Below are 144,179 nucleotides of genomic sequence, written 5' to 3' on the forward strand. Positions count from 1 at the left end.
AGTAGGCAAAATTCAATCATAAGGTTTCCTCTTTTCACCTCTAGGCTTCCTTAAATTCAACACACAGTCAAATGGTGATTGGCTTCCCCTCTCCCTAGGTAATACCCCACTCCCCAGCCTCCCAAAAAAGACAGAAAAAGAGGAAAATGAAAAACAAGCACGTTAGAAAGGTGGCCAGACAAAACGGTTTGCATCAACAACATAACTTCTGATTTGTTCTCCCCCTGGGACAGTCTAATGCAGCCTCATTCAGATGTGCATTTTCAATATTATTCAACAGAGCCCACTCAGGTCAAAGTAGAGTCTTTTCCTTCACCAGTACAGAGATACAACACTAGGTTTACGGGAGGGCTATTTTCAATCTTCTTGAGCGGTAATGTGTTTCCATTATGGTTCCATCTATTTGTGATCTATAATGCTTTCCAAATAGCCCCAAATTTCAAAGAAGCTCTAGTTGGTTCCAAATGGAAATGAGATTACATATTCAGTATTATTTTATTCTCAAATGTTAGATTTAATTAGGTTGGGAGCATTCATTCATCTGCCCATTGGGTTTGTTTACTTCGTTAAGGGACAATCACAGAATTGCAGGGAAGTCCACGTAGGGCCCCCCAAACTGCGATTGCTTTTAGCTTTTATAAACCATTAAAATGTAAGTCAAGCACATAAATATACCTGCTATGAAAAGAAATGGTATTGCTAAGTTCCCTGATAGATGACAGGACTTCTCAGAATTCGAAGTCCAGTGTTTTAATCTTCAGGTTCTCTCAGGTCACGTGCTTGCCAATGACATTGGACCAGGAATCTCCAGAGGTGAGAAAGCCCCGGCCAACCCCAAATGCAGCTCTTGCTTGGTGAAAGCAGAGATGGGGTGAGGACAGGGACACAGGCAGAACCCTGCCGCGCTCCAGCTGAGCTGCTCACTTGCCACTCCCAGAGAAAACAGGAGGATCGACCTTTCTCTATGCAACGTCGAAAATTAATTTGGTGCTTAAAATCAGAGGTGGGTCAAGCGGTTGATTACCTGAGGTTGCCTTTGGACTAACAAAGGCGTCTCTTCAGCATGGTGAATTGCTCTGATGGCCCTGGGCCCGGAGCAGTGATTTGAGAAAATCACCCATGGCAACCATTAGGCAATGAGTCTCCATTGACTGCCAAAATCTCACTGAATATTGGAGGAAAAGAGAATTTATATGTAATCCAATTCAGAGCAACAACAACAACAACATCAACAATTCAATGTTCCCCAGTTCTTCATGGGAAAACTTCAATCCAGGTCCAAAGAGAGCTGCAAGAACAGCGCAGTTTACACAGAAAGTCTGCATTCACAGGCTGGGCTGGGGTCACAACGCTGCTGGCCTCCCCGCCCTGCCATGCTTTGTACTGCTGTGTGATTTTAGCGGAGGCATTTATCTCGCACAGCCTTAGTTTCCTCATCTGTAAAATTGAATAGCTACCTTCTAGGCTTTGGGAGAATTCAATGGAAAAAGAATCTTGCCTAGGGCATCATCAGCTCAGTAAATAATAGTTATTATCATGATGATTATCCTCCAGGTAGCTGTGATGTGTAGAAGCCCAGAACCAAGTAGCCCAGGAGACAGAGGTAGTTAATTCAACCCTCCTCCAATACAACTGAGTGCCCTAATTATCCGAATAGAAGCTCCACTGCAGGAAAACTCTGTTTTGGAGCTCAAGGAAAGACCTACAAGGGAGAACCATAGAGCTGTAATTATCAGCTGAAAGAGGAAGGAAGTTCTAATCTCACAGAGCCCTTGGAGACTTGTGAACACCTGAAGCTTGGAGAAGGCTTCAACAGGGAACAAACGGTGAAAGCCACACAAAAATGAACTTAGCAGCAGGAAGGAGTACTCCACGTGCCCCTGCACCTCTCACCAAAGGGATGCAGATATGTGATGGGTGTTTCTGTAATACATGCCTCATTTTCCAATGGAAAATCTCCATATTCACATGAGTGCATGGAGAGGTCATAGTCACTGGTCAAGGAGTTAGAGATGAGTGGGGAAAAGTGATAGGGTGAGCATCCTCAATCTGGCCCCACCCTATCTGGTGCCAGACACCTAATGAACCACCTTTACTGGGGGAGACAGGGTCAAGGATGATGCAATTTCCTCTTCATATCTAGCTATCATTTATTCTACATAGTCGATGCGGCAGGCAATATGCTGGCTGTTTGAAGCAGGTGATATTTCTAATCCGCACAATGGCCTGAAAGGTAAGTATTATGGAATCACTTATCTGGATAAATAAAACATGAGGTTCAGAGAGATTAAGTAACTGGCCTACATCAATAGGTGGGTAGGCAGACAAGTAGGTAGGCAGGTAGATATAGAGATTGAAATATACTTAAAAAACACTCTGTTTGTCCTACATTCCTTGCTTTAGATAGGATTCTGAATGTGGGGTGGGCAGGAGAGCTGTCAGTCACAAAGGGAGCCTGCCCACCACCAGGCGAGTCATGTGACCCAGGCCAGAGAATCAGGTTACCCCACAGGGAACATCAGTGATTGGCCCAGGGGTAAGCAGGTAGCTCATGTAGCGCCAGTCATATTATTGAAGTTTTTATGGAAGTTGGAAAGATCTCTTTTGGAAATTACCAACTCTAGAGAGGATGTTAGCCCTGGGAGTGCCAGGAACTTTCTGTGTCACTGGGGAAAGGGAGACTTGATTCTCCGGATATCATTGACCATCTGGGTCCTGTGGTGCCTGACGCTATGAGTTCTCAAAGTGGGGCCCCCAAAGCAGCAGCAGCAGCCTCATGGCCTTGCTGGAAATGCGAATTCTCACCCCCAGCTCCCAGACTCACTGCATTACAAACTCTGGAAGATGGAGCTGACTCAGTGAGATCTGTTCCCAAGCTCTCTAGATGGGCCTGATGCTTAATTTGAAAAGCACTGTTCTAGGTCAATCCAGGGAACTGTTAACTTCATGAGCCAATAGATACCCCTCTTCTTGCCTAAACTTTGATTATAATAAAAGAAAAATACAGCAAGATAGTTTTGAGGGTTTAATAAAAATTTACAATTATTTTTTAATCACAAGTAAACAATTATTTTACCATTAAAATCTCTTCAACACAGAAATTCCTTTGAGGTTTTTAGTTTTGCTCTGTGTTTGTTTGTATGTGAGGCAAGACACCCCTGGATGCTTGCAAGAAAGAGGCAATTTGGAGTGAAACAGGCAGATGTACAATCTGATCCCATAAGTGACCCACTGCAGAACAGACAGCTGGACATATGGACATATGCAGCTGCCTGTCATTTATACACAGGGTTAAACAGTTGGCAAAGAGAGTCTGGGCCACAGAGGAGTGAGCTGGCTAGAGGTGTGGATCTAGCCATTGGATAACACTGTACTTAAAACACAAAACTCTATCCAAGAAGAGGAAATGATTGAATATGAAGTATTTGAAGAAAGATTTGAAAGACTGAAAATGAAACACTTCCTTACATTCGCTAAGTGAGCTGAGAAAGAATGGCCCAGAAGGGTGATGCGGAGGGCTAGAGAATGAAGACGACAGGGAGTGGAAGGAGAGAGCCCACCTACATGGCACCCAGCTTTGCAGAGGCTCCTGAAGACACAAGGTTGAAGGCCCTGGACTCAAAAATTTCCTTGACTCTGCCAGGCAAGAGGGTTAGCTGTTTCAGCAGAGGGTAGAGCCAAGCGAAAGCTGGAGAGTGAATAAGAGATGCTAGGAGCAATTGCCTCAGGTGGGGCAACCAGGACTGTGTTTGCCTTTGGACCAGGGCTGCCGAGTACAGATAGCAGGTGGTTTATGTGAGGCCTGGAGCAGGGGTCATTGCAGGAGACGGGGTTGCTGTGTGCCTATAAATGGAGTGAAAAAGCGAGTGCAAAGAGATAGAAAAGTTAGCAGATGCAGCATAACCTGTGAATCATGATCCCTGACAAAGTGGGGAGGCTCATGGGTGCAGGTGTAGGGGTGGGTGGGTGGGTGTGTGTGTGTGAGAGAGAGAGATCACATGGCTGTGGACAGAGGTGGGCTGGAACCCCTAACTTCCAGGAAACTCCAGGTTCTTTCCTTCTTCTACCCATAGGTCTGCATTGTGTTTTTCTAGGGTCACTCATCTATTCATCCAACAAATATTCAACAAGCACCTGTTACATACCAGATTATTACATACATGTGGCTGTGCACATAACTGTGAAGCTGTGTACTACAGCTGCAGGGTGAGGACTGGGGCTTCAGCTCCCACCTTGTGCAATGTGGGATCTTCTCCATGGTCATATCAAGCCACCCCACGTGTATTTAATGTAAGTTGGAACACTGTGCTTGCTACAAAAGTCAGCTTCAGAAGAAGCCCCTCCGTGGATCACCACCTCCCTACAAGCTGCAGTCCTAATCTCCTATGTCAAAATCAGGGACTGCTGCTGCCCTGGGGGGTTTAGAGATGAAGACCCAGACTCTGACTGAGGAGTCTCCCAGTGAAAGGAAGGAGGCAGAAGCCCAGTCACCAGTGACGCCACCCAGCTGAGTGGACCGCGCAGAGGGAGGCGGACGCAGGGCACTCCAACATGGACCTGAGAGGCACACACTGCAATGCAAATCCTCCACGATAGTCCACAGGATGTACTGGGAGAAACTGGAAGGCCACAGGAGAAACGTTTGCTCACGAAAACACAGGCATTTCATGTGCCTGGAGCACGGGATGAAGAATTCCTTAGACTTTGAGTGCCAAGCTAGTGCTTGGACTTTCTTCTAAAGGCCATGGGTGAGCCCTTGGGGAATGTGGAGACCACTCCGGCCTGCGATGGAGAAGGAAATTGTGCCAGAAGCTGGGAAGTCAAAGTTAACCCTCCAGGCTAGATGTAAGTAACGCGTGGGGCTGCACATACGGCTGTGGCAGAGGAAATGGGACAGAGGGATTGATTTTAGTACAGAAATCTTAATTGGGCTTAAAGTAGGTATGGGAAAACCCCTGAAAGTGTGTGCTGATCTTGGTATATGCTGATATTATTTTCCTCCTGGGGTAAACTTTAATTCTCAAAGGAGTCTGTGACCCCCAAAAAAGTCATCTCCCTACTTGAAAGATGCTTGAGTGTCTAATGGCCAGGAGTGGGTGTTGGTGGGATACCAAGCGGTGGGAGGAACACAGTATCGTCCTCAAGCCTCTGACTTCTCCTAGACAGGGTAGCTAAGAGGACTTTTCAGATATGTTGCTTTTGAGGTGTCTGTGAGGAGAGGGAGGCAGGAAACGCAGGCACACGCACTCACAGTGGACGCGTCTTTAGAAAGCTGCACATTCTCTAATTGAGTTAATTGTTCACGCACTGAATGGAGCTGTTTCTGCTCAAGCTAGGGAAAGACTTGTCAGCTGTTTCTTCCCTTCCATGACCTTGGAAAATCCGCTGTCTCCACCAGACACTGATCCTTGGCACAGCCACTATTTGATACACTTAACTCTGCTCAGGATTTTAGATCTCAACCCAGGAAATGAGCTACAGTCTCACCCCAGGCAAGTACAGAACATTTTCCTAACCAGGAGAGACGGCCTGTGTCACACATTCCAAAGGTAGCCAGCAGCTAAGAAAGCCGCAACAAAGGAAATCAAACAGCTCTCTCTCCCCTAAACGCTGCTTTCAGGCAAGTTCCAAACAAAAATGGAGGGTGCACTGCAAATTAAAAACAAAAGCCTGCCAGTCAAAGGCAGTGTTTTTAAGCACCGAAAGAGCAATACCACTGCAGGGGGCAGATAAAAGAGCTTTTGAGCATCTCGGAAGCTGCTCACAAACAAAAGCACCTCTGTGCCTTCAAACAGGATCTCCTAGAAGTTTCCCAAGGTTTCATAACCCAAATACCACTGGTAGTGATGTGGTTTGGAAATTAACCTTGCTTTTCTCCCCACTGCTGTTTTACATATTAATTAAAGTGTTTTCCTCAGATCAGGAACGCCTGCAGGCTGGCTAGGTTCTGCAGAAGGTGCCTCATTTTCCTGCCGCTTCCCGCCCCGGCCCCACTTGTGCATAGTTCAATGATTAAAACTTCCCTAGGTCAGCTGTAGACGCCTCCCCTCCCTTAACTGCCATCGTGATATAGAACACACACTTTAATGTGGCTTTTAAAAAGTAATCGCTTCCCCACCCCCCAAGAAAGATAGGTCGTGCAGAGCTAATTTCGGGAAGCCATTTAGAAGAAATTGTTGAGAAGGCATCGAAGTATTTGGGTCCAACTCTGCTTACCTCATTCATGGACCTGTTTTTTTTTTTTCTTTTCCAGTGCTTGAAAAAGGTGTGCAAACAATTCACATATTATAAATACGTTGACTGGGGCCGGGTGTGGTGGCTCACGCCTGTAATCCCAGCACTTTAGGAGGCTGAGGCAGGAGGATTACTTGAGGTCAGGAGTTCCAGGCAAGCCTGGCCAACATTGCAAAACCCTCTCTCTACTAAAGTACAAAAATTAGCCGGGCAAGGTGGTCCGTGCCTGTAATCTCAGCTACTCAGGAGGCTGAGGCAGGAGAATCGCTTAAACCCAGGAGATGGAAGTTGCAATGAGGCGAGATCACAACACCCACTCCAGCCTGGGCGACAGAGCAAGACCCTGTCTCAAATAAATAACTAAAATGAAAATAAATAAATAGATTTGTTTTCATTCATATATTTTGGGGATACAATAGAGCTTAAAGTTTGAAAACCAAAACGGAGCTGGCCACCAAAGGTGTGGATTTGGTCAACAGGGTGTGGACTCCAGCAGCCCGTGTCACTCTCAGACTCCATGTCTCAATTTGAATGTTTCCATGTCACTTAAAAAGTGGAATATTCATAGTGATGTTGAAGATACAGAAGATATACCCGGATTAATTTTCTAGTCAATTTTATGTGTCTGTGACCCAAGACAATAAAAGTTAAGTCATTGTTAGTTGCTTAGTTGCTGGACACTTTAGCCCAATATACCACCTTCAATTTTGAATTATTATTTGGACTGTATCCATGAGATTCTTGGAGTATGTTAAATCAACACATTTCTTTGTAATTATTGAGAACCTTTTGTTCCCTATAAAATCAAGTGTACGATGATGTAAACTATAAAACGCAAATTGTAGGGACAATTGGTAATCTGCAGTGAAAATAAAGTCAAAATAGCAAAGAGCAGATTATTCTCAAATTTATGTAACAGAGTTCTTACATGTGGAAGTGGATACAAGTATTAGCACATTCAGTTGATGTACTGAAAATAAAATGAAACTATTTTTCTACTTACTACTTGCTTGTGAAATCCAAAGGGGTGAATAAGAGCCAGGATTCATTGTCATGAGTGTAGGGGCGCCCTGGGAAGGAGGCCTCCATCCCACGTGTCAGTGGCGTCATCAGAAATTCCATGATCGTCGGCTTATTCTTTGCACACGTGTCTACAGGGTCCCTCCGCACACCGACTTGGTGTCCTCTAGGATGCAGAAAATCCAAATTAAACTAGTTTAATGAATAAGGAAACTAAGTGGCTCTTAGGACCATAAGCCCTGTGGTGACGCCTGCTTCAGGGCTGGAGGAGCTAAGTGTTCTCTGGTTCACCAAAGCCCCCAGTTCTTTCCGTCTGTCACTCATAGCTTCGGCTTCGTCCCCGGCTCACTGCCAGTGGTAATCAGGCTGCCCAAGAACTTCTGAAATCCACAGCCCGGTGTTTCCAAACGAATTATCAGTAGGGTTGGAATCCCTTCTCCCCAGCCCCAGCCCCAGCCCCAGCCCCAGCCCTCCAACGCCACTGCAGTTCCCTGGATAGCAGGAAGAGGCCTGAGCCGGCTCTCCCGGAGCTCCAGGTGCAGAGTCTCCCCACATGGGAGTCAGTGTTCTCAGAGCAGCATTTGTTGACCTGAGCTAACCAAGTTCTCTAACTGAAAGCCTAGCTGTGTAAAGCCACAAATATCTGGCATTAGAATAGCTCAAGGACAGGAGAAAAAACTGACAATCAGTCCAGAACGGCATCCCAGGACTTCTGCTCTGAGGAGAAAACAGGACTAAACCCCATCTGAGGTCTATTTCCAACTCCAAGATTCTGCAATGTTATCTCTGTTTAAAAAGATATCCCACTTTTTGATGACAGTGTGTCTGGAATTGGTGGGTTCTTGGTCTCACTGACTTCAAGAATGCAGCTGCGGACCCTGGCGGTGAGTGCTACAGCTCTTAAAGGCGGCGTGTCCGGAGTTTGTTCCTTCTAGGTGGGTTCCTGGTCTCTCTGGCTCAGGAGTGAAGCTGCAGACCTTAGCAGTAAGCTGTTACAGCTCTTAAGTCTGCGCGTCTGGAGTCATTCGTTCCTCCCGGTGGGTTTGTGGTCTCGCTAGCTTCAGGAGTGCAGCTGCAAACCTTTGTGGTGACTGCTACAGCTCATAAAAGCAGTGTGGACCCAAAGACTGAGCAATAGCAAGATTTATTGCAAAAGACGAACGAATAAAGCTTCCACACGACAGACACAAACCCTAACAGACTGCCACTGCTAGCTCGGAGAGCCTGCTTTTCTTCCCTTATCTGGCTCCACCCACATCCTGCTGATTGGCCCATTTTACAGAGAGCTGATTGGTCTGTTTTACAGAGAGCTGATTGGTCTGTTTTGACAGGGTGCTGATTGGTGCGTTTACAATCCTGAGCTAGACACAAAGGTTCTCCAAATCCCCACCAGATTAGCTAGACACAGAGCACTGATTGGTGCATTTACAAAACTTGAGCTAGACACAGGGTGCTGATTAGTGCATTTACAAACCTTGAGCTAGATACAGAGTGCTGACTGGTGTATTCACAATCCCTTAGCTAGACATAAAGGTTCTCCAAGTCCCCACCAGATCAGCTAGACACAGAGTGCTGATTGGTGCATTTACAAACCTTGAGCTAGATACAGAGTGCTGATTGGTGTATTTACAATCCCTTAGCTAGACATAAAGATTCTCCAAGTCCCCACCAAACTCAAGAGCCCAGCTGGCTTCACTCAGTGGATCCCGCCCAGGGGCTGCAGGTGGAGCTGTCTGCCAGTCCCACGCTGTGAGCCCGCACTCCTCAGCCCTTGGGCGGTTGTTGGGACTGGGCGCCGTGGAGCAGGGGGCGGCGCTCATAGGGGAGGCTCGGGCCGCCAGGAGCCCACGGCGGGGGTGCGGGGGGAGGCTCAGGCATGGCGGGCTGCAGGTCCCGAGCCCTGCCCCGCGGGGAGGCAGCTAAGGTCCGGCGAGAAATCGAGCGCAGCGGCGGTGGGCCGGCACTGCTGGGGGACCTGGCGCACCCTCCGCAGCTGCTGGCCCGGGTGCTAAGCCCCTCACTGCCCGGCCGCTCCGAGTGCGGGGCCCGCCAAGCCCACGCCCACCCGGAACTCTAGCTGGCCCGCAAGCGCCGCTCCCAGCCCTGGTTCCCGCCCGTGCCTCTCCCTCCACACCTCCCCGCAGGCTGAGGGAGCGGGCTCCTGCCTCAGCCATCCCAGGAAGGGGCTCCCACAGTGCAGCGGCGGGCTGAAGCGCTCCTCAAGCGCGGCCAGAATGGGCGCCGAGGCCGAGGAGGCACCGAGAGCGAGCAAGGCCTGTGAGGGCTGCCAGCAAGCTGTCACCTCTCGACAGATCCACAAAGCATTTACTGAATGCCTACTGTATGCTAGGCCCTTTTCTCAAGTCTGCTTAACCAGGAGTGAAGAAGGCTGACATTACCGTCCATGTCACATTCTGGTAGGAGAGGGATTACAGGGAACACTACAAGTAAGTGAAATAGGTAGTACTTTAAAGAATGAGAACAACATGGAAAAGGAGGCTATGAAATACTGAGAATATGGCTGGAGTTTTCATTTTAGATAAGTAAATAGCCAAAGAAGCCTTGACTGAGGAAGCAGCCAGCCCTGTAAGAAAGGTCTCGAGACCCCTGCCATGGCCCTGAGACAAGGGTTTGAGTGGTTTCCGCAGGAGGCATTTCCAGGAGGGGAAGGAGGGAAACAACGAGGGAAAAGTACAAGGTGTGCTCACCCCTGAATGAGTCCCGGGGGCAACCCGGATCCACCTGCCCAGGCTCCTCTGAGCACGTGGGGAGCACGTGGAGAGGGAGTGGGGGAGTCGTGGGGGAGCCTGGGCAGCGCTTGGGGGAGCCGTTGGGGACTTGGGGAGAGCGTGGAGAGCCGTGGGGAGGGCATGGCGGAGCTGTCGGGGAGCCGTGGGGGCACGCGTGGTCAGCACTTGGGGAGCGCATTGAGAGCCGTGGGGAGCACTGAGGGAGGATGCGGTGGCCACGGCTGCCTGGCACCCCCAGGCCATGGCCAGGAGACCCTCGGGCGGCGCAGGTGCCGGAAGCAGCACCATCCGTGCTATGGACGGGTCCCCCCAATTGGCAGTGGTCTCGGGGGTGAGCCAGAGGATGGGGTGACTGAGAGGTGGCCGATGTGGGGATGGTGGTTTTCAAATAGAGGCGAGATCGGAGCAGGAGCTGGGAACCAAACCAGAAGGTTTTCGGGATGTGGTTAGACTTTGAAGCGGCCTAAGGCTGTGGCACATCTGACCCACTTTCTCACCAACATTGCGGTGGCTTCTTAGTAAGGAACGCGCTGAAAGGGGTAAGGGAAAGGGTGGGGGCAGGGCACTGGGAAACCACCATTGCCAACATCCAGGCCAGGCAGGGGCGGCAGGGGCTGGGCCAGGGCGCAGGGGACCCGACTCTTGCTGCGGCCGCTGGGAAGAGGGAATTGCCATAGAGCCAGAACAGGAGGCGCTGGGGCGGGGCTCTGCTGTGGGGCGGGGTGCTCAGTTTGGGACAGTGTTGACACTTTTGGAGATCATCAGCCATCCCAGTAGGTGACTCCAGGAGGCCACTGGATATACAGCTCTGGGAACAAAAAACGGAATCATCAGCCTATTTACAACTCTGGAATGGATGAGATGGCTGTGACGACTGGCAGCAGCTGCGCCTGAGCCCGCAGCACCTGCAGGGTCCCATGGGAGGTGAGGGCAGTAAGGGAGCAAGCAACTCCTCTCCCTGGAGCAGGCGGGCAGGGAGAACAGACCGCCACTGTGCTGCTCTCAAAACCAAGTGCATGGCCGGTCGGGGTGGCTCAGGCCTGTAATCCCAGCACTTTGGGAGGCTGAGGCAGGCAGGTCACCTGAGGTCAGGAGTTCGAGACCAGCCTGGCCAACATGGTGAACCCCCTAATAAAAATACAAAAATTAGGTGTGGTGGCACACACCTGTAATCCCAGCTACTCAGGAGGCTGAGGCAGGAGAATCGCTTGAACCCAAGACGCAGAGGTTTCAGTGAGCCGAAATTGTGCCACTGCACTCCAACCTGAGCCACAGAGTGAGACTTTGTCTTAAAAAAAAAAAAAAAAAAGTGCAGAGTTGCTTTACATCTTTACATAGAGGAGAATGGTGTAAAACGCAGCTATTTGGTCAAACCTATGTGATTGAAACATTTGCATGGAGAGAGAGAGAGAAAGGATGGGAGAAGAAAATGTAAACTAAATAACTCTCCTTTTTCTTTGATGGCTTGTGTGTTTGCATTTATGAACACCAACATGAAATTTTGAACCTTAAATCTAGTATAAAAATATGGAACAGCCAGCTTCCTAGAGTGAGGGCACCATTCTGTGTTTGCTGCCGGTGGACCTAGTGTGGGTTTTGGCGCCAATGTCCTTTTCTGCTAAAACAACTTGGCCTCTTGGAAGGAAACTTGGACTCTGTTGCCCTGACTCAAACTGTTGTTTGATTTCTTATGATGTCTCCTCATGTTAAAAAAAAAAAAAAGAATGTGGACATTATGGGTTTAAACATAATTTTGAATGAATGAGGGAATTCTGGTAGAGGGTTTGTCATAATGCAGCATCAATTGGTTAGGTCTTCTAAAGAAACATGTAGGGTTCTCTGAGGAACTGGTTCATTAAATCTAAAAGGCAAAAAAATTAAAACACACTTTTGATATATTTGTTGGAGTTACATATAATCATATCTTTCAAGAGCAGATGTGCCAAAATATACACAACAGAGTGTAGCTGGGTGACCCGAACTGACCACGAAAGTCATTTATCAAAATTCAAAGTTAGTTCCCCACAGGCCTGACTTTTCAGACCTACACACAATTCCACAAACAAATGATGGTAAAGTCCCAAACATCACATTCTTGGAGGGATCCAATGCTATTGGCACTGATGCTTTAATCAGAAAGAGGCTCAAACCCACTGGAGTTAAGCTCTCTGAAAGTCTTTGCTCCTTGGCAACCACGAGCAAACCTCTACAGCTGACTTTTTTAGAGTATTTTTTACATTTTTAAAAGGATTATTTCTGAATTATAAAACCACCGTTACCACCTTATTCTTGTAACTCTAACTTATTATTTTGAGTCAATTTATAAAACTTGATTCATGAGAGTCAAGATTCAAGGTAGGCCAGACAGTCACTCATTCCTACCCTCAAAGAGCATACACTCAAAGAAAGAATGAAACACGTGCCCCAAGTCAGAGGTAAATATTATAAGCAAAAGCCAAAGTGTTTTGGGTCAAACACTTGTTGGGGGGTCAGTGAGGTCTTCATGGAGGGGTAACAGTGGAGAAAGGCCTTCAAGGATGGGGAAGATTTTCCCAGGCGGAGTTAAGAACAAAGAGAAAGCAGTTTGCCAGGAGATAGGGAAGCAAGTGTGCAGGGAGTGAATTTGAGGCCTTCCTAACTCTGGGTGTGACAGCAGAGGGGACCTGCCCATGAGCTCTCCGAGATGCAGCCAAAGGTTTCACAGCCCACGTGATAAGGGGCTAGAACACTGAAGTGTAGAATCTGGACTTTATTCAGTAAGAACGGGGAAGTACTGGGGGTCCCTGAGTAGAGAAGCGGGATCCTGCAAGCTGAGCATCACAATGATTCGTCAGGTGATGTCTCAGAGTTTCTCTGAATGGCACATAAACCAGAGACAGGAAGGTGAGTCCAGCCGTTTCTGTGGCCCAGCAAGAAGTAACAAGTAATAAGTAAAGTGATATCAGTGGGAATGGCAAGGGAGGGGCAGTTACAAGTCACATTTCAGACAGGAGTCGATTGGATGTGGGGAGGGCCCAAGGATGTGGGGAGGGAGCTGTCAGAAATAAGTGGCCCTCTCTAAATTTTAGCCCCAGTGACTTAGAGAAAATGGTCAAGAGATGGAATTGGTTTTCAGGGAAGACACTGATCCATTCTGGACATGTTGAATTTAAGATGCCATTAGGAAAATCAAATTAAGGCACCTTGCAGGGAAATTGCACATGTAACATCCTGGCTTCTGGGATTTGAGAGGTGGCTGCAGAGAGAAAGGCAGTAAGGGATCTCCAGAGAAGGGGATCACACAGGAAGGAAGTGAGGGATGGGAAGTCATTGTTGGGAAGTTGAGGGTCGAGGACATTTAGAGAGCAGAGGGAGAAAGAAGGGGTGGCCATTGCACTAGCCAAAGAAAATGTTCAGCCACTCGCCCTGCAGGGAAGGCGAGGGGCAGGGTGGCTGCGCATAGATGTGGAATTGGCCGGACTCAGGATGAAGCCATGATTCTGCTAGTGTGGTCTTGTAACCTGGGACATCTATCTGAGCGCCCTGTCAGCGCTTCCCTGCATTGTAAATGGGAGTTGTTGCAAGGGTGAAATAAGACGTAAGGTGTTTGGTGCAAGGTCTTGTGACAACTAGCACTAAGGAATGGTGCTTATGACCTTTATTAGGCAGGAAGGAGTCAACAGAGTGAGCTGCTGCTGCAGGGGGTTGGGAGCTCTTGCAATGGTGGCATCGAGAAGGTTGTCAACACAGCCCTGTCAACGGCTGAGGGTGGCAGAGTCCATATTGCAAAGGAGCACGGCGTAAGTGACGAGGCAAGAAGTAGATGGATGTTCTATTTTTTCCTTTCTCTATCTGGACAAAGGTCTTTTTCCTTCCAAGATGTAGCTGGATTTTCTCTCTATAGAGCTTCCCTGGGGCGGTTCCATTTTCTAGTGTCTCCATGAGTCTTTGTTCTTTATACGAGGTCCCAATGATGCCATCCACTCATTTGCTTTCTCACAGGCATGTTTTCCACCAGCCACCCACGCTGATTAGCTTGAGAGTGACTCAAGGCAGGAACGATGCCCTTGTCGTAGAACAGCCTCTGATCGAGTGCTTGCTGAACAGCTGGCTAGCTCTGAGCATGAAGCAAAATGCAGGAAGCTGGGGTGTGTGAGGAGGAGCAGGGACAGCTTAAAGAAGAGAGGAGGGAGAGGAGGGGGACTCCTGCTTGGGGCACCCCACCTCCTGGATATGAGATCACTTGTGTGGAGCAGGCCTAGTAGCAGGTAAGTGGGCCGAAGGGGAGGGAGTGAAAAAGTCCATGTATTGAGTCACCTGAGGTGTCATTTAAAGAGACAGGAATAACAAAACGTCAATGGGACCTAAGCTGAGATTAGAATTACCGACTTGACTTGTAGTGTCACCTGCCACCCAGGGTCAGGAATGTCCCTTACCACAAGGTCACCTGGGGTCTGGGATTTGAAATCTGTCAGCCTTTCTGGGCTGGTCTCTTGCCTCAGTTTATGCTCACACAGCTGCCTCAGGATCAGTGTGGACAGAAAGGTACGTGAGACTGTGCAAGGGAGATGGGCTGGGAGAATGAGGAAGAGGGGAGGGTCAGGAGGTGCCCATCACCTGGACACGGGACTGAACAACCACACAACCTCATGGCGGACACCAGCACACCTTGACCTTTGCTCACAAGTCTGTGAGTCAGGATGGGGGGCTGGCGACGGCTCATCCTGCTGGGCTTCCTACGTGTCTGAGACAACCGGATGGACTGGTGCCGGCTCCGTGTGGTCTCTCTTCATCTCACAGATTTGCCTGGGCTTGTTTCCCAGCAGACAGCTTCTGAGGATAGGTTTGGGACGGGCACCTGCCACTTCCTCCACATTCCATTGGCCACAGTGAGTTGCAAGGCTGGCCAGACTCAGGAGTGCAGAGAAATACCCTCCACTTCCAGATGAGAAGAGCCACAAAGTGACATCACCGCGGGCTGGATGCAGGGCAGGGCCAGACAGCGGAACGCGTGGGCTGTTTTGACAGTCAGTCTACCCCAGGATGCTCCAGGAAGGGGAAAAGGACAAGGAAGAGGGGCGCTGTGGCCAAGCAGGGGAACTTCTGTGTTCAAAATCTTGGAGATGGATCACTTTCAGTTCCCAATAAGGCTTAATATATGGCCCTGAGACTTGCCGTTTGATACTATAATCTGTTATATACAACGTAACTTAGTGAATTGGGTAAAAGGATCTTCAGGGTTTATTTTGAATGGTTGTCATTTATTATAAAATTAATTTATTTTATAATAATTTTATCTAATTGGCTGGGCATGGTGGCTCAAACCTGTAATCTCAGCACTTTGTGAGAGCAGATTGCTTGAACCCAGGACCTTGAGACCAGCATGAGCAACATAGCAAGACCTCATCTCTACTAAAAAAAAATCCAAAAAATTAGCCAGGCGTGGTGCCATGTGCCTGTAGTCCCAGCTACCTGGGAGGCTGAGGTGGAAGGATCGCTTGAGCCCAGGAGGTCAAGGCTGCAATAAGGTATGATCATGCCACTGCACTCCAGCATGGGCAACAGAGCAAGACCCTGTCTCCAAATAATAATTTGATATCAATTTGTAATAATTTATTTTAAAAGAATTGTATGAAGGACCCATGCCTTGGGGCACAAGGGCACTGATAGAAGGTAGGTGATCAGTATAGATATTTGCTGCATTAATCTAATTCAGTCACCTGTGAGATGATTCAGGCAGAAGGAAAGTGAGGCCCCGAGAGGTCAAATGTTTGCTGAGTCCCACACAGGTGAACACACTTTTCTCCTGGATCCTAGTCTACCCCAGCTTCTTTTCTCCTTTTGAAAATTAATGTTTTGTAAGTGATTAAAAAGAAAAATGATCGGGCTGGGCATGGTGGTTCATGCCTGCAATCCCAGCACTTTGGGAGGCTGAAGCGGGCAGATCAAAAGGTCAGGAGTTTGAGATCAGCCTGGCCAACATAGTGAAACCCCTGTCTCTACTAAAAATACAAAAATTAGTAGGGTGTGGTGGCACACGCCTGTAATCCCAGCTACTGGGGAGGCTGAGGCAGGAGAATCGCTTGAACCGAGGAGGCAGAGGTTGCAGTGAGCCGAGATTGTGCCACTGCACTCCAGCCTGGGCCACAGAGTGAGGCTCTGTCTCAAAATAATAATAAAGAAAAGAAAAGAAAATGATTGAAGACACAGTGACATTAAGTTTCATAATTTTTATTTAATCCAAGTCTATCCCCAAAAGGATTATGCCTACTGTACTATATTATACGGCATGAAATAGATGATCCTGTAACATAAGGGATCAGATTCTATGCCAACTTCTAACACTGTGGCTTAAGAAGTCAGACCCAAGAATGTTGTTCAATTATTTTATCATTAGCCTAATTTATTTCCACCCTGGATTTTTCCATGATAACTAATTCCACACTTCCTCTGGATCCCCTCTTTCAGTTTCAGGATTCAGGAATGGCTTTGGGGAAAGAGCCCTTATGTTTTTGCTTTCAATCCACTTGTGTTTCCCTTTGTCAAGAGACAAATGGGAACTGCACCCCCAAACTGCATGATGTTCTTGGCAGAGAAAATCCCCAGACCACAGAGGAGTGGTATCTGCAGAAGATAGAACGAGAGGAAGCAGCTCAAAGACAAGGTTCCAGAATGAGCTTGCACCATGGGATGCAGCCAGTGGACAGTGACTGACCAGGAAACACCTGTGGTGGCAAGCGGCAGTGACCAGCGAGTCAGAGGTGACCGTGCCGGAATTGAATGTGCGAGCACTGCTGTTATAAAGGAAAAGAGGAAAGTGCAGGCAAAGACTTTTATTCTCATGTGCTGATTATACCAATTCATATAGATGACGTCTGTGTGGGCATTCAGATGGGCATTTTCAGTTCAAATGATTGTGTGAACATGAATCACCTAATCACAATTAGATCTTCATTTTCTCCTTTCCCAGTCATACCCTCAGCCCAACAACATTTAAAGGTGAATGGATGTGCAATATTGGCACGAATGGACGTGACACACAGTAGGCCTTTGTGCACCCTGGAAGGGAGGGCAGATTCTGCTCCAAGTGTGCTGGAAGACATGGGAGGGATCTGAACTGGCTGACGCTGCACTGTAGTAGGGAGAATGGAGTGGAATGAGGGGAAGGATGCCAGGGGGAGGCCACTTAGGAGGCTGCTGTGTAGCCCAAGCAAGAAAGGATGGCGACTTTTCTATCAGGGGAAGGGATGAGAGGAGGTTGGACTGAGACCGGGATATGCTCTGAGGTCAAGGCGACAGGGTTGCTGAAGGATGGAATGCGGGCTATGAGATGGAGGAGTCCTGGCGAGTGCTCGGCTGGTTGGCCTGAGTGTGTGGACGGCTGGTGGTGCTGTTTATCGGTGCAGAGAAGGCTGGTGGGAGGGCAGCTTAGGGGTGGGCTGGCTGGGTCTGTTCAGGAAAGACCACGCTTTGATCATGTTGGTTTTGAGGCATGTGCAGGCTAGGCATGTGGAGATGCAGAGTGGATTTGAGTGCCATCGGCATGCAGATGGACTCAGGCCATGTGATCTTGTGAGATGCCAGCCCAGGTCTTGTTCGGAAGAGGCAGAGTATGTTTGGCTGCAATGGCTGAGTGGGGCTTAGATTCAGCAGGAGGAGCAGGCCGTGGCAGGGTGAGACCTTCTGTTTGAGAAGCTAGGCATGGGGCATCCACGGCACAGCCCTGGGAGTTGCCGCGCAGGCAGCAGTGGATGTGAGGGTGGAAGTCAAAGTTGAGGATGTAGATGAGGGAGTTGAAGTCATGGGGGGATGAGGGCACCTGGGGAAGGGGTGTCAAGCAAGAGAGCGGTGCACAGATGAGAACTCTGACCTTTATGAGATGGGAGACAAACGTGCGGATGAAAGGTGCAGTGTCACACAAACTCCAGTCGAGAGGCAATAAATATCTCACATCTCAGCTGCATCATCCTTTCTAACCAAGCGTGGAAATTCTGTCTGGCAAGCCGTCAGGTACATTTGCAGAAAAGGAGAAGGAAAGTCATTGAGGGCCACACTGGAGTGAGACAGGATCAGCAGGAAGGGAAAGAATCAAGACCATGATGTTTACATGACTTCTGGTTACTTCTCCCCAAGCTCCAGAAGGCAAATCTTGCATGGACCTGTGGCATGCATGGGTGGCTGCAGAGAGGCCTAGAGAAGAGGCATTCATTTGGGGTGAGGCTCCTCCTCTCTTTCAGGGATTTTACAGGGATCCTTCCAGCCAGTGGGTCTGTGCTGGATCCTCCACCAGACACCCCTAGTCAGGGCGGAGGCCCTCAGCACTCCAGCCTCAGAGCCCAGACAGTTCTGGTTCCCAGCTCCCTTCCTGCCATGTCTGTGAGTCCATCCTCCTGTTCCACCTCAGGACTTGTAAGGCGTATTACTGTGCCCCCTGGGTAAGGCAGAGTTTGAGGAAGAACGAATAAGGTGAGGGCCACTGACTTTCAGGATTTAGCTCCTCTTCTCAACATGCATTTCCTGTCTACTGTCTGCTTCACATCACCCACCCCTCACTGTCCGAAATGTGTGCCCCAGCCCAACATCAGCATCACCCAGGAGCTGGTTAGAAATGAGGCTCTCAATCTCCACCCAACCTCCTGAATCAGACTCTGCATTTTAACAAGATCACCAGAGAGACTTGTGTGCATGTTGACATTTGAAAAGCATTATTAGGCACAGTGGCTCACGTCTGTAATCCGAGCACTTTAAGAGGCCATGGTGGGCAGGATCGCTTGAGGCCAGGAGTTCAAGACCAGCCTGGGCAACAAAAGAAACGCCATCTCTACAAAACATTTTTTTTTTTTGAGATGGAGTCTCACTCTGTTGCCCAGGCTGGAGTGCAGTGGCATGATCTCAGCTCACTGCAACCTCCATCTCTCAGGTTCAAGCGATTCTTCTGCCTCAGCTTCCCAAGTAGCTGGGATTATAAGCGTGTGACACCACGCCCAGCTAATTTTTGTATTTTTAGTAGAGACGGGGTTTCACCATGTTGGCCAGTCTGGTCTCAAACTCCTGACCTCATGATCCACCCGCCTCGGCCTCCCAAAGTGCTGGGATTACAGGCATGAAGCACCACGCCCGGCCAAAACATTTTTAAACATTAGCCAGGTGCGGTGCATGCCTGTAGTCCCAGCAACTCAGGAGGCTGAGGTGAGAGAATCCCTTGAGTCTGGCATTTCGAAACTGTGGTGAGCTCTGATAGCACCCACTGCATGCCAGCCTGGGTGAAAGAGTGAGACCCTGTCAAGAAAGAAAGAGGAAAGGAAAAGAGAGAGGAAGGGGAAGGGGAAGAGGAAGGAAAGAAGGAAAAGCCGTATCATATATTATTTAATGACACTTCACCCAAGGTTTTCCAAATAAAAACATCCAAAGAAACTAGACGACAAGCGTCCTTACCTTTCAATAAAGGACTCACTTGACAATTTTAGGTATGCGCCAAAGCACCAAAGCAAATTGTTGATGTTCAGCTTAGTGACTGACATGGCTTCAATACCTACCCGGCATGGTGCTTCGCTCACTCTTTAAAGACTACCTTTATGCGCTTTTACTATTTCACTGCCACGCTAAACATCTAAGCGATCATATCCTTATGCCTACTGATTATGAAGTCCATGACGTTCAACAACATCAACCCTTTGCCCACTGCCCCACCCGACTTGAACCAAGTTTTCCCAAGTTCAATTCCTGGGGCCTTTGATAGTTCCATGCCTTCTCCACGTGCCAGAGACAGAGAAGAGTGAGCTCTGTCGTTTTTTGGGGTCTACTAGTTTTGCCTTTATTATTTAGACAGCTTCAGGTCAGCTCCTTCCTTGTATACCAGTCACAAGTGGGTTTTTATTTTACAAAGAAAACATAGAAGTTATTTTCTAGAAAAAGGTACAATAACTATTTCAAGACATATTTTAGATATACTTACAGGCACACCTTGGAGCAGTTCAATAATTAAAAATTTCATCTGTCTGCCTGACTGCCAATGCAAAGGAAACATAATTAAAAGTTTTTTTGTTTCTTCTCTAAGATAATAGTTTATAAAGTAGCTTAATGAAACACTGAAACTCCAGAATGGAAGAGGACGTGTGAAATCCCCTTTCCGGTGTGAACTTATTCTTAAACAATCAAATGAAAGCGCCCGTCAGCCTTTGCAAGATGCTAACCATCTGGCCCCTGCATCCTGTCTGAGTCACCCGATAAATAGCTGCAGGTTGTTTTAAGCACACTGCGCCCTGCACAAGCTGTTTTGCTCTGCTACTCACTGCCCTTAGGTGCAGATATTTACACCCGGGGTTGAGCATATTTTCAGCCACACCTGGATGCCTCGAGGTAATTAGGAGGAAACTTTTAGCGGAAAGGAAACAGCATACCTTTGAGTAGCCCGATTGTGTATGCAGGAGAAAGGTTAAGTAGGAAGAGAGGGGAGTTCTCTCCTGAATTGAGTAGCTTTGCTTCCTATTGGAAAAGTGTGCAATTGAAAGGAAGTAGAAATGCTAAAAAGCTCTGTGACTGCCTCCTGCTGTATTCAATTAGCCTTCCAGAGGATGCCAGAAGGAAGGCTCAATTACCAGAGCTGCTCCAGGACTTAAGAGAAGGCTGGAGGGCAAACCAAAGGGGCTGCCATCTTGCAGACCTGGTGTGAGACCAAGGCGGGGCAGCTGTGTGATTGGATTATACACGGGAACCTTACTTTAGTTTCTATTGCATGGCCAGAGCTATGCATGCCACCTTTTGCATGGAGTCTTGAAAAGTCACGTAATTTTAATAAAGCAGAAGGGGAAAGCGATAAGAAGAGGGAGAGTGCATCTCTCTGAAATGCCTAAGCATCGGCCTTGCGGGAACCGGCCTCATCGAGGAGCAGGGCCACCACCCTTGGAGCATCGGAGGAGCATCGGAGGAGCCCTAGCTCTGGCCTCTTGGCTGGACGTCACTGTTTCAGGCCGAGCAGATAAAAGCAGAAGGCATTGACCGTGAGCCAAGAGCTCAGTGTTTTCAGAAAATGGACTGGACGGGAGGAAAGAGTGTGAGTGTGCTTTGAGAGCAATAAACAAAATATTGGCTGCCGGCCAGGGAGGAGTGTGCTGACATCTTCAAGCGGATCCTCGAAAGCTCCACAGAGCGGCTGAGGAAGCCTCCTTAGGGCTGTGGATGGGGTGGCGGGGCAAGGGCTGCCGTGGCGCCATGCAGCAGTGGGCATCGGGCCTCAGCCACACCCAGCAGGGAGGCCAACGGCAGAATCCCAGGCAGACGCCCCTAGGGTTCGCCCCTCATGCCTCCACTCCCTGGCCTGGCTCTCTGAAGGGCAGGGCGGTGGAGGAGAAGCAAAGCCAGGCGGTGCCCTCCGCCAGCTCTAGCTCAAAGGCTGCTGGGGCTGAGGGGTGGAGCTTGTGTAGACGAAGCCCTTTACCCCGGAAGTGAAGGTTATGGGGTTTCCTGGAGGGAGGGCACCGGGCCTCGCTCTTAACTGAGGCTTCCCGTCCCCCGAGGGAGGGTGATGAAGGGTGTCCAGACACATCCACAGGGACAAAGGAGGTTGGCAAGGCTGACCGCAGGAGTTTCTCTTCTAATGCCTTTCAAATGAGCAGGTCTGTGTCGCTGCTCAGGGAGCGCCTGCGCTCACACACCCAGCAGTGTACGGTTACAAATCAGATCCTACCACGCCACTGCGGACATCATGGTTTCTGGGAAGTCTCTGGTCTTCGTGTGAAAAGACAGCCCGACAGGTTGAATTCTTTAAAACCTTATCTTTGGTTATTTTAATAGGATATGACAATCTCCTCTCCTCAGCATGTCGATAAATGTTTATTGCCCTTTACTGTGTGAGAGCAGGGGTCCTGCCACCGCTTGTTTTTATTTTCTTTTAGACAGCGTGAACATTTTTAGCAGATGTAACCAATGATGGTAATTAAGATTATAATAATGCTGATAGCAACATTTATATCAGTGGATACAGAAAATACACAGCCTGATTATTTTTTATTACTTGTACCCATAAAATTAAAGATCTTAAACATGGGGTGGAGGGTGCATCCGCATCAAGATTTTGTTAGCATGAGACCGAACCCATTCAGCCACGGGCTTCATCAGAAGCCTTTTGAGTGATCAGACAGTGATGAGATAGCTCGCGTTATCCTGCAGCACAGAGCTGCGCCTGGTCACGGCAGGGTGCACCGGCTCTCGGGCTTCAGAGAACAGCTTATCAGTACCGTGCCCGTGTGCAAGGACAGTACTCCTTGATGCCCTGAAACCTCCGCTCCTACTAACTGTCCTTGGACACGTCGGCATACAGAGAATCAATCGTACTCTCAGCAGTGGTTTCTGCAGCAGCTCTGGGTCATGGAAGAAGCCAAGTGCATTGTTGAAACAGCAGAGCCCAGGCAGTGCCCCGATAGAAACCAGGTATTGAGTGCTTGCACCCGTTCCTGTGCAGGTGGGCGTCACGCACACCTTCTGCTGGAAGACACACTGTCTACGTGAACGCCCAGCCTCCCTGTGCCCTGCCTTGTGTTGTGGAATATGTCGGCACCCCCAAAGAATACACCTTCAAAGCCAAAGGGGAGTTTCTGTCTGTCTGCTTCACACTGTCCTTCCTCCTCTCCCACCCCTTCTCTGTGTGAAGAAGTAAAGCAAAGCTCTTAATGATCACCCTTAAATGGCAAGACTTTGATAGACTGTTTCTATAATAGGTTCTCATTGAAACATGGGAGCTCTCAATAGAGAACTGTTAAGAAGTGGAATGAGAGGAGAGGGACCGAGTCGTGGCCCTCCTTCTTGGTCTCCACCATGTCAAGTATGCCTCCGCCCCGGGGCCTTTGCACCTGCTGCGCTGCTCTTCCTTCAGGTCCCCACAGTAGGCCCTTTGGGAACTCTGATCAAGTGTTGCCTTCTCCGAGAGGCCTCCTCTGACCATCCCCTGGAAACCAGCCTTCTCTCCCCCACGCCTGGGCTATTCCTCCCAGTTCTTATCTTCATCTTGTGTTTCATATTTGTTTACTTGCTGATCACCAGAAGAAGGCCTTATAAGTCCAGGCACTCAGGCTTCCTCTCCACTCCATCTCCAGTATCCAGAAGCATATCGGATGAGGAGGAGAATGCAATAGAAATTAGTTGCAGAAATCAATCATGGAGAAAGGAAATGTTCTCAGTGAAGTGTTTCAAATATGCAGCATACAAGACTTAAGTGGAAGACTCACTTATAAAGTAGCTGACTCGCCCAGCAGAGGCACCCATTTTTATACTTTCCCCTTCCACCTTTCTTGTGGATAAAGCCAGTGTGATGGCTGGAGCTTCAGGAGCCACGTTGGACTATGAGGCACCTTGAAGACAGAAAGGTGTGCACTGAAAATGCTAAAGCTGAATGACGGTGGGAAGGTGGGTCCTGGGAAGTGATGGAAACCCCGTGCCAGCCTGGGAATGCCCACATCTGTCTAGTTTCATCTGAGAGAATAAAACATTATATATGTTCCAGCCATTGTTGTTTTGGCTTTTCTGCTATATATAGTTAAAGGTTTCCTATACATATATCAGAGAACCATTGGGATTCAATTTTAGTCACTTATTATAATTCAACGAATGCACTTTACTTCTCTGAGCAATGTTATGCCTTCATAAAGCCAATAAAACAGGGTAACTGTTGAAGAAATTGTGCAAATATAGAATACAATCATTCAAGGCAACCTAGTCTCTTAGCCTGCGAGTGTTCTAGACGTATACAAGACAAATGCATTCATTCAAATATTCAACAAATATTTGTTGAGTACCTACTACTATGTGTCGTGTATTGTGTTAGGTTCACTAAAACACAGTAGGAAAGAGCTGGAATTGGAATAAATGCTTTGAATTCTGACTCACTGCTTATTAGTTGTGACCCTGAGCAAGGTGTTTAACCTTTCTGAGCTTCAGTTTTCTTAATAGCACTTAGTTCTCAGAGGTGTGTGAATATGGAATGAGAGGTAGATAAATGTCTGAACAGAGTTGCTCAGCGGTTACAGTAACACAGTTTTGCTAGCTACCATGTCTGCAATGTGATCCTTTCCATCAAGGAGCCCCCTCGTGGGAGAAACACAGATAAACAGATAATACAGTGAAACTTGGAAGGTGCCGTAACAGAAGGGTAAGCAGAGTGGTTTGAGAATCTGGAGAAGTGGGTCACTAGCTCTGTTTAGGTGAGTTGAAATCAGGTTGCATTATAGTCATTGGAAGCATTCACTGGATATTTCCAGTTTTCCTTCTCCTGACACATAGTAGAGTTGTCTTGAAGAGTCAGTACAAGTCTCTAGATGACGAAAGAGGTTTCAACACTCTAGGGCAAATGAAATTTTTATGCAAAGCAGAGTCATAAAAGGATTAAAATTTGGTGATAGGATCAGTGCAACTGTGACCAACGCTGGGTTCATGGGGTGGTAGAAGGCAGAAGGTGAGTCTGGTTAGGTAGATAGGGTTGTATATTTAGGGCACCTTTGTGCAAGGTGAATTTCCCCAAAGTAATTTGAACTTGAAAACCACTCATCAAAATCTCCTGATTCAATAAATAAGAAGGCTGGAGAAATGTCACAAACTTCTTTGGAAAGGCGTATGGGACCTAAGAGTGATCTACATAGCCAATTTGTTGCTCATCTATAAAGACAACAGGCAAATTACCTCTCAAATATGAGAGAGCTCAGGGAACAGAGCATATTAAAAAGTGTCTGGAAAAAAGTTTTGAGTTGTTTGTTTTCAGTAACAAAATCCAAGCAATTAATAGATGGTTAAAAAATAAGCATGTTCAAAGAACGGGTGGCATGAAATGGATCAATGTAAATGAAGGATAAGTATTTTAAACTCATACGAATTACATTACAGAAAAAAATGTATTTTTTTACCTTGAAAATGCAGAAAATAATGTAACTGACAAATGTTAAGGTGGGGAAAAAGGAGAAAGGAGAGGTGAATGGAAATGAGATGATGAATGTCCTCAGATTTCAAAGGAAGAAATGAAGCAATGCTGTACAGCATTTAAATGGTATTTTTAAAAATGCTTCTAACTTGTTGCATACCTTTCCTTGAGGGATCTTTTAGGAAATAATAACTCTTGGTAGATAAACATTTGTTTTTAGGATCAGCAATTCTTTGTCTTTTCATTTTATGTTCTCTTCCTTACTTGAGCTAGGTGCACTTTCTATGCTCTAGGAAGCCCTAGGTGCAGACACAGGGAGGGGTGGAGCGGGAGGGACAGGGCCTTGAAGATGCATCTGGGGAATTAGGCAGAAGCCAGTTCATATGGTGCCTTATGTCTCAGGCCTACCACGCTCAGGAATTTTGACTTTTCCTAAAAGATAATGGGTGAGTGGGGAGGAAGGAGAATTTGAATTATACATGCGTTTATTTTTTTTTTTCTTTTTTGAGACAGGATCTAGCTATATTGTGCAGTTTGGCCCCCAACTCTTGGGCTCAAGTGACCCTCCCAACTTAGCCTCCTAAGTAGCTGGGACTACAGGTGCCAGCAAGAGGGCCCGGCTATTTGATAAAGATCACTTTGTCACTTTGGCTGTCCTGTATTTAAAAATCTCTTTAAGCAACATGATTTAGAGCTGCTCTATCAGCATGATCTTATGATCTTATAATCTTATGAACCTGGACTATTCAGGATGGACCTCATACTCTGATCCTTCCTTCAAATTTCAGATCTTTCCTTCAGATTCCTAAATACTACTTTGGTAAACACTTTACAGACTAAACTAGGCAGAAAAAACTATGGTGATTCTTTTTCCTGATTAAATCCATGCTCAGTAGTTCTCTCATCCTCCAGAGAAGCCAGGATCTCAGGCTTCAGGCCATGCCTGTGCAAGTCCAGGGGAGCTGTTGACATGAGCAACAAAGGGGTGGCTGCCTCCTCAGCTGTGCGATGCTGAGCCTCTGGGGGAAGGGGCTGGTCGAGATTATGTGCTCTATGTCCCCTCTCCCATCACTACGAAGAAAGACAGCTGCAAAGTCCTATTTTTTAAGGCCTCCAGGCAATGAAATCAACAATTATTTCAAAGTTGATATTTAATAACCCTCGTTATTATCAAATTATTTTTTATGGAAATCGGACACATTTTTCTAATTGTATTCTACCCCTTTCTCTGGTTTTATCATCTTTTGAGGAGGTCAGCTGACTAATCTTTATTTTATCTATAGCCCCTAATGTTATCAATGCTAATCAATCACCACGTAGTTTCCTCTTTTCCAGTCTAAATAGTCCTAGCTCTTTGATGTACCTTCAAATGTCCAATTTTCCAATCCTTTATATCTTGATCTTTTATAAAACAGCTTCCCATGTTGCACAAAATTTAATAACAAAAGCAAAGATACATGAAGCCTATAGTGAAGCAATGACGCCATCCTCTTTTTGACCATGCTAGATTCATAATTTTGTTCTACTTTTACCCTATTATAAATCCCCCCTTTCAAAATCGCTGTAGATGGAGATCATACATTAGAGATATAATTGCATTTGAAAAGGATGGCCCTTTCATTTTCTGCTGTTGTAGCAGACACTGTTAGTTGCTACTGAAGTGACAGTACTCCTTTTTCCTGGTTTCCGATGCCCAGCTTTTGTTCAACTGTCTCTTCATGGGATGTGGACACCTCCCAGCCCCGGAGGGTGCATCTCTTTTAGTGTAAATCAGCCATCTCCTTCCTCATAATCAATGGAACCAGGAGCTTGGGACCCAATCCCAGACAATGGAAGTGAGGCAGAGGCAGCTGGTGGTGGGGTGGCTCTGGGGTCATTTGCATCATTCCAAAAAGACACCCCAGGAAGAGACACTGCTTTGCTGGACATTGTTATGAGATGATATGCTGCCTGGAGCTGCCGCAACCATCTTACAAACACAGGGGGCCAAGCGTCTGAAATGAAAGCAAAGATCGGGAGGATGGCTGAGTAGAAAGATGAAGAGATCCAGGGCTTCTGTGCACGCCACTTAGCTGCCTAATTAACCAGCCCTGGGCTTCCTGTTGTGTGAGTTAACACATCCCTTTGCAATTTAGTGATTTTCACTGTGTGGTCCCAGACCAGTATCAGCATCATCTGGAAATTTTTAGAAATGCAGATTTTGGGGCCCTACCCCAGACTTGCTGAGAAGAGTCTAGGAGTGGAGTCCAGCAATCTGTTTTTAACAAGCCCCTCCAGATAATTCTAAGAAGTCCTGAAGTTTGAGAACTACTGCTCTGAGCTTGCTACAGTCTGAATGTCTGTGTCCTCCCACCACTCCTATATTAAAATTTGAATCCCCAAAGTGCTGGTATTAGGAGGTGGGGGTCTTTAGGAAGTGATTCAGTTATGAGGGCAGAGCTCTCATGAATAGGATTAGTGCCCCTATGAAAGGGACCCCAGAGAGCTAGGTCAACCCTTCTCTCATGGGAGGGCACTGAGACAGTACCATCTATGAAGCAGGCAGCAGGCCTTCACCAGACACCACATTATAGCAGCTTGTTCTTAGACTTCTCAGCCTCCAGAATTGTGAGGGGAAAAAAATACTATTGTCTATAAGCTACCCAGTCTATGGCATTTTGTTATAGCAGCTCAGATCAGCTAAGAGCCATTGAATTGAGGTTTCAATTACTTGCAGCTAAATGCATGCTAATTAATACAGCTCCTTTATTGTTTTATGCATCTTTTCTAGAAAAACCTATCAATCAGTATGTTTTCTGTCAATGTCATCTGAGAATTAAGTGTCATAACCAGAAAGATCTGGAGAGACAGGAGCATGTTGTACAGTTCCTGATATGTATTTGACACACCCAGACAGGCTGGAAAAGAGTTGGGGTAGGTTTCCTGGGGTGTAAGTAATTTTCGTAAAAATTTAGAACTTTTTGAGTTCCAAGGTGAAAGGAGAGGATTTTGAAATGCAGAAAAAGAAAAGTTCAGAGGCACAAACTCAGACAGAGCTCCTGTCAGAGGAACCAAGTGCCTAAAATAGGACAGAGTCTCCAGATGCAGCGGGAAGGCTGTGAGTCATCTGAGCGCTCAGGTAGGAAAGCGGGACCAGTGTGAAATGAAGGAGGCACTAATGATAAGAGGACAAGAAACCACCAAATTGCTATTTAGGGTCATTGGGATCTGCAGAGGGAAACAAGGCTGAAGAGACAAGAGGAAAGACACAGCTGTGAGGGTCGAAATCTAAAACGAGCTCCTAAAGGGATGCTTAATGTTTTCAGGCTATCAACTGCAGCATGCTAGGTCTATCATCTGTGTATCATTGCCAAAGCAAGACCCATAAACATCAGATTTCACTTGGTTATAGAATTCAGAGAAATACTACTGGGGCAATGACAGGGAAGAGACACTGCACATTCTCAGTGGAGGAATCGTCCCCTCTGTCCTTCAACTGGTGCCATCCAAAAGTTGCTATGTCAAGTAATGCTAGCTTCACTCAAATGCTATTACCCCTGGTCAACTCACAGTGAAATGCACTAATGAACAACCCATCTAATCTGTGAAGCAATGCTTAAGGAAGGTTTGAGGAAGGACGAGCTGCAGATCAGCTCAAGGATGGGACTCAAATATCATGACAGTACCATGAGCTAAGGTGCCTCTTGCAAGCTGCCTGTCGAGGCCATCAGTGGGTTAGAACCAAATTCTTCCAAAATTATTGCAGCCTGCAGTCTTCTCATCTTGTCATATAACACTTAACATTCTGGAAAAGGCCCTGCATTGGTTTTGAGTGGTATTTCCAGAATCTGTGGACCTTTGAAACAACTCCATTTTGCTGTACTTTCTCCACAATGGCTCTTTCAGATAAATCACTTGTACATTCCTGCCTTAGATGAGGCCTGTGGAATGACTGCATCATTTGCCCTTTCATTGTTGAAATGGTTATCAGATTTCAGGTATATCAAGCCTTGCAGATCAAGCCTCTTACTCTGTGTGACTAACAGGCTCCCCCAGAACAAACCATCCAGGCACAAACAGGGGATGCAGCCTGTGGCTATCCCATCACAGATTTCCACACCACAGTGTGAGTCCATCTTGCTGACTTAAAAACCGTAATTTAAAAATCACCTTCCAAATTGCACTGATTTTATTTGTTCAAAAGATAACACACACATTATTACATGACTATCATTTTAGGGCAAAGTGGATGCATGGACAAATGTTTCAAGCAAGGAGGTAAAACTGTCCTGGATAAAAATTCACAGCATCAATTTTCTATTTTCTGCTTCCTGAATTGCATTTTCCCGGATCTGATGATTTTCTTCTTTGTATTCTTGATGTATGCATCGGTATTTCTTCTTCTGTGTTTGTGTCATGGAGGCAACATTCTTCTTTTTTTTTTTTTTTTGAGACGGAGTTTCGCTCTTGTTGCCCAGGCTGGAGTGCAATGGCATGATCTTGGCTCACGGCAACCTCTGCCTCCCGGGTTCAAGCGATTCTCCTGCCTCAGCCTCCCGAGTAGCTGGGATTACAGGCATGCGCCACCATGCCTGGCTAATTTTGTATTTTTAGTAGAGACGGGGTTTCTCCATGTTGGTCAGGCTTGTCTCGAACTCCTGACCTCAGGTGATCCGCCTGCCTCAGCCTCCCAAAGTGCTGGGATTACAGGTGTGAGCCACCACGCCCGGCCGGAGGAAGCATTCTTAATGTATGCATTGGTACATCTTCTTCTGTGTGCATGTCACGGAGTGAGCATTCTTGATGTACACGTTGGTGTATCTTCTGTGTGCACATCAGGAAGGGAGCACTAAGCAGAGGTGCATAAGCAGATTCTGGACTGCAGAGCTGGGGAGCGGTCCTGGTTTTACCACTCATGGACTGTGTGCTCTCACACAAGTCTCTTAGCATTTTTGTACCTCGGGCTCCTCCTCTGTAGAATGAGGATGACAATTCTTACCTCCTAAGATTGTCATGAGCTATAAAGAAGTTAATATTTGTAATGTATTTAGAATGGCATCCAGCACGTCATAAGGACTCTGTTTTGTAGAGTAAATCGAATGTTCTGTTTTGTTATAGAATACATTTACTTTTCATAAATGTTGTTATCTGGCAGGTATTTTTTGGCTTCCAGAATAAAAGTTTTAAAATTAAAAGGGGTATCCAAGTATTTTTAGGAGCCTAGTATTTCCTCACCTACTCCCAAACTCTAAAAGTAGATTGGCTTTATGTTAAACAGAGAATTCGTACAGAAAAAATCTTCAGGACTGTATTCATTTCATAAATAATGTACTTTATTTTATTGCATATGGCTATTAAGGAGGGCATCCATGATCAATACAGACTAAATACAATGCACTATTCTAGTCCAGTTTATTCTCGTCTCCAGCAGCATCACATTGACCCCTATATACAGCGTGTACAGTGGAAGACAGAGCAAGATAAGTTAAGTCTCTTGTCATATCACAATAGCAAGAAATATATTTAACATCTTGATATCCAGAAACAATACGTACCCAAAAAGAAAACACTGTTTAATAACTGTTAAAGTTTATATAGCAAAAAATATTTTAAATTTAAGGTAAGTCAGGCAAAATGTACAAAGACCCAATATACATTGTGAAGTTTTAGCAAACATAACATTTATACATTTTGGTTCCATTCTGTAAACTAAATTAAAAATGTAAATATTGCATATGCCTTTTTTTGAAATGTACAGGATAGAGGAAAATTTAGCATATTATCATCTGTGTATTTTGCTTGTTTTAAGCTGCAGTATGAACACGAACCATCTGTATAGTGTCATGACTACTCTACGGATAGAGGGCGAGTTAAATATGCGTCACTACACTGCTTTCAGCAGGGTCCATATTCAGTCCCTACCGTACCTGGGGGGAGTTACAAAGCAAATACCACCCATTGATGCCTATTCCCAAAACTAAATAAAAACTTCAGGATGTTTTATACATCTTAATAAAGTATATCATACACTGAAATTGACCTTCCAGCTAACATTATATGGCCTATGCACTGCTGTGATGTATAATTTCAGAAAAGTAAAACCTTAAAAATGTTCAGGGAGATCACTTTACATTCAACTTTGTCTTGCAATACAATCCTCTGTTCTAAAGTTCAGCACGGAAGCAGGAAGACTTTTGCATTGCCATTAAATATATTTTTAAGACATTGAATTTTTTGGTCTTCCTCTAAAAAAGCCTCATTTTATTAATGCATTATTCTATAGTGATAGATATCTATTATATATTTATATATATTTTTCTAAAAACAAAACAAAACAAAACCAACAACTTACATCTCCAATGAATTAGTGTAACCTCTCCATGACTATCAGAGAAGATAGGCACTGGGGAAGCCCCCACGGGAGGAGAGGTCGACAGCCCTCCAATCAAGTGTCGAGGGAGCAGAAAACGGCAGAACATTCTGCCGGTCAAGTTCAGCAGTTTTAGGTAACATCTGCGAGAACTGCCACACACTGGTATTTTCAGAATACTGAAAACATAAAACAAGGGTAGTCTTGTCCGGAATCTTTTCGACAAGTAACATGTACTGCGAGATTGCTTTTCTTCTTTTTCTTTTTCCATCAATAACATAGGGGCTGGAATGCCTCTTTTTATCAGTTTCTTTCTTTCCTTTTTTTTTTTTTCTTTTTGTTTTTTTGTTCAGGGCAGCCTCACTGGTTGACATAATAACATTTTATTAAAGATAATACATTTTTTAAAAATCAAATCTGCCAAACCCGGACCACCCTGGAATTGCTAGCACGCCTACAGGGATTTTTGGTTACAGAAAGGCATGCCCAAGATTCAGGAGAGCAGAGACATCTGAGCTTGTAAATAGAATAAAAGGCGTTTGCAATGTGAAGTACCTACATAAACATCTACATCGAGAAGATTAAACAAGTCTGTTAAAGGTAAAAAGAGATATTCATCCCCTTCCCAAAGCCCTTCCCTCCCACCTCCCACTACCCAATACAGTTGATTTTCAAAAGTAGGTTGCTTCAGTTACATATAATAATTATTATTTAGTAATCCGTCTTCAAAGTCCAATCCCAAATTTCACTTCCATTGAGAAATGTCAGTCCCACACTGGGCTCGGCGTGGACGTAAACATCGCAGGTACCTGCACTGGAATCCAACAAGCAGCTGTCTACTTGGACCATTTCAATAAGGCCGAGGACCGCGCTCCAGACACACAGCGCAGGGGCTACTACAGGAGGTCCTGTCGGACCCCGCCACGGAAATCCGGCTTTACCTTGAACTGAGGTAGGACTGTGGTCGTTTTGAGTGTAAGCCAGTAAATACCAGATTTTACCACTTCCATAGGTACGGGTGCACTCTCCTAGCATGCTGAGGGTTATATCTGCTTTGCCAAAAGGAAAAGAAGAAGAAATTAAAAGACACTGGCCACAATTTAAGAAGGCCAATGAAAACATCCAATTTTCTTGAGAATAACTTCTTCGGCTAATTTTGTTAAAACAAAACAAAACGCAAACAGCACAATGATGAATGCCCCATCCGGGAACAAGGGAAAGAGGCAGGTGACCTTGCCTTGTCGATGCCTCATCTAACAGAGTCCACAGATGTTTCCAGTCATTGCTCAGATCCAAAAGAAAACTGCAAGCAGCTTCGGGCTGAAACAGTGCTGAGCGTCTTCTTTTAATGATATTCTCTGACATGTGACATCCTGGTGATAAAGCCAGACAGATCTTCACTCTGAAAAAGAAAGGAGGGAAGTTAGCAGAGACCCTCAGGAGAACAGAGCAATCTCTGGAGTTCCAGAAAGGGCCCCTCTAACCCACAGCTAGGACCTGGGTCATTTTCATAAACTGATGACCTTTGAGAAAGAAACATGTATTCATTCTGTTTTCCAGAGGTGAGTTCAGTGGGAAAACTCTTGAGTTTTCCTGGAAGCAGAGCTGTTAGGTTCATGGTGAGTTGTCTAGACAGTTAGGTTCGTATTTTCAATTTAAGAAAAATATTCGCACGTGTTTTTGTGAATCATTCTGTCGAACAAGAAAGAAAAAGAAGGGCCAGTTCCCAGGTTGCACTGCGTGTCTCTGTGATGGAATGACCCCTGTAACTCCTTAGGCCTTGATGCTTCCTGTGTTGTGTGGGATACACAGAATCCACTTGCCTTCCTCCCAGGGCTGCAGAGATGAAAAACTATGACACACATTACAATGCTCTGTAAACTATGTTTATTCTACAAATGTGCACTATGTTATGAAAGTGGAGTAACTAATAACTCCACACTTCTGCCCTCAGAAAACTTCCAACCGGATCATCTACCTCTTTTTGAACGTGCCCAGCAATGGAAGGTTCCTGCACGGCCTCACGTGTTGTTGCATAACCCTCAACATTAGGAAAGGGTTATTTTTATCCACTCAACTTTCATATGTTCCAGTTTAAGTAATTTACCCTTTCGCTGTGCTCAGAGGGGACAGGGACTGAGGACACGTGGCCAGATCTAATTGCTTCCTCCCTTCCAGGATGAAGGATCAAAATTCTTTAACCTTTCTCAATTTCCAGTGTTTTAGGCCTATTTTTACTTGATATATTCCTTCTTCAAGGGACAGAACAAATTGGAAGATTTTGACCTTTCACAGCGTGCTGTTTTCTTCTTTCTAAGCTTCTTGGCTTTTTAACCAAAATGACATACTGTTCATTTTCATCACTCAGCTCCATGAGGGTGAGCACTGCTTTGCTCTCAAACAGGTACATTTCCTTCCTTTGCAGATGCATTTATACCAACTGCATTTCTGGACACTCTTCTAAAATCCTTTAGAATTCTGATCCTAGCCTCTTATCATACTCCCTGACTTACTTTTTTGTGAACCAAATTCTTTTCTCTCCATCTTAAGTTTAGAGGACTGAACTCAACAACACAGAAACTTCCAGTGTGCCCTGAAGCTGAGAGTGAGTCCCTCAAAACCACATCTGCTTATGAACTCGAGGCACTACACGCTATAGCCCCCCAAAAACCCCAAAAGCTTTACAGAAAAAATACTTGTCAATATACAAAGTGAACATTTTAAAATTCCCTACAACGCGACATTCTGAGGCTGTTTTATCTATTTTATTTATTATTATTATTAGTCTTTTTTAAGATGGAGTCTTATTCTGTCACCCAGGCTGGAGTGCAGTGGCATGATCTTGGTTCACTGCAACCTTCACCTCCCAGGTTTGAGCAATTCTCGTGTCTCAGCCTCCCAAGTAGCTGGGATTACAGGTACGTGCCACCATGCCTGGCTAATTTTTGTATTTTTAGTAGAGACGGGGTTTCACCATGCTGGCCAGGCTAGTCTTGAACTCCTGACCTCAGGTGATCCACCCACTTAGGCCTCCCAAAGTGCTGGGATTACAGGCGTGGGCCACTGCGGCCGGCCTATCTTGTTATTTTTAAAAAGCTTTATGTCCATTATAAATTTAATAAGTAAACAATGTTCTGCCAATGAACCTTAACAGAATTAATTTCTTCCTAAGGAAAGATCTGTCTTTGAGTTATCTGATTCATTATTGTTGTGATTTTCAATCCCAGGAGACTTCAGTGAGAATCTAGTTGTTTGTATCCCCTAAAAAATAACAGGCATTTGCTAAAACACACCTTGACTTGTAATTCACCCTAAAATGAGCTTGCATTTTGTCCCTGAGACCCTGATTTGGGAAGAATCCCATGGCCACCACAAAGCAGGTAACTGAGACTCTGCAAACCCATTGACAGAAGAATTTCTAATCAATTGCTTATTTTATTTTGACACTAACAATTAGCTAAATGTGGCTGAATTATCTCATGTTAACTCTAAGTCTGTTATTTTGAAAACAGCTAAACAAGTTCTTCAGTTTCTCAAACTTAAGCACTTTGTCATATAAATGGCGGGTAAATTATTGCTGAAAAAAATTATTTTGCATTTTCATTTGTGATTTCATGAGGCCACTGACATTTTCATTGTTTTTTTAGGATGCTGTATCACTGTAAAATTCAACTCTTATCATTACATCTTTGCGAGCTCTAATTAAGTTGAACATGTAATTTTATTTTTTGGAAGTAGAATACAGTTATCAAAACGTTAATTTCTAAGCATTAGCATTATGCAAGAAAAGAGCTGATAAATGGCAAGGAAGTAATTCATCCATGCATTTATTCATGCAATGACCTTTCAACAATTTTCTTTTTTAAATTCTACTCTGGTGCAAGGCCTCACTGATAACTTGGGGGAAGATGGCTGACAAAAAAAAAAAAGGAAAGGGGAAAGGGAAGGGCAAGCGGAAGAGGAACAGGAAGGGGAAGAGGAAGGAAAGAAAAAAAAAGGAGGAGGGAGGGAGGAAGGGGAAGGAGAAGGGAGGAAGGAAGGGTTATTACAGGAAGATGAACCTGTTACTGGCACACTCAAAGGACACAAGAGAGCTGAGGTGAGGGAGACCAGAAACAGGATGACCACCCGCTCAGAGCCAGGCATGGGGGTGTCAGCTGTGCGGCGTTTCACACACATCTACATGCACACACGTGCACCAGCGCAAGCCCAACGTGCATGTGTCTCACCTAGCCTGTCTCCTGTTAGGTTAATACAACTGCTTTCAACGGCCGCCTCCTTTCACGGTAAAGCCAGAACTGTGGTCTGGGTGTGCTCAGCGGGCACAGGCCTGTGGTTTTGCTCCTCAGTGCCCTGCCTCTCACAGACCTGCTTGCTTAGACATCCCCCCACCCCAGGAGGCTGCGGCTGATTCCAGGTGACCCTTTGGGATGCTTGGAAGCGCTCGCGGTGATTTAAACAGAATTAACCAGCGGAAACAATCCTTTGCGGAGGTGCAAAAGGGCAGCGAGGAAAAGGCTGGAGCACACCTCAGATTGGACCCAGATGACTAGGACCTGCCAGCCACAGCAGAGGGATTGGGATACAACAGAGACCTAAGAAGCATCAGTACTAAGAATTTATGGTGGAAAAAAGGGATCTGTTTTGAAACCCTAAGTATAATTTTTATTCATTTGTTAGAGAAAGAAGGTCTAAGACAGAAGCCATCTGCCTGAACTGATGTCTCAAATACCTTTTTCCAATTGAGCTGGTGGTAGAATCTTTGCCACACATACTATTAAAGGCCCCAGGCATAGGGCTAAATGATTAACACGTGCAAGGGCTCAGGAGGGCTCTCTGTAGTTCACACACAGCTTTCAGACACCAAACACCAAGAGCTGGTGCCCCTGGTTGAAACCACCACGGCAACACGATACCTGCCACCCACCTGACAGCCACCCACTCATCAGTGACACTCCCCTACCCCAGGAAGAAGAAAGCTGGAAAACACTCCAGAGATTCAAACCTAGGAATGAGGGTAAACTTTTGCCTTTATATTCATTTACTTTCAAAGTAACTGAAGTTATCCCTCACCCTGAAAATCAGCCTGGTTCATCCTGACCAGGGGAAAAAAACACACCAACAATTTTCTAACACTAATCATCTGACATCCTCAACTTTTAAATATCATCAAACTTCAGGCTTCCTGAAGATGAGATTCCAGCAAAAATTTATTTGTTGTATTATCTGTGTTCATTTTAGTAGAAGCAAAGAATTATTAATTTTATGGCTGTTCTACCGTGAATATTCACTAAGAAGGAAGAGATTTTCTGAATTCATCAGCTGTAATGGCAAAACCAAAAAGAAAAGAATAAGACTCACGTGTTGCTCATGAACACAATGACAGAACACCACACACCACACCTGCTGCTACAGGTAATCTATATAAAAAATGTAAACTTACTGATACTCATTGAATTTGTCACATCACTCATTACACACTGTACTACTCTGTCCCTTAGACGTTGCTTTGTAAGGAAATCCATCCACAGACGTATCCACGTAGAGTTATTTGAGCAAATAAAACCAACAAACAAAAACACTTTTAGCAGAGATGAGAGTTGTTCCATGTGACATGTCGTGCAGTGTATCCACTCCGCATCTCCTTTCTGCTGTCGCTTGTGACAGATGACATTCATACGTGGGATACAGTCCCCTGTGCCACTCACCATAATGCCCTGCAGATGGGCAATAATTCCTCCCCTTTTCTCCTCCACTTAAAAGAGCAATCAGAATGCAAATGAAGGAGAGAGCTGTCAGTAAAAGCTCCACCTTCAAACTGCTCAACTTGACTCCCCCGAAAGAAAGGAGGAAAGAAAACAAATCACTAGAAAACATTGTGATTAAGACAAGGAGGAAAGCTTCCTTGTAATATATGGAACAATGTCCCAACAATGACATGTCACACGGAGCTGGGCACCATGACTGCAATCACATTACAGAAAACTGAAGTGGGCATCAAGCCTAGAACATGTTGGAAATAAGGTCAATTTGCTCCAGCCAATAAAATCAGGCAGCATTTTAGGCACACAGTCTGACTCACCAATCCTTTTTCTTCATAATTTCTCATGACAATTTGGGTTTGGACATGTTTGCCTCCAATGTTACATTTCGATGTTCAAAATCCAGGATATACACCTGGGTCGTGGTAGCTCTGCCCAGGGAGGCCCCGGTCCTCTCTGCAGAGGGGCTTACGGCCACCACGTAGGGCCCCATGGCACGGCTGTGGGACATGGGGCCTCACAGGCCTTTGGTGAGCAACACTGGACTACCCAGAGGCCAAATTCATGGACTAGGTAAAGATGCTTTCACATTTTCAGCCATAGCTGAATTAGGAGTGTTACAAATACTGATGTACTTGACAAAATGAAACGATACACTTCTTAAAATTAAAATTTGTATTTCTAGTAGCAAATGTGATTCCGAAAGCAATGAAACCTTCCATGAGCTCAAACATATCGTACAGGTACATCTCAGTGCCCAGTTTCAGCCTTTTATGTTAAGCACAGAATTACAAGGGAAAATTGACTTTTCAGTTGCAGGAGCAATTCTGAGAAAAATAAACCCGATAATTTAGTATCTCCAGACTTTACTAAAGCAAGACACTCTAAGAACATGAAAAAAAAAAAAAAGGTAAGGTTGGGTATGATAACAAAAGCCAGAGATTCTAGGAAAAACGGTTACTTGAACTTTTCTTTTAAATTGGAAAAAAAACTAACTTAAAAGGAAAATATGGAAGAATAAGTTCCCCATGACAAACAGGGGCAATAACTTGCTTTCCTGCTGCCCTCCTTGAGAAAGACTGAAAACATTCTTTTCTATGAGCTCATCACTTCCACTGACAATTAAAATCATTTCATTTTGAATGCTTGTTAGTAAAAAAAATTCCGAATATCAAGTTGCAACTTGATGTTAATGACACAATACAAAATAGGATGAGACAATCTAGTTGTCTCACAGGCTGGGTTTGGTAAAAGGTATCTTCCCCCTTTAACTCCTGTTTAATCCTGCACATAAGACCTGGTCTTAATCATCCAAAACTAGGAAAATCAGGCCTCCTAAACTTTTACCTACTGCACTTCAAATTCCCTCTACACATTCAACTTTCCTACACAGGAGCCTGTATAAATTTTACGGTGCACGGCTACAGCAGATTGTGTAACACAGAATGTACACGGTTCTTTTCTGAGTGTTATTGTTAAAAACCCTGCCATGTGCATGATGTGAGCTATTCGTCTATGGCAAGAACTGCCCACTGCCCCTGCAGCAGCCGCCAATGCCATACGAGAAACAGTATCGATGATTCTTCTGCACAAACACCTGAGATACAAAAAGTTCCAAGAATTGCGGGTGGACCCTTTCTTTTAAATTATGAAATGTTAGACCCTTTTTAGTTAAAACCCAGACCAGGAAGCACGAACAAGTTGCTGAAGCCTCCCTGCCAGTCTGTGGAAGAACAGGGTCCCCAACCTCTCCCAGAACACTTTCCTCTCTGCTCCCCTTTGGTGACAATGAGATGGGTGGGACAGGGCAGGAGCAGAGACACCTGCAACTGTCACCTGGGGCCCCAGAGTGTCAACTTCCACAATGAACCACTAGCTCTTTATAAAACTCTCCTCGAAGGACATTAAACAGCATGTTAGCATGTCACAAGATTCAGTGAAGCCTGTGAGTCGATGAGGGTGTGCTCCACGGTCGGTCTTCCTTGCCAGCTGATGCCCAGGCCCTGCCTTCTCACCTCCCTGTCCCCAGCAGCCAGCAGCCTGCTGGTCAGGTCCTTAGTAAAGCTTATAGGTATTAAATTGAAGCGAAAACCCCATGTGGTTCATGCCATTTCTCACAGGCAGAAATGCTCAATAAAGTTTTCTAAAACAGAACAAAGTTTTCTAAAACAGAACGAAGCTTTAGGACTGCGTGAGACCCAGAAGAAAAGAAAACCCTTTCCAGCCCACTCGGAGAGTGACGTTCCAAGCAGAGGTCAGTAAAGTAAGGCCAGATCTGGCTTGCCTGTCTCTGCAAATAAAGTTTTATTTGGGCACAGCCGTGCTCACGCATTTACATATGGCTGCTTTCACACCATAAGCAGAGTGGAGCAGCTGTGACAGAGACTGCATGGCAATGAACCTAAACTCTTTACTACCTGACCTTTCACAGAATGTTTGTTAATCCTTCAAGGAGCACATGAACATGGCAACCTTTACTAAGGAAGACAATGCGCAGAAAAACAGGCAAATTTGTCAGGAAAACACCATATATTTCCATCTGTGTGTTATGCTGGGAAACTAATTGATATCCCTTTGAAAATCATCTGCAAGCTTACGAACTTTAGAAATGAAATACTGTCTACTAAAAACCACACTATCCTGTTACAGAACCTACTGAAAAAGAGGACACACATCACAAAATCATTTATGAAGCCAGCACACTTTTGGAATGAATTTCTCTTAGCTACCGCTATTCTATTTGATTTTTCATGCATAACACAAAAGTGCTCAATAAATCTAATCATTGCTAAATACATCCTACACTAGCATTCTTCCTTTAACAGAAGTAAAGGTTTACGTATGAGATCTACAATTCATTAAGGGTCCAAATCTTTTCTCTTTCTTGGGTCATTTGAGAATGTGAATGTAAGCATTATGCTTCTGCCCTAAGAGTATTTGGGCCAAGTGATATAAGGTGCATTAAAATCGCAAATAGCCAATGAACGACGTAATTCTTTTCTCAGATTTAACACGTTTATACGTATGGTTTTCTTACTAATCTAAAAAAATTTTATGTACACCATAACAATGTTTATATTGTTTATATCAGAAATTATAAAACCTAATTATATTTTTGCTACCAAATTAAGAGAATGTAGAATAATTATTTATTCACAATATATCCATCTCCAAATAGCCTATTGTTATATATCATTTCAACTGGACCTTTTTTCTACTTTAAAAGCTTAAATAACTGTAGGTAAATCCCCCCTCCCTGGTCTATAACATCTATGTGATATAGGATTTCAGCTTTGTCTCTCCAGGGACAAATCCATCTATCTAATTTAAAAGCCTCCTAAGAATCACCACGTAGCCTTTAACTGAGCCATCTACTAGAGTCAAGGTTGAAGGGTCAAATCCTACTTAGTCACTGAAGCGCAGGCTCTCTTTGCAGAGATCAAAGTGCCCATTCTTCCTAATCGGCCATATCAAAAACATCCTGCTCTTCCCTGGGAGCCTAGGAATGACTCCATGCCCCCATCTCTGTACTTTAAACTACATGCCATTCCCACGACTCTCAGGATACAGGTGTGAAAGGCACTGTGGCCACACCAGAGCCGGGTCCCCAGGGCTAGCATCTAGGAACCACTTCTTACCAGCTGTGTAATCTCTACAGCTATGTCTCTAAGTCTGCTCCCTCTTATGAAGATGGGGGCACTACCTCTCCCACCCTGAATTCCCCAGTGGAGTCACAGGGAATCTGTCAAATAAGATTTCATGTATAAAATATATAAATAATTAATACAAAAAATACGTATGTTCTTTCATTCATAAAGAAGCACATGCTACTAGCACAACTGGCATTTTGTGGTTGGCTTCCCTTTGCTTTCTTTGTGCACCTTCAAATAATGTATACATGTAACCACATGCTGTGTTCTCAACTACAGACTTCTTAAGACCAGGCAGCCCTGTGCTGCCAGGGAAAGACAGGCTCCTCCCACCCTTATGTTCTGGCTAATTTGTGGAGAGCCACAGTGGTGTCTCTTAGTGCATTTGTCATCACAGCTCTTCCTCGTTCAAAATTGTATTCGTGAATGACACCACGAACAACCACAACTGCAAGCAGCAAATAAACACCTGCCGAATGCACAAAAATAATGGCAAATTGCTCCTAGAATAAAATGAACAAACTTGTTTTAATTGGACAGAAGTGGAACACAAGTAGAATTGTTTTTCTGGGGGTAACTCTAGGCCATTTAAAGCTGCAAAGAGTGCCTTTGCCTAGCTGCTTTCTTCATGTCCTGAAGACAGGACAAAATGCCCGGGAAGGGGCCTCACATGTCTACTACTCAGGCAGCTGCCCAAAGATAACACGAATCCCTTGCCACGTCACACATGCCAAGCACACAAAATGCATCATCAACAGGCTGGACTCCGCCTGGTCCAGGCCACTGGGAGACAGCACTTCCCTTCTCTCTGCTCTATACAAAAAGGTGCAACAAAATGCAGGCCGACATTTAAATTCCTCTGCCACAAATGACAGAGATTTACATCTAACTAAAGCACTATTTATTGAAATTTCAGTAATGCAAAATGGAAAACGCCAAGTTACCAACTATATAAAGTTCATTTACTGGAGAAGCAAATAAAATAAGACAGCAGCAGCTGATCACCAGTCCTTGCCCAAGGATGTGGAGACAGAGGAAATCCACATCTTTGGCTCCTCCTCCCCACCAAGCATGTCGATATCCCAGCCTCATCCACCTTGGCTCCTCCTCCCCACCAACCATGTAGATATCCCAGCCTCATCCACCCTGATTCCGACTCCCCACCAACCATGTAGATATCCCAGCCTCATCCACCCTGACTCCAACTCCCCACCAAGCATGTAGATATCCCAGCCTCATCCACCTTGGCTCCTCCTCCCCACCAAGCATGTCGATATCCCAGCCTCATCCACCCTGACTCCAACTCCCCACCAAGCATGTCGATATCCCAGCCTCATCCACCCTGATTCCGACTCCCCACCAACCATGTAGATATCCCAGCCTCATCCACCCTGATTCCGACTCCCCACCAACCATGTAGATATCCCAGCCTCATCCACCCTGATTCCGACTCCCCACCAACCATGTAGATATCCCAGCCTCATCCACCCTGACTCCAACTCCCCACCAAGCATGTAGATATCCCAGCCTCATCCACCTTGGCTCCTCCTCCCCACCAAGCATGTCGATATCCCAGCCTCATCCACCCTGATTCCGACTCCCCACCAACCATGTAGATATCCCAGCCTCATCCACCCTGATTCCGACTCCCCACCAACCATGTAGATATCCCAGCCTCATCCACCCTGACTCCAACTCCCCACCAAGCATGTAGATATCCCAGCCTCATCCACCCTGATTCCGACTCCCCACCAAGCATGTAGATATCCCAGCCTCATCCACCCTGATTCCGACTCCCCACCAAGCATGTAGATATCCCAGCCTCATCCACCCTGATTCCGACTCCCCACCAACCATGTAGATATCCCAGCCTCATCCACCCTGACTCCGACTCCCCACCAAGCATGTAGATATCCCAGCCTCATCCACCCTGATTCCGACTCCCCACCAACCATGTAGATATCCCAGCCTCATCTACCCTGATTCCGACTCCCCACCAAGCATGTAGATATCCCAGCCTCATCCACCCTGATTCCGACTCCCCACCAAGCATGTAGATATCCCAGCCTCATCCACCCTGATTCCGACTCCCCACCAACCATGTAGATATCCCAGCCTCATCCACCCTGATTCCGACTCCCCACCAACCATGTAGATATCCCAGCCTCATCCACCTTGGCTCCTCCTCCCCACCAAGCATGTCGATATCCCAGCCTCATCCACCCTGATTCCGACTCCCCACCAAGCATGTCGATATCCCAGCCTCATCCACCCTGATTCCGACTCCCCACCAACCATGTAGATATCCCAGCCTCATCCACCCTGATTCCGACTCCCCACCAAGCATGTAGATATCCCAGCCTCATCCACCCTGACTCCAACTCCCCACCAAGCATGTAGATATCCCAGCCTCATCCACCCTGATTCCGACTCCCCACCAACCCTGTAGATATCCCAGCCTCATCCACCCTGATTCCGACTCCCCACCAAGCATGTAGATATCCCAGCCTCATCCACCCTGACTCCAACTCCCCACCAAGCATGTAGATATCCCAGCCTCATCCACCCTGGCTCCGACTCCCCTGCATGTGACCCACTGGCACTGAAACAGTGCACAAGTCATATTCAGTTACTGCACATGCCCTTTCAGCCAAAATGCCAAAGTGTCTATAAAGTTACTCAAAAACTTAAGTCTAAGCAGAGGAAACATACATTCTTTAGGTTCGGTAGAACCTAAAATGGCAAAGATCTTGTAGACATTTTCAAATGCTCATGGGCTGGGAGGAGCCTCACACACCAGAGGACCCAGATCTGCGAAATGCTTTGGTCAGGGACATGGAGGGAGGTTTGGATGAGCGGGCAGCCTAGAAACGTGGGCCCCAACTTCTCCTGGAGGGTCCAGCAGGGTGCCCAGAGTCAGAAGCAGTTGGATTCAGAGTGAGGACAGGCCCCTTGCTCCTGCCTGTCAGGCCCAGGGACAGGGGCCAGAGGCTGTGCAGGTCAGTGTGCACCCTGGCTCCTGTCCAGGCGGGCCACACCGGGAATGTGGCCACAAACATGTCTTCTGCCCTCCCCTCCTTTCCAGCAAGGAGAAGGAGGTGTGGAAGAAGAAAATACCCAGCAACATAAAGATTCCATTTCCCAAATTGCCAGAAGTTTGGAAAGGGGAGAACTGATCAATTAATGATAAAGAAAACATTTCCTACACGAAAAGGAAGTTGGACTGTGTGATGATTGACACAGTCACATTTCCTGGTTTCCCAAGGCTGTGCCTGAGTCCTCGAAGGCCTTTAAGAATGGATTCAAGAGAGACGTAACTTTCTAACCATCTTCTTAGTAACCAAGGTGACAAAACTCAGGATCAAGCAGATGCATACAGACTAGACAATAGTTCTGTCCTGTGTGTTACAGACTTAATGCCTTCTCTTCCCAGAGAGCATCACGCAGTGATATTCCATTCTGGAAAATCAGCTCGACCATTTTCCCTTTTTTTTTTTTTTTGAGATGGAGTCTCGCTCTGTTGCCCAGGCTGGAGCGCAGTGGTGCAATCTCGGCTCGCTGCAACCTCCGCCTCCCGGGTTCCAGCGATTCTCCTGCCTCAGCCTCCTAAGCAGCTGGGACTACAGGCATGTGCCACCACACCTAGTTAATTTTTCTATTTTTAGTAGAGATAGGGTTTCATCATATTGGCCAGGATGGTCTCAAACTCCTGATCTTGTGATCCACCAGCCTTGGTCTCCCAAAGTGCTGGGATTACAGGCGTGAGCCACCGTGCCTGGCCCAGCGTGACCATTTAAACATTTCCAGTTACATGATTTTGTAATATTCAATACATATGAAATTTCTATAAAATAATTGTTATTTCCCTCATTTTGCTTAGAGAATGATGGACCATTTTACAAATTCTACTTGGAATAACTAGCAGCACAGTTCAAGCAGATAATTTAAGAATTAGGTCCTCTTTCACCATTAGTTTTCTACATATTTCAGGAAAACTAAGTCAAATGGAGCCTAAATTCTGAAGATAGACCTAAATGCTCAACCACATTTTTAAAATTATGCAGGCTACAAATAACTGCACACAGTTGGCTGGAGCCCATTTATTAAACGTGCACTTTCCTCACCAGCAGGCTAAGAGGACATCAGGGCACCCGTACACACCTAGCCCTCACCTTCCCCAAGCTCTTATGCCCTCAGCAAAACCCATGCCCTTGGCTCTTTCCTGTGAAGCCAGGATCTCTATGAAACAAATGGAATACATTGGAAAAATACATTTTCTGCACATTTTTTCTAACTTCTATAATTTTCATTTCCAAATTAGCTGAAGAGTGAAATTGATTTGTTTGATAAGCCGATGGTTAGCAGGTCCTACAGTTAACCATAATGCACGGGGCATCCTGCCTCAAGGCAGAGTTCGAAATAAGCGGATTCAGCTTTTAGTTTGTCAGAGGGAAAGACCTTGTGTTTTTTTTTTTTAAATGACGGCTGTGTGTTACCAGAAGATACAGAATCAGGCAGGAGCCAGGCTTGCCAGGACCACATCCTCTCTCTACAGACTGGGAAAGTTTCTCCAACAGCAGGAGCCAGGCTCAATGGCGGGGCAGGCATATACATGGCCTACCATCTTCAGGCCTCAGATTTTCCATTAAAAAACAGGGATAGCAACAAGATCCAACCCTACGCATAGGTTATCGGGATTCAATACCATTTTTAAATGTCTTATGAATTATAAGGTACGCTACAAACGTTAAGTTTTCAGAATAAGACATGTCATTCCATGATTACAAACTTCTGCTTTTGTTCTGCAGTTTATCCTGTAAGCACGTCCCAGTAGTTTCCCCAACCTCAATGGTATCTCAGTGTCTTCATTCCACTAGATCACTTCTAGGTCTTTTCAAATTTTATATACTTTTGAGGAAGAAATTCGAGTTGACGTATACTCTACCAAGTCACCACCACCACCCAGGGATACCACCACCATGATGATGGAATTGATGGCTACAGTATGAAAATTTTTAAAAGCTCTGCATATTATTGTTCCCAAGGGCTCTATCTCCCTCACACACTGTGACATGTGAGCTAACATCAGTAGCACGGCTGGCCGGGCTCAATTCCTCCTGATCCTTTACCACCTCTTTCTCTTCACTTTCTCCTTTGAGCCTTAGCTCTCCATGCCAGCCACACTGGCCTCCTTCTTGTTCTGGAACATACCGGGCAACCTGCTGCCCCAGAGCCTTTGCACTGCTGTTCATCCCCTTTGCCTACTTGGATTCCTCCCTTAACATCCATAAGACCGGCTTCCCCTGACCTTCAGGTTGCTTGGCTCAAATTTCCTTTCCCCCCGCTCCCTTCCCTGCTTCATTGCCAGAGCATTTCACCACCTATAGTGCTTCATCTCCTAAATGCACATCCAAATTAAGTTTACTTCCTAGGTTTCAAAGGCAGACAGCTCACTGAAGACTCGCCCACTTTCTGTTATTCTTTTTAGCTTGAAAAACCAAATCTGTTTCTCTCTAGCCTATTCTTTCATATTGCTCAAATGGATGAAGTATTTTTGAGATAGTCTATATGCAACAATTGTCATCTTTGAAATGAAAACATGCAGAAATTTAACAGTTTGAATACATTTAAAAATCAAAGGGAGATCTCACCATTTTTGCCATCGTCCTTTCTGCCCCCAACTTTCTACCTTTCTCAAGCAACCCATAAGTAAAGTTCCTATTTTTCTTTTTTTCTGAAAACTGTAAAAGGTGGCAAAAGGTGAGAATGGGAGGAGACTCATCTGTGACTAACTCCCCCATCAGCCTCACGGGTGGGTGACTTGGAGCTCCCCAACCCAATGGGACGTCCTTCTTTCGCCTACACTGGCCACCACCATGGAGGGCAGGGAGGCCAAGAGCGGGAAGCAGCCCTTTGAACCGGTGGGGGCTGTGGTTGGCAGGAAAGGAGGGGGCTTTCCTGAACAGGCTAGCGATGCCTATAAAAGAATGTGATCAATACTCTTAACGCAGCCTTTGGGGCTGCCTACAAAAAGCAGCCAAGAAACCTGACAATGGGGAAGTTTCTGGAATACTACCATTTACAACAAAGACTGAGCACAGAATGAAATACCAGGAGAGCTTGGAGGCAAGGCCACCAAGAGCTCAGGGCAAGCTGACATCTAGGAATTGGGATAGCAGCAGAATCAAAGCTACTATTTTTCAGAGAAGAAAACTTACAAACACTACCTCATCTGATGCACCCCAGGTTCACGCAGGGGTGACGGGGTGAAACATCTGAGTGGTCCCAGCTGTGAATGGGACCAGTACTGTGAATGTTCCAGCAAGGATATCCACTGTCGCAGCAGAGACATCCCGTGAAACATCCCATTCTCTGTGCTCAGCCAAGATTGCCTGCGGGGTGGACACTTATGAAAAGGATCAGAGGGGCTGCCCAGAAAATGGTGCACGGTGGGATGCTGCCAAGTTGACTCTGAAGGCACCTAGGGAACAGAGGCCAGGCTTCACATTTCTTCTGCATCTCCCAGGACATCTACTCTTGTGCTGACACACGCTGAACTCTCAATACATTGATTGGCTTAAAATATCAACTGTGTTCTGCGTTTTGGAAATGGCTGAAGACCCAGTGATTCTAAACAGCCCAGCGAACCTGGACAGATCAAGACTCACACAGATGAATGTGTATCACCCAGACTTGTTCTAAGAACTTCATTAAATGCTCCCTGCTGGGAAAACTTGGACATTTCATTGCAGTGATTATTTCATCTGGAACTAGGAACACTGATAAGCTAAGCTGCAAATAACAGTAAGACGGCAAACTGAACCAAGGTGTGTCCTTTCTACTGGACCACTGAAACTTTCATCTGTCCCCAAACACCAAAATGCCCTTACATGTAGAAGCTACAAAACCTTTAGGAGAAAATTCTCATTTAAAAAACTTGTCAGAACAAATAATCTCAACAATGTCTTTGCATCAATGAATGCAAATTCATGGATGTTTATATCTAAAAGGGTTTTGTGTAGCCTTTGTATCTAGTATTTTCATGCAGTTCAACATTAATATTTTAATTTTTTCTCTTTTGCTTTCTCAGCCAGCTAAATTAAAGTTAGTTTTCTGAAACTGACTGCAATTAAAATAAATTTACAATCCTGGATTTATAATACTTTAAAAGAGAAAAAGAGATTTGGTACTTTCGCAACTAATACATTTTGCTAAAGCATACCCAAATATACTTTCAGTTGAACTATACATTTAGTAGATGTCTACTTGACAACATAAGTTATTTGTACAAGTCTCAGCACACTCACCTGATATATAGAACTGGAAGAGGGTATGGGTAGCTTATGGATTTGTTTTCTGTTTCATTTGCGTGTGTAAAATGTTATTTTAGGTTGCTTTTATGCAGGAAGACAATAAAAAGTGAATACCTACTATCATACCAGAATAAAACTGAAGCAAAGCACTTTAGTAATTTATTTTTTTTAAATGCACCAAAGGTGTGGGGTAAGAAACTGACCACAAGACTCTTCTTTTCCAGGAATTTCTGCTGTCTGGGAAGTTCAGAAGCCCTGCAATGTCCACAGTATACTAGGGTCCCAGTACCTCCATTTCTGACCTCTTCAAACAAAAACAGTCTCTGCTCAATACACTCTAATCCACGACTTGCTTAATCCTGCTTATTGCGTGGAGTTTCTAAAGGATTATGGGCATGGTTTTTAAATTTAGTAAAGAAATTCTGGCCTATTTCCAAAACTTTTCTCCCTGCTTCACAATTCCCCTTATTTATCCATCCATCTGGGTATGGGAAGTCCCAAACAAAGAAAGGAGGGCAGGGAGGCTCACCCAGCATGCGCTGGGCCCAGGCAGCGCAGGGCAGTCATGGGTGAGGGTGGCCACTGAGATGATGGGATCGGGGGCGGCTTCTGCCGCAGACCCAGGAATTCACGGGGTCAGATGGTCCCTGACTTCAGTCCCTATTTTCGGTGGTTCATAGCACGGAGCGGTGCAGGTAGGTGCACGCTCTTCCCAGGTCCTCTGCAGAAGGCAAAAGTTCCCAGAGGCACCCAAACCTTGCTGGGGAAAAGGCTTCTGGCCGATTCATGAAGACCCCCAGACCACACGTCTGCAACAGTCTTCCTGACTAAATTGGTGGGTGCTCAACAAACCCATCACTGCAACACAGGGCACTCCGAACATGGCTTTCTTCTTAACCTGGAAGAAGGTCCGTAACTCCATTCGCCCGGGTAGCAAAACTGCTTTCCTGCTTTGCTCATCCAGCCAGGTCTCCAATCTCACCTGCTGTTTGGTGGGTCACGGGGCTCACCGCTGGGGGTGCTGGCCAGGAAGGAGGTACTGTCTCTTGATGCTGAGGGGCCTGACAGCTCACACAAAGCAAACACTGCACTGCCCACAAGAGTTCCAGGCCACAGATTTGCCTATTACATTTTTTAAAGTGTGAATATCTTAAGAATTTTTATGTGTTTGCTAAAGTGTTTCTTTCTCCTTTTGAAAGTGAGGTTATACCCACGTCATTAGAATAATGGCAGCTTCTGTGAAATTAAATTTGTATGAAAACTATTTATCTTCATATAAAAATCCAGCTAAATGATTTTTTTCCTGAGAATTAAAAAAAAGGAAAAAAACAAGGGCTGTTAAAAATAAAAAGGCACTGACAAAATACTCAATTCCCCAGAAGATAACCACCTAGCAACAACTGATTAGTTAGTTATTGGTCCTTAGGCAAATTCTAAATTGATTAGTTTTCAAATAAACTCATTAAATAGGTTAATGACTCATTTCTTAGAAAAATGTTAATGGACTTATGCATAATGGGGAATATATGATATTTCACTTATAGAACAAGCACCTGTCTTAGAGACACAGAGAGCAGTGACCGAACACACCCGCTGACTCATCACTGTGTCACCGCCCAGGCTGAACCTGTTACACAGAAGCCGCCTTCAATTCTGCTAGATAATCTAGGCCTTTAGATTTCACTGGGGGTCTTCATGAAACAATAACTTTGTTTCCTTTTCTTTAACAAAGTAAATACATGACCCTAAATATTTGCCAAATCTTCTCCCCACTCAGTAAACACCGTCCACATAGTCATGAACAGCCATATTTCTCTGATTTATAACGCGTTTCTTCATTAAGGAATTCTGCATGCTCTATTTCTGGCTTTCAGGGTTTCTTTTAGTCTATGGATGAAGAAAGTTACTAAAATATTCCAAAGTAAAAAGACTAATATCATTTCTACAAATACAAAGTTGTTCTAAAGAGCATAGGCTGTATCCTGGGAGAAAGTTATTCATCAAGATACAAAGAACCAACTGAGATGTGTCATTGTTTGTATCACATTCTCCTACTCTTTCTTGATGATATCTACAAACAACTCTACCACTAATTGAATCAGTGACCTTGACTAAGACTCCGGACCTCACACAGCCTCTGTTTTCACAACCTTAAATAACTAAGTTACATTCTATCAACGGTTCTCAACTCTTCCTTCTCAGAACACCCTTGTATATTTTTTTCGTATTGTCACCACCTGAGTTGCAAGAGTTTTAATGTATTTGATGGTGGCGGTGGCGGGGAGGTATCTTACCAAGTATCATATACAGTTTGCTTTACCAAGAGGTAATGAAAGACAGCCAGAGGAATCTAAGTTTTCCACTTTGTTGACACATCTAGAGGTCCAGGAAGCATGACTGGAGTCCCCAGAACAGATCCATCACCAACTTGATTGTCAACTTTAAAATTCACTAGTAACATCACAGCCTTGAAAATAGTATCAAATACTAAACTCTCCAAACCGGTGGATGTAAAAACTGATTACAATAAATAGAGTGCTTTCCTACCAGTCTTCCTCCTCAATGGTCCCCATTTTTCTTTGAATTGATACCCAGTGGAAGAAAAAGGGGGGGAGATTAACTATCACTCCAGCAAAATATTAACTTAAATGTTGCTTGAGGCAAGGGTCTAGAATAAAATCCTAATGTAATTATTGCATATGAGCTTCCCAAGCAGACAATATGACATTAGAGAACTGGGCTAGGGATACCAAGATATTATGAGGTTGAACCCGACACTCCTTCTCCTTTTGGCTCAGAGATCTGGAGCAAGTCATCTGGCCTCTCTACACTGTAGGTTCTTGATTCCAAAGAATGGGGTTCATGGTGGTTCTGCCTATGCCATAGGATTTTTTGGAATATTATACAATATTGTATATAGGAAAATGTCTTACCACTATAAAGGGAAGAAAAACACCTTTTGAATTTTACACAACTCTTTTAACCCCAAGAGAAGAGTGGCAGGCAGTTATCCGTCAATATTGATCAGAATAATGGTACCTCGTCATTGCATTCAACTTCAATAAGATTCTTTCAAAATCTTCAGTTGCCAGTTGTCTACCAAGTTGCAGGATTATCTGTTACACTTATACTTTGGAGGCCAAAGATTGACTTATTTAAGTCCATAGAATGCATAGAGAAAGCACTATTTCATATTCTTAAATATTAAAGATTAAGCATTAATACTATGCAAAATCTTTCTTTCTTTCTTTCTTTTTTTTGAGACTGAATTTCACTCTTTGCTGCTCAGGCTGGAGTACAGTGTCACGATCTCAGCTCACTGCAACCTCTGCCTCCTTGGTTCAAGTGATTCTCCTGTCTCAGCCTCCTGAGTAGCTGGAACTACAGGTGCATGCTACCATGGCTGGCTAATTTTTGTATTTTTAGTAGAGATGAGGTTTCTCCATGTTGGCCAGGCTGGTCTTGAACTCCTGACCTCAGATGATCCACCCACCTCAGCCTCCCAAAGTGCTGGGATTACAGGCATGAGCCACCATGCTCATCGAAGAATGAGTCATTCTTAACATAAACATAAGGATTTTAAGGTAACAAAATCACATAGTATAATAGGATTGTAAAGTAACAAAATCACATAGTATAATGAACTATATCATAATATCTGTTTTTATGCATTGAAAACAATTGAAATTTCATACCACACCGTAATAACTGACTCAAGTATTTGTACTAACTGTATAGGGATAAAGCAGCAGTAGACTATGCTTAAGTTATAAAGTTTCAACATGAACAAAGAACACATCATTAATACTTGAATTTCAGTTATGGAGAAAAATATCATATCCAGCCTCCTGGAGCATGACTGGATGAGATATTATGGAAACACACACACACACACACACACACACACACACACACACACACCAGCCCCAAATACATGTTGCTGGAAAACCTGATACTCTTTAAAATGAATATTAAAAGATCCAGCATTAGGCCGGGCGCAGTGGCTTATGCCTGTAATCCCAGCACTTTGAGAGGCTGAGGCGGGAAGATCACGGGGTCAGGAGATCGAGACCAGCCTGGCTAACATGGTGAAACCCCATCTCTACTAAAAATACAAAAAATTAGCAGGGCATGGTGGCATGCACCTCTAGTCCCAGCTACTCAGGAGGCGGAGGCAGGAGAATCGCTTGAACCCGGGAGGTGGACGTTGCAGTGAGCCGAGATCACACCACTACACTCCAGACTGAGTGATAGAGCGAGACTCTGTCTCAAAAAAAAAACAAAAACAAAAACAAAAAAAAAAACCCCCAGCATTTACAGGGTGCAATGCATGTGATCACTTATTTTTAAAAAATATATCGTGGGTCAAAATATTTGATCGAATATTCCAAATTTCAGTAAAAACACAGTAAGCAAGGAATATTTTATAAACCTTATTTGTGTATATAGATATCATATATGACATAAGAAAACTGGACAGAGTTTCCAAGGCTTCGCCTTTACCCATTCAAGTTTTACAGTGTCTTTGGACACATAAAAGTGACTCTATACAAACTTAGTATTTTTCTAGTCTAATAGAAAATTAATCAGAACCACCAAATTGACTATTTTATCATTTGTAAACATGTAACCTATAAGTTTTAATCCAATCTATTTCAGAATTCTTATGTAATGAATTCACTTAAGTAATAAAGCTATAACACACAGAAGTATCTTGCATTATTTGCACCTACAGAGCAAAATGTTGGTACACAACATATACTCCAACTCTTTCTATACTAACCTTCACCTATGCATTGTATTTTAGCACCCAGTTAATGTAAGTCTCTGTAGCTATCTTGAAAGAAATTGAAATCAGTAGCAATCATCAACCCCATCATCTCCTCCATGCCAAATGATGACTTTACTAGTTTTCTTCAGAAAAGTCTAGCACTGAACTCTGCGTATAATAATCTACCTTAAATGAGTCAGAATAACCACTGCAATCTTGAAGAACCCACTCAAACTAAATATAGAAAGAGTGTCCCTATCTAAACTTGGACAGCATTCTTTTCACAAAAATCATGATCTGACAGTTAATATGTTTATAACCAATACTTTTGGACATTCAGAAAATTTTGTTTTCATTTGTTCATTAAAACGCCAACATTAAAATGTTTTGTTCATTTTGTATAGAAATATACATTCTGCTGTCATCCGTACTAGAGAAATGAAACAGAATCCACCTGCATTACAGCTGTCCAAATGCAGGTTGGGGGGCGGGGGGCACAGCACTTTGCTTCACCCAGTGTTTTCCTCATTCTACTTGGCAATGCAGATGAAAGAATAAAGTTACATTTTCCCTTAAGTTTATAAGGTGAAATGGGAACACTTGATTCTGTGCTACTCCCCCTAGAAAAAAACCAAAACAAACAAACAAAAACCCTTTCTACTTGCCAAATCTGATACCAAAATTAGCTCTTAGAACTATGCTTCTAAAGAAAATGCATTAGTGGGAATTTTCACAGAAAACCCATTATACTCATGCTGTTACTAAAACTTTTCCAAGTTCTTCTCTTCAGAAAAAAGAGCCTCATTTTAAATACTCATACTTCTAAAGAAAATAAAATATCAATTCTCTACTAAGATTCCTTTTTGGGTGGTAGAAAAACAAAACAATCACACATTTTCCTACTATGTTTGATAAGCACAGTGCTACCATCAAAACTGCAGGAATGACCACCCTCATTAAATCGACCCCAAAGAATGAACCCCCAGACTAAACAATGAGTAGTCAAACAACCTCAGGGTTCTGTTTTTCTTTCAATGCATTCGGCATTAAGAGGCGATTTTTAAAATGTATATTGTAATTATACATTTTCATCTTGTCAACATCTCTTAATATAAAAACAAGTCATAAAAGGTAATCAGAAGTTCAGTCTTAACATAGTTTCAGGATTACCATACTGTTTTCCCTAATTGTTACTTTTCTATGTAATTTAGAACACTACTTTGTTACAATCTGTTCATAAATATCTATGAACAGATCTTAAGTTACATAAAGGGGGAAAACAATGGCTCTTGGGAGCCTGGAGCGGAACTAGCAATAAGCAGTAAAGGTAAGCAATTTTTAAGGTGCTGGCTCCATTTTCAGACTATGCTGTTACTGTTTGTTTCAATTTAAGAGTACCCATTTACAAAAGTGTCTTTCCTGTATACATTCATGGTTTCAAAGCAATAAGTATCAACAACTGGATTTATTAGCATCTTCCTTTAGAAGAGCTTAAAACACTCTTGATGTTTATGACCTCATTTACCTTCCAGCGGCCTTGTGACACAGAAAGGGGAGGATTATAATTACCCCCATTTTACAGACAGGGAAAGTGAGAAGGCAGGATTAAGTGGCTCTCCCATAGACACACAATGACTCATTAAGATCAGCAACTAGAAACCTGGTTTCCTGATTCCTGGTTTAGTGTTCCACATACTATGCTTCCTTCTATGAAGTACTATTTTTGTAAAGGTTTCTCTTTCAATAAAGGAAACAGAACAAGTCATGTGACTTTCATTCACGAAAGCCCGTGTGTGTTTTCATTAGCACCTTAGTTGTCTGCTCCTGCGAATAGGGCAGCAGCAGTGCACGCTATTGTCTTATTATGGCCAGAGCCAGCCAACTAAAGCAAACTAGCACCCGCCACAGCAAACAGAAAGCTTGTGTGGTTTGTCAATCACCTCACTGGATTTCTGAATTTAGGAAAATTCTCTGCTTTACGACTTCAAAAGGCAAAACTTTTCAACATAAATCGTGATTTTATTGTCCCTTTGGAAACATATCTCTTATCATTCTTTCCCCTTAAGAAATGATAATCCTTTTATTCAACAAAATTTAAATATGGATACTTTCAGTAGTAATTCTGATCTAATCTGTCTTATACATACATACATATATATATGCCAATTTTAGAATAAAATCCCTAAAATCACTAAAAAGGAATACTAAAACAGCAAATTTTATGGCATTCATCAATCTACCATCCTAACACAAAAACATATAAAGTTAATTTTAAAAATCAGTTTTAAAGCACAGGAAATTCGTAGCGTCTTTCCAATTCCCAAACAACAACGAAACCTAACAAATTGGTTAGAGTTTTCCACATGCACACACACCAAAAACACATGATAAGTAACCTTAACCTGCCCTCAAATAAGATGCATAATCTAGAGTTTGCTCTGGACTAATAAAAACAGATGTACCTGAGATATACTTTTTAACTGGCTCTTGCATTGAAAGCCCACCCCCATTCATGATTCTATTGTAAACAAGTGCCAGACATGGCTGGAACCTTACCTCTCTGCTATCACTTATGCAAATACCAAACATTACCCACATAACCCCCAAATTATTCTGCATCAGCATCACTAACGAGGTCTTCCCATGCAGAACAGGAAGAGCTCAGGGTGGAAACACAGGCCACTTCTAAGAGCCAGGCAGGGCAGGGGGCCGCCCAGGAAGTGCTTTCTCTATTTCATCTTCAAAGAAATGCTTTGCAAGTCGGCCTTCTACAAATCATTTCCTCAAAGGACACTGATCTACTGTGAACTCTGTATTTATGAGCGTCCCAAACAAATTTCTAGTGCATGTATGAGTTAAATAAAAGTGGATATTTATCCCAAGTTCCTAAATGCTTCCTTTCTGTCTCAACGGACCACAACTTTGGTGCTATGTAGACCAAGGTGACACTAGCCTTTCCTATTCTGCTGTTCTCTGTGTTCAACTTACTTTACTAGAAACCCAATGGGGCAGATATCTCTTTTTTTTTAAATGTCGTTGCGCATGGTGGACTGACTGCAGTTGTCTATTTTGATTTAAGAGTCCTTTTACTTCTTAGAAGAGGGTTCATCATGATACCCACACAAACTTCGGACAAACAGCAGCCCCAATGATCTCTCATCTTTGTTCAGCAGCTACAGAACACAGGCTTCTGTCTGGACTTCAGAATCAAGAATCCTATGGGCTGAAAGGAATTTTACGCAGGTGGGAAATCTTAAACGAAAGCTCAATCCAGTCTCTAAATAAACTTATCTCTTAGAGTTCAACATTTTCACTAGCCTGAAAAGGGCATTATTTCCTATTTGGACCCCAATTCTGAATGTATCGGCTTCATCAGAAACGCCTTGCGTCCCTCCAGGCCTGGAGGCACAAATTCCAGCTTATGGCGCCTGCTATGGCAGAGACCACTGCTGGGGCCCCAGCTCCACCCAGTCCAGGTTTGTCCCACCAGCTCCACTGAAAGCAGGAAAAGGTGTTATGTTCTTGGCTGTTTTCTGATTAGAATCAGATTCGGGCAAGATGTAATTTACTTTCATGTTCACTCTGGCATATACCCATTTGTGCAGACCATAAATATGTGTGTTTTTCCCCACTCAATTATACTGCTGCTGCTGCTGCTGCTGCTGTGTTTATAATGGTCTGTGTCTTATAAGGCAGCTAATCCTTCAACTTTCTGACACACTAGCAATAGTGTATAAGTAACTCCAACCAAAGTGACCTTCAGCTGAGAATCACTGTTCACAGGATACATTCTGGCGACTTCCAATGATTTAATTGGATGCTGAAGCACCACACTCCTGATAATTCTCTGTGACTCTTTTCATCTTCTAGCATACGGTTTTAATAAAGGAAATAGCTTTTCTCTATTACACTAGAATAACAGGGAGTTCACCCCACAGCTATAATTTTAAATCCTATGGACCGACAGTCCTAAGTATACTATAAAACAGATACTGGATTTAGATAGCACTAAACTGGTCTATTTAAGAACAAAAGGCTGTGAATCTCCAGCCCACCTTGATCCTCATCTCATGACCCTTGAAGACTGTTTACACCTTAGGCTCACATCTAATCCGGCATCCAAATTTTACTATATGTTTCACTGTTCCCACAAAGCCTCTATCCTGCTAGGAACCCTACAAAGAAAACAACTACAAAATTAAATAAAGTCTCCCGAATTGAGCATTCACCTTTCCCTCTCATCTCCCCGACCCCAAACACCATTCAAAGTTTAGACAGCCAGAATGCACCACTGGCTGCATTCTGCATCAGCTCTCTCTCCTCATGGATATTTGATCAGAACGGGAAGAACAATACCAGGCACTCTCCTATCCAATTGTTCTTGAGAAGACCTGTGTTGTCTTTCCCTTGTTTTCTCCAAAGCACTGATTGTAAATCCTGGCTGCACATTCAAATCACCTGGACAACTCTGAAAAATGTCCGTCCCTGCCTCCTAGCCATCTCATGTTTCACTTCAATGGGTCTGGGGTGAGGCCCAACAGGTAATTTTTCAATCCTCCCCAGGTGAGTCTCACCTGGGGCAGGGTCCTCACAGGGTGGTCCCCCGGCCAGCAGCATCGGCATTATGCGGAGACTCACTAGAAATGCACAGCCTGGGCCGCGCCCCAAAGCTACAGCATCGGAAACTGCGGGGTTAACACAGGCCAGAGATCCATGTTTCAGCAAAGCCTCCAGGTAACTCCCACATATGCTCAAGTTGAACACCACTGCATTAGGCTGTGTGCAGCCTTACCGTTTCACCCCTTCAGAGAAAAACAATGCCTCTGATGGAAAAGCTCCCACAGTTTATGTGTAGAATGGAAACGGTTAACTGTCGCTATTAGCAGCCATCAAAATGGATGCTCATTTCTTAAATGACTTTCAGGTCTGAACCTTCAAGCTCACCAAGAATCAGGCGGAGCCCAGCTCCAGGAACACAGGGAAAGGTGAAAGCTGCGGCTGAGGGCAGCGGTCCGGACCCGAGGTCCTTCCAGAAGGACGGACCCACGCACCCAGATGAAGACAGTCGGGTGCCCCGCGGCCTCTAGTGTGGCCGGTCTGGGAGAACTTCCACTGTGTTAAGGGACAGGGGGCTGTGGGACGCACAGAATGGGTGAATGGGTGGGGCCTCAAAAAATCAGTCTCCCTCCCACGCGGAAAACGTCACATTCAACTCAAAGACGAATGTTCCTGGCAAGTTCTCTGAGGGAAGAGAACAGGGCAGCCCGCAGAAAAACAAAACAAGGAGCCAGTGCCAGGCTGTTGGCTTCTGGGTCAAGGTCCCCAAAAAGTGAGAGCAGTGAAACCCGAGAGGCTCCCTCAGCGCCCCACCCCTCCTTCCCACCAGACGCCAAGGCAAAGGGCCTCCTCACCTTTCACGACGGTGGCCTCCTTCAAGTGGTGGGACAAGAAGTCAATGCTGGCGTAGGTGTTGGCAGGGGGCAGGGCACCGGGACCCGGCCCCCCGCACCCGCCGCCGGTGCTGCCGACGCCCACAGCGCTGATGAGACCCCCGAGGCTTCGGGTCCGACCCCAGGAGCTCTTGTCTCCCGGCTGAGGAAGCGGCGGCGGCTGCGGCTGCGGCTGGGGTGGCAGCCCGGGCTCCTCCCTCACGTCGATGGCGATGTAGTTGAGACCATTCTGGAAGCCGGCAGAGGTCTCTCTGCGCATTGGCGATCCACCGCTCCCAGGACAACCGACCAAGCCCCCGGGCTGACCCGGGGTCCACGGCCGGCCCTGCGGTGCCAAAGGGGGCGCCGGCTGCAACTGTCGTGGGGAGGTGGGCGGCTCGTCGCCCCCTCCAGGGCCGACACCCACGCCGCCCTCGCTGCTTTTCCTGAGAGAGACATTTTCCACGGAGGCCGAGTTGTGGCGCTTGGGGTTGTGGGCGAAGGACGGGGACACGGGGGTGACCGTCGTGGTGGAGGAGAAGGTCTCGGAACTGTGGCGGCGGCGGCCCCCCTGCGGGTCTGCGCGGATGACCTTGGCGCCGCGGTGGGGGTCCGGGGGCTGGCTGGCCTGCAGGAAGGCCTCGACTCCCGACACCTGCTCCATGAGGCTCAGCCTCTTCACGCCCGACGTCGGGCTGGCCACGCGGGCAGCTTCTGGCTTCGGGGGGGCCGCGATAGGTTGCGGCGGGGTGGCGGCCACACCAAAAGCCATCTCGGTGTAGTCACCATTGTCCCCGGTGTCCGAGGACAACGATGAGGCGGCGCCCGGGCCCTGGGCGGTGGCAACGGCCGAGGCGGGGGGCAGGCGGTACAGCTCCCCCGGGGGCGGCGGCGGTGGCGGCGGCTGCAGAGACGACGACGGGGACGCGGACGGACGCGGGGGCAACGGCGGATACGGGGAGGAGGCCTCCGGGGACAGGAGGCCGTCCAAGGAGCCCACGGGGTGGCCGCTCGGGGCGCCCGGCTTAGGAGACTTGGGGGAGCTGAAGTCGAGGTTCATGTAGTCGGAGAGCGGAGACCGCTGTCGGCTGTCGCTGCTGGTGCCCGGGGTGCCTGAGCCCAGCGACGAGGCCGGGCTGCTGGCGGACAAGAGCGAGGAGGACGAGGCCGCCGACGCCAGCAGGGGAGGCGCGGGCGGCGACAGGCGGGCCCCGGGCTCGCCAAAGTCGATGTTGATGTACTCGCCGGGGCTCTTGGGCTCCGGTGGCAGTGGATACTCGTGCATGCTGGGCAGGCTGGGCAGCCCCTCCAGGGACAGGCGCGTGGGCCTCACCGCCCGGCCGCGCTGGCCCAAGAAGCCCTCCGGGCGGCCGCCGCCTAGGCCGCCGCTAGGCCGCACGGGCGAAGGCACTACAGGGTGAGGGGGCTGCGTGGGGCCGGCCCCGAAGGCGCTGGCTGCCTGGCTGGGCCCTGGCGTGGCCTGAGGCTCCAGACGCTCCTCCTCCAGGATGCGCCCCACGGGGGAGCTCATGAGCACGTACTGGTCGCTGTCCCCGCCGCAGGTGTAGGGGGCCTTGTAGGAGCGGGGCAAGGAGCTGTAGCAGCAGCCGGGAACGCCCCTGAGCGGCTCCCCGCCGGGGTGCAGGGCTGCGGAGAAGAAGTCGGGCGGGGTGCCCGTGGTGACCGCGTCGCTGGGGGACACGTTGAGGTAGTCCCCGTTGGGCAGCAGCTTGCCATCTGCATGCTCCATGGACAGCTTGGAACCGCACCACATGCGCATGTACCCACTGTCCTCGGGGGAGCTCTCGGCGGGCGAGCTGGCCTTGTAGCCGCCCCCACTCGCCGGGAATGTCCTGCCCGCCGCAGAGGTGGGTGCTGGCCCCGCAGGCCCCGCAGAGGGCACGGCGGCGGCGGCGGCTGCCCTGGGCTGCAAGATCTGCTTGGGGGCGGACACGCTGGCGGGGCTCATGGGCATGTAGTCGTCGCTCCTGCAGCTGCCGCTCCCACTGCCCGCGAGGGCCGCGCCGGGGGTCATGGGCATGTAGCCGTCGTCTGCCCCCAGATTGCTGCTGGAGCTCCTGTGGGAGCCGATCTCGATGTCTCCGTAGTCCTCTGGGTAGGGGTGGTAGGCCACCTTGGGAGAGGACGCGGGGCAGGACGGGCAGAGGCGGCCCGCGCTGCCCGAGAAGGTGGCCCGCATCAGGGTGTATTCATCCAGCGAGGCAGAGGAGGGCTGGGGCACCGGCCGCTGCCGGGCTGGCGTGGTCAGGGAGTAGGTCCTCTTGCGCAGCCCTCGGTCCAGGTCCTGGGCCGCGTCCCCCGAGACCCGGCGGTAGGGGCGGCCACAGTGGCTCAGGGGCCTGTCCATGGTCATGTACCCGTAGAACTCACCGCCGCCGCCGCCATCTCGGGCCGGGGGCGTCTCCGCGATGGACTCGGGCGTGTTGCTTCGGTGGCTGCAGAAAGCGCGCAAGTCGCCTGGGCTGGAGCCGTACTCGTCCAGGGACATGAAGCCGGGGTCGCTGGGGGAGCCTGAGGCGGAGGCGCTGCCGCTGGAGGGCCGCTGGCCGGGGCCGTGGTGCAGCGGATGCGGCAGAGGCGGGTGCGGGCCGGGCGGCGGCGGGTAGGAGCCCGAGCCGTGGCCGCTGCTGGACGACAGGGAGCCGGGGCTGGTGGCGGCGGGCGGCGAGTGCGCCACGGGCATGGACATGGAGCGGCTGTGTTGCAGCGCGCCCCCTGCCGGCAGCAGCGCCACCTTGCTCCCGCGGCCGCCGCAGCCGCCGCTCAGGGTGTGCGAGCGGCTCAGGGGCGCGCGCACCGGCCCGGGGCTCAGAGGGCTCCCAGCCACCGACACCGGCCTGGCGCCCGCGGCCGCCGCTCCCGCCGCCGCGCCGCCGTCGCCCTCGCTGGCGGTGCGCACCCGGCACGAGCTGCACTTGGCCGCCGGCGGGGTGGCGGCCAGGCTGTCGGTGCGCGAGCGGCGCACCAGGCCCGTCTGGCTGGGGGGCAGGTTGACCAGGTGGTGGTGGCGGCGCGCGCCGGGGACGCTGATGGGGTGCGTGGCCGACGACCCCGACGATTGGCTCTTACTGCGCGGCCGGAACTCGAAGAGCTCCTTGAGCGCCTTCATGGCCTCCAGGATGGTCTCGTGGATGTTCTGCGCCACCACCGAGTCGTCCGCCTGCATCCACAGCTCGCCGGGGCCTGTGACGGCCGAGCGGCCCACCTCGATGAAGAAGAAGCTGTCCGAGTGGCCGCAGCGGCGGATGTTCATTAGCTGCAGCGTCACCGACGGCTGCTCGCAGTTGAGCTTCACGAAGCCGATGGTGCGCGCCGACAGGCACAGACGGTACACCCCCGTCAGGTTCTTGCTCTGGCCCAGACCCTTGGGCTTCAGGTTCACCTGCCACACCTCACGGTAGGCGGCCGTGGCGGGAGCCACCAGCCCGTAGCTGTCCTCGGCCCCGGCGGCGCCGGCAGAGCCGCCCAGGGCGCCGGGCAGGGAGGCGCTGCAGGACGCGGCGGGCGCGGCGGTGGGGGGCGCGTCTCCGGCGGCCGCGCGGCCCTCGCTGACCAGGTCGGTGAGCGCGCGGTACCAGCCCTCCTGCTCCTGCTCGTTCTCGGCGGCCACGGCGAAGTACTCGTCCTTGGTGTAGAGGGCGATCAGGTACTTGTGCTTGGCGTCGGCGCGCTTGTTGATGTTCAGGCAGCAGTCGAGAGCGATCACCCGTTTCGGCGCGCCTGCCTTGCTCCGCCACTTTTTCTCGCTCTCGTAGTACTCGAGCCGCGGCGGCTGCGGCGCCGACCCCCCGCCCGCCGTCGCCTCGTCGCCGCCCGCGCCGGGCCCGCGCAGCACGAAGAAGCGCTTGTGGCCGTGCTTCTGCTTGCGCAGGTAGCCGCACTTGCGCACGCTGTGATTGTTGTTGTTGTTGTTGTTGTTGAGGTTGGGGCCGTCTCCGCTCGCCGGCCCGGGCGGCCCCTGCCGCGGCGGGCTCGCCATCGCGGGCGCTTCAGGCCGCGCGGCCCGGGCCCGGCGCCCAGGGGTTGGGGCGAGGGGCGGAGGGGGCGCGGGCGGGGGCGGCTCCCTCCCACCCTTGCGCCCGGCCGCCCACCCGAGCACGCGTCCCTCGGGCCCAGGCGGTGGGGAAGGTCCGGGGAGGCCCGCGGGGGCCAGCACCGCTCGGCGGCGCCGCGCCCTCCGCGCTCTGGGGCTCCTGAGGATGCCCGGCGCGGGCGGTGGCCGCCCCCCTCCCCGGCTGCCTGCGGCCGCTGCCTCCTCGGGCTCTCGGGCGGCGCCGGGGGACGCGCTGGCTGGGCCGGGAGTCGGGGTCCCCGAGGCGCGGGGCCGAGCCTAAGGCGCGCGCGGCCGCACCGGGGCTGCTGCCGCCGCGTCGCGCTCCGGGAAGCCGGGGTGCGCCCGGGCGCTCGGGGTCCGCGCCGCCGCCGGGGCTGCTGCTGCTGCTGGTGCTGCTGCTGCTGCTGCCAACGGCGACCCGGGCTCGTCGCGGTCCCCGCCGCACAGTGAGTAACACATCGCGCACCGAGTGACTGAACTAAGAAGAGCAAAACAACATGTGACTCGGCGTTACGCAGGCACACACAGCGCGGCCGCCCCGCCCCGCTGCCTCGCATTGGCGCCGCGCCCCCCGACGGACGGCGCGCTCGGCCAATCGGCGCGGCGCTCGCGGGGGCGGGCCGCGCGCCCCCGCCCCGCCCCCCTTTCTCCCCGGGCCGCGTTTCCCGCCGTCCCCTCCCCCTCCCGCGGAGGCCCCGGCCCGGCCGGGCGGGGTGGGGGCGGCCCGGGCCTCATTAATCAGCGGCTTGTTGTGGATGCAGGCGGAGGAGATGCCACCCAGGGCGGGAAAAGGGGCGCGGAAGAGGGGCGGGGCGGGCCACGGCGCGCAGGGCCCTTCCCTCCCGCCTCGGACTCAATTAATTGGGCTTGAGCTTCCGCCGGGGAGGGGGCGCCGGGCGGGGCCGCGGCTGGGCGGGGCGGGGGATCGGGATCGGCGGCGGGGGCTGCGGCCTTGCAGGGGAAGCGTGGGCGGCGAGCCGGGCCGTGCTCTCGGGGCGCGGGGTCCCCATTTTGGGCGAGGGCGGCCGCTCCCGCGCTCCGGGTGGGCGCGCCCCCTCCCCGTCCCCGGTTCCCCGTCCCCGTCTCCCGTCCCCATCTCCGTCCCCCGCAGCCGCGAAGCGCGGGGAGGTTCCAGGGCCCGCGGCCGCGGGTTCGCGAGCACCGCGCTCCAGATCGAGAGCGGCGCGCGCCCTTCCGTGGAGGACAGCGGGGCTGCGAGGGGCGCGGAGGGGGCGCCCGTGTCCCACCCGCTCGCGGGCGCTTTACGGGGCGTCCTCTGCGCCATTCACTTGTCAGCTTGTCGGGAAGTTGAAATCGCGTTTGGGAGGTAATAGGAGAAAGAGATCGGGGACGGCAGGCGGAGAAAGTGCGGTTTCCATAGCGCTGGGGAGAGGGCGGACCCGCGAGCCAGCGGTCCCTGAGCTGGGAGACCGCGCGGGCGTCTCTCCAGCCCCCGCAGGAGCGCCGCCTTCCTTCCGCAGGGGCGTCCTTTCCCCCCACCGCTGCAGGAGCACCCCCTTCCTTCCTCGGAAGCGTCCTCTCACCACACCGCTTCAAGAGCCCCCCTTTCCTTCTACAGGGGCGTCCTCTCCCCCTCCGAGGCAGGAGCCCCCCTTCCTTCCACAGGGACGTCCTTTCCACCTCCGAGGCAGGAGCGCCCCTTTTCCCCCCACAGGAGCGCCCTCCCCACCCCAGGAGCGCCCTGCGCCCAGCAGACGGGCAGGTGGGCGGGCGTCCACTACCTGTGTGCGCGGTGCGGGCGGTGACTGCCAAGTTGGAGATGCCCTTGGAGAACTGCTTCGAATTCATATATCTACTGGGCTTTTGTGACTTTCAAAGCCTATAGCAAATAAGCACCCCTGCAATTACATCTCCTCAATGACCAAGTCAGGGTGAGGCGAGGGCTTCCTGAGTTCAGATCCCAGCAAGCTCCCGATCCTGCGCAACGAAGAAAACTCAACAAAACAGGCTTTGGCTGTTTATTTTATTTTTTTTAATTGTGCCTTCATGAAATAATTTACAGCAATAATTTATCTTATAATATTGGTTGTTTTTAAGTCCCGGATGTTTACTTTTGGATGTCCTCTATAATTCATAGAAGTATCTTAAAAGTAATAAAATCTTAATCTAAGAGAAAATAAGTGTAATTTTTGAAAGAGTGATATATATTTTAATATGTTTTTGTAACATGTGACTTGAAGATTGTGTTGGCTAATTTTATGTGCCAAGAGAGCCCTGACTAGTTCAAAGATTATAGCGTTTTTATTTTTAGCATGTATACAGTTAGGATTATTGATCAGTAGCCTGAATTTGGGAAGAATAATCATTGTGGCAAATATCACCCAGTGTGCCTCAAAAAGGTGTGTTTAAAGTTGATCTTCCATTTTTAAATCATACCTTAAAAAAATAATACCTCAAGAAATGCCATGTTAAGTCTGTGCACCTATGTGTGCATGTGTGCGTGTTTGTTTATATAATAGATTGTGTATGATTGTGTGTGTATAGGTATGTGTGTATGATTGTGTGTGTTGGGGGCGCCACCTTTATGAACAGTATGCTTCGGCGTTCTTTTTAGATCTTGTTACCTTTTCTTATGTTCACAAATGTTGCCTAGCAATATGTCTAGTCAGAAAAGATGAAGGGATTCTTATCTTGGTGCTTGAAGAAAATGTGGTGTGGTTTTATTGGCTTTGTGATCACTTACATCCCACTTTTATGAGGATGTAAATGGGCCACTTTTATGTTCCTGTATGTTGCCAGCCATCAGTAGACAATGCTAAAGGAACCACCACTTTTAAACATCATGTGATGGTTTCTTCTGAGAAAGTATATTTTGCAATTTTTTTCTTTTTCATTTTGACTTTTATTATGAAGTTGCATTTGCATATCCGTATTGAACATTTACTTGCTATGCCTGTCACACGTTAGCAAGTGTCATCTTCTCCTGTTTGCTTGTTTCTTGGGGCCATCCTAGTGTTAAAGGCCAGTGTTTTTAAGGTGTCAGCAGCTCTGGATTGGCAGTTAGCACTTTCCCCATGTACTGCCTCAGTTACCAGACTGGGGACAAAAGAGAGAAGGTTAAAGAATTATCACCTATGTCCGTGGTATTCTGTCATAGAGAGTATAAATTTCCTACAGCAAACTGGAAATTAATTGCAATTCTGCAGTTAGAACCTCTAAATACAAATGTGGGTGATACAATTTCAATTCTCATTGAGAGTCAGCCCATGAAACAAACCAACAGTAAGAAACTGTGTAATTAGAAGTATCCCAGTCCTCTTCCTCAACCGAGGAACTTGTTTTCTTTCCCCCTTTCTATTGCCAGATAAGCTATTTATTTATTTAAAGCTTGTTCTACACCTTGTGATTTTCCAACTGTTCTTCCATACTTTTTCAACAAAAGTCAGCTAATAACATCTGCCAACATGCTCTGCACGCAGGACTGGCTGGGGCTGGCATGGCCTCTTGCCAGCAAACAGCCTGGTTGAAATTTTTTCTCATGGTCCAAGATCTTTCCTTGGAAGCTTTCTTTCCTTTCACAGCTAATAAAATGGCCATATCTTTCAGCAGGGAGTTTTTTCTGTTTGTTTTTTCTATTTTTAACAGAATCATATACAATAATGATTATTTTATTAGAAGTCTTCTGAAATAATTACTTTTCAAGAAAGAATCAATTATATAAAAGTGTAGAGATTTAAAAATATGTTACAGGTTCACAATACAAATACTAGCAGCACTACCAATAATGAACATCACTAATTATTTTCTTTGTTTCATATAGGAAAGGCAAGTATGGGAGGAGAAAGGTGAATAGCATTTTATTGCTTGTGAAATTTTCTTTCTTTTTTTAGTTCTTTGCCCTGTAGGTGTTTGACAGTATTTTGTATTTAGGTGAACTCAATCTAAAAACTAAGCAGATTAAGTGGAATGCTATATAACTAGTTAGAATAGCTTTAATTTAAAAGGTATTTTAAGAGGGAAGGATTTTTAACTTCACAGGTTTCTGTCAAAGGGTATATTTAATCTTTAAAATGAGTGGCACCATTTCATTATATTTCATTTTATTAGATAATGTTGTTCAGTAGCTCATTTGAGAAATTCCATTCCTCTGATGAATGAACTGTGGACAGACTTTTCCTCATCTAGGGTTTATAAGGAGACTTCTTGCACTTTACCAGCAAATTTATTTGCTAATGTTTCAACTGAAATTTCACAAGAGTTTTGTAACATGCTAACTCTGTGTATGGGCAACAGAATGACTTACATGAGAGAATATAACTGCTGTTTGGATCATTTGCTATGTATGGCATTGCAAACATTTAAAGTATCAGGATTTGTTAATGGAATTGATCAGCTCCTTGGAAATTATAAAGGCTTTCTACTTGTGTGTTTATTATTCTTGTTAAAAATATGGATCAGTCTCTTTCCTAAATGTTCATTTTATGAGGGAGGATTTTCTAAAATAAATGATTATTTTATGTGCATATATGATAGAACAAACTACTACAACTTTTTTAAAGTCTATCAATTGAATTAATACTGTTTAGAAAAATATGTTGTAGTTACAAATGCAGCTAATCCAGTATTCTCAACATTTTTTCATTATAAATATAATTATGTTGAAGAAATACATAAATGCCCAATTAAAAAGTGACTGCGGTTAGGAGTTTAAAATATTTATTAATATGCCTCTGGATTTTGTTCTGTTTGAATTTTGAGAATGTGTTTCTAGATTTAAGAAGCAACACAAGCTTTTTTTCCCAGAAGGCTTCCTATTATTGAAATGGAAATTACACATTAATGACTGTATAACACTAGTAGATATTTTTAAAATGCAAGAGCATCTTCTTAGATCATTACTTTTCCTTGGAATGCTTGGCCCCTGTAATATAATACACCCGTATTTTGCATGATGAAATTGATGTCCTGTGTGTTGCTTCATGTTGCTATCCTAGCTGCCGATTAAAACGTTTTTTTTTTTTCATGCCAGAGCAGAACAAAATTGTCTGCTTCTCAATCTGCACATCATAAGCAGATGACATTAAAAATGTCTGTAAGATGACACAGCTATATTTTCTGGGAGAGGGCGGGAGGATGCTCAGCGAGGGTGGCCCGGAGTGTCCTTGTACAGAGTACAGATGTTATGAAGTGGGGAAGATCAGCCTGTGTTCATTGATTCACCTATTGATTCCAGGAGCAAGCTCACCCTGTTTCATACACTGCTCAGGAGGTAAACAGGAGGAAGGGAGCCAGCCTGCTTTTTTGCCACATGCTCTGCTGTTTGGCAGAACTGTATTATAGTCAGAAACCTTCCGCTTTTCTGCAGTTGTTTGCATGCTGTTTCCAAGGCTAGCCCTCTGAGTCTGTTTTCTAGAGTTGTTTTGAAATTCAACCTAAAGATAACAGAGGAAATGTGACCCTCTCTTGTGAATGCTGCCACCAACTGGCAATGTTTCTTCCCAAGGCAGATTCAGGGTTCTGGCGTGAGTTGTCACAAATACAGTGGTGGTTGCTTTGAGAGAAAGGTGCTTACAACCTGACATAAATTTGCTTTGCATGAATCTTTAAGGAAATTAATAGAAGTAAGATTAAACAAAGAAATTTTGATAGTGAGTGACTAAGAGCAATATCAGATGACAAATGAGGGAAGAGAACATTAATAAGTGCAATACTTTATTTTTTATGGTTGAATTAAGTATCAAGCAAATATGTTCATATTTTCTAATGCAATTTATATCCCAATTTGCATAGTTACTTATACAGTTTAATAGAAATGTATATCCCTGCCCACTTAAGAGTTTAGAATACTAGCCAACAAAATAAAAACAAGAATCTAAATTCAGTATTATTTTAGAATGTTTACCTAATCAAAAATAAGTTATAATCAAGATTTGCTTATCTGGCAAGCCAAGTGTTTTTTAATTGTATTTTTGCCCTACATTGACCTTTAAGTCTCACATTCTTTTTAGGATAAGCCAAAGTCATCTTGAAAGATACTGAAAAGCAAATTGGAAAAAGTAAGATAGGAAAGAAAACATACTCTGAAAATGACACATAACAAAAATGTATTTTAAAAACATAAATAACAAATGGCAATTAATAAGCATCGAATGTCACTATCTTTTTGATTGCGTAAAATTGTTTGAACTTACGTACTCATTACTAATTTGGCAATTCTAAATTTACAAATTACACCTTCCTTCTTAACTGCTTTATTCTCAATCTTTAGGCATTGCAAATAGAAGATATTCAAGTTAGTCAAAGTGTTCAGAGCTGTTATTCAATAGAGTGAAGGGATCTGAAAACTTGACTTATTTGCTACTGAACATGTCGTTGAGGTGCTTTTATGGATGAAAAAAAGTTTATATATAAAATATCAATAATAGTAATAGCTTGTGAGAGTAGTTTGTCAGTATACTCACAAAGATCATGAATTTGACGCTTACTAGTATGAGGGATAAATATAAAACATTTTATAATATGTAGCTACTGTAAAGATACGATTATGACACAACTGAGAATTGAGCTAAGGTCTTTTAATTCTCCTTTTGAGTAATCTTTACCAACCTGTCCTCTGAGCCTCCATGTATATGCTATGTTTAAGAACAATGATTAGCTATTTACACATGAATTTTCCATTTTTCCTTGTTCAAAACACTTTTGTCACACAAATAATATTAACTAAACTAAAGTGACTTGAGGGAGTATGGATTAATGAGGTTCACAAGAAAATAAATAAAGCAACAACTTGTGAAATTTAGGGCAGATGCCATTTATTGCCATTTCCCGCTGACTGTTAAGTGGAGATTTCAGTTCAGATAAACACATTCTAAGAATTACTACTGAAAGTGTAAACATCAGCCTGCATTTTAATACTTGCTGGTTCTTTAGTAAAAGTTTCCAATGTCAGCCCAAGGTTGTCTTGCTAAAAGAGAAAAAAAAATAGGAATTTTATATTGAAAACATCTTAAAATTATATTTTATACTACAAAAATTTCCTTTTAGGTAGTAAAAGTGAGAATTTAAAAACATGATTCTCACTGCCACGAAAAGCACACAGAAAATGAAATACATATTTTTGAGACTCAATACTTACCTGTTTTATTTTGATAAACTTGTACCTAGTTTTAAAGTTTCTTCACACTAAAAGTACACCACAATTTCAAAATGGCACCCTTGTCTCTCACAATATAAACTTTAAAGGAAATTAATATCTAGATCATCATTTTGCTTTGTTGTTTTAAATATCATCATGTTTTAGTTACAGAATAATACAAAAGTGGGCTCACCCTTTATCGTGAAGGTGCATTTATGGCTTTTTCAATTCAAAATATAAAAATCCGCAAACATTGTTACTAAAAATATGCTAAATATTTGTTAAGCCTCAAACATATACTAAGAATTACCCAGAACATAGGTCTTTGCCCCATTAGCTTTCTATCTAAGTAATAAGGCACTATTTTCCTCAAATATTTCTTTCCTCAAATATTTTTTTCTTATGTCTTTTGTTACAATATTGCCACACATAATTTGAAGATAAAAATTGCCATATATTATAACCATCATCTGGCTTTTTTAAAAAAACTTTCTTAGTGCTTGATTTTAATGTCCAATGCTGCAATTTTACCTTCTTCTTACTAATGGTGTATAGTAGAGAAAGTGACTTTTATCTTTGAGCTGAGGAAGTTTCACAAAGTATCAAATATCACATCAGATTACATATTCAGGGAAATTCCAAGAAAAAGTGATATAAAGATAGGGTAAGAAGACAAGAATGGGCCAGGTGCAGTGGCTCATGCCTGTAATCCCAGCACTTTGGGAGAGCGAGGCGGGAGGATCACAAGGTCAAGAGATCGAGACCATTCTGGCCAACATGGTGAAACCTTGCCTCTACTACAAATACAAAAATTAGGTGGGTGTGGTGGCGTGCACCTGTAGTCCCAGCTACTCAGGAGGCTGAGTCAGGAGAATCACTTGAACCCAGGAGGCAGAGGTTACAGTGAGCCGAGATCGCGCCACTGCACTCCAGCCTGGCAACAGAGCGAGATTCCATCTCTTAAAAAAAAAAAAAAAAAAGAATGGAACTCCATCTTCGTTAAATAGGTTTATCCTCTGATTGAAATTATGTTTGCAGTTAGAAGACACGAGGTAAATGAAAACAAGTAGAAGGGAAATTGAGGCAACCTTTGTTTTAATGTATCAATGTTAAATGTTAACATTTAAATTGATCTGTAAGTGATCCAGAGAGCTGTTTTCAGTGTGCCAGCTTCAGTGAGGTCTGCAGCACATCCACCTGTGACGTTAACTATCTTCTAATGTGCTTCCACAGAGAGCGTCATGCGAGTCATTCAATTCTTACTCAGTGTGCAGGCACAAAGTCACAAGTCAACATGTTTAATGAGACTGCGTCTCCTGTCATTCATTTCCAAATGTTTCTTAAGTACAGTTAAACTGTTTGCTGATTGTCTCACTGTTTTCCATTGGGTCTTCTTTCCTTGAAGTTCTTAAAGAAGTTTGTTTTTCTAGTTTCTAAATGGTATTTGCAATCTCTAGCTAATTTCATAAGAGGGAAAACGCTTTTTTATCTCCTCGTGTTTCTTCACTGGATGGTGTTCCTGGTCATGGTTAGATAGTAATTTCAAACATAATAAGGCATGATTAAAACATTTCAGTGATAATAACCAAGGGCCATTGACAAATATGGCACAGCCACTAAAAACCGGTTAGGGGTGTTTCAACTCAGTGCTTGCTTCCAAGTTATCAGCTGAACATTTCACAGGAAATGAAGATAGTAAATAAAGTCTCTAAATTTCATTTCACAGAAATTAGTTTCAATGAGTCAAACAGTAATTCTATTTCTTTTATTTTTAGGTTGCTTCCTTTAGAAGGTACCGTTTTGGACTCTTGACACTGCCTGGGTCCATAGTGTGAGGAACTATCTGTGTAGCAGAGAATAATACTCAATAGATGTAGTGATGTAGTTATGCTGTGTGGTGGTAAATTCATTCTAACCCAATGAAATGTTGGATTCGGTCAAATTTATCAACGCGTCTTAAGCATCTACTTTGTACTAGACACTGATCCTGTGGACATCAAAATGCAAAGTGACCACAACCACCCAGCTGTGTCTGCTGGGAAAGGCCCTCCTCTGTGCGTCTCTCCTGCTCCCACGCCTGTTAGTGGGTCAGTGAAATACGCAAGACCCTGGCTTCGCTTTACTCAAGCCTTTTTTAAGGGTTGTGCTTGCAGCAAACCACACTAAAAGGTGAGGTCGCATTCCAGAACAAAGTGCGGGCCTGCTTATTTCCTGCTACAAAAATGGTGGATTACCCAAGTCCTTTGTGTCAGCCGAAACACAGCCCACTGCAGACGTGGCATCCAACAGGCCCCGCCCTGTTGCCCCGTGCTGCCCGGGAAGCAAGAGGAATAGAGGCAAGTCATGCCGCTTTCTGTGCCATGAGTCTCTGACCGGAAAGGCTTACATCCTCTGCCAGCATCCACCTAACGGTGACGGGCTAACATTACTTTCTAAGGGAAAGGGAATAAAATCTCAGACCCTGACAGTGTGCTTAGGAAGCTCACAAATCAGTGGGAGGTGGAGAACCTACATGAACATAGCCAAATCAAAAGGCCAGTTGTATTTAGTACAGAAATAAATCTAGATACAAGGGTCAAAGCATATTATAAAGCTGGCAGTTTATTTCGTTGGAGGATAAGAGATTATTCAGTAAATGGGGTTGGCAGAACCAGAAAATATACCTGTAGACACATAAAAGTTAGATGCCTGTCTCCTTTCACTAAAATGCCAGCTGAAGCAAAAAATTAAATATTAAAACATGAAACCATAAAACCAAGTAGAAAAGTAAAGAAATATTGATAAACTTTCTAAAATAGGATTCTGTAGGGGGAATACAGTAAAAACAAAACAAAAACAGTAAAAGCAAAGTTAAAATAGAAGCTGGAAGGAAATTGCAGCCAGTATCATAGATGAAGTGCTAATGATGCTTATTTAATACTTTAAAAGAGCGCTATAAAAAATAAGAAACTAAAAACATTCTAAAAATTGGTGAATGACCTGAATACAAATTTCACAATAATGAAAATTAATGCAAGAAAGGCTTAAATGTGTGATAGTTTGCTTAACCTTTCTTGTAATAAGATGAATGCAAATTAAAACCACAATGTGGTAGAATAGTTCACCTATCAGATTGGCACAGATCAAGAAGTTTGATAACACGGTGTGTTTGCCAGAATGTTGGGAAACAGGTTCCCACCCAAGGCTGCTGCTGGTACAGACCGAACAGCATCTATACAATTTGGCCGTATCTATCAAAACGACAAATGTCTCATGTTCCTTGACCCACAATCTAATTTCCAGGAATTACTCATGTGATGGGAAATGACTTCTTTATAAGGGTGTTCATTGTATTATTGTTAGGAATAGAAACTTATACACATGATTACAGTATTGTCTTGTAATGGCAAAGGTTTGAACCCTATGCAACTGTAACACAAACGAGGCAGCTCTGTTTATACTGACCCAGAATAATATTTGACTGTATAATGTGAGGTGGGAAAACAAGCTTCAGAACAGTGTGTATAGTATAGTACAGCCATTTTTTTTATTTTTAAAATGTGTGGGTATGTGCACAGATACCTACTGCAAGTGACCTCACAAATATGGCAATGCGAGGAGCCAACCTGGCTTCCTGGGGAAGGGACGGGTTGGGGAGAGGACTCACGTTTCATCGTGTTACTTTTCGGACTTTCCGAATTTTGTAGCACAAGTATGTATCAAATATTTAACAGTGTAAAAATAATTGACTTTAATTTCTAAAGGCTCAGTAGCGCTTGGTGATGATTTGGGGGTGGGGGAGGAAGAGAGGACCTTCGGTGTCCTGCACTGTCACTGGGTGATGACAAGGTCTTCTCCTGAGATGGGGGAGGGAGAGTTAAGAGATTTATTTTGGACACACGAGGTTGGACATAATAGAAATCTGAGAGAAGATGTTGGATAGGCTGTTGGAGAGGCTTGGAATGGGGATATTAATTTGGGATTCATGGGCATCTAGCTGCATTTAAGTCCCTAGGATTTGCCGAAAGTGACTGTGAGAGATGAGATAGAGAGGAGCACCTGGGATTGGACCCAACTACTCTTAACATTTAGAAGTCAGGGACAGAAAGATAATCTAGCAGAGAAAACGCAATGAAAGGGCACAGACTAGCTTGCTGAAGAACCACGGGAGTGGACAGCAGAGAGCATTGCAGCAGGGACTGGCCAGCCAGGGGTAACGAGGATGAGTGGTCCAGGCAGGGGACCTGGTGACATGGGAGCCATGTTGATCTAGTGCGTGGTTTCCTGGTGTGAGGAAGAGGGGAATGCAGCCTGGAGAAGGCATGACAGATGGGGCAGGATCCATGAGAATGAACTTTCAATAAATGAAGTCTTTGCATTATGAATTCAAAGTGCTATTTAGCAGAAACATTGGAGAACGAGAAGAATCCGAAGGAAAATCCAGGGGCAAAATAAGCATTATCCTCCGGGAGCAGAAGAGTCAGTGTCCCCAGGATGCAGCCAGCTTTCAGGAAAGGCTGAGACTCAGAAAGCATGGGAGTAGTGTTGCAATGGAAAGGACACTTGAGAGAAGACACTGGAAGTGTTTGGGAGGTAAAGGAGTGAAAACGGGCTGGGTGAAAGGAAAACATCAGTTAGGATAACCCCATGGGAGAAAGTGGATAGCTCTAAGGGCTTCTACTGTGGGCAGAAATATGACGCATGGTAGGTTGAGTTGTTTGTTTCATTTTGTTTTGAGATTGAGTCTTACTCTGTCACCCAGGCTGGAGTGCAGTGGCACAATCTCGGCTCACTGCAACCTCTGCCTCCCAGGTTCAAGCAATTCTCCTGCCTCAGCCCCTGAGTAGCTAGGACTATAGGCGTGCACCACCACACCCAGCTAATCTTTATTGTATTCTTAGTAGAGATGGGGTTTCACCATGTTGGCCGAGTTGGTCTCGAACTCCTGACCTCAAGCAATCCACCTGCCTCAGCCTCCCAAAGTGCTGGGATTGCAGGTGTGAGCCATCGTGCCCGGCCGGTAGGTTGAGTTTTAATGGTGTCTGTGAAGATGGAAGTTCAACTGTAGCCTGGAAGTGTGACCTGGCATCTGAGAGGAGCACTGCAGACCCCCTTTTCTGTGCTGCTTGCATTGGCATCCATGGTGAGTGCAGCAATAGCTGTCATCAGTGAGCAAAGAGGCTCCAGCCAGGGGCCCTGTGGTGCCTACAGGGAGAGGCAGAGATCTGGGTGTGCCCAGGTTTTTCTGCTTGAGTCAAAGCCCCTGGGAGCCCAGGTATGAAACCCTAGGGGCTTCCATCATGTCTGGATGGTGGGTCTCCATCATTCCTCTTAATCTCATGGTTTTCTTGCAAAGCTGAGAAGCCCCATTATGGGCTTTTCCTCAAATTGAATGTCATCTTGCAACATCTCTTCAGCTTTGCATTTTTGGAACATGGATCAGAATCTTTCCTTTCCTTGACTCCCTTTCTAGCAGCTTGTTAGAATGCATTCATGTAGCAACTGGTAATGAATGCGACACATTTACATTTAACACCTCCCTTCCAATGACTTCAGCTCAGACATTTCCAGAGATTTCTCCATTAGAGGACTGTTAGATGCCACTAGACGTGTGAGACCAAATGATGTTGGCATCATCTTGGAATAGAGACGGAGACTGGGGTCTGGCCTTTCTTCTGGTCCTCAGTCCTGCAGGCTGTCCTTTCTCCACTGCACTTCCTCAAGGAGCATTCCTGGTAGCCTCTGGAACCTGCCCTAGGTGTGTTTTGATTCACTCTGTATGCTTGATAGGCTTTCTCAAAGAACCTGCTGCATCGTAAGTGCTCAACACACTCTTTTCAGGATTGTTCTTCTATGTTTTTAGATTACAATTTTATGTAATTTTTTTCTGATTAAATACTTTTTGTGTGGCTACTGAAAAGTTCACATAAATTAACACATTAAAGACCTTTGAAAGCTCCCGCCTGGCACAGTAGACACAGCCAGTACATATTGGCTATGATCGTTTGTGTTCTGTATCAGATTGGTTTACAGGCCACAAAGATGGGGCCCTACGGATCCTCTCTGTTCAAGCAGTGAAGAGCTGGTATCTGAGGATAAAAGAAGCTTGTGTTGTAACGATGTGGAAATTCCAGAGGTTGTGATGGAGTGAATGACCTAGAATAGAGAAGAGCAAAGCATGTTGGGAGCAGGGAGGTGGAAAAGGGAGTATAGGAAGGGGGAAGAGGGGTCCCAGTTGGCCTCCAGGTTTCTGGAAGTACCAATCCTAGAGTCTCTTGTGAAGGGAGTTGGCCAAGGCAAGGAAACCTGAGCCCTTTGTGAAGGAGTCAGAGGAGGTTTATGACTAAAAAATGACAAATTATGCCATATTACGTATTCTGAACAAATATGTGTAAATACATGATTTAGATAAATTAGGTATTTATTAAATATTTCAAGATTTGGTTCCAGAAGAGTACAATTTGTCTCTTCACCATTGTTAGAGGGAAAAAAACAGGTAAAGCCAATCAAAGAAAGCTGAAAGTTTTTAGAGGAAAAAAAAATCTAGTTTTGCAGCAAAGAGGATTAATCTGTAAAATCTCATCTTATAGATGTGCTACTGTAGTAATCTACAATTTGTTTCTTCTTATTCTTCATTTCCCAACAGTATTAAGATGAAGTGTGTAATCTTTAGAACTAGAGAGAAGTCTGTTTGCATCTGTGGGGTTAATGCAGAGAGGGAGGTGAGAGGTGATTCTTGCCATACTTGGTCACTTGAATAAAACTACCTATTCCCATGGCTTTCTCTTTAGGGAGTAGAAAACCCTCATTTCAATGAAATCAGTGTTTTTCATAATTGGAAGTCTACCTTCCAAGAGCTAATGGCATATAATGGAAATGAATTATCCCTTGCTACGTAAACACTTGCTTCCTAAACTCATATTTAACTGTGTAAGGATATTTATATTAATTTAGGAAGTTTATATCTAAGCAGGGATTTCCCTTTAACGAATGAAACAATATGCATCCTGGCAAGGTAGAAAATGTTTTCAATTTGCATTTTGTTGTTTGGAGGCCTATTTAATTCAATGCAATCTTATTTATTCAGTGATGTATATTAAACATAAATGTATTAAAAATCTACCACTAGAAAGTACTAATTGTCATTGAATGGCATATTTTAAAATGAATAATTTCATGTTATGTAATAGAACTGCCATGATTAAGACATTATGTCTACACAGAGAAGGTTAAAGTAACAATACCATAACTACTGTCCTTTTATAAATAAACAAATAAAAACATAATATTTATTCCAAAGGACATTCTGATTTTGAAAGATGAAACAGAAAGAAAGTGGAAGATAGAAACAGAGAAAATGGAAAAAAGGACGAGAAGGGATAGACATGCAAAACTCCAGCATTCCAAAGTTAAGGGAAAGAGAATAACCATGTTGTGCCTATAACCCTAGAAGATTACAAAAATTATTTCTAGCAAATTGACAACCCTTCTTTCTGAAGGTAGCTTTGGGCAAAAAGGTGCTGTTTTGAGCTTTTACCCTGAATCACCTGGGGTGCACTTGAAAAGAAGCCATTTTGCCAATGCATTAAAATTGTCTTGAGTGAAAGCTGCCACTTGATTGTCCTAAGAGGCTTTTAACCCCAGCCACATAATTATTTCATAACAAACAATCAGGAACATTTCTCTTCCTCATCAGTTTCCCAGACTACCTCATAGCACATGCATGATACAATGTGTGATTTTGCAGCCTTCCATGTAACATCGGAGTCCTAAAGAGATGGACTTGAAGAGACTCATGGTGATTTTAATTGCATTTTGAAATGCCACACATATTCTAAGAGATGTCATTCTAAGAGATGTCATCAATCTCTTAAAACATGATTTTTAATGGCTGCATACCATTCTTCTACCCCATTGTACCATGATTCATTTAACCACCTCTTAATACTTGCTTCGTTTTGGTGTTTCTAATTTCTTGCAAATAAAAATTTAACTGCCCTTGCTAATGATTATTTGGGAGGTGATTCTTACCTTGATAAGTAGGTCACCATCTATCCAGTTGTGCAGCTGGAAACCTGGAAATCATTCTTGCAATAGTTTTCACCCCGAATCCCAATCCATTGCCAAATTCTGTCAATTTTCTATTCTTAGTATCTCTCAAGCTTATTCACTTCTTTCCACCCCTCATAAATATTTTTGCCCTAATATTTCTGAATTCCTTATTGGTTCAGCAATATACTAGGTATTTATTATCTTTTATTTTTCACACCTACCCATTGTTACTCTTCTTCCAATTTTTCTCTCAAATTTTTGATGAAATTCAGTTTATTTACCTTAAGAACTTTTATTTTTTACTTATTGGATTTTTATATTGTGCAACATAGTACACACATACAAAAAGATATTTAACATATATATAAGTTATAAATAATAATACTTTAAAATTGGCATAGTCAAGCCTAAAAAGTAGAACATTACCAATATTTATTTTGAAGTCCACTGACTAGCCTTATCATGATCTGAAATTTTGTGATTATTGTCCTTTGGCTGTCTTCATGATTTTACTGGATATGTATGTAAACATTTTGCATTGTATTTAAATTTAAGCATTATACAAATATTATCATTCCTATTAATATTCTTCTGCAACTTGCTCAACAGTATGGTTTTATTACTGAGATGTAACTTAGATACCATAAAAATGTACAACTTAATATTTTTTAGTATAATCACAAGGCTGTGAAATTGTCATCACAATCTAAGTCTGGAATATCTTCATCACCCCAAAAAGAAACCTCAAGAAACTTTGTGCCCACAGCAGTCACTTTTGAGTTCCCCTCCCTTCACCCCTGGTGGCCACAAGTCTTCTCTCTGTCCCTGTTCATTGTTATGTTTTTGAGAGAAATGTATTACGATTTCTGAAGTCATAGTTCATCTTTTTCAGTTGTAATAAATATATAACTGTTTTTCACTTCTGCCAATAGAAATTTAGGTTATTTGTAGTTGTTTTTAAAATTTCTATTTGAACATGACTTGTTTTTTTAAAAAGTATGTTTCACAATTACATACCTTTGAACAATTAAAGTGCCTTTTAACAATTATTTATGCATACATATATATTCTTAGGCACACTGTTTTGGACAGAGGAATAGAATTGCCAGTGTTAATTCTGTCCACCTTTAATTTTAATGTGTAATAAAAATCATTTTCTAAAGTGAGTGTACAAATTGAAAATTCCACCAATAAGGTGTCATTGTGTTTTACAATTTTTCCCATTGGATTGTAGGCATTGTTTATATATGCCATGTGTTAATCTTTTATAAAAATCGATTTGTCAAATTTATTATTTGCTTTTTATTTTCTTTATGTTTTCTTTTGAATGAACATCAATTTTAAATTTTAACTGAGTGAAATTTATCAAGTTTCCCTTTTGAGTTTTGTGCCTTTTTCATTTTGTTTTAATTTTTTTCTCTATCGCCAAATTTTCAAGTATTTACTCCTGTATTTCCTTTCTCTCTCTCTTTTTTTAGCTTTAATTCACCTGCATTATATGTTTGTGCATGGTGTCTGATAGTGGCTCAATTTCAGTTTTTTTTTAAATTGTTTCCGAGGCGTGTTTCAAATATTTGACTTTTTCCCACTGGTCTGAATAGCGCTTCTCAGATGCAGCAAGTCTCTAGATTTGCATGAGTCAGCCTCTGTGCCCTCTGTTCTTTTCCCCTGATGTTCTTTTTGCTTCTTCTTATGCCATTACCACACTGTCTTAATTACTATATTTTATTAACAAATCTCACTTTCTGGTAGACCATTTCCTTCACCTACTTCTTCACTTTCCTTCAGGAATGTCTTGGATATTTGTAACTCTTTTCCTTATGATTTAGCATCAGCTTGATAAGTTTAATAAACCTTGTTAGGACTGAGATAAAATTAGAAAGATTGAACATCTTTAAGGTATTGAGTTCTCCTAGCCAGGAATGTGGCACGTTTCCCTATTTCTTTAGGGAATTGTAAAATGTCTTTTTATAAAGTTTTATAATTTTCCCCATAGAGATCTTTAAAATATTTTGTTAGATTTATTCCTAGCACCTTATATATTTTGTTACTCTTGTAAAAAGTATCCTTTTTTTTTTTTTTTTTTTTTTTTTTTTAGAAACGGAGTCTCGCTCTGTCGCCCAGGCTGGAGCGCAGTGGCGCGATCTCGGCTCACTGCAAGCTCCGCCTCCCGGGTTCACGCCATTCTCCTGCCTCAGCCTCCGGAGTAGCTGGGACTGCAGGCACCTGCCACCACGCCCGGCTAATTTTTGTATTTTTTTTAGTAGAGACGGGGTTTCGCCGCGTTAGCCAGGATGGTCTCGATCTCCTGACCTCGTGATCCGCCCGCCTCGGCCTCCCAAAGTGCTGGGATTACAGGTGTGAGCCACCGCGCCCAGCCAGTATCCATTTTTAAAAACTACATTTTCTCTTTGTTGCTTGGGTAGAGAAATAAAATCAATTTTTAGTTTATCTTATATCTGATCATTTTGTTAAACCCTCATATTAATTTTAATGCTTTAAAGATGTTTAGAGGGAAATACTTTATAAATACACAAATAATACCATTTCATGTGTCGCTTACAGATTTTCTCATCTTATTGAACTTGCTAGAGCCACCCATGTATGCTGTAAAAGCAACCTTGTTTTAATCCTTTTTGAAAGGGAATGTTCCAGATTCTACCATGTGGTACCATGTTTGTGCTAAGATTTTGGTAGGTTCAATTTTTTTCAGTTTAAAGAAGTTCTCCTGTAGCCCATTATGCCAATGAATTTAAGCTGAATGGATATAAAAATTAATCAAATATTTTTTAGTGCCTACTGAGGTGATCTTACGCCTTTCTAGTTTGATTTATAAGTAGGGCTAACTATATTAATTGATTTTTCAATGTTAAACAAAATTTACATTTCTGGAATAGATTTAACTTGGTCGTTCTTTAACTTTGCGTTCCCCTTAAAAAGGACCTTGAGAGAGGGGCTCAGCGTCTGATAGTTCCAGCATCTGGCTGTGGAGCTGTATGGCTGAGTCATCATCTGTTGGTTTGTTTGCTGACTTCCAACCTTTGTGCCTAGATATTGAAGTCACCTTCTCTCCCCTTGAAGGGCAGAGACTTTGTGTGTTTGTCCTTTCACTCAGCATGGCTCTTGGAGTTTCTGGCTGCATGAGAAGGTCCTGGGAGACTCTTCCCTTCCAAGAGCCTCCATGTTGTCTTCTGCCTTTTGGGGCTACTGAAACCGCAGCACAAGGTGTAGGGAAATTACCAGGTTCCCCCAGAGCCGTCATTCCTTGCACCGCCTTTCCACGACGTGTGTGCCCCCTTTTGTTTTGTCCCCTGGGATTTCTCCTACATTCTTGCAAGGTCATTATGAACTTAAAAGGATGTGGATTTTTATTTTATTTTATGCCTTAGAGGTCTTTTATAGCAGAGATTTTTCAGGGTATCAAGACTAGACGTTTTGCCCAAAAGGGAAAACCAGAGGCTTTCAATTTTTTTTGAATTCTATCTAAAAACCTTTTTTATGGTTCATTCTTTGTTTTTGTACTAGAAAGAACATGTAACTATTTTATATATAGTCTTTAAATGACATTTGATGTGAATACAGTGTCACAGCAATAGATAGCAATACCAAATAAAATACATTTCAAAGAAGCTGCTTAAAAATTTAAAGATAATTGAACCCTAAAAGGATGAGTTATTTCCTCAATAAATCATGTAGGAATGGAAGCTTATTTGCAGTATGAATTGTATTTTGTAGTATGGGAAAACAAAGGATAGAAGAGAAATCCTCCTTTCCTTAACTAGCAGATTTCAGTAATGTGACACCCTGGGAGGAGATGACAAAGAACCTAGTTTTGAGAGGCACCTTTTGCCATTTACTTCTGGCTGGTCAGGAGTGCCACATAAAGCCACACACAACTTCAGGAGCACCACCCACAAATACTACACTATGAACAGGGCTACCTGGCTGTGTACAGTGTGGCTGCCCTGATCCTGCGGCAGATAACATTCCTGAACATTTAGTTACTCACCTGTGACATCAGAATCATAGTAAAGTTCATGCAATGAATAAAAAGGATAATATGCATGAAATCACTATATAAATGTTATTATCCCCACCATGCACACCTTTGAAAGAACATATAAAATTGCCACAAATTCTGCTTCATTTTTGCCACTCATTTAACTTCTTAAAAACTTTAACTTACATAATAAGGCCATAAAAACAGCTCGGTTGAAGCGAAGGGCAGCAGCAAAGAAACTTGCTCATCCCAGTTGCCCGCCATCCACTGCCTTTTCATCTCAACAGTGAGTTAGGTAACGTGATTCCTTTTCTTTTTCTCTTTCTTTGGAACACAGAACATGTCTGTTAGCTCAGCACAACATGAAGTTAAAGATAGGATCACAGGAATTGTAACTGCTCTTCCTCTTGCTTTACATTCTCCTGTCTGCCAAAGAAGAATGCCTAGCCCCTCACTGTGTCTGGTTCAACATACAAACACATACATTTGTCTCTAAGGGGACTCTTTTATCAGTCGGTATCTCCAGCTTTTCTCTCCCCTAGCCTGTGTCCCTCCTCCACATCTATCTTTCTTTCTTACTCAACTTGACGAGCCCACAGACACCTTCACTCCCTGTGAAGCGATGAGAAATGTCCTTATTTCAATTGCAGGTGGACAACCATCTCCCACTGTCTCCTGGTGCCATCTCTAATCTTACGGCCTCACTGGAGTTATCCAAGGTCCTGAAGACACCCCAGTGACACTCCCCAGTCTCGCAGTTTGAAGGTTGCAGTTCAGGCATCAGACTCTCTCCAGGCAACAAACATCTGCACTGGCTGGACTGCTGCTACCTAGCAGGGTGGGGTGTGATGGACAATGGAGTCCTATACTACGGGCCTGTCATCCTGGGTCTGTTCTGCCCAGTGGAAGCTGCCCAGGCTGCTGCAGGAGTGGTGGTGCTCATGCCACTTGGCTACTTGACCTTGCTCTGCATAACCTAATGACCGCCATCGTTTAATGGTTGCATCATATTCCATCACACGGTCAATAGCCATTTTTCTCTACTTTTTTATTGTTAGGTATTGCTTTTTTTCTTATTTCTTTCAATGATAAATGCTGGTTTGATGAATATGGTATACATTTATTTTGTTTGTGTTTCGCATTATTACTGGGGAAGAACAGATTCCTGAGTGTAGAAATACGGATTCAGAAGTTCTGCATGTTTTTAAGCTTCACATGTATATTGCTGAGTTGCTTCCTGCAGAAGTTAGCCCAACAGCATATAACCGTGCCTCTTTTTTCCCCATTCTCTTCAGCGCTGTTTTAATAGTGTTAAATATTTGTACCTCGTGATAGTGCAAAATTATGTCCCCATGTTTCAATCCTCTCTCCTTTGATTACTAGAAATGTTGAAGTGTTTTCATTATTAAGCACAGGTGTAAATCCATTTCTACAGTTTTGCTAACTTTTCTTGGTTTGGTAATGTCTTTATCACCAATTTATGTGAATTTAGATTATAGTAAGTTTATTAAACCTTTGTGATGTATTTGTTATAAATATTTTTCTGAATTATTAGATAAGTTATAATTTTGTTAATTATATGTGTTGGCCCACAGAAGTTTAAAATTGCTATGTACTCAAAATTTTTCCATTGTGGTTTACTTAATACATTTTCACACTTAGAAATTTCTTCCTTGTCTGGTGTTGCTTATGCTTTCTTAGAATTTATTATGTCCTTATGTATTTAATGCTTTTATTTTGATAAATGGTGAAGATAAAAATCAAAACACTTCTTCCCAAGACTGTGTATTTAATGACCTATCATTTCCTTGTTGATCTTTATTATTTTTTCAATTATAAATAATATTTTGGCAAATTTTGTTATTCATAAAGTTGTCATGATTTAAATTCTTCTGTAGGCATTAGTAAATATCCAGCGTAAGTGGGTACTTATTTTTACCAAAGAATATGTACAAAAATATTCCTGGCACTATTTCAATAGTAGCAAGGACTATAACAAGCTAAATGTCCATCAAAAATAGAACAGACAAAAAGTTAGAATATATTCACAAAGTGAAACACTATACAGCACAAGCCGCGGCCACTGGAATCTGGGCTCTCTGTCTCCATTTCTTACCCACATCTGTGGCTCTGCTGCACCCTCTCGTAGCCTCCAATAGCAGCCCTGGATGCTTGAGCTCTATTGCTTCTCAACCACCAGCTGAACAGAGAGAGAGAGAGAATCAGAAAATACTACCCCAGTACCTCAGTCAGAAGGTCTGGAGCTGACTCGCTGTCTCTGACCAGCTGACAGAGGTTCTGTGCTTGTTCGATGGGTCTAGGACACAAGCCATCCCTGGTGCTGGGGTGGATTCATCCTCCCAGGCCATTTTGAGTCTTTGTCACCTGACCTAGCAATGAATTATAGGATGCTTTTCAAATTGTGGTGTCAGAGCCATTCCCTTGAAGCAAATGTCAGTGTCTTCACAAGGTGGGAATGGGTGCTGGCATCCTGAAAACAGTGGTTTTCCACTCTATTAAGTCACCCTGGCCAGCACCTTGTCCTCTGTGTGTCTCAATTTTCTCATCACCCAAATGTCCAGTACGTTATAGGGCTGATTATTGATTGTAATTTCTTTAAAAATGAGTTGCTGGCCAGGCGCAGTGGCTCACACCTGTAATGCCAGCACTTTGGGAGGCCGAGGCGGGTGGATCACCTAATGTCAGGAGTTCGCAACCAGCCTGACCAACATGGTGAAACCTCATCTCTACTAAAAATACAAAAAAAAAAAAAAATTAGCCAGACGTGGTGGCAAATGCCTGTCATCCCAGCTACTCGGGAGGCTGAGGCGGGAGAATTGCTTGAACCTGGGAGGCGGAGGTTGCAGTGAGCCCAGATCGTGCCATTGTGTGTAAACATATTGAGTTCACCGCCAGACCTTTCAGCATGTGGCCAATGTGTCTCCACTTTTTTGATGTAGGCCAGTTTGAGTTGGACTGTCTGCCACCTGAGCAAGAGAAATCCCACCTGCCAAGCCTCTCGGCAGACGGTGGTGCAGCCTCCACAGCCTGGTCTTCAGATTGTAACTCCGGCCCCTCCTCTGAGCTGGAACCCTCTAGGTGATTTTTAAAGCCTTGTTTAGTTTTAATATTCTCTGATTATCTATGTAGTAAAACAGATTAATTTGTCTTTTAGAGAAATGAAAGTGCTTAATTGAGTAAGGCATATTGTAAGTGCTCGATAAATTTTGGTTATGGGTTAGATGCAAAGTGTCTGGACAAGGAGCAAATTGCCTGGTTCCACAGGGACTGGTGCTGTCCTCTCCTGCCCTCCTCTGTCATATCTGTCCTCCTTTCATGGGGCTGGGGGATACTTTGGGCCTGTTCCAGATGGACTCCCCCCTAAACTCTGAAGTCGCTTTGAGTCCTGGTCACCAAGCTGTGCATTCAATTATACAGTGTCTTTTATTGTGGACATCTGATTCACCTCTGTTTTAGTGTAGTGGATAGGGGCCCAGACTTCCTAGGCAGTCTGCCAGGGTTCAAATCCCAGCACCACCACCATTAGCTGTGTGTCCTCAGGAAAGTTACTTAAACTCTCTGTGCCTCAGTTTCCTCATTTCTAAAATGAAGATAAGGCCAATTCCTATCTCATAGAAAGGTTCTAGTAAATTAAATTGTTGAGGATCACATAAGTTAAGTTTTTGAAGTGTGCTTACAATGTCTGGCATATATGGCATGTAAGGTGTGAGCAGTCACTATTTTATCAGGGTAACCATAGGAAAGAGCTCAGAGGATTTAGAGTCAAATAAACCTGAGTTAGAATCCTGGCTCCAACCCACCTGTTGAGTGGTTCTGACAAAAACCATATGGTCCACGAACCCCCAAATATTGACTCTCTGACCTTTTGCAGATCAAGTTTGCAAATCCTGTGAGAGCCCGGGTGGAGCTCCTGACGGTGCACAGAAGCAGCCTGGCACAGTGTGTGAGGAGTCCCCCCAACCCCAGCCTCCCAAAGACACCGTCTGCTGTCACTGAGGGCCGGGGCCACAGCCTCTGCATCTCCCGAGCTCCAAAAGTTCCTATGGTTCAACGTTCATTATGCTTAACTGACAATCTGCTGCTAAGCACAGGACTGAGGCTGCATAGCCAGCGACTGTTCTAGAGGGATTTCCATGGACCCCAGGAGTCTGGCATGGACATCTGTGGGCCAACACCTGCCTTACCCCTCAGTTGGCATCCGCAATGGCCTTGGCACCTCATTAGGAAAGTTAAGGCATCCTGAGACCATCCTGGCTGTCCGTTCCCCCGAAGGGAGCACTCTTTCTGCTGCAGGCAGCTCCCAGTTATCTGAAACACCATCAAACCCAAGGTCTAGCAGCTCATTTCTGGTTTCGAGCTATGCTTGGGGGACCACTTTCTTGATTCCAAAATGTATTCCGTGGCCTCAAGAAGAAGACAAATAGAATCAATTGCTTTTGTCGCTTTGATGGAAGCATTTAAATGTGAGGTCCTGACTGTGGCATGAGAGAAAGTTGGACGCCCTGTCCCAGTAACGGTTGTTTCTGATGATTCTACACCCCACTCTGTCTCCTCCTGACAACCACAGCCATCTGAGCACCTGGGGTTCATGTAAGAACAGGAGAAGTGCAAGCCTCATTCATTTAAATGCTCTTCGAGGATATGCCCTATGTAAATAAGAAATGAGTGTGCAATGAATTAAGACAGTATACATTCAATTACAGAACCACGAGTTGTGAAAAATAAATTATGAATATGCAAAGGAAAACAGTTCATGGGGAAATAAGATTTGAGTTGTGCCTTCTTGAAATTCATGTCTGCTGCTTTGGAAACATCAGTGTAGACTACAAGGGAAGGAGGTTACTTAAGCCCATCTCTCAAAAAGCAGCAGGGACGAGTTGATCCGGCTGCTGCCTCCATAGCTTACACAGTCACCAGTGGTGGAAAGAACACACTTCCTTTTCAAAGGACCAAGGTCAAAATTGCATCTCTACTATTTCTTGGGCATGGGACTCTAGAAAAGTTTTAAAATCTCTCTGGGCTTTGTTCTTCTTGTCTTTAAATATAGCATGGTAATGTCTACCTAACAAGACTGTTTTAAAAATTGGGATACTTTATGTGGAGAGGCAGGCACAGAACTTGACACTTGATAAGCACTAAGTGGTAGCCGCCATTTTTGTATATTCATCCAACAAACATCCATGGGGCATCTGCTGTGCCCAGGCACAGTGTGGGTGCCCAACACCGCAGAGAGCAGACAAACGTGGTCCCTGACTTGACAAGGTTTCAGTCAGAGGTCCTGGAGAAGTGGCTGTGTGATTACATGTCTATTTTAGGAATGGGTATGAAGATCCATGGGAGACCATCAGAGAAGCCCTTCCCCGGGGCTTACGATTTAGAATATGCTTCCTAGGGGAAGCTCTATCTATACTGAGATCAGAGGACAGATACGTAGGAGCCTGGAATTGTAATAAGAGAAAGAAGTAAGGAATTGCCACCTGGGCAGAAGGAACAGGCTGTGCAGAGGCTGGATGCCTGGGAGCGCACAGTGTATTGTGGAGTGATGTGGTGCGCATAGGCATGACGCAGCTCCAGAATGTTTGCAGCTGCTAATCAGGAAATCTGGCCCAAAACTCACTCCTGTCGTGTTCTCATTGTTAGCTAAGCAAAGAGAGCAGCAGCAGGCCTCCTGTGTGCAGCACTTTGCGCCCCGCCCTGGAGGAGGGAGGAGTGTGAGAGCACCCCCTGGCCTGTGCCCTCAGCCATCTCACAATCGAATTGGACATAGACATAAGTGTCTGCATGATCATGGTTTTATGATGTACCAAGGACCTAGAGCATTAGGTTCTCGCTTAGCACCTTTCCCTGCCATCCTCTGAGTGAGGATGTTTACCAGGAAGGACAGGAGGAGGCAGTTCCTGGGCAGCCCAAGGCTACCGTTAGCCCTAAGCTCTTGAAGGCACTGAGTTTGGCTCCAGGAGAGCTTGGGGTTTTAGAGAATGATAGATCCTCTTCGGGGACAAGATGGCAACCAGACCACAGAAGATCCTGCCTCGCAGACGCCCCGGTCCACAGATGTGGGTTGTCGTTTGGATGCTTCCAAAACACCCGACAGATGCCCCCTGCGGAAAGCCACTAGATGTCTTTGGTCTGACTGTGCCCGTGGGTTCCAGCAGCCCCTCCCTCCATCCATGCCCTGCTCCCAGCATTTGGCTCGGTCTGTTGCTACCCAGTATGACCGGGCTAAGAGGGTTCCTGGAAATGCCTGGCTTCACATTTATTTTAAAAATTGACTCAAGTATAAATATTTTTAAGCTATTGTTCTTTGTCTGAAGTCTTTGGAACAGCTACTGTATCTTGCACAGGCAATTTGGTAGAATGGAAGAAAAATGATTATGAGATTCTGCTATAACCCAAAAGGAGGATTGGCCTGAGAGAAGATGAGAGGTGTCAACAGGCAAAAGATTGAGCTGAGTATGGAAAAGAGAGAACTCCAATTCCCTTGCAATGAGACCACATTGATAAAAATGAAGGAATTCCATCAATCTTAAAGGCCCATAGCCCAATTTATTAACTCCCTCGAGTCCTCCCTGTCTGAGCAGGACTGGCATCACTACCCTCCGAAGCTGTCAAAGAGCACTCCTCTGTTGGACACAGTATGGCAGGTGCCTGCTGCCAGCATTCCTTCCCAGCCTTGCTCCGGCTGCGGGTCCTGCTGTCCGCATCTACCGACATCCATTCTCCCGTTCTTTCTTTCTCAGGGTGTCAGGAAAGCCCACAAGCCCCTGGCTAAGCCGGCTGAGGCTCTCGCCTGCTGCCTTTGGAGCTTAGACGTGCCTGAGTCACTGAGTTCCAGCTGAGGGGGTGTGAATAGCTGCCCTCTCATGTCACTGTCCTGTGTGGAATGGGCATGAGAACACACCTCTGGCTGAGTCCACCTGTGTCCGTGGGACCCAGAGCCACCACTTTAGACCTAGAGGTGAAAGATTTGTGCTGGGGATGGTGCTACCAAGTCCACCCTGGATGGGCATGTAGGAGCCCAGCCTGGACCCTGTCCCAGCCCCTCACAGTGGCTGTGTATTCCCATCTCAGCCCCGCGCACTCCCATCCCGGCCCCTCGCCTTGCTGTGTGTCCCCCGTCCCAGCCCCTCACCTTGCTGTGTGTCCCTGTCCCTTCCCCTTGCCTGGCCATGTGTCCCCGTCCCAGCCTCTCGCCTGCCTGTGTGTCCCCATACCGGCCCCTTGCACCAGCTGTGTGTACCCATCCCTGCCCCTGGCCTGGCCGTGTGTCCCCCTTCTCTGGCTGTGTGTCCCCTTCCCTGCCCCTGGCCTGGCCGTGTGTCCCCCTCCTCTGGATGTGTGTCCCCATCCTGGCCCCTCATAGCAGCCACGTGGTATTGTGCATGTCCCACATCCCTTCCCCTCCCCTCTGACTCCAGCGCAGCAGTGTGGAAGATTCTGTGAGGCTGCAGCTCCCCTCATGCCGACAGCACCTCGGCTTGAAAGTTTACCACTCATCTCTTGCTCTTTCCCTGGGATTTTTGACACTGAAGATGTAAAGAAAAGCCTTCTCAGTGCTCCTGAGTCCTTATGCTGCATGAAAGTGGGAGGGGTTCACCCACCATGGGCAGCTCTCAGGCTGTGGAGGGTGAGAGCGATGGACACAGACATCTGCCTTTTCCATGTGACCAGCCAGTTCCTGTGGCAGAATGGATACGGCCTCTCAGAAGGTCCCCACGGGCTCAGGCACCAGCTGCTCATGGTGCGGCCACTTGGATGTCCTCTCTGGGTGGATGTTCTCCCTCTTCTGCTTTGCGCCCTCCACCCTCTCATTCCTGCCTCCTGGGAACAGATACCACATAAACAAGAACTAGGTAAGCCCTGGTCTCCATCTCTGCTTTCAGCAGAACAGAGGCCAAGAAAGTCGGAGCCAGGATAGCCGTAGAACACACACTCTCAGTACGGGATTCTGAAAGCGGGTGGTTCACTAGTCAGGGGACAACAAGGACCCCAGTGATGGCCAATGGATCCAAAAATATAGTTAGGTTCAATGAATAAGATCTAGCACTTGATAGTACAACAGGGTGGCTACAGTCAGCAATGATCTGTTACACATTTTAGAATGACTGAGGGTGTACAGTTGGGATGTTCATTACACAAAGAAATGATGAATCTTTGAGGTGATGGATACCCCATTTCCCTGATGTGATTGTTGCACATTGTCTCCTGTTTCAAAGTTTCTCATGTATCTCATAAATATATACACCTACTGCCTACCCATAAAAATTTCCTTTCTAAGTGAAAAAGAGGAAGGACCTCATTGCAGGTAGGAAGTGGAGTAGGGGTGAGCCCTGGAAGTGCAGGAGCTTCATACTTGCCGGAGGCTCTCGCCTGCAGTGCATTAGCATGTCATGGGTCAGAAGGCCCAGAGTTGTGGGAAAGGGGAGGGGCAGACTCACATCAGCCTCCTCAGGGGGAAGTAGTGGCCCTCATCCAGGCTGTAGGTTTGGGCCACTCCACGGGCCCAGAGCCCTCTGATTTGAAGGCAAGGAGAAGGGAAAGCACTGAGGGTTTCTAATGTTTATTTTTTTGTAACTATGACTATCAAACAATATAGAACAATGTTATTTAAAACTCTCATGGAGTTGGTTGTATTTTGTTTAACTTATATGGGAGCCTTAAAAGATTAAGCAAACTCAGCTTTGCCAACTGTCAACAAAATTATACTGGGAAAGCCAGAAGGCTGCCATGCAAGTCTTCAAAGAGCCCTGATTCCCTACAGCCTCAGAGCAGACTGTGCTGAGAATTAGGCACCAGGTTTAATTGAACTACAAAGCAGATTGAATATGCAGCAGGGACACAGCTGTCTTACACCAAATTCAAGGCCATGGTGAGAAACAGAGGGTCCCTGGGAGCGGGGTGGAGACCCTTGGTGGATAAGCCTGAGCAACTTGAACTCTCAGACTCCCTAGAGCTCCTTGCCTGCAGAACCCCTCTCTTCACTGGGGGAGAGCAGGCTTCCCTTTCCTAGAGACTGTGAAAACATCGCCAGAAGGGAATCTATTACAAGGTGGTGCCCACCCTCCTCAAACTGCACCACCACTTCATGCATTACCTCCAGGCCAATAACCAGGGTCAGAGCTCTGAACAGGTGAACCTGAGAAATAGTTTCCATTCTGGAAGCAAATGCACCTGTCTGAGATACAGAAATGTGGAGTGGGTCCTCAGGGTGTTGGAAGGGATTATGGATAATAGACGTATACAGGGGAATTCTTTTTCCATGAGAACATTCATCTATGAAATAGGACGTAATGACTGGCAAGGACCTTGGAGCCAGTTTTAGTAGCTGCTGGAACAGCTTCCCGAATCTGGGGCTGTGTGATCCCTGCAGTGGATGAGGAGGAGAGAGTATTTAGGAACGGGTCAGAAGGCTCATAGTTGTAGGAATACTGGAATGGGTTTCTTACTTGGGACTAAAGGGTAGACCACCTGATTATTGTTCCTCAAGGGGAACTGGTTGGGGAAGTGACCTCCCTGAGGAGCTCAGGATAGAATGCCTCCTCCAGGAAGAGTCCACAGGAGGTGATGCAACCATGTCACCTGCATCAGAGTGGACTCTAAAATCCTGGAATGGCAGAAGCCAAGCAGTGACACCTAATCAACAGGTAGACATAATTATGGGAATGAGCAGTGGGGCCAGGTGGCAAGCTGGGGCCTTGAATGGAAAGGCAAGGTGACAGTAGATAACTGATCATGGTGTTGAGGGATGATGTTGATGGACAGGACACGTGGGCCTGTGGCTTCATAACCGGAAGAAGGGAAAGGGGAGGGGCAGACTCATGTCAGCCTCCTCAGGGGGAAGTAGTGGCCCTTGTCCAGGCTGTAGGTCTGGGCCACTTCACTGACCCAGAGCCCTCTGATTTGAAGGGGAGACAGTGCACCTTTGAGAAAAGACCCACCGCCCCAGAATATTCTGTAAATAATCTTCCCAAAGTCACCAGCTGTGGTTCAATGGCAATGGCACACTGGGAAAAGAGAAATGCTCTGCTCTTTTGATAACTTTTGGGTGTAGAGCTTTAACAGACACTGCTACTAGGAAACCGAAGTCACCATCTTGCCCCTGTGATTGCAGTGGGGGTAATGAGGCCAGGTGTTTCACCAAAGTCCCTGCAAGTTTAGTGGCTACAAGGACCCACACATTGTGTTAATTGACCCAGTTTTTGGGTGTATAACTGGGGTAGATATATTTAGCACAGTGGTTCTCAATTGGGAGTGATTTTGTCCCCCAGGGGACATTTGGCAATATCTGGAGACATTTTTGATTCTCACCTGGGGCCTTGGGGATGGGGTGCTACTGGTACCTGTTGTAGAAATAAGAGATGCTGCTAAACATCCTTCCACACACAGGACAGCCTCCAGGACAAGGAATTATTCAGATCAAAATCTCAATTGATCTGGTGTTGAGAAACCCTGGATTTAGCAGCTGACAGAACCCCCAAATTAGCACCCTGACCTGTAGAGAAAGAGCCATCTTGGTAGAAAGAGGCAAATGGAAGCTCCTAAATCTACATCCTCCTTTTGGCCTACATAGTAAACCAGAAGCTATGCTCATGATTGTTGGAATTAGAGAAATTAAATCCAACAAAAGATTGACAGGATGAGGATATGTCAGCCTTCGCTACATTCCCATCCCATTCACTGCTGTGGCCCCTTCAGCAGCAGGTGATAGTGAATGGACCGCCACAGTTTAACTCACCAGGTGGTCCTAATCACAGCACCTGTGCCAGAGATAGTCACTTTATAGGAACAGATTATCAGAATCTCTGTCATTTGGTGTGCAGCTATTGATCTGGTAAATGCATTTTTCATAATCCCCATTAGAAGGAGGATCAAAAGCAGTTTGCTTTTATGATGGAAACATAGTAGTGTGTTCACTGTCACATCAAAGAATTGTATGAATACTGATGTCTTTGTTATGATGTAATCTACAGGAATCACTATCATTTTGATGTTGTACATGCAGAATGTCATACAGGTCTACCATATTGATGAAAATAGACTTGCCCATTGGACTTGCCAAAATGTCTGGCAAGTGGCACCCTAGAATCATGCATGTAAGATAGCCCTTACGAAGACTCAAACAACAAAGTTCACATCAGCAGAGCTCTTCCTCTCCAGTCATCTAAAGCATGCTACTAGACATCCACTCTAAGGTAGAGAGTAAGATTGGAATTGCACCTCCTACTGCTAAGAATCAGCACAGCTCTCTAGGTTTTGGAAGCAGCATGTGTCCAAATGGGGAATGGTTCTGATCCATATATGTGGTGCCTCTTATAACTACCATTTTGAGTGGACTTCAGAGCAAAGGCAAATTCTGTACCAGGTCCAAGAAAGTATAGACTGACATATGTCACATAGGTTTACATCCCTGTGTTCATAATGATATCTTAAAATTTTGGTTGCTTTCAGAAGAGGATAAGTAATGAGTTCATTATCTTGAAATATTTATAAATAAAAGGAAGAATAAAGCACTTTTTTTGCTTATCTTATATTAACTGTACCATAGGGAAGCCAAAAATTAAATGAGGGGAAATGTCCCCTTATATATTTATTCCAGCTAATAAATAAAAACAAACACAGAATTAGAATATAAGCATTTCCCAATCCCTGATGAATCTATGCATCTTGACCTTGATCACCAACGATGGTTATTTCAAGAAAGGAGAAAAAGCAGACATCCTGTGTCTCCTGAGGGGAGAGCACAATGCCACCTGCAGTCTTGCCAAAGGAAAGGGACCCGAATCTGATCAAACCTCTGAATCCAGCTGCACAGAGAAGGCACTGGATAATGCTGAATGCTATCAACGATCAGCAAGATCTAGTCTGTAGGAAACACTGCAGGATAAATGGCCCAATTCCTCAACAGGTGAACCATGAGAAAAATAATGGAATAGAGTGGGTGTAGCTTTAAAAACATGTCAAGTCTAAGTGCAACAATAAAAAAGGCAAGAAAGTGATTCATATAAAAGAGGGTAGTGGTTACTTTGGAGGGAGAGAAGAGCATGTGGTTGGGATATGGACACAGAGAGAGGCTTCTGGGCAGCTTGTACCGTTGAATACACTGACCTAGTAGCTGTTGCAAAAGCATTGGCTTTATAACAATTCACTGAGCTCTACATTTGTTTACTGTAGTGTCTGTGTTTTATTGTCTTTTCTCAAAGAATGCTCCTATTTTCTTCTCCTTCGTTGTTCTTTGAGGGTTCCCACCATCTTTTTGATTGTTGTTTAATGTGGTTCACCTCTTTATGCTGCATATGTGTTTGTAGAGACAGATGCACACTTGTCTGTGTGGGTAGGGAAAGTGGTTTGATTATTAGCAAAGGTGAAAATTGGTCATGAACTTTCACATGGAAAATTACTGGCCTGCGTCCATCAGGAGAAGGCAGCATATTGATTCCTGTGTGGACTTGTTTACTCATGCACACACTTGTTGCCAAGGAGCAGGGGAAGAGAATATTCAGGACTTCTGCATATGCAGAAGGGAATTCCTGGGGGATGCCAAGTGAATGGCAGGGAATCAAAACATAGCAGTAATAAACCTGGCATTTACAGGGGCCTTCCAGGGAGAAAAAAGTATCTATAGAAATGGACCCAAAGGCCTCCGGAATGAATGAGAAACAGGAGGTCACACGTCTGAACTCCTTTGTTTGCAACAGATACAACCTCAGCTGAAATCATTGTAATGCAGTATTAAATTGAGCTTCCCTGGTGCCTCAGAGATTCAGTGGAGGCTTGGAGGCTGGGGACAGTGGGGCAGGATCGCCCTCTCCCCTAATGGGAAAAACCACAGGATTTGCAAAGAGTGGCCAAAACCATTTCTAAGATCCTTTGCCCATTACTCACCGCCAGTCAATATAAAAAAAGAAGAGGAATTAAAGGAGATTGGTTATTGTGGAAACTTTCCTTAAAGGGAGTAACTGGTATAGTTTGGAGAGTTAGGAGTTTATGGCACTCCCTCTCTCAAGTCAAGAATGCATGTCTTTGAGAATCATCAAGCAACATAGGATGTACTTCCAAGAGGAGATTTCCTGAGCTGTGGATCTCAGCAGACCTGCATTGGATTAAGCAGTGCATGGCCAGGAGCTCATGGAAGATGGTAGGGAGGGGTGGAGGGGTGAAGGGATGGGGGTATCACCTGGAATTGGTGGGCACATTTGAACAAAGAGACCATTGACTGACTCTTACCCAGCAAAGTAGAAAAGCAGAAAAGCTGGAGCAGTCCTTAGAGACAGGACAAAAAGACAAGGTGTCAGGGAGAGAGACTTGCTATTCCTGAATTGGGGGTGGAGGTGGGGAAGGAGGGACACAGAGTTTCCCCAATAACCAGGTGGATGCCATGAAAGGGGATGGAGCCTGGCTCCAAGGCTGCTCCTAGGAAGGCCACAGGGAAAATGAAGTGTGGACTCCTGCTGAGGAAGGGGCTCCTGAGAGATCCAGAGGTACAGAGAGAAGTATCCAGCATCTAGATATTTGCCGAACCAAAGGAACACGCAGCCAAATTAGAAAAGCATGTCCAAGTCAGACATTCCTCCCTGCTCGGCTGGAGCTCCGAAAGCTGGAGGACAGATCCAGCCCCTCTCTCCTGGCTGGTGCCTGGAGTTCCAGGGAATTCCTGAACTAGGAAGAAGAGCTCTTTTGAACAAGAAAAAATAACAATGTTTTAATTTAGATTGGAGTGGGATTTTTAATGTCTGAGGTTGTGAGTGCTCCAATAATCAAAAATGACCAGAAATGTTATGGGAACGGCTTAAGGTATCTTCAGGAGACAGAGAAAGGACAAGAAGCAGACAAGGTTTGAAGGCAGTGGTGTCTGCTGACCATGGTCTGTTCTGTCAACTAACGCAGCTCAGTCCAAAAAAGAGGATCTTGTGTCCTGAGCACAAAGTCAGCAGCTGGGTGGGCTTCACAAACATTTGGATCTGGAGCTTAAATAATGGTGTAACAGAACTCTCTCTCTCTCTCCTTCATTTCTCAACTTATTTCTGTTTCACTTTTCCTGTTGTCTCCTGCCACAAAAGGACTGTCCCATGTGGTGGAAAGACAGCTGCTGACCACACTAAACTCATTCCTGCTGTGAGTAGTCCCAAGGGAGAAGCAGCCTCTTCTTTCAGCACCTGCATGCCGGCTTTCACAGATGGAGTCTCACCTGACTGGTCCTGCCTGGGCTTGTCTCCACCCTTTGAGCCCATCCTGGGGAGGGTTAATGGGGTACATGATTTACCAGGCTCAGTCGCACACCTCCTTCCGGGGCTGGACACTGGTGGCGGGGGGGTCCCAGAGAGGAGTCGCTCAGCCAGAGTCATGTGGGATGACAGGGAAACATGCTCCGTTGGAAAGAGAAGTATCAGGTCAATAAAATCACATTTATGTCCTGCGAGGAGACCTGATGAATGAACTGGAGGGTGAGACACAAGCAGAGGTGCCACCAGGGCCAGATGTGGGAGAGCAGAGCATGCCTAGCTCCGGGCTCCGCTTCAGAGGAGCGGAAGTACTGCCAGGTGGCAGCTCCCATCTTGCCACCATCTTCCATGGCACAGAGATAAGGTCCCACCTCCTCTTTAGCCTCTGTCTCTTGGTGTCTACAGCTGCAGCAGTCTCAGTGGAGGGGAAATGAAAGTATTAAGCTTATATTCACATTTTAAAGATAGATAAATTGCTGAAAAAAGAGTGTATTGAAGGCCAACGGCAAGCCCAGCCATGTTGGAACTGTCTAAATCACTCCAAAACAGCTTATTGAAACAAAACTGTACGTTCGATATGGCCAGTAGTGCAGATTTTCCCATATATGACTAATATTTTCTCTTTCGGTGTCTGACAACCAAGGGAATGCATTGTCATACATTATCACCAAGCATCTGGCATACATTTGAATGCAAATTACTGCATGGGAATGCAATTTCTTCTCACCACACCCATCCTTCTCCCCGCCACCGCCTAGGCCTAGTAACTCTGTCTTTGCCAAATTACTAAAAGACATTTAAAAATGTAGGTTTTTCTTCTTTTTATGGTGTAATTTAGTGAGAAAGACAAGTACATTTAAATAGAACATAGATATAATAATATAGTTACTTTTTATTCTAATATTTCCAGATGCTTAAAATGTGCTCTGTAAAACAAACTGTCCTAAATAATCATTAATAGACATATTGGTGACATGTTAAAAGAACTGCATTCCAAAGTTGTTTCCGTCATGTTTAAGTTGACTGATGTTTACATCAAGCAAGTTGTAGATGAGCAGAGGTGGTTCTAGAGTAGAAAAACTCTGTATTTCCTTCCAAACTTGTACACAGACATGTTCACACATTGATAGCCATTCTTCAAGCGTTCTAGTCTGGCTGGTGGTGGTGAACACTGCACAGTCCTCCCTGTGTAGTGGTAGGGTCCTCTCAGGGGATGTTTAAATACTTAGAGGAGCAAGAAGCATACGCATGGGTGAACACAGACAGAAGATTAAATAAAAGACTATGGAATGAAATGCAGAAGATATAGATGAGAATGTGCTGAAACTTCAGTATACACACTCCAGAATTGTTCTATTATTTTGCTTGAGTTTTGGTCGAATAAACAATTTGCTATAACCGTAAGCCCTGAAAACCTAAGACATGTGGTTCCTTCTCCATGCACGTCTCACACCCCTACTTGGGTTGGGTCGCTGGCCCCATTAACCTTCAGCAGAATGTGTCCTTGTAGGAGAACTGAGGTCATAAACGTTCTAAAACCAGACAACACCATGATGTGGCGGCAACACGAGACAGCAACCAACAACCTGAATCCTGTTTCTGCTTCCATGATTTAATAGCTATGTAATTACGGGCAGAGCACTTACCTTAAGTATTTCCTCCTCTAAAAACATGGGAGTGTCTGGCCGGGCGCTTGCTAAGTCTTCTTCCTGTTCTAAAAAATTCCATTCTTCTATAACATTTAAACCCAGAGCCTTAATTTTCTAAGCAAATTACTTGGCTTAGAAGCAGAGCTTTGGGGCTGTATTATTTTAATTAGCCAATTTATTGGAGAGAAATATGTGACGTACTGTGCCAGGAATTGGAAGATGAAAACTAAACCTTGACTGGGACCCACACTCATTGCTTCTCTGGCTTTTTCCTGGTTTGTCCTCCCTTCCTCCCTCAAGCGTGTCTCAGTGCCTGCCTCTACATCCAGCTTTCATTCTGCAATCTACTTACTATTTCCACTTCCTTGCAAATACCCTCCACTGCCTTGCCCCTCACTCACCTACAGCTTAAATGCTGTAGTTAAACTGCACCCGTCCAGCTGGGGGCCACTAGAGCACACACACCATGCTGACTGGTCTTCCTTGAAACAAATGGACACCCACGTCACATTCACTCAGGATGGCTAAGCAGCGGTTCAACACTTCCATGATCCAGTGATTGTCCTCACACCTACTCCCCGCTCCTCACATCTCGGTCACCTCCTCCCCCACCCTCACTCTCAGCTGATGGGTGAGCTTCCCAGGGCTTAACACAACAGACATTGATTCTGTCACTGTTCCGGAGGCTGAAGGTCTGAAATCCAGATGTTGGCAGGGCCATGCTCCCTCGAAGGCTCCAGGGGAGGACCCCTCCTTGCCTCCTCCAGCTTCTGCTGGCAGCCTTCAATCCTCGGCTGAAGATGCAGTCCTCCATCCTTGGCCTCCATCTTCCCACAGTGTCCATCCTATGTGTCTCTCTCTCTTCCTTTTGAAGGGATTAGTCATATTGGATTAGGCCCCACCCTGGTGACCTCCTCTTAGCTGAATTACATCTGCAAAGATTCTATTTCAAATAAGGTCACATTCACAGGTAATGGAGATTAGGGCTTGAACATGCCTTTGCGGGAGACACAGTTCAGCTCACCGCAGGCAGGCTTGTGCCTTTTGCTTTCCTCTGTATAGAACGTTTTCTCCTAGATACCCACATCCCTACCTCATCCTAAGGAAGGAAGCCAAGTGCTTTCCAACAGCCTACCAGGAACTGCAGTGCCTATGCTGATCCCCTTCTCTCCCCTCCTCTCCGAGCTCCCTGCCCCTCCCTGCATCTGCTCTTCCTGCCACTCCAGGTGCACTTCTCTCTGGGGTCACAGCTTTGCCTGGACGACTTTGCCTGGAGCATGCTCCTCCCTCCTGTCTCCTTCAAGGCTCTGATCACATGTCTGCTGACTTGCTTCCCTTTGTTTTTCGTAACATCAGTCACCCTTTAACTTGCAGTATAGAATGTTTGTTATTGCCACTGTGGGCAGTGTGTTTCCCACTGCTGGAATATTAGCTCCACTTGGTTCATGTTCACTGATACCCTAATTGGCTGGAACATAGTGGGTCTCTAATAACTTTATCAATGCCTGTAACAACCCCTTCCAAACACTGTTTTAGAATCTTCCAAATATTTTCAAGGACATGTCCCCCTGAAAAAACTCCTATCTGTGTTTTTGTTCAAAATTATGTTACAAGCCACAGATTAGGTATAGCAACTAAATACTTTAGTCAGGAAAATAATATAAAACAAATGTTGAGAAGTCGAACTGGAATACGTTATTCTTGTCAAAAGTAAAAGCGTTGGTAGATTTTATTAATTAAAATTGTAGGAAAAATATGGTAGTATTGAAAAGTTTTTAAAGTACATAATGTTCTTTTGAGGGTTTTCTTTTTTTAATTCAATTAATGTAATTAAGATAGCATGCCATTCTCTTGGTACTTTCTAAGTGTGCATCAAATATTTATGCTTCTCGAGATACTTTCTTGAAGCATTTGTTTATTTTTCAAGCTAAGTATCATTGAGACAATATTTCTGTTATTAAAAACATTGTTTGGAAGATTTCTGCAGCTTGTTAAATTATACACAGTGTCAGTAAATACTCGTTGGTCAAATTTCAAATAAGAGATAAAACTTGGAAAAAGAAGAACATTTAGCATCTGCAAAATTATATCACATTAAAGTATTGCCAGAGGAAGTGGAATCTTGTAGGGAAATTGTGTCTCTTGTGGACTATTTGAAGTAAATGTATTCAATTGAATAAATAAGGGATATGGTTTAAAAATAGGAATGACAATTTCTTTTAAACAGCATTCCATATGCAAGTAAATGTAACAACAGGATTGATATAAATATATTAAAGCATTATAATTTAACATTAGTCATGGTGACGATAATGTGTGCATGAATGTACTTTTCAGCCTAGAAAACTATATTAATGGAGAGGTTATAGAGTGTGACTTTAGAAGGACATTGTCTTATTAGATAAAATGTCACCTAAAATAACAATTAGATCAAACATGTATATTTGACTCACTTATTTTGTAGTTGTTGGGTTCCCTCCACCCGTAATCCTGGAGTCCTGAATTAAAACTGTCCTCTTGAATCACAGGCAGGGCCAATCAAATCCAAACCCGCTAAAGGAGGCTGATTTGAATGGAAGAGAGAGCCACATTTATACACAAAGCATCTGAGTGAGGCTGGTTTCTGTTTGCTTCAAATTTAGGAGCAGCATTCTATCTTTGCCAATGCTCACAATAAAAAATGAGATTTTTATTTTTTCCAGCAGAGACATTTAAAATTATATCAGAGCTGCTAAATTATAGAACAGTATTTTCACAGAAATGTTGATGGACAATGTAGACATACCTTAAAATCTAAGCAAGGAATTGCTCGTTGAGTATTATGGCCTGTTGGGAGACTCAGCCATTGTTTACCTTGGGAAGCTCCTTAAATTTAGGCATTTCACATGATTTGATGAATAATACAGTAGTGTCCAGCAAAGGAAGTTCAGAGTCCTCATTTATTTACTCATTTGAAGCCAGCTTCTCTAAAAACATCTTGCCTCCTACGTTTCTTTTATTACTATTATTATACTTTAAGTTCTAGGGTACATGTGCACAACGTGCAGGTTTGTTACATATGTATAGATGTGCCACATTGGTATGCTGCACCCATTAACTCGTCTTTTACATTAGGTATTTCTCCTAATGTCATCCCTCCCCACTTCCCCCACCCCACACAGGTCCTGGTGTGTGATGTTCCCCACCCTGTGTCCGAGTGTTCTCATTGTTCAATTCCCGCCTATGACTGAGAACATGCTGTGTTTGGTTTTCTGTCCTTGTGATAGTTTGCTCAGAATGATGGTTTCCAGCTTTATCCATGTCCCTGCAAAACACATGAACTCATCCTTTTTTATGGCTGCATAGTATTCCATAGTGTATATGTGCCACATTTTCTTAATCCAGTCTATCACTGATGGACGTTTGGGTTGGTTCCAAGTCTTTGCTATTGCGCATAGTGCCACAATAAACATATGTGTGCATGTGTCTTTATAGCAGCATGATTTATAATCCTTTGGGTATATACTCAGCAATGGGATGGCTGGGCCAAATGGTATTTCTAGTTCTAGATCCTTGAGGAATCACCACACTGTCTTCCACAATGGTTGAACTAGTTTACAGTCCCACCAACAGTATAAAAGCATTCCCATTTCTCCACATCCTCTCCAGCACCTGTTGTTTCCTGACTGTTTAATGATCACCATTCTAACTGGTGTGAGATGGTATCTCATTGTGGTTTTGATTTGCATTTCTCTGATGGCCAGTGATGATGAGCATTTTTTCATGTGTCTATTGGCTGCATAAATGTCTTCTTTTGAGAAGTGTCCATTCATATCCTTTGCCCACTTTTTGATGGGATTGTTTGTTTATTTCTTGTAAATTTGTTAAGTTCTTTGTAGATTCTGGATATTAGCCCTTTGTCAGATGGGTAGATTGCAAAAATTTTCTCCCATTCTGTGGGTTGCCTGTTCACTCTGATGGTAGTTTCTTTTGCTGTGCAGAAGCTCTTTAGTTTAATTAGATCCCGTTTGTCAATTTGGGTTTTTGTTGCTATAGCTTTCGGTGTTTTAGTCATGAAGTCCTTGCCCATGCCTATGTCCTGAATGGAATTGCCTAGGTTTTCTTCTAGGGTTTTTATGGTTTTAGGTCTAACGTCTAAGTCTTTAATCCACCGTGAATTAATTTTTGTATAAGATGTAAGGAAGGGATCCAGTTCCAGCTTTCTGCATATGGCTAGCCAGTTTTCCCAGCACCATTTATTAAATAGGGAATCCTTTCCCCATTGCTTGTTTTTGTCAGGTTTGTCAAAGATCAGATGGTTGTAGATGTGTGGTATTAATTCTGAGGGTTCTGTTCTGTTCCATTGGTCTATATCTCTGTTTTGTTACCAGTACCATGCTGTTTTGGTTACTGTAGCCTTGTAGTATAGTTTGAAGTCAGGTAGCGTGATGCCTCCAGCTTTGTTCTTTTGGCTTAGGATTGTCTTAGCAATGTGGGCTCTTTTTTGGTTCCATATGAACTTTAAAGTAGTTTTTTCCAATTCTGTGAAGAAAGTCATTAGTATGTTGATGGGGATGGCATTGAATCTATAAATTACCTTGGGCATTATGGCCATTTTCACAGTACTGATTCTTCCTATGCATGAGCATGGAATGTTCTTCCATTTGTTTGTGTCCTTTTTTATTTCGTTGAGCAGTGGTTTGTAGTTCTCCTTGAAGAGGTCCTTCACATCCCTTGTAAGTTGGATTCCTAGGTATTTTATTCTCTTTGTAGCAATTGTGAATGGGAGTTCACTCATGATTTGGCTCCCTGTTTGTCTGTTATTAGTGTATAGGAATGCTTGCAATTTTTGCACATTGATTTTTTATCCTGAGACTTTGCTGAAGTTGCTTATCAGCTTAAGGAGACTTTGGGCTGAGATGATGGGGTTTTCTAAATATACAATCATGTCATGTGCAAACAGTGACAATTTGACTTCCTCTTTTCCTAATTGAATACCCTTTATTTCTTTCTCCTGCCTTATTGCCCTGGCCAGAACTTCCAACACTATGTTGAATAGGAGTGGTGAGACAGGGCATACCTGTCTTGTGCCAGTTTTCAAAGGGAATGCTTCCAATTATTGCCCATTAAGTATGATATTGGCTGTGGGTTTGTCATAAATAGCTGTAATTATTTTGAGATACATCCCATCAATACCTAGTTTATTGAGAGTTTTTAGCATGAAGGGCTGTTGAATTTTGTCAAAGGACTTTTCTACATCTATTGAGATAATCGTGTGGTTTTTGTCTTTGGTTCTGTTTATATGCTGGATTACGTTTATTGATTTGCGTATGTTGAAGCAGCCTTGCATCCCAGGGATGAAGCCCACTTGATCATGGTGGATAAGCTTTTTGATGTGCTGCTGGATTCGGTTTGCCAGTATTTTATTGAGGATTTTTGTATTGATGTTCATCAGGGATATTGGCCTAAAATTCTCCTTTTTTGTTGTGTCTTTGCCAGGCTTTGGTATCAGGATGATACTGGCCTCATAAAATGAGTTGGGGAGGATTCCTTCTTTTTCTATTGATTGGAATAGTTTCAGAAGGAATGATACCAGCCCCTCTTTGTACCTCTGGTAGAATTCGGCTGTGAATCCGTCTGGTCCTGGACTTTTTCTGGTTGGTAGGCTATTAATTATTGCCTCAATTTCAGAGCCTGTGATTGGTCTATTTAGGGATTCAACTTCTTCCTGGTTTAGTCTTGGAGGGTGTGTGTGTTCAGGAATTTATCCATTTCTTCTAGATTTTCTAGTTTATTTGCATAGAGGTGTTTATAGTATTCTCTGATGGTAGTTTGTATTTCTGGGATCAGTGGTGATATCCCCTTTATCATTTTTTATTACCTCTATTTGATTCTTCTCTCTTTTCTTCTTCACTAGTCTTGCTAGCAGTCTCTCAATTTTGTTGATCTTTAAAAAAAAAAAAAAACAGCTCCTGGATTTATTCATTTTTTGAAGGGTTTTTTGTGTCTCTATCTCCTTCATTTCTGCTCTGATCTTAGTTATTTCTTGCCTTCTGCTAGCTTTTGAATGTGTTTGCTCTTGCTTCTCTAGTTCTTTTAATTGTGATGTTAGGGTGTCAATTTTAGATCTTTCCTGCTTTCTCTTGTGGGCATTTAGTGCTATAAATTTCCCTCTACACACTCCTTTAAATGTGTCCCAGAGATTCTGGTATGTTGTGTCTTTGTTCTCCTTGGTTTCAAAGAACATCTTTATTTCTGCCTTCATTTCGTTATGTACCCAGTAGTCACTCAGAAGCAGGTGGTTCAGTTTCCATGTAGTTGTCCGGTTTTGAGTGAGTTTCTTAATCCTAAATTCTAATGTGATTAATTAGATTAGGATTAATCTAAATTGATTAATCCTAAATTCTAATCCAAATGTGGTCAATTTTGGAATAAGTGCAATGTGGTGCTGAGAAGAATGTATATTCTGTTGATTTGGGGTGGAGAGTTCTGTAGATATCTATTAGGTCTGCTTGGTACAGAGCTGAGTACAGGTCCTGGATATCCTTGTTAACTTTTTATCTCATTCATCTGTCTAATGGTGACAGTGGGGTGTTAAGTCTCCCATTATTATTGTGTGGCAGTCTTAGTCTCTTTGTAGGTCTCTAAGGACTTGCTTTATGAATCTGGGTGCTCCTGTATTGGGTGCATATATATTTAGCATATTTAGCTCTTCTTGCTGAATTCATCCCTTTACTATTATGTGATGGCCTTCTTTGTGTCTTTTGATCTTTTTTGGTTTAAAGTCTGTTTTATGAGAGACTAGGATTGCAACCCCTGCTTTTTTTTGTTTTCCATTTGCTTGGTAGATCGTCCTCCATCCCTTTATTTTGAGCCTATGTGTGTCTCTGCATGTGAGATGGGTCTCCTGAATACGGCGCACTGATGGGTCTTGACTCTTTATCCAATTTGCCAGTCTGTGTCTTTTAATTGGAGCTCTTAGCCCATTTACATTTAAGGTTAATATTGTTATGTGTGAATTTGATCCTGTCATTATGATGTTAGCTGGTTATTTTGCTCGTTAGTTTGTGCAGTTTCTTCCTAGCATCGATGTTCTTTACAATTTGGCATGTTTTTGCAGTGGCTGGTACCAGTTGTTCCTTTCCATGTTTGGTGCTTCCTTTGGGAGCTCTTGTAAGGCAGGCATGGTGGTGACAAAATCTCTCAGCATTCGCTTGTCTGTAAAGGATTTTATTTCTCCTTCACTTATGAAGCTTAGTTTGACTGGATATGAAATTCTGTGTTGAAAATTCTTTTCTTTTTTTCTTCTTTTTTTTGGAGACGGAGTCTTCCTCTGTTGCCCAGGCTGGAGTGCAGTGGCGCGATCTCGGCTCACTGTAACCTCTGCCTCCCGGGTTCATGCCATTCTCCTGCCTCAGCCTCCCGAGTAGCTGGGATTACAGGTGTCCGCCACCATGCCTGGCTAATTTTTTGTATTTTTAGTAGAGACGGGGTTTCACCATGTTGGCCAGGATGGTCTTGATCTCCTGACCTTGTGATCCCCTCCCCTCGGCCTCCCAAAGTCCTGGCACTATGGGCGTGATCCGCCACGCCCAGCCCGAAACATTCTTTTCTTTAAGAATGTTGAATATTGGCCCCTACTCTCTTCTGGCTTGTAGAGTTTCTGCCAAGAGATCCGCCGTTAGTCTGATGGGCTTCCCTTTGTGGGTAACCCGACCTTTCTCTCTAGCTGCCCTTAACATTTTTTCCTCCATTTCAACTTTGGAGACTCTGACAATTATGTGTCTTGGAGTTGCTCTTCTCGAGGAGTATCTTTTTGGTGTTCTCTATATTTCCTGAATTTGAATATTGGCCTGCCTTTCTAGGTTGGGGAAGTTCTCCTGGATAATATCCTGAAGAGTGTTTTCCAACTTGATTCCGTTCTCCCCATCACTTTCAGGTACACCAATCAGATGTAGATTTGGTCTTTTCACATAGTCCCATATTTCCTGGAGGCTTTGTTCATTTCTTCTTACTCTTTTTTCTCTAAACTTCTCTTCTCGCTTCATTTCATTCATTTGATCTTCCATCACTGATACCGTTTCTTCCACTTGATCAAATTGGCTACCGAAGCTTGTGCATGCATCACATAGTTCTCATGCCATAGTTTTCAGCTCTATCAGGTCATTTAAGGTCTTCTCTATGCTGTTTATTCTAGTTAGCCATTCGTCTAATCTTTTTTCAAGGTTTTTAGCTTCTTTGCGATGGGTTCAAACATCCTCCTTTAGCTCAGAGAAGTTTGTTATTACTGATCTTCTGAGGCCTACTTCTGTCAACTCGTCAAAGTCATTCTCTGTCCAGCTTTGTTCCATTGCTGGCGAGGAGCTGTGTTCCTTTGTAGGAGAATGGGCACTATGATTTTTCGAATTTTCAGCTTTTCTGCTGTATTTTCTCCCCATCTTTGTGGTTTTATCTACCTTTGGTCTTTGATGATGGCGACCTAGAGATGGGGTTTTGGTGTGGATGTCCTTTATGTTTGTTAGTTTTCCTTCTAACAGTTAGGACCCTCAGCTGCAGGTCTGTTGGAGTTATCTGGAGGTCCACTCCAGACCCTGTTTGCCTGGGTATCACCAGCGGAGGCTGCAGAACAGCAAATGTGCTGCCTGATCCTTCCTCTGGAAGCTTCGTCTCAGAGGGGCACCCAGCTGTATGAGATGTCAGTTGGCCCCTACTGGGAGGTGTCTCCCAGTTAGGCTACTCGGGGGTGAGGGACCCACTTGAGGAGGCAGTCTGCCCATTCTCAGATCTCAAACTCCGTGATTGGAGAACCACTACTCTCTTCAAAACTGTCAGACAGGGATGTTTAAGTCTGCAGAAGTTTCTGCTGCCTTTTATTCAGCTATGCCCTGCCCCCAGAGGTGGAGTCTACAGAGGCAGGCAGGCCTCCTTGAGCTGCGGTGGGCTCCACCCAGTTTGAGCTTCCTGGCTGCTTTGTTTACCTACTCAAGCCTCAGCAATGGTGGATTCCCCTCCCCCAGCCTCACTGCTGCTTTGCAGTTCAATCTCGGACTGCTGTGCTAGCAGTGAGCAAGGCTCCGTGGGTGTGGGACCTTCCAAGCCAGTCATGGGATATAATGTCCCGGTGTGCCGTTTGCTAAGACCATTGGAAAAGCACAGTATTAAGGTGGGAGTGTCCTGATTTTCCAGGTACTGTCTGTCACAGCTTCCCTTGGCTAGGAAAGGGAATTTCCTGACCTCTTGAGCTTCCCAGGTGAGGCAATGCCCCACCCTCCTTCAGCTCACACTCTGTGGGCTGCACCCACTGTCCAACAAGCCCCAGTGAGATGAACCTGGTACCTCAGTTCGAAATGCAGAATTCACCTGTCTTCTGCGTTGCTCACACTGGGAGCTGTAGCCTGGAGCTCTTCCTATTCAGCCATCTTGGAACCCTCTCCCTCACCTCCTACATTTCTTATCTGGATCATTCTACAAGTCATTCCAAACCAAAGGAGAAGCACTTTATTAACCAAGGCAGTTTTACCTTTACTGTTAATAAATTATTTACTTAGGTCTTGCATATATCCAGAATCTACCTGTGTACCTAAGTAAATAAATGTTTGTGGAATAAATAAAACTGGGTATAGCCTTTTCATCTGATGTTGTGGTGATTGGTGCAGAGAATTCACCTGCAGCCAAACATTCTAACAGAATGATGAAGCTTAGACTAGTCAGCTCAGCAGTGTTCAACAGGTGGCCTGCGAATGTGGGAAAATTGGAGGCTAGGGTAGTTTTCAAGGGTTCAGTGTACTCACATCTTTCTAGCTCTGTGACCTCAAGCAAGTTAATCCCTCCAGGCCTCAGTTTCTTCATTTATAAAATAACTACACTAATAACATATACTTACACTTATAATGGCAAGTGGATAATTAGCACAATGCTTACCACAAGATAAGTCCCCAGTAAGTCATAGCTCTTATGATTTTATAGACTGAATAAATTCCATTTTATATGCTAGTATATTTTATAATTTTGAGATTTTAGGTGCTCATTCACTTAATAGAAGTCCTGATTTATTTATATATGTATACATATTAATATGTGTGTATATGTATCTATATTTTTAATCAATGGAGAATGAAGATAAATCTTATTATATGTGGTCAATATAGTTTTGTTAGGAAATTGGTCCTCATATGTTTAAAGCTTGAAAACCATAATTCTATGTGACATTTCAGAATCACAGGTTTGAAACCTGAAGTCCAGAGAGATGGAATGATGAGCTCCAGGACACGGTTGTTACAGGAAAAGCAGCATCCGGGTTGCAGAGTCCCTCTTTCCTTGTGACTTACTGGGCCTCTCAAAAGAGGGGAGAAGGTGGAGATCATCAGTATCCTTACCATGGAAAGTCCGTAGGAGGTCAGGGTTATGTCCATTTTCAGATCAAAACTTGAAAAAATCATGGTCATACTTTTTATTATAAGCATTTCAGAGGGTTTTTGTAAGAGTTACACTTTTTCAAGTCTGAAAATTAATTATTACATTGAAAATTTGGTAATAGGGTTTATATGAATCAGATGAGATTTTTCAGAATAGCAGTGCAATTTTACAAATTGACATTGTTTGGATATAGGGCAGTATTATTGTTTTATACTGATTTAAACACTTTAAGATGTTTCTGTTAATCAGCATTACTGAATTTTTTCAACCGCCTTCCTTCATGACTTTGTTAATTTCAGCCTGAGTTTCTGTGGTAGGAGATGAGGTATAATCATGGCCTAAGTTAAAAAAAAATTAAGTCTACTTGTCGACAAACATCTTCATTATTGCCAAAACTCAATTGCTATAACACTTCTAAAGAGCTCATAAATTACTTAAAACTGTGTGTTCTACACTTTCCCCAAGAAATCTCCATGGAAAGCAATGTAAATGGTGTGTAGTTTTTGATGAATTATGCTGCTCTTGCTCCTAATACAAGGTTGAGTTTCTCGTTATTAAATGGTCCTGAGCCAAGATTGTTGGTGGCCTAATGTTCAATTAAATTTCAAATGAACTTCAAAGACCAGGATTAAGATTTCCCTTTACTTTTAATTCTTTAATAATAATTTACTCAAATCCCTAGGAAAATTTTAAATGCACTTCATTTGCAGTCAGTGTTGAATAATTATAAAATATTGTTTTCTAAGTTTTTTTTTTTTTACAATGGAATCTTTTAAAATAGCAGAGCTGACAATCATTAGAATGACAATACAGTTAGAAGTAACAATGGCTATGCCACCATGTCACAAATGCAATATTGCACCACTGGAGATGTTTTAATTCAATTTCATTGTTTCTGACATATAATTTGCATCTTAGAGGGAAAAGCGCTATCTTAGCATTTTGTGCCACAAGCAGACATCTTACAATAAATATGACCACAGGCATAAATCTTACAATAAATGTAAACAAATGGTTTTCAAAAATTTGATATTTGGGAAAATACTTGAAAAATTTTATTGTGTCTATTTGATTTTTCTCTCTTTGCTTCTTTATTAGTCTAGCTAGTGGTCTATTTATTTCGTTACTTTTTTAAAAAAAACAGCTCCTGGATTCATTAATTTTTTGGAGGGTTTTTTGTGTCTCTATCTCCTCCAATTCTTCTTTGATCTTAGTTATTTCTTGTCTTCTGCTAGCTTTTGGATTAGTTTGTTCTTCCCTCTCTAGCTCTTTTAATTGTGATGTTAGGGTGTCAATTTGAGATCTTTCAAGCTTTCTGATGTGAGCATCTAGTGCTACAAATTTCCCTCTTAACACTGCTTTAGCCATGTCCCAGAGATTCTGGTACATTGTGTCTTTGTTCTTGGTGGTTTCAAATAACTTGATTTCTGGCATAATTTCATTATTTACCCAGGAGTCATTCAGGAGCTGATTGTTCAATTTCCATGTAATTGTGTGGTTTTGAGTGAGTTTCTTAATAGTAGGATTAAATGTAAAACCCAAAACCATAAAAACCCTGGAAGAAAACCTAGGCCATACCATTCAAGACATAGGCATGGGCAAAGACTTCATAACAAAAACCTCAAAAGCAATTGCAACAGAAGCCAAAATTGACAAATGGGATCTAATTAAACTAAAGAGCTTCTGCACAGCAAAAGAAACTATCTTCAGAGAAGAGTGAACAGGCAATCTACAGAATGGGAGAAAAATTTTATAATCTCCCCATCTGATGAAAGTCTAATATCCAGAATTTACAAGCAACTTAAACAAATTTATAAGAAAAAAAAACTCCATCAAAAAGTGGGCAAAGGATATGAACAGACACTTCTCAAAAGAAGATATTTATGTGGCCAAAAAACATGAAAAAAAGCTCATCATCACGGGTCATCAGAGAAATGCAAATCAAAACCACAATGAGAACCCATCTCATGCCAGTCAGAATGGCGATTATTTAAAAGTCAGGAAACAATAGATGCTGGTGAGGCTGTGGAGAAATAGGAACACTTCTACACTGTTGGTGGGAATGTAAATTACTTCAACCATTGTGGAAGACAGTATGGTGATTCCTTAAGGATCTAGAATCAGAAATACCATTTGACCCAGCAATCCCATTACTGGGTATATACCCAAAGGATTTTAAATCATTCTACTATAAAGACACATGCACATGTATATTTATTGCAACACTAGATAGCAAAGACATGGAACCAACACAAATGCCCATCAATGATAGACTGGATAAAGAAAATGTGGTACATATACACCATGGAATACTATGCAGACATTAAAAGGAATGAGATCATGTCCTTTGCAGGGACATGGATGAAGCCAGAAGCCATCATCCTCAGCAAACTAACAGAGGAACGGAAAAACAAAACCACATGCTCTCACTCATAAGTGGGGGTTGAACAATAAGAATATGGACACAGAGAGGGGAACAACACAAACCAGGGCCTGTTGGGGATTGTGGGGCGAGGGGAGGGAACTTAGAGAATGGGTCAATAGGTGCAGCAAATCAGCATGGCACGCGTAAACCTATGTAACAAACCTGCACGTTCTGCACATGTATCCCAGTTATTTTTTTTTAGAAGAAATAAAAAAAAGGAAAATTTTAGTTGGGGTTTTCCAGTGTCCTCTGACGTCACTCATTTTACACAGACTTTTAATAATAGTGGAAAAAGTACCTAGATCTCCTCCACCTCCCAAAACCAATGGAGGAAGATCCCAGGCTCTCCTGCCCTAGGGCCACTGCAGAGCCAGGGAGCACCCTCTGCTTAGCCTCTGCTATCACAACAGGGACGTGTCTGTGACACTGAAAAGTACCTAGAAAGCCATGTGTCCTAAAAGTTGAAAAACTTGGTGAATTTCTCCTCTAAAGTCATCAAAGTGTTTTAAAAAATCCATTTCAAGAGGTCTGTCATACATAGACTTGGACATAGATACTGACTGCAAAACAACAAAAGATGCATTACAAAATATGGCCATCCCGTTCATACAGTTGATATGCTTGAACAGCCTGGACCTGGTGACCCAGAAGGAGAGAGACAGGGGAGGAAGGTATGGGGGTCCCTCTGGTGCACAGGCTCCAGTGCCCTTCCCAACTCTAGTTCTAGAGCCTGGTTGACTGCTCTTACCCTGAAACCCTGTGCTACAGAGGTGATGTATCCAGGATAAAGACAAGGAGAAGGACCAAATCCCAACAAAAAAAAGAGATTCCAGGGCTTTTTTTTTTTTTTTAAAGAAAACCTTTTATTTTGACATGATTATAGATTAACAGGAAAATGCAAAACTAATATGGAGAGATCTCTAATCCACTTTGCGGCTTCCCTCCGTGGTTACGTGTTGTGGAACAACATTGCAATATCAAAACCAGGAAATTCATATTGCTACAATGTGTGTAGTCCCGTGCCATCCTACCAGCTGTGTAGATTCCTGTGCAGGACTATGCCCTCAACAGAAAGGTCTCCTCCTGCTGCCCCTTCATAGTCACCCTGAGGCTATGATGGGAAAGAGCAGTGGAGGGCTGGGAAAGGATGAGGGCTCAGCAACTGCTCCTCTTAAGTGGTATAGTGACTTTCCATCATGCACAGCATCATCCTACTGAGGACAGCCCATGCTGCTAGGATTCAATGCATCCCTCGTAATTATTCCATAGTACTGGAAAAGGAAGAGCCTTCTCTGATTCACATAGACAGATGGTGTCACTCTGGGAGGAGCTCGTGGAAGCCCTGTCGGCACTGACCATAGTACCTTGACTAGGAGAAGTTTCCCAGGTATGACCAGGAAGAGGCGGGTGATGGTGATGATAGGCAAAGAGGCTGGTGAATGAGGCATTTTGTTATTTGGGGCTTCCAGTCCCGAAAGATGTGTGTACTACTATAAAAAACAAGAGCACATTATCTATAGTTATCAACATATGAACCAAGCCACCTGTTATCCAGAGTCATTAAATTAAGCCTTCCCTCTACGAGAACAACCTGTCTTGATCAATAAAAGTGAATGGTTTGACATATGGTGTTTGAATTCGACCATTCACTGGGAAGTTTTCTAAACTGCAATGTAGATTTTTCCATGTACCCCATACTTCACTGAACAGTTGTTGGGAACATACTGAGTGCTAGAAAGAACCCCATTCCAATGTGCTCTGAAAAGAGATTGGGTTGTAGCTGCACTTTTGTTTTCAGTGAGCTCAATTACTGAACAGCAAATTCACATTCTTGCAAACTCTTTGCTCTTTAGGCTTGCTGTTTTGAATTAGAAATGTCTTAGAACCATGTAGAATAATCTATGCTGGGATATTCCCAGTATGAGCAGCTCTTCCTTTATCTTCACTATTCCTTTTGTGGTATTAGAAGCCTGCCTAAGATTTTGCTTGAGAACAGAATCTGCTAAGAAATAATTTTAAAAACAATGGACCAGATGATCTCTTTATGATTATGCGATGTGAATTACTTTGTCCTAAAATAGGGTTCACAGCCCTACTCTCGACATTTCCGAGGATTTTAAATATCTTCCCAGTAGATATTTCAGCCACTCATCATTCTCTATTTCTCTTGTGTGTTTTTCTTGATTTCTAGTGGCAGCAGGATTTCAGCCAATGACCCCGGCCCGGTCCCACTCCCTACACTGATGATGGACTTCACTGTGAACAACATTCTTGTAGGGGTGGGGGGTTGTGGTGTAACGAGTAATTCCCTCTCATAAGGAGGCCAGAGACCCACTGACAAACATGAAGCTCTGGTTCAGATCCATTGAGACAAAAAAAATAAAAATAAAACTAACCCGGACCGCTTGAATGAATAGTCAGGAACTATACAAGATTTGTGTTTTTGAAAAATTCTCCACGTCAGTGTACAGTGGAATGAGGAAATGCCATTTTGGGGGGAGGGTAAGGAGACATAGATGCCTTTCTGTAAAATTAATTAACAAATTAGTGGTTGACGTAACATTCTCTCCGTTGATCCTCTTGTCTCCGGGACGAAGCGCACACTCTGCCGCTGACTGCGCCTTTTGACTCATCAGTATCACTCACATCATCTGTTGCCTCCTGTCTAGCTTTTTCTTAGTCTCAGATGAAACAACTTGTGCCTCTTCTTTCAGCTTGGTTTCCTTGTTTGTTGATGCAATGGGAACCAACCATCTGCCTAATCATTTAAAGAAAAATTTTTAATCAGGCTTTTTGGGTGATTTAATCCAAAACTCACACTTTTCCCCCATTTTCAAAAAAAATGAATCTTACTCGTGAGGACAAAACATCAAACCACAGTTCGCTCCAAATTGTTCTCGATGTTATATTTTTAACAGAATCCCAGGCATACGTAATATTAAAAATTACATCCCTGATGCTATTGTGAGATTAAAAGTCTGGCATGGTGCCTGGATAATGGATCATATGATTATATTGCTTACAAAACCTCTTCTGCAATATTTCAGTTTCTAAGTAACACCCTCAACCATGGACTAAATCAATGGGGAAATACTAACAGCCAGAAAAGAAATAATGGAACCCACCCTAAGAAAGCATCAACAGGATAGCTTTATTTTTATTGCGTGAGCTTTTGATTCTGTGGTGCAACCACCAATTAGAAAAACAAATTGTCTGTGCTTTCACTGGTCCTCAGTAAGCGGCAGGTGAAGGGGCCATCTTTGCAAGCACTAAAATGATTCTTTCAAACACCTGAGGTTTCATTTTTTGGCTGCATGCATTTTTTTAAAGACTAATCAACATCTGTAAGAATAGAGTTTTGCCAACGTGCCCATTTCGTTTGCATTGCAAGACTTCAGAACTTTCATCAAAATTCTTTCCATCCACTTTCTAATGACAAAACTGTTCTATGCATCAAGGGCCTTGCATTCTGATCCACTTTGAGGCTGTTAAAGGATAAACAAATTTATTGTTTTCCTTCCCCACATTATAAAGAGCAGTTTTGACATTATATGATATTATTTCTGATTTATAAACGATAAAATTATTCACAGTTGCATGACATCCAATCAGGGAAGAATAATGATCACATTTGGAGAAAAAAAGTTTAAATTGTAATTGGGTAAAGAGTGACCTTGGGCTCCTCGTGCCCTCTACCTAGTAATTGGAGCCCTGCTTGCTGTGTCTGATGCATTCTCTGTTCAGCCTCATGGCTTCCTGGTCAAAGGGCCCCTCGGCTTCCTCAGGATGGTCATGAGGGCTGCCTCACCCACACACCCAGGGCTTTCCGGCTGATAACCTCGGTCTATCAGTTAGGCTTGTTCAGCTTGCATGTGTCCTCCGTGCAGAACCAATGCAGAGCGAGCACTTGGACCTGTGGCAGGTGAAGCTAGGCATTTATTAACTCAGGCTTCCTGTAAACACAGGGCACAGGAGCAGTCACAATGAGAACATGAAAATGAGAGTTATATGGGAATGAGTGCCTCAAGAGCCATCCCGTGACTGGTGCTTTAAAAAAGAGAGAAAGTTGTGAGCAGCGAAACCCAGGAGAGAGAAGCGGCATGGGGGCTCACACCAGGTCATGGCCCTGCACACCTGCTGCCACTCTCACAGCAGTGCTGGCCTCCTCATCCAGCATCTCTCCTCCACCTGCTCCTCCACTCCAGCCTGGAGGTCTCTGCTCTGGTCCTGCTTGCCCATGAGAGGGAAACTCACACTGTGGCCCTTTTGCTACTTAGAAGTGCAGCCATTTGTTGGATGGTAACCCTGTACTCAGTGCTGGGATGACATGTCACTTACTTTGTCCAATACAAGTCTCAGTACCATCTCATGAGGAAAGAACATGATTAATCCACCTTCACAGAAGTGGATAAGGAGGCTTAGGAGTCCTGCAGCATTTTCGTGGTCACATGGCTGCTAAGCAGCAGAACCAGGAATACCAAGTCTGTCTGATACCAGAGCTGGATTCCAACCGATTCCCTAGACATTCTCTCCCCAGGCCAAATCCATTGAACATCAGCTGCACTCAGAGACGGAACCAACCAAGCACTTCCTGTGTATCTTTGAACTTAAATGAAATCTAAGTACTCTGCAGCCTTGCTCTGCCTCAAAAGCCCAATAATCTCCATTTCTCCACAATTCTCAGCAATTAGCTAACATAATTCTTATGCCTTTATGAACATATATTCATATAAAATTATGGACTGAATTTCCCATATCTACCATAGGACAAAAATAACCCCATGAAATTCTGGCATTTTTTGCTTTCAGGCCTATTATTCTTTCTAGACATTAATAATGATTATAAGCAGAAGTTTAGTCCAAAGAAATGAGCAATGGGTACAAAATAAATAGAAAGAATGAATAAGACCTACCATTTGATAGCACAATGGGGTGACTATAGTCAATAATAATTTAATTGTATATGTTAAAATAAAAAATGCAATGGAATTGTTTGTAACTCAAAGGATAAATACTTGAGGGGATGGATACCCCATTCTCCATGATGTGCTTATTTTACAGTGCATGCCTGTATTAAAACATCCCATGTACCCTAGACATACATACACATATTATGTACCCATAAAAATTTTTTAAAATAATTAAAAAATTTTTTAAAACCTTGAAAAACAAATGCATGAGCAACTCGAACAACATAAGTAGAAACAGACCTTAACTGGCTCATTGTTTCGAAGTGCTGCGTTGGTTAATTTGTTTGGTTTGTAGGGAGCTCAGAAACTCGTGCCCTTACAATGTACTGAAAGTAGCGGTCATTACAGGCTTGTAAAATTAATACATTTCTTTCAAACATAGTTTAGTATCAAAGTGAAAGTGGGAGTGATCCCATTTGCCATTTTGAAGGCTTGTTTCATAGGTGTTGAGGAAATCAGCATTCCAACAAGATGAAAAATTAATTTGTGGATCGCAAATTGTATATATGTGTGGAATTTAGAAGGGGGCTAGATACAGTGTATACATATAAATGTGTGATTAAACTTACTCAGAAACTTACTGTCCAACACTAGAGGCAGTGCTCCCATTTCACCAACATTTTGGTGCCTAGTAGGAGAAAGCACAGTCCCATGGAGAAGCCATTCTAATTGTGGCCTTCCTGGAATCCTCTATCATCAGAACACACATGCTGTCTTTGCCTTGGTGTGCTTTGCTGTGTGAAGTCAACATCAGAAAGAATGTAGCCTCACTTTGTAGATGGACTTCGTAGTTCAGAGGGCTTACCTGATGTACTCAAGGCACAGCCAGCTCCACACACTGAGGAAGAAGCCTGAAGTGGTGAGGAGGCGTGGAATCCAGGTGGAGGCTGGGGACACAGGTGTGAGTTGAAGCTGAACCACTTTCTGTCTGAGTTACTACTGCCCTGGGCCTCAGTCTCCTCATCTATATGACCAAGATGCTATTTGTTTTCCGGCATCAAAAGAACACTTTATGTATTATAAAATGCCTGGTTTTAGAGCAGTTACTCAGGACTGCTATTTCTCTTTTTCTAGAAGCACTGTAGGCTGGCAGGTGCAACAGGACTGCCCATCTGACTTCAGTCTTGAGTCATCCTGTTGTGCCAATCAGCTGTGTCGTCGTCTGGGGTTATCTCTTCTTGGGATAAAACCCCTTGGACCCCCCAGGTGCTGTTCCATCCCTTAGAAGGCAGCTGCACGCAGCCACGTGGGAGGTGGCCCTGCCCGGCAAGACTCCACCATTATTCCCTGAAGGCTGATCTCCTCCGTTTACCTGAATGTGGAGTTGTACAAATGACACCCCTTTCTGCCCCCTGGGTGAAACATGTGTATGGGCTCCCCTGCTCTTCAAGGACTTACCCAGTTACAGAACACGGTGGCCTTCCCCAGATCCAGGTCACAACCTTCTAACACTAGTGACATCCCACCTGCCATGCACCTGCAGTGGTGGGGAGATTTCTCACACCTTGAAGGGGAGCAAGAGTCTCCTGGTCTTTCTGTGAATTAAGGGCCCCCACTGCCCCGACTCTCTGGATATTCAAGGAGAGGTGGGAAGTTTTAACTCTATGGCTTAAGCTTTCCAAATGCCAAGGATTTTTAAAAGTGCTTTTGCCCCACCTGATGTAAAGAAATTTCTGTCCATCCGAGAAATCCCCCCAATCCCTAGAAGCATAAAGAAGAAAAATCAAAATCATCAAAATCATTCCCAGGCCTCCCAACCAAAGATAAGCTGTCTTTTTTTTTTTTTTTCCACATTCGAACAGATTCGAACTCACTTTCCTGTTTAATAAACAATGAGGGCCGGTCTTTTCTCCCGCCATTAAACATTCTTCCTCGATACCCTTCCTTGCTGGCTATGGAATGACATATCCATTCTTGGCAGGGCATATTCTAACAGAGAAGACACTTCATGGAAATCATGATAGATCAAAATAAAAATTAGTGCACTAATTGGATTAATTCTAGTGTGACTAAATTAACCTAAGCAACAGCCTTTGGTGTAATATGACATTTTGAAGGGTTTGGCAGGCAAAATATCTATTACTAGTAAGTTTTGAATAATATCTGCCACATAACTTAGATAGTTTAATAGGCTAATATATAAGTTAATCTTTAAAAGTCAGCCTATTTTTATAATTAAGAGAACTGATATGAAAAGAACGAAGGCACAAGAAGCATTTTTAAAAATAAAATTGTGGAGGAAAAGAGGCATTTAAGAGACAAGAAGAAGAGTGTTTAGGACTGATTAGCCTGAACGTGGAGAAAATAAAGCCAGCATTATGTATGGGGTCTGCTTCCTGTGGTGTCAGAGTCAAGAGATTAACTGTGCCGGTGTGGCCGCTGCGTGCCGGCTGTCAGCGTCTGTATCCTGCTGAATGATCCCCAAGCCCTTGTTCATCTCAAATTCCTTCTGAAAAAGAACATTTATGGAACACATGGAACGTGGCAGGCACCTCACCAGTGCTGACACAGAGACGCAGGAGACTGGAACTGTGCTGTCAGTGACTCAAGGGTAGTGGGACAGGCAGGTGACAAAGACTTGTATCATAGCATTGAGTGACTCAGCCATTCTGTATGTGGTTTTGGGGAGCACAGAGCAAATGGCCTCAGACTGTGTACGTGGGGTAGGGACATTTTCACAGAAGCATTATCTGAACCAGCTCTTGAAGAATGAGAAGTTCAGCATCTGGGCAAGCAGAAGAATGGCTGGTTTCTGGAAAGTCAAACCAAACCAGCATTAAGTGATGGCACATGTGGCGTGCATGCCCAGGCCACTTCTGAGTGGCAGGAAAGGATAGAGAGGAAGTGTAAACCACAGCCCTTGTCTTCAGGATTAGCAGGCCACATTCCCTGTGGCTTAGCCAACCCTGATCCCCACTTTTTTCTCAAAAATGTTTGAAGTCATCATTTTGGACTCAAGGTTGAAGAACAGGAGTCAGCTGAAGTCCCAGGCCAATGTTGGTTGCATACCCATCATTTGCAAATCTGGTCTAAATCTTTCTCTCTGATATGTGTCTAAGATTCACTTGGAACAATTGCATATTCTTTTATTCTACCTCACTGTCTGTTCTGAGGAAGTCCCTGCCTACCTTGGCTGGTGACATTGATTCTATAGCCACTTTACAGAGGTAACTGAGAAGTGCAGCTGGCTGGGGTTGGCTGTGGCTGTGGAGTTCTTAGGAGGGTGAGACACAAACCCCAGAGCCTGCTCACTCCGGCCACCCAGGACCTCTTTCTCTTTATGCGGTGGGATTTTGTTCTGAATGTTATCAGAACAAAATACCTTCAGCATCGGGAGCCCATGGGTTTATAGCCAAAGTACTATATTATATGAGTGATATCGAGATCAGTGAACACACACACACACACACAAGGCCATAATAGAACTTTCTTTCTTCATAATTATAAAACTAACCTAAAAGTTTGGCATCATAAAACTTACACTGAAATATTTTCATATTAGAGTTGCGTTTTGTCTTGACTAGGAGAAGCCATTTAGCTCAGCTCTTTAGACCCCTTCCTTTGAAGATGTCCACCGCAACCACCCCCCCGCCCAAAATGCTGATGACCAGGGTTGGTTCCACAGCTCTTTCCTGCTACAGTCACATGGCAAAGCCATTCACTGGGTATCCAGAGATATACCACACTGGTCTTCTCTTAAGAAAACTGGCAGCCAGGCACAGTGGCTCACACCTGTAATCCCAGCACTTTGGGAGGTGGGTGGATCGCCTGAGGTCAGGAGTTTGAGACCAGCCTGGCCCACATGGTGAAACCCCATCTCTGCTAAAAATACAAAAAATTAGCTGGGCTTGGTGGCAGGCACCTGTAATCCCAGCTACTTGGGATACTGAGGCAGGAGAATCGCTTGAACCCGGAAGGTGGATGTTGCAGTGAGCCGAGATCGTATCATTTCACTGCAGCCTGGGCGACAGAGCAAGACTCTGTCTCAAAAAATAAAATGAAATATAATAAAACAAAACTGGGAACTAGAAAATCAAAAGGCACTAGGTAATGCCCAATAGGTAAATCAAGGCAAAATAATGGTGCTTGATTGAGTGGACATCACTCACAATCCTTGGTAGACAATCGGGAGCCTACTCTGGGGATTCTTCGTGGATTTGCTGGCAACGTTGACGGTAGTAACTTATCTAAAGTCACTTTTGGGAGTTTGGAAACTATCATGCACCACACAAGTGTCTCCACACCTGTGTTCTTTGCCTGGGTAAGTTAGGAATGTGGAAGAATGTGGGCAGTATCTGGAGGATGGTCAGGATCATCTATAAGCTTATTGCAAAAGAGAGGATTTGTGCCCTAGATGTGGCAAATATGCCGTTATTCATATTCCTCCCCCTGCACCATGTCTGATGGGTGCCCAGATGTGGTCATAGCTTCACAAGTCCCTGTTCCACCTGCCTTGCTTCTGAGAACCATCACATCAGTGTAGGGAAAGAACCCTAACTGGAATGAACCTCCGGGGCTTTGGTTTCCTAAGCTTGAATATGCATGGAGGGTTTCAGAGATTCCTTCCAGCTGTGAGATTATATGACAAGAGAAGTTAGATGTATTAAACTTTGCAGTGAGATGATGGGCCTCCTCTGTAATGTGGTTGCCTTTGGAAAGGGCCCCCTGAAGAATAATACATTAATGAGCCCTGTGGCGAGGCAAGTGCCCCTAGGGGTCACAGCAGGGATCTGGCTTCGAGTGAACTCTGGTGCTGCTGGGATGTCCCCAGGGTCACGGAGGGGTGGGGGGCACGGAATAGGACACCTGCCTGGCACCTGTAGAGCTGCACAGAGAGCCGCTGGGCTGTTTGGAGCCAGGAGAGCTTTTACCCCATCCCCACTCCTGGGCCTGGTTAGCTCCTACTGATCCTTCAGGGATGGCCCTACCCTAAACATCCCACCTAAACATCCCACCTCCCATGACTCCTTTCTGTGCATAGCCCTTGCTGAGTTAGAGGTTCATCCCTTTTACCGAGTCCTGTGAAGACAGGACTTATTTCCCTTTATGTTCCCTGCCTGTAACTGGGCTTGGCACTAAGAAGATGGCCAGTATGGAGGCTCTGCCCACTGACAACTGCCAGAAGGCACCGTCCACACCCCGCCTGGCAGAGCCACAGGGCCTGCCACAATGTGGGAAAGCGTCATTACCCAGCATCTGCGGTTCACTCCCACTCCAGCACCGTCATCCTCCAGGGAAGAGAAAGCAGCCACGGGCCACTCCGCACAAGAAATGCGGTAGAAAGTGTTGGTGTTCACTAAAGTCACTCGAAAGGGACAACACATTCTCACTGGAAATCCCAGTGGGGGAGGGGCTGAAAACTCCCAAAGTGGGTGTGAACCCAGGCCTGGCACTCCGGTTCCGGGCGGACAGAGGGCCAGGGAGAGCGACGGGAACAAAACTGGTGGCTGACTTTGCTGCACTCCCGCCTCCCAGGCAAGGTTCTTCAGGGCCGGTCAGGAAATGCAGAGAAAATGGAGACGGAGAGAAGCCAGCAACCTGAGGGTTCCCCTGAGACAGCAGGAACCAGACTCTCAGAATTCTAGGTCTCACACATGCTTTGAGGTGAAAATGGCTACCTTCACTTTTAAAGTCACTAATAAATGAGTGATTAATTGATGAATAACGATGTTTTTAAGTGCAGTTTTAGGTTTACAAAAAAATGGAGCAGAAAGTACAGAGAGTTCTCGTATACCTTTTCACTGCCCCACCCCACTGCTAGGAGTTTTTCTCATTGTCAACATCTTGCATGAATATGGTACACTTGCTACAATTGAGGGGCTGATATTGATACATTGTTATGGACTGAAGTCCAGAGTTGAGAGTTCACCCTTGGCTTTGTGAATTCTGTGGGTCTTGGCCAGTGCTGAAGGGCGTGCAGCCTCCACTGCAGCACCACGCAGAGTGGTTTCACTGCCATAGAGTCCTCTGTGCTTTGCCGATTCGTCCCTCGTTCCTTCCTCCCCCAGCTCCTGGCAGCCACTTATCTTTTTACTGTCCCCATAGTTTTGCCTGTTCTAGAACGCCCTGCAGTTGGAATCTCACAGCATCTGACCTTTTCAGATTGGCTTCTTCGCAACTTGCATTGAGGCTACCTCTGTGTCCTCTTATGGCTCGATAGCTCATTTCTTTTTATCCCCAAATAATATTCCATTGTGTGGATGTACTGCGGTCTATCTGCCCTCACTTTTCAAATGAAGAAAATGATAATTTTGGAGGAAGGTGAAAAAGAAAGTGTTTTCTTCACCTATTAATTATCTTTCTATTGTTTTTCTTCTCTACTGCCTTGTCCCCAAATAATGAAACGCTCTAAAGGTAAAGAGACCGGAAGTGAGTGAGTGGTGGGGTCTCTGAAGTGTAACTTTGTTGTTAGTGGGTCCTCGTTCCAGCCAGAACCTGCCCCGAGAGTACATATAAATACGCCGTGACCTCATTTATTAAAAATAGTGTGGTAGGCGAAGTCCTAACTGCCCTCGCGCAGGGACAGCTTGGAACACTCCATCTAATTGCTGCATTTCATTTTGCAAAAATGCTCCAGGATATGAATCATTAAAGTCATTTTATTCACCAACCCATCTTTTCAATACCAGTAACACTAGACTTCATGTTAGGCAGATGTAGCCTGAGTCCTTAAAGAAATCTTAAACACGGAGGACTCCAGTACAGAGCCCTGAAGAAGGTAAACAATTCCGACGCCTGCTGAGTAATCCCAGCCTCCTGTGCCCGACAAGCTGGCGCTTAGCCACTTTCTGGCTTGTGTTAGGTTCTTATTTTAAAGTACTCAATACTTTGTTCTGTGGTAAAAGAAGCAAGGTCTTTTTGTAAAAAGCCGCTCGAATGACTCCATTTACCAAGTGCATTACTTGGTTAATTCACAAGGAAGACAAGAATCTCAAAACATGTGTGAAATAATAGCATACCTGATCCCACACATGCTTTGGAAGGGATTCAGCCTTTCCCATATTTGGGAAGGACATGAACCATGTGTGGTGCCAGAGAGAGCATGGGGCAGCCCAGTGCCCACCCCAGCTGACAGATGTGAAACTCAAGACAGGAAAAGGGGAAAGGGAAGCCCGGTGCAGAGGCCCAGGCTGGCAGATGGCCTGGGCTCAGGAACCCCCAGGTGGGCACAGAGGAAGAAGGAGCAGGTGAGCCTGCTTCCCAAGTCCACCGGTCAGGCTGCCCGGCTCAAGGTGAGAATGCCCCTTCTGCCAACCCGCATCCCACAGGGGCACAGAAATACATCAGTCAGCTCAGGTGTTGCAGCCACACATTCCTGAGCCAGAAAATTCGAGTCAGTTTTTATTTGACCAGAGATTTAAGCAGGCCAGTGTTTAAAAAACAACCAAAAAAGTAAAACTACAGAGCACTTTTGATTGTCCATGGGAATGAGGTAACTACGCACAGAAGATCAAGGAAATGGATACTTTCTGAATGCTCGTGGGGCGTTCTTTCTCTTTTGATCCTCTTCTACAAATCAGCAAGAAGTGATAGTAATTCCCATTTTTACTGAGAACGAGGTTGCAGCTCAGAGAAGTCAATTAACCCTCTTACTGTTGCACAGCTAATAAATGCCAGAGTTGCAATTCAAACTCAGCTTTCTCAGCCCCAATCCATTTTCTTTCCCTTGCCCCACGCTGTGTAACCATAGATCTTATTACCACAGTGGATCTAACATATAGCAAACCTCTTCAAAAATAATAGGCTAGAGACTTAGCTTTTTTATTCTTTTTTTTTTTAAATGTCTAATGACAAGTCATAATAATTTAGGGGACAGCAAAGTCAGACAGCAAAAGAAAACCAAGCAAAACTCAAAAACTTCATGAGTGTTTCCAAAAATGCCAAGAACATGTTATGATCTGATCACTTCTCCTTGGTGCCAGCCGAGAACGCATTCCCTAGCACCTATTTGTGCTGTCTTCTGGGACTTTGTTTCTTAGCGGATTAGCGGTGGCATTGAACTCTGCATTTTGGGTTTATTTTGTTATTGCACGAAAAACCTCCCAACAGAGCACCTTCACTACTGGACATATCTGAAATTAGTCAAGGGCTTTAAGAGTTTCTTACGAAACAAAGTCACAATGATTTACTGTGGTAGCAAGGTACATTGATGCCACTTTGGACATCCACAGATGGAAAGATGTGACTTGTCATCCTTTAGTAAAAATTGCCAGTTTTCGCTGAAGTGTTATTTTTCTCTTGGGAGGTCACAAATGCATGAACCCTGGATGGAACTCCCTGGACAAAAGCCATTCACTGTCTTTAGAAAGAGCAAGTGTCTCCATTTACCCTGACGGACATGAACCTTTAGAAAGAGAAAGTGTCACCGTCTTTAGGAAGAGAACATGTCCAGATTTAACCCTGATGGACATGAACCTGAATCCATATGGTTCCTCCAGCCTCGTGAGCAAAGCTCCACTCACACTGGAAAGTGGTGAGTGGTAGGTGGCCTAGGTAGAGCCTGGATCAAAAGTGACTTCCTCTGGAGCTGGGGAGGAAGAGACCAGCCCTGCTGAGTGACTCCACAGCATCAGAGAGGTCCAGCAGCAGTGCAGTGGGAGCTGAGAAAACTGGGCAAGAACCGCCTCCTTTTAATGTCTTAATCATAAATGTATACACTTAATCAGAATTTAGAAAATATATGCAGGAATAAAGGATAAAAATTAAGAATGATTGCATGGGTATATTTTTCTTTAATTAGGTAGAAATAGGGTGAGGGCTTTCCTGATGAAGAGAATGGTGTCTCTGGAGGACCAGGGATGGTATGGAGGGTGGCCTTGACTGAGAGTGGTTGGGGGTAATCAGCTACTTATTGACCACTGGGATGGTAGCTTAAGCAGGTGGTTTGCAGGGCTTTAAGTGTCAGGGAGCAGTCTGGACTTTAATCAACATGGCAAGGCGGTGTGTGGGGTGTCATTTAGGGATTTAGGTAGGCTGTTGTGTGTGCTTCAGAAAGCTGGAACCAAGGGCTGTGTTCATGTAGACCTTCGAGAAGGCCAGCAGGGCTGTTCCAGGGAGGCAACCATCCCTAAACTAACAGGTGGCAGTGAGATCCAGAGAGGAAGGTATGAACAAAGAGGCAGTGGACTTTTCCTTCCCATGGGTGTGCAGGAAAAATAGTTGCTTATTTTTCTGATTGTTCTTCAATTGCCAAAAAAGCAAACTCAGTTGTAGTGAGATGAAGTCGCTATACTTTGGAAGCCAAATCTCAAAAATGAAATTTCAATATTTAAAAATCAAGATTAATGTGTGACTTTTGTAATAGATTTTTAAATAATTTGTTAAGAAGTCATTTACGTTCTGTGGAATCCTAAGGCATGAGGATGTTTTACACATTCTCTGTACCCAATATTTCTTCATTTGGTTTAGTTTAATATCCTTTATGGAAAATTACCTATAGGACTTTGAAGTTTACTCACTAATTAGGTAATACACTAAATAACCTTCAATTATTTCATCCCAATCTTATTTTCAGTATAAAAAACCAAACATTTATTTCTTTATTTTGATAAGTCCCTCTCTTGGGAAATTCCACAAATAAACATGTATAAAATAGTTACACCTTTTCTATTTCCTGTTCTAAAGATGGACTACTATTATTTTTCAGTCAGTTTTGATCACTCTTAAAAGAATCTATCAAAATATTCTTACCAGAAATAATTGTTTATTTTCTCACAGAAATGAGCTCACTCAGTGCCCAGCATCAGTGTCACAGCATTTTGCTGTTTTTAGAGATGCCAGAATAAACTTGTCCAAACAGCCTTTTTTTTTTTTTTCACACCTGAAAACAAACCAAACCAACAAACCTTGTGATTCTGCAACCTTGTGGGTCACGTGGTTCTAGTCTTTTCTTATTTAGAAAAGATGAGGGAACATTTCCCAGTGGCACAGTGAACATGGTTGGGGCCGTGAAATGATGTGGCTCATTACTGGAATATCAAAATCGCTGCTACAAGGGAGAGGGAAAGGCAGGCACGGATCAATTCCCCGAACCCAGTGACATTTCCAAACAAGGAATAAATGTCAATAGTAGAGGTAAACACTTCAGCCCTCCAAGTTTTGTTTTCTTTTAATTAAGGAGGAAAAAATTACCTTACCACAGAGTGGGAGTTGTCCTGGGAGTGCCTGAACCCCCTGGCGAGGGAGGGAGCTCATTTTAGGGCTCTGGCTGAGGCTTCGCCTGGTGCATCTTGCAGTAATGTTCTTGGAAGGAGAATGTGCTACGCGGGCAGTCGCCACTTACTGCAGCCATTCCTTTTCTGGATGGAGGGTCTGGATAAGTTCATTAACAAAAGAGAGAATGTGTTTTCCTAAGTATAGAACCATAGGAACTGTATAGGTCCACATTTAAAACAAAACAGTTTGGAAATGTTGATTCTCTTCGTTGTTCCTCTTCTGTGTCGATGCTGTCAGACTCTAAGGTTATTCTCATAACCATGAAACACATGCAAATATACACACGCTCTCCTTCACCCACCCACTTGTTCTGACTGAAATCTATCAAAAAGTAAAAACCTATAGAGGTTGTATTTACTGGATTTCTTCTTTTGATTTTGTTCCTTAGGAGGGCTGCGTGGGATAAACACTTCATTTCATTAATAAAACAGTATTAATTCATTAATAAAACAGCATTAATTAATAAATAAAACAAGTCACGTTATTTTGGTTCTCTATTGCATCTCCAGTAGGTATTATCTCAGTAGTTCTATCCCTGGAGATGAGAGTACTCAGATCAATATCTTAGAAACATATTGTGTATTTGTTGTACTGTGAAATACTCTGCAATTATACAGTATAGATACAGCAGGATAAAATCTATTGGCATCCAACTCATCCAACTTGCCAATTGTAATAATTAAAAATAGTAGAGACTTTATAAAAGGTTATATAATTATTTCAGTTGGTGAATCATAACACACATATGTCAAAATAAAAATTTGTGAGAGACAATCCTTGCTTTCAAATTGTTGGGGTCAGGGAGGTGGGCCTGGTTTCCGGGAGATCAAAGAAGATGATTACAGGTCTGGTGGCCTGGGGTTGGGGCTGCAGGAGAGAGTCTGTGGAGCTTTGTTGACTATGGAAATTGAAGGGAACTTATAAATGAAAACAGTTCCATGCAAGATTTGTCATGGCACAGAGACTGGTTTCGTGAAGGAAGGTGAAGAAGTACCTTTAGACAGAGAAACCTTTAAGTCTGCATGTGTAGAAGGATGATGGAGACATGGCGGGAAGAGCGAGGTCTCCACAGGAGCAGGTTAGGAACAAGGATGGACTTGATTCTCTATGTGAATTGAGAGTGGCAACAGGAGATCCACTTGGAAATGACTGACAGGCATTTAAATGTGGAAGAATTCTCCCAGTAGAGGGAAGATGAAGAAACAAAAAGCCATAAAAAAAAGTACTGGAGGAGGGAGGAAAGACGGATGAAGTTGATTATATTTTTCTTGATAAAGATAATATAAACAAAGTGGAAAGACAAACAAAACCTGAGAAAGATAGTTGCAATATGTTTGATAGACACAATTTTCACTTCCTTAATATACAAAAATATATTTTAAAAATTAATAAGAGAAGAATCTGCTACCCAACAGAAAAGGGCAAAGGATATGAATAGGCAATTTACACTGAAGGAAATACAAGTGGCTTTCAAACATATGATAAGTTGTTCGGCTTCTCTTCTAAGAAGCGAGAATTAAAACCCCAAGGGGATCCTGTTTGTCTCTTATGAGACTGGAAAAGATCAAATTAGAAACACATCATGTTGGGAAGGATACAAGGAAATGGGGAACCCAGAGTCAGCGGGAATATAAATTCATACATTGTCTTTGGAGGTGAATTTCAGATTTTTCTTCTTTTTTTTTAATTATACTTTAAGTTCTAGGGTACATGTGCACAATGTGCAGGTTTGTTACCTATGTATACATGTGCCATGTTGGTTTGCTGCACCCATTAACTCATCATTTACATTAGGTATATCTCCTAATGCTATCCCTCCCCCCTCCCCCCACCCCACGACAGGCCACGGTGTGTGATGTTCCCCTTCCTGTGTCCAAGTGTTCTTATTGTTCAATTCCCACCTATGAGTGAGAACATGTGGGTTTTTTTTTTTTTTTTTTTTGAGATGGAGTCTCGCTCTGTCACCCAAGCTGAAGTGCAGTGGTGCCATCTCGGCTCACTGCAAGCTCAGCCACCTGGGTTCATGCCATTCTCCTGCCTCAGCCTCCCAAGTAGCTGGGACTACGGGAGCCTGCCACCACGCCCGGCTAATTTTTTGTATTTTTAGCAGAGACGGGGTTTCACCGTGTTAGCTAGGATGGTCTCGATCTCCTGATCTCATGATCTTCCTGCCTCAGCCTCCCAAAGTGCTGAAAATCTATGTCATGAAAGCACGTACAATCAAACATCCATTTTTTTGAATTTATTTTACAGATAATTACACATAGGCACACCAGGCTATTTTTGAGTTAAGATACAGAACAGTGTAAGCATATTTTATGTTTAAAAAGAATATCAACATATATGGATGATATATGCTTATATTTTCTAGAAGATGTTAGAGGGCATCAGGGTGACGAGCGTGGATGGGAAGGATATTAAACAGTGGAAGAGATGTGTATTAGTCCGTTCTCATGCTGCTAATAAAGACATACCCAAGACTGGGTATTTTAAAGGAAAGAGGTTTAGTGGGCTCACAGTTCCACATGGCTGTGGAGGCCTCACAATCATGGCGGAAGGCAAAGGAAGAGGAAAGGCACATCTTACATGGTGGTGAGCAAGAGAGCATGTGCAGGGTGGCTCCCCTTTGTGTGTGTGTGTGTGTGTGTGTGTATGTATATATATATATATATAGAGAGAGAGAGAGATTTATTCAGCATCACGAGAACAGCATGGGAAAAACCTGCCTCCATGATTCAATTACCTCCCACCAGGTCCCTCCCAAGACACGTGGAGATTATTACAATTCAAGGTGAGATGTGGGTGAGGACACAGAGCCAAACCATGTCATTGATGGAAAAAACTGCTTAGCAAGGTGCTCTGAGAAACAGCACAGTGCCATCAGGCAGGACACAGAACAAGAGATCCAATGGGAAGCTGGAAAATTTGGAAGCCCGCTGGGCATCTGGAGACAGCAGACCCCTCCATCCACAGCAGAAAGAATTAAGGGAAGGAAGCATGAAGTGCAGGAGCCTGGAGGAGCAGGAGTGTGAATTCAACTTTGGAAAGTTACATAGACAGCTATGAAACTTGAGGTGCTGCTCAGTTTAAGGGGTGCCCTTGTCTCATTTAGTTTTAGTTTTATGTATAATGACAACAGAGTAAGAGAACTCAGTGAGCAGGAATAAGGCAGTGGAGAGGAGAGGTGGAATGTGCAGGTATCAGGAAGAATAACCGGGAAAACTCCCCCAGGAGGGGCACAGGACCGGACCAAGGTGGCCGCTGGGTAGACTGCCAGCTTCAGAAAGACAGCGGGGAGAAAAGCTATTGTTAGGAAAGCTTTTAACGTATTTCAAGGTGGAAAAGAAGGTATGTGGGAGAACTGTCTTGAAACAGAGAGGCAGTTGGTTTTAGCAGAGGACTTGAGATCACCTGCCCAAAGCTAAGGGATTTCCTGATCAACAGTCATTGTTTTAATTACATTTTAAAAATCTGCTACTGAAAGAATTTCCTCCAGACTTGTTTCCTTCTGATTAAATATCTCATCCCTTGCATGTATTACATATGGAAAAAGATAAAAAGGTGTAGAGAATATTCCTGTGAATAGACTACACCAAAGACCAGATTCTGCCTCAAAAGGGGATGATGACCTTAACAATATTCACCTTAAAGAGGTAGCTTTTCTTATTTCTAATGTGAGGGTCTGGCTAGAGTAGACTTATTCAAGCTCTATGTTTCCTTAACTAGTTATTTCACTAACAGTATTTAAAAAATCAAATAGGCCAGGCGCAGTGGCTCATGCCTGTAATCTCAGCATTTTGGGAGGCCAAGGTGGGTGGATCACCTGAGGTCAGGAGTTTGAGACTAGCCTGGCCAATATGGTGAAACCCTGTCTCTACTAAAAATACAAGAATTAGCCAGGCTTGGTGGCGGGAGCCTGTAATCCCAGCTACTCGGGAGGCTGAGACATGAGAATTGCTTGAACCCCGGAGGCAGAGGTTACAGTGAGCCGAGATTGCTCCACTGCACTTGAGCCTGGGCAACAAAGAGCAAAACTCTGTCTCAAAAAAAAAAAAATCAAATAAATGGACTCTTTATTTTAGGTGACTATTTGTTAGCTTTAAACATTTTCCCCTTATTAAAACTTTTGAGGGTATATACAACTAGTAAGTGTTCAGGGTGGGAAATTTTGCAAAGTGCCAAAAAGATACATAGAAGAATGGAATCATTTCTAGTAACCATTTGCAAACTGTGTTTTAAATATGCAGAAGTAAGGCAGTAGTGGAAATAGTAATGTATGTGGCACATTCTTTACCCAGAAGATGAAACATTTCTAACTATGATTTCACTGTGTATCAACAAAAGGCCACCATTTCCTCTTGCCTTTTTATTTATTTATTTATTTATTTACTTATCTATTTTACTTATTTATTTGAAACAGGGTCTTGCTCTGTCACCAGGCTGGAGTGCAGTGGCACGATCTTGGCTCACTGCAACCTCCACCTCCCGAGTTCAAGTGATTCTCCTACCTCAGCCTCCAAAGTAGCCGAGACTGCAGGCACCTGCTACCATGCCCGGCTAATTATTTTTGTCCTTTTAGTAGAGACAGGGTTTCGCCATGTTGGTCAGGCTGGTCTCGAACTCCTGACCTCAAATGATCCACCAGCCTTGGCCTCCCAAAGTGCTGGGATTACAGGCATGAGCCACTGCACCCAGCTTCCTCTTGCCTTTTTGAAAATAGAAGACTATTATCTTGATAATCTAGGTGGTTATGACCCTTGTGACTACATATTTGTAGTCATTGTCTTCTAAGTATGTTTTGGGCGTTGCCTGGCAGGGACCTTCTGTGGCTGACATTTCTGGCTGGCGAGCAGTGAAGGACGTGTCTTCCATGACGCCGTGGAATTTTACCTTGTGACTGCTCAGATGTTTTTCATCACCTGTCCTTATGTTGATTTTGGTTGTTTGAAGCTCTTACTCTAGAACACTCCTCAGAGAGGGCTAATGAGAACAACGTTCCCTGAGTTTCTACACGTTTATATCTATTTGCGACTTTTATATTTGACAGTCATTTGCTGTGTGAAAGTTGTCAGAATCGAAATGGAGTCATTTGTGTTAAAATCCCTGACAACTGGAGCTGGGGCAGGCTGTGAAGAAAGAATTCTCATGCACACATGCCTGACAACAAGAACCGCAAAAGGCTGCAAAAACCACAGCTTTGCACAAAGACCATTGCAACCCTACTTACACAAAATCCTTCTTCCAGGACATCCACCCAGCAACTGCCTGTCTGCCCCAGACTGCGCCATCCTTGTTACTGATCCTTTCAAAACAATCATGTGATCCTCCGCATTTTCCTACAAAATGTCCTACCTTTGTCTCCCTCTACCTCTATGAATATGCACCTGGTTTCCTATGGCACGCACATTCCCATTGCAATGCTTGCTCCTGAATAAACATCATTTTCTTCTAGAGAGCCGCTCTGTTATTTAGGCTGACGGGTGAAATACAAAATCTTTGGCTCCCATATTGTCTCCTTTGGGCATCATAAATATAAATATTACTAAACATTGTTGTCAAAAACTCTGAAGCAAATCTGATTTTCTCTTCTTTATGAGTTGACTAATCTCTGCCTAGAGATTCAAAGGATTTTTCCTCTTTTTTTAAGCAAAATCAGTAATTTTCTGGGAATTTTAGATGTTGGTGTGCTGACTCCATATGCTCAGCACTGTGGTGGTCCATTTCGACAGATAGTTTAAGTCTTTCTTTTTATTTCAGGAAAGGTTGATTGAGTTACAAAGTTCAGTCATTACTGTTTCTTATTTGGGAAATTCTGCTGTACGTATTGTGACACTTCTTTCCCTATCATCTAGGTTTTTCCACTTTTATTGAATTTTTTCCTTTTGATTTCTAAAAGTTTCCTCCTTTTAATATTCTATAAAGGTACATGTTTCTTGTAATTTAGATCTCATTTCTAAATTTTTTAAAAAAGTTTTAACCCTTTCCTGAATTCTGTCACTTTATTCCTGACTTATGTTGATCTTTAATATTTTCTATTAATTTCTAATTTATTTTAGATCATTTTGAAACACTGTGGTTTCAGTTTTTATCTGCTTTGTGGACTTCTCCTCCAGGTGTAATCTCATTATCTGCAGGAACACTATTTTGTTCCTTATTCCTTTCCTTGGAGTGACTTTATATGGACTTCTGCAACCCTTTTCTGTTACTCATTTTTACCTGAGATTCACTTTCCTGAATTTTTAGGAGGGAGAGATGAGTCTAAAGAGAGTTTTCAGCTCCAGGCTCTGGACCTCTCTCTGGGGTTGTTTTCCTGAAACTATTAAGTGTCGGGCTGGTCCTTGTTCACCCACCCAGGATCCCTGTCCCTCCCTCTCCCCGCTTCTCTCTCCTCCCTACCATCTCTATCCTGCTCTTTTGTATTCTCTTCCCATCAGCTTCTCCTGTTTGTGGCATTGAGTCCTGGAGGGAGCTTGGCTTGTTGGTTTGAGAGTGGATCCCTAGCACTCATCCACAGGTTGGAATTTGCATAAAGAACTAAAAGTAGAACTACCATTTGATCCAGCAATTTCACTACTGGGTATCTACCCAGAGGAAAAGAAGTCATTATACAAAAGAAGATACTTGCACAGGCATGTTTATAGCAGCACAATTCACAATTGCAAAAACGTGGAACCAACCCAAATGCCCATCAATCAATGAGTGGATAAAGAAACTGTAGTATGTGTATGTGATGGAATACTATTTAGCCATACAAAGGAATGAATTAATGGCATTTGCAGTGACCTGGATGAGATTGGAGCCTATCATTCTAAGTGAAGTAACTCAGGAATGGAAAACCAAATATCGTATGTTCTCACTCATAAGTGGGAGCTAAGCTATGAGGATGCAAAGGCGTAAGAATGAGACAATGGACTTTGGGAACTCAGGGGGAAAGAGCGGGAAGGGGATAAGGGATAAAATATTACAAATTGGGTGCAGTGTGTACTGCTCAGGTGACGGGTGCACCAAAATCTCACAAATCACCACTGAAGAACTTACATATGCAACGAAACACCACCTTTTCCACAATAACTTATGGAAATAAAATATCTTTAAAAAATTAATCCAAGCATAAGAAAAGAAAGCACCTCCTGTTTCTGTTGCAGTTCTCAGTTCTCATACAGGCTCCTGTGCTTCCCAGTAAGCATCAGCAGGCTACTTGGTGGTTTTCTTGTTCTCCTGTCCAGCGGCTACCCCACTGCCTGCCAACCAGACGATGATGCCACTCAGGTCTTGTGGCTGTTGTGGGTAACTTTCTAGCATTTTGAATGTCATGTCACCTAGTTTTGTTGCAAATGTTTCTTACTTTCTGTTGCGCTATCCTACTTGTATTGTGAGTTTTTAGTGGGGAGTGGGTGGGATTTCAAGAGGCTCACAAACAACACTACCATAGCCAACTTCCAAAAGAGTACTTCGGAAAGTTTTGTAGTCCTTTTATATGTTTCTTAGTCTAATTTTTGAATGAAAGGCTAAGAAACACTGTTTTGTTTTTGTTTGTTTGTTTGTTTGTTTTAGCTAACTGCTGGTTTACTGGGAAGGGATAGCAGTCTTTCAAGATGATAATACTAAAAGTAATATATTTTACTATTTGAAAGGGTCAAATCAGAAAGATTCATAGAGAATATGATGGAAAATTCAATATGGCATCTTGGCAAAATAAAGATGAGGCTAAATATGGGACTAAACCCCCTTTATTTTCCTTTTGAGTTGCTTGGAATTTTTTAAATGATCTTCATCACCATTCAGAATATTCATTAAATCTTATTCACACTGAGGACTCTTTGAAATTGGAGAATCTGTGAAGTCAGTCTTTACAGGCAAAGTTAAAGAAGAGAATACAAGCCTAAACCCCTCCAGGCCCCCGGCCCCCACACACACCCTCACACACACGACTTTATTATTTTCTCTTACAGCTAGACAACAAATATGCTTTTATCGTCCACCCTGAAGATCACAATGTTATTTTCCTTCATTCTATTAATATAGACCAATTAAGTTAATGCGTCCCCTGGCATGCCTTAATTCCTGGAAGATCATATTTTACTGGACTTCTTACATTTGCTTTCATCTTTACTAAATTAGAATGAAAGTGAAATCCATTATGGATATTACAAGAAAGGCTGCCTTTGCAAGGGGAAAAGTGTTCCTTCTCTCTTTTTCTTTCTTTTTTTTTTCTCCTAAATAGAGATGGCTCTATGTCATAGGGTAGAGATTAAAGATGGCATCTTCCAGGAGGCCATAGGAGGGGATATGCACTTGAAACTCAGCAATGCTTATCTGTTCGTCCTCTAATTATTATGCTACCGATGCTGGGATCCCACTCCCAGAGTTCATGGTTTAGGCCAGTCTTGGGCAGAGATGCCTTGGTTTCTTAATCTCCACAGGTGATGCTGGTGGACATCCAGGGTTGAGAAACATGGTCTAGAACACAGACCTGGAAGACAAGGCTAAGAAAATGGACAGACTCTAAACAGATCATAAAAGACCACGAGTGTATTCCTTAGGACTGTGGACCTTCATTTATAGGTAATGGGGAGACATTGCATGTTTTTAATAAAAGGAATTAGAGGACTATACGTATTTTTGAAAAATAACAGGTAGCAGTGGTCTGAGACTAGAGGTGAGAATTTAGTTAAAGGCTATTGCAGAGGTAACAGAAGATGAATTGCTGCACCACAGCAGTGCCATGCAGATCCCAGAGGGAAGGAGATTGTGAGAAAAACTGCTTGTAGGGGAGATTCCCAGGAGAGACCCTCTGAAACTGTGCAGCATAGGTCTGGGAGAGAGGAATGTTTCGGAGTTTTCTGGCATTCTGAGATAGAGTGTTTGCAAATAGAATCAACAGGTTTTGGTCCCTAACTGTAATAGAGAAGTAAGCAGGAATTAGCATTGGACCTCAGGGTAAGCAGGAAGATGATGGCGTCTCCTTAAGAAGTAGAAGCTGAAGAGCTTGGGGGCATTTGATTTTGCTGTGCTGGGATTCCTAGACTCAGTGGGGAGATAAGGCTAGAGAGGTCAGGCTGGTAAATAAAATTATAGGCCTAGAGTTCAAGAGACAGCTCTGAGCTGGAGATAGTTTCATGACCAATAGTTGTATAAGTAGTTATGGAAGTCACATGAATGAATGAGATGATGCTGGAAGAACGGGTTGGGTTTCTGAAAGGAGGGGCTAAGAACAGAACCCAGGAAGATTCTGAAGTCAAGGGAGAGAGGTCAAAGAGGCAGGCAAGCAAAGATGCCAAGAAGCAACCTCCAGGGAGGCAGGAGATGCATCCCGAGAGAGCAGCTTGGGATGTGCCCAGGGACAAGATTGTCTCAAGGAAGAGGGGATGTCAATGGGTTATAACCCTGCAGAGCTGAGCCTAGGGAACCACATGGGGACCTGTGCCCCTGCAGATCCTGATTACGTATGTCTGGGGAGGGCTGATGAGCCTACCTCCCACAAGCTCCCAGGTGATGCTGACGACACCAGTATGCAAGCCACACTGGGAGTGGTAGGGCCAGAGGGAATTGTGTTGGAAGAGGGTGGAAAAAGAGAATTGGAAACCCGAAGCTTCATGAATGTAGCAGCTATACATGTCGTATTTTGTTAGATTAAGGAGAGAATCTGAGGTATTGACTAAGGCAAATGACTTTGGACTACTTTTAAGAATTTGAGCTTAGCTTCATATATTTTGCAGACCCTGCATTTGGTGAATCAGCTGGCACCACCCAGATGGATAAACTGGCTCATATGATCTTGTGGCCCCCATCCAGGAACTGACTCAGTACAAGAAGACAGCTTCAACTCTCTATGATTTCATCTCTGACCTGAGCAATCAGCACTCCCAGCTCATCAGCTTCCCCTGACCCACCAAGCTGTCCTTAAACTCTCTGATCCTCGAATGCTCGGGGAGACTGATTTGCATAACATTAAAACTCTAGTCTCCTGCAAAAAAAAAAAAAAAAAAAAGAATTTGGGGTTAAAGTTGAGAGCAAAACACATCCATGTGAAAATCCTGTCCAAAGAAAGTTTGCTCTAAGACCTGAGGACACATCTGCATGTTTTGCAGCTTGCGGGAAAAGAGCCAGAGAAGAAGTGAGGAAAGGACAAGGACCACACAGCCCAGGATAGCTACACACAAGAACACAGAAAAGAAGCATTGGCCAGGATGTGGGGAAATTGGAACCCTCAAGCGTTGCTGGTGGAAATGTATTATACAATAGTCCAGCCACTGTGGAAAACAGCATGGCAGTTCCCCTGAAAGCTGAAAGTAGAATTGCCATATGACCCAGTTAACCCACTTCTGGAAATGTACCTAAAGGAATTGAAAGCAATGACTCAGATACCTCTATACCCGTGTTCAAGGGTATTACTCATAAGTGTTCATCAATAAATACATAGATACACAAGGCTGGGCGTGGTAGCTCATACCTGTAATCTCAGCACTTTGGGAGGCCGACGCAGGTGGATTAATTGAAGTCAGGAGTTCAAGACCAGCCTGGCCAATATGGCGAAACCCCGTCTCTACTAAAAATATAAAAATTAGCCGGGCTTGGTGGCACGTAACTGTAATCCCAGCTACTCAGGAGGTTGAGGCAGGAGAATCGCTTGAATCGGGGAGGTGGAGGTTGCAGTGAGCCAAGATTGCACCACTACACTCCAGCCTCTGTGAAAGAGCACAACTATGCCTCAAAAAAAAAAAAAAAAAAGATACACAAAATGTGGTATAGACAAACAAAGAAATATCATTCATCTTTAAAAAGAAATAAAATTCTGACACAGGGTATGACATGGATGAACCTCGAAGACATTATCCTTAGTGAACTAAGCCAAACACAAAAAGACAAATTCTGTGTGATTCTCCTTATGGCAGTTGCTAGACCTGTCACCATCACAGAGAGAGAAGGCAGAATGATGTTTGCCATGGGCTGGGGGAGGGGAATGGGGAGTGTTTCACGGGGACAGAGTTTCCATCTGGGAAGATGAAGTTCTGGAGAGGGACGGTGGTGATGGGTGTACAACATCGTGAATGTCGTTAATGTCACTGAATGGTACATTTCAAAATGGTTAAAATTGCAAATTTTATGTTATATGTGCTTTATCACAATAAAAAATAGTAAGAAAAAAGCATATAGAAACATTTCTCTTCCTTAAGAAAACAAGTGCGGATACATGGCAAAGTCCCAGGTGTTGTGAGTGGTGGAGGCAGGAGGGTCAGGGGAGTCTAGGTGCAGTTGTGGTGGAGTCTGTGGGGCGGCGGGGAGATGGGTACATAGAGATCAGCTGGGAGGTGACACTTTAAGGCAGTGAAAGACTGCAAAGTGCAAGAGCTACTGCCTTCTCCCTGAGATGGTGGGGGGCAGCTGCTGAGAAAAAAAAAATTTGGATCTTGAAGACTGGGCAAAGTATGGAGTCGGCTTTGTGGGGCAAGGAAATGTTAATTGACTAAGCTTGTCCTGAGCTGCAGGGGCAGCTGGAAATGTGAACAGTCAGGAAGATCACGGAGCCTAGTGACAGCACCTGAATGGCATTGGGCTTGACTAACACGTCACGACACTAAAGTTAGCAGGTGGCATCCTAGCAAGACAGCCTGAGGTCCTGGGAGCTGGCACATTCGGAAATCCCATGGTCAGGTGTCTGGTGTCAAGAGGATTTTGCAGAAGGGTGAAAAGTCTGGACTCAGAGTTGCATTCCTTGGAAGGACTGCATGAAAAGAAAGGCTTAGAGGACTGGAATTCAGATACAAAATAGTTCAGGAGCAGCAAACAACATAGGACCTAGTTATTTTACTTGAGGGAAGGACAGAGGCTTGTCCACCCAAATAAATCTGTAACTCTTAACTACACTGGGAGGAGTGTTCCAAGCAGGAATAGAAGCAGGTGAACTTGGGTAGGCTCCTTCCCACCTCCCGGGCTGAAATCAGATTTGTGGTCAGAGCTATAGAGAATGCCTGAACAGCTCAGCTGAGGGGAAGGAAGTCTACAGGATTATGGACCTAGATCAACCACGATAACTCCACAATTCTTTGCCTGTTTACAATGGCATTTTTTTTCTCTCACTTTAATAAGTGTAAAGCTTTTGAAACCCTTTATCTAATTTAGCCTGAACCAATGCTGACATCCGGGATAATTGCTACCTTGCATTTTAAGGATATATCAGTTTCTTATTGCTGCTATTTACTACAGGTGTCTTACAATTCTGCAGGTCAGAGTCCAAAAGGGGTCTCACTGGGCTAAAATCAAGGTGTTGCAAGTCCTCATTCCTCAGCTCATGGCCAGGTGCCATCATCATAGTCAGCAGTGGCTGCTGAGCCATTCACAGCCTCCCTCTAACACTGACCCTCCTGCCTGCCCCTTTCACTTATAAAGGCCCTTATAGGTAGGTCTTTATAGATCAGCTGATGAGCAACGAAGGCTATCTTGAGATAGGAACTTGGACTTGTGGGGTGGTTCTCTCCAGCTCCCACTGAAGGAGGCTCCTATCTCAAGATCAGCTGATAAGCAACTTCAGCTCCATTGGCAGCCTTAATTCCCCTTGCCATGAGACATAACTTAATCACATGTCCCAGAGACAGAATCGGCTCAGAATCCCTGGGGTCCATTATTCTGCCCACCACAAAGGTGGCAAGGAATATATATATATGATGTATATGAATATATATGTACATACATATACATATATACATTTATATTATATATCTATATGAAGGAAATTTTATCAGAATGGGAACAATGCAAACATTTCCAGAATATAATAGAATGTAAGCTCTGATATTGTGATACTAAAATGATGAGTTTGTAAGTTTGAATCTCCTGCTAGACTCTGAGCTCTTTGAGGGCATGGACTCTTGTTTTATCTTTGCATTTCTAATGCAAAGATACGAGCTCAATGAATGTTGCAGAAATTAAAGGAAACAATACATTTTTTAAAAGTTTATTTTCATATTATAAAGGTACAGATTACAGGTCAACCAAGGATACATTTATTGAGTGAAAGGTCGTAAACCATGCACATGTTCTCAAGAGATGTTTGTTGAGAAAATAAGTTAACAAATGAATGAATGAAGATTACATTTTAGCTGAGGATTTCAACATAACCTACTCCAAAAATTTTGCTGGAGGGGCTGTCTAGGAAGAACAGATGTTAAGGACAAGATGGAAGAGTCCAGAGAAGAGAAGAGCTAAATTTTTGTCAGTGATGTGGGATGTGTTACAGTCTTGAAAGGCTACAGAGTTTAGATACTGCTATAAAAAGGGGAGGTATGGGCCAGGCATGGTGGCTCACACCTGTAATCCCAGCACTTTGGGAAGCTGAGGAGGACGGATCATGAGGTCAGGAGTTCGAGACCAGCCTGGCCAATATGGTGAAACACCATCTCTACTAAAAATACAAAAATTAGCTGGGTGTGGTGGCATGCGCCTGTAGTCCCAGCTACTCGGGAGGCTGAGGCCGAAGAATTGCTTGAACCTGGGAGGTGGAGGTTCCAGTGAGCCAAGATCACGCCACTGCACTCCAGCCTGGGGACAGAGTGAGACTCTGTGTAAAAATAAATAAATAAATAAAAAGGAGAGGTATGAGCAAGTTCAGGGCTGAAAAAGGAAAGCAGATATACTTCATCTTAATAATTATCTGTTTCTCTGTACCTACAGCTTTGACTAGGAGTAGTACCATTCTAAGCATTTTATGTATATTGAATCATTTACTATTTACCACAACTTTGTAAGGTGAATATGATTACACCTACTTTAACCTATCAGGAAACTGAGGCACATAGAAGTTATTCAGGGGTCATAGCTTATAGGTCATAAAGCCAAATAAATGCTTTTTTAACCGCAATGTTATGCTACCTCTGAACTAAATTTTGCACTGTAGAAAGAAGAAGGCAATAGAATTGCATACAACTGGTGGGCCCAAGTTAGGAATGGATTGAAAATTAGGCAGAGAAAATGGAACATGGTTGCTGAGGCACTATGAATCCATGATGCAATCTTCAGAACAGAGTGACCTGGTTAAACCTTGTTTGAGGAAGATAGCTGCAAAAATATTGAGGGTGGCTTTGATGGGAGATAGATGAATGGCAAGAATGCCAGCCAGGAAACAATACGGGCAGGAGGAGATTAGAGGTGACAGAATGGAGAGGAAATGTCTAATTTGAGGTCAACTTCAGAGGAAGAAATAATAGCAATTGTTGGCAGAGAAAAAAGATAACAAGCGATGTGCCGGCTAGAACCTCAAGGCAAGGTCTCTAGCCTGGCTGCTGAGCAGATGAGAAGTCCACTAAATTTCAGTGCACAATAGAATCATTTTCTCTTTCTTCCCAGAAAGGGTTAGGGACGTGAAGTGTAATAGAGAGAAATGTCTAACCTGCTTCTTGGTTATAATATCTATCAGGCAATTCCATAGCTCCCATCTTGAGCATCTCAAGCTTGCAGCTGATCTATTTGAATTCGGGGCTACAGAGGCAAACTCTGAAGTGCTGACCTTCAAGAGGCTTTCCAAGGAAGGGGAGAGCTTTGACCACAACCTTTGATTTCAGATCATAGATTTATTTTTAATACATGGAAAGTGGAAATTCTAATCTTCTGAGTTGGAAGGTGACCCATACTTCCCTTTCTACTTAATCTTGTTTATCCCTTGCTCTGAGCTACTTCTTTCTTAATGCTTCCTGCTTTAGACTTACTTACAAAATATCACACTGATATATCCTGACCCTCATATGACTCATTCCACTCGAAAAACTGGTTCTGAGAAGTACATGTACTTTACAAGTTATTATGAACCATAACAGATCCTAGGGGATTCAATTCTGCATTCATTTATGGGGTGAGTCTGCAAAGTTCAATGTGAAGTCCTGGTAGGGATACAAAAAGAGCTCTCAGCAGGGTTCTGTATTCCAGGAGCTGGCATTCTTGTGGGGCAGATAGAGACAGACAGAAGATGCTGCATAAGCAAAAGAAACTGGACTGGCAGGAACTAACTGGGATAGGATCTCAGAGGAAGAACAAACGTGGGACCAGGAAGGGGCTCGGGGAAAATTTCAGAGAAGGGTCTAAGATGGAGCTGAAACCTCAAGAATGAACAAGCTTTGATTAGGCGGCATAAGCATTCCCTGCTGGTGGAATAAAATAAAGTCCTGAGAGTGAATGCATTATGCTAAACATCTGGTGGCGAGGTCTAGCTGGGCCACAGAGTGCATCAGGAGTTGAGGTAGAAGCTAAGGCTAAGGACCTGGGCTAAGGCTTGGCCGTGGGGCATCCATGCCATGATAATATGTTTGGAATTTATCATGCCCATTTTCTGGAGCCATTTGAAGGAGTTTAAGGATGTGGGTTATGTGACCATGATTTGAGGAATAGTCTTATTTGCAGAGCTAAGAGATTAGAGGCAACGAGACCAGTTAAAGGTCTGTCGCACTGAGCTTTGCAGTCTTCCTCTGAGAAGGATGGATGAAGGCCCAGGCAAAGAAAAGCAAGGCACAATGAGAAGGAGGGGAGGATCAGTGGGGGTCTTAGCACCACAAGAAAGAAGCAGGTTTACAAATCCTAAAATATTTCTATACCCCACTGCAAAGAAGAACAAGTATGTCTCCAACCATGTACCTCCAAGTGATGCGAGAGACCTCTGCCCCTTTGTTTGGCTGAGACCCTGCACAACTAGCAGAGTCGCTGCTTTGATCATGACCACATAAGCTTTCAGAATTCTAAAGTTCTTTTCTTCTTCTTCAGGAGGCCGATGTAGTAAATTAAGAAACACAAATGTTCTTTAATTGCACCCAAAATAAATACACATGCAATCAACAATTGAGAATAGAATTGTTTTTGCAAGCATACAGAAGCGTTTACCAAAAATGGAAAATATGTTGTGCCAAAATATGCTTCAAAACATTGAAATCACCAAGATTATCTGATGTGGCCATGGTGGAATACAGCTAGAAATCAATAAAAATCTAACCAGGAACTTCCAAATACTGGGAATTAACTAATGACCTTGTGGGAAACTCATGAGTCAAAGAAGTCATCCCAAGGGGAATTATAAAATATTTTTGATTAAATGATAATGAAAATACAACATAATAAAACTTCAGGGGTGAAGTGAAAACTGTTCTTAGGATGTTTATAGCCTTAAATTTATATATTGCACACACATAACAAGGCAAAATCTTAAATAATCTCTGTAACTTGGAAACCCAAACTCATTAAATCTTAAGAAAAGAAAAGAAATAATAGAGATAATAGAAAAATTATTAAAATGAAAACTATGCAAAAGAGATAGTAGAGAAATAAAAAAGTTAGTTTTCTCAATGCATTAATAAAATTGGCATGTCCCTGACAAGATTGAGGAGTAAGAGAGAGATAAAGAGAAGAAAAATATTACCAAAATTAGGAATGAAAAGGGAATGTCATTGTGGACCTTACAGACATGGAAAATATTGCAAGAGATAATATATGTAACCCTTATACCAAGAAGTTCAAACATTTGTAGAAAAAGGATAAATTTCTTGGGGAACACAGCCTACTAAAATGAAAATGAAAATAAACAGAAAATTTGAGAAGCCCTAAGTGTTACAAATAAATATACTACCTTGCACACACACACACACACACACATTAAAGCCGTGATGCTTCACTGATAAAATTTTCCAAACATTTAAGAAAGAAAAAAGATACTAATCTTACACAAAGTATCCTGAATAGCAGAAATATAGGAAGTACTTACAAATTTTTGTGATATTAGAAAAGTCATAATACCAAAGTCGGATGAAGAGATTACAAAAAAGGAACATTATAGGCCATCTCTTTTATATAGATGTAAAATTCCTGAACAAAATATTCAAAAAACAAATCAGTCAATGTATGAAATGTATAATCCATCAAACTAAGTTGGGATTTATTCCTGAAGTGCAAGGTTGGTTTTGCATATGTAGTTGGTTGTATATATTGTCTCTTGCAAAATCAGTAATTGTAATTCACTGAATTAAAAAAAAATCAGGTAATTTTAATATACAAAAATAAATTGCTTGATAAAATTCAACATATATGTATGATGTAAAAGATAACTAGGAATAAAAGAAAACTTCCTTGATCTGATGAGGATGATCTATAGTAAAACCTACCGAAATTATCATTTTTTATTATAAATTACTTAAGTATTTACCTTGAGATCAGTCATGAGAAAAGGAGCCTGCCATCACCACTTCTACTGAATTGTTCTACTTGAGTTCCTAGACAGAACTTTAAGAAAAGAATATGTGTGAGGATTAGACAAGAAATAAAACTGTATTTATGCACAGACAACACGACTAAATGTGTAGAAAATCAAACTACAGATAAACTACTAAAATGATGTGCCAATTCAGCAAGTCTACTTGTAACAAAGTTAACATGCAAAAAGCTATTGCATTTCTATAAAGCAGCAATAAACAAATAGGATAAGATATATAAAATGATATAAAATATACTAGCATCAAAAAGATATCAACAAGGAATTAATCTAACAAATGTAACCAACTTGAAAATTTTATAGACAAAAATTAGAGAATACCTAAATAAGGAGATATTCTGGGTATATAACTGTATCTGTAGATATAACTGTATATTATATATCATATATATGTATATATAGCTGTATATTATATAATACACTGTATTTTTTCAATAAAAGCTACAGAAATAATGGAATGTCCATGTTTTACAAATACATTTTGACTCCTACCTCATACCATACACGAAAATCAATTCCAAATGGGTTGAAGATCTAAACATGAAATGTAAAGAATCTTTATGACCTTAGGATGAGCAAAGATTTCTGAAACAGAATGCAAAATATGCTGTCCAGAAAGGGGAAAAAAGATAAATTATCCTTTATTAAAATCAAGAACTACTGTTTATCAAAATCACCATAAAGAAAGGGAAAATGCAAACCGCAAAGAAGTTAAAGATTTTGCAATACATGCAACTGTAATACATATGTCTAACATGAGGCTTGTAGTCAGAAAAATCAAGAATTCCTACATACTTTTACGAAAAAATGTTAAAAGAACCCCAAAAAAGCCAAGAACTGAAAAGCTATTTCACAGAAGAGTCTATTCAAGTAGCCAGAAAGTATATGAGAAGGTACGCAAACTCAGCAGGGAAATGCAAATAAAATTAAAGAAGATAGCATTACACATTCACCAGAGTGGGTACAATTATAAAAAGTAGAGAAGAAAGAAGAGAGGAAGACAGAACAGACAGCCAGAGATGGAACGAATAAAAGAAAGATAGGCCATATGTGGTGGCTCACGCCTGTAATCCCAGCATTTTGGGAGGTTGAGGCAGGTGGATCACTTGAGTTCAAGAGTTCAAAACCAGCCTGGCCAACATGGTGAAACGCCATCTCTACTAAAAATACAAAAATTAGTCAGGTGTGGTGTTGCATGCCTGTAGTCCCAGCTACCCAGAAGGCTGAGGCAGAAGAATTGCTTGAACCCAGGAGGTGGAGGTTGCAGTGAGCTGAGATCACGCCACTGCACTCCAGCCTGGGTGACAGAGCAAGACTCTGTCTCAAAGAAAGAAAGAATAAAAGAAAGAAAAGAAGGAAAGAGGGAGGGAAAGAAGGAGGAAGGAAGGAAGGGAAGGAGAAACTGAAAAGAAGGGAAATGGTAATTTGGAATGGTGGCAGGTGTGCAGAACAGCTGGAAGTCATGTATGAAACTGGCATACATGGGTTCTAAAACCCAACCTAAGCAGGCTCTGCCGTTCAGTGACTCCACTCCTTACAATGCTTTCACCTGAAATACATATAAATGTGCACCACAGACTAAATATGCACCAAAATAGCAATACTATTTGTAGTAGTCCCAAATTGAAAACAACCATTATGTCCTTCAATCATGAAATGGATACACTGTGATATATTCA

At 44.0% G+C, this 144,179-nt stretch overlaps 1 protein-coding gene and 2 long non-coding RNA genes across 3 annotated transcripts; 1 reads left to right on the forward strand and 2 right to left on the reverse strand.

The window, feature by feature from the left end:
• Positions 1-30,178: 30,178 nt before the first annotated feature.
• Positions 30,179-62,729, reverse strand: IRS2 (insulin receptor substrate 2). Its single transcript, XM_016925526.4, has 2 exons — positions 58,145-62,729; positions 30,179-32,639 (listed from the first exon to the last, which is right to left on the reverse strand). Exons 1-2 carry the CDS (start codon positions 62,160-62,162, stop codon positions 32,635-32,637), a joined length of 4,023 nt encoding a protein of 1,340 aa, XP_016781015.3. The 5' UTR covers positions 62,163-62,729; the 3' UTR covers positions 30,179-32,634.
• Positions 35,049-57,671, reverse strand: LOC134808158 (uncharacterized). The gene is made up of 2 exons (XR_010150561.1): positions 42,236-57,671; positions 35,049-42,186 (listed from the first exon to the last, which is right to left on the reverse strand). It is a non-coding gene; the product is annotated as an uncharacterized LOC134808158 (long non-coding RNA).
• Positions 62,730-84,180: 21,451 nt separating the features above from the next.
• On the forward strand, positions 84,181-86,132 carry LOC107967986 (uncharacterized). The gene is made up of 2 exons (XR_001708864.2): positions 84,181-84,463; positions 85,257-86,132. It is a non-coding gene; the product is annotated as an uncharacterized LOC107967986 (long non-coding RNA).
• The last annotated feature ends 58,047 nt before the right edge of the window (positions 86,133-144,179 follow it).

Source organism: Pan troglodytes, chromosome 14 (genome assembly GCF_028858775.2).
Source record: "Pan troglodytes isolate AG18354 chromosome 14, NHGRI_mPanTro3-v2.0_pri, whole genome shotgun sequence".
Taxonomy (NCBI): Eukaryota; Metazoa; Chordata; class Mammalia; order Primates; family Hominidae; genus Pan; species Pan troglodytes.

Excerpts from the sequence above, each read along its gene's own strand:
- IRS2 (XM_016925526.4), bottom strand. The coding sequence starts at position 62,162 with ATGGCGAGCCCGCCGCGGCAGGGGCCGCCCGGGCCGGCGAGCGGAGAC.